Below are 131,035 nucleotides of genomic sequence, written 5' to 3' on the forward strand. Positions count from 1 at the left end.
TAATAAAACCCCTACAGTGTGTTGAAAAGATGGAAAGCATGAAATGGTGCATGGGAAGGTAGGGGGGAAGATTACCAAAAGTATTTTTCAGTCTTTAATTTCTTCCACAGTCTGAAGAAAAGCTAACCCATATTATCTCTGCAGTTGCTTCAGCCAGTTCTTGTTTTTAAAAGTCATGGAAATAATTTTCCAAAGTGCATTTAAAGGCCACACAGGATTCCAAGGCATTTTTTAATCATGAGACAAAAAAATCAGCAGATCACAAGAGATAAAGGAGCCAAAACTTACTAAGTTTTAAGATATCTCCAGTAGTTCCAGAAGGATTTGGTCCAGAGTTTGCCTTGTGATCTAATCATCCTAAAGGCTGCTGGCAATGACAGAATACAATTTCCCTTTTTTTCATAGTGACAGTCACATGAATTGATAAATGCTGCCTCATTTGAAAGCTGGGTGCTTAGTCCCTGGCTGTAACAACACTCTGCAGACTTAGGACTGATTAATTGACAGGCATTTGGGATACCTAGGGATAAATATCAACAACAAAGTGAAATGTCAGCAAGAGAGTGAAATATATTGCAAGGCTTGTGTGGATTATGAAAAGCTGTATTATCAAACAAGAGAATGAAGTCAAGGGATAAGCAAGTGTAGAATCAGAGCATGCAGGAGGATAGTGATAATTAAGTCCAGGGAGATAATTTTGTAAAAGTAGATTTAACAGCTTTAGTCAGATGCTCATCTTTGCTTGTATGACCAGCAGGTTTATTCAGAGATCATGTTGGTAATCAACTCAAGTAGAAGTGGCAACGTGAGGAGAAAAGGGGTCACACAGTGGAATGGTTTGGTTGAAGAAAAGCAGAATTACAGTCTCCCTGCTGCCTGCTAATGATTTAATGACCTCAAATGTGATGGGCTGCAAAAGAAGCTTTTGAAATTCACAAAGAAGTTTCACATCTGTTATGCTCATTTACAGATATAATTGTCACCAATATATAAAAAAACATTTTGTCTGTCACTTTGTTCTCAAGCTGCAATCCTTTTCAGTAAATATATACACATATATATACTATGTATATACACATACACACACACACATATATATACATCAGCAAGTAAACAATAATGTCCCTTAGGTTAGAGTTGTGACCTCAGTGTCACCCAGAAAACAAGCTGTGTTAATTGCCCAGCTGCAGTACCATGAAAATAAACACATCTATTTCTGAGAATTGCCTGTTCTTACATACCTGTTACTGGGTGCCCCAAAAGCACCATCTTTGATGATGAGTCTGACCAGAAAAGAAAAGAAAACAAAATGAAATGTTTTATATTTCACCACAGACTTTTGCCTACCGTGAGCATGAGCTGGACCAACCGTGCATGGCTTTGGGAGATGACAGGAAAAAAGCAGTAATAAAAAAATAAGAGAATTGCTGTGAACATCCAGTGTTAAGCCACCATTCCTTGAGGTGCCTGATTTCCCAGCAGTTCCTCAGGTGCAGTACCATGAGATCATTGCTTCACACTGCATGCACAAACGAAATGATGGGCTTCCAATCTGCAGCCTCCGAACCCATAGGGAGCCCATGGAGTGATTTTAAAATGTCCAAGAAAGGGGATTACAAAAGCAAGTTCCTATACTCTCTGTGTAGGTTGGAAAGGGAGTTTTTTGGCCCACAATTGCTAGAAATTGAAATTCTCTGAGTAAATTTTTTAAGCAGCCTAGTGGGAGTGATAATCACAATCACAAGGCGTGACCTGTGGTCTCATAAAACCAGCACAACTGGCTGTGCCATCAGAGGACCCCTCAGCCTTTCTGCTGCAAACACCAAGCCAGAACCTGAGAAGCCTTTGCCACAGACATCTTGTTAAAACGTGTGCCCAAAACTTGCAATTCCAACAGATGATCATTTCCCTACATCCATAACTTGTAAATAATAATAATAATAATAATAATAATAATAATAATAATAATAATAACAGAGGCAATACACAGTTTGCACAAAGCACTTCAGTCTTTGGGTTTCATAAGCTTAGAATCAAATGGGAAATTGGAAAGAAACTTCAGTGTAGTGAGAGATTACAACCCATATTGTCATAAATTACGATGAGAATAAATGTGTATTCATTTTAAAAATTGTCAAGTCTGATTTCACATTTAAGCCATTGTTTCATTATGATGGCTTTTAAATACCTATAATTACATGTTAGTTACTATTGTTCAGACCATTTTGTTTGAACAGATAGGAAAAATGCTCAGAAATAAATTCCAGGCACTGACTATTTTTAATAGTGCAATGCTTATTCTATGGTAATTACTGGGGTACAATACCCATTAACCCATTCAGCATTCCTAGAGGAATTTAAGTCAAAAGCAATCTGATTAAGGTAAGGGCTTCCCATCTCTGCTTTCTCTCCCCCTTCTCTGCTCAAATAAATATAAATGTGTGTTAGCTATGCAGAGAATCAATGAAATTATATTAAATTTGCAATTCAGCCAAGTGTCTGCAAATTCAACTAATTATTTATATTTTGAGTCTTGTTGATGCAGCAGTTATTGCAAAGCTCAACAGTAACCAGTACCCAAGGCTTTTACATGCCCATTTCATTAAATTTGAAACATTTTGTGACCTAGTTAAGTGCCATAGGCAGTTTTCTAATTATTTACCAGAAATTGTGAAAAATGGTTTAATCTCCTGCAGTGCATTTTATAAGGTAGCATATTTTCAATAGGTGCCAATAGCTTAGTACACATTGGAGGTTTGGAAATAATTACCAACTGAGTTTACTTCCCATAGGACTTCTGGGAAAAGCTTTGGTGGTGATTGAGGAGCAGCAGCTCCTTTCAGACTCCACAAAGCAGGCCCTGCTCCAGGAAACTGTTAAAATACCCAAAAACACCCATCATTCTCCCTGTTCCAATGGTATGAAAGCAATTAGCTTGATGCTAGCAAATCCTGACAGGGACAAGGAAAGCCTGCCCAAAGACACTGGGCAGCCATTTTCAATCTGTAATATGACAAACATTGGTGCAAATAATTCAAAATTGATTTGAATCCACAAGGAATAGTTCACTGCAAAGACCTCCTGTCCATGGTTGCTAAACACCCTGCAACATTCATCAGAGGAGTAACAATCCCTCTTTTCCTTGGCAAACATCCTGCCTCCCTAAACTCAGCTTTAAAAATGTCAGTGGATTGTACATTACTCATTTCCAGCTTAGAAGTGTCCATTATTAGCAAAAATGACATTTTGGTACAGAGAGAAACTATTTCAATGTAATCTACAAATTACTCGCAGGGATTTTAGCAAAGCAATTAGGGGGACTTTCTGGACTACAAACACTGCAGTGTGTAATGTGAGATTTCATCTTGTCTGATAGACCTGTTAGGATTTCCATCCAAAAACGCAGCTGTTTCCCTCCTTGCCACACCACCCTTTAATGAATTATATGTGAAATTTTCTTCTTTCCTGTATTTTTTATTAGCACCTTACCCAACTTTAATCCATTTCAATCCTCCTGCTGTCCCACTGAGCAGAACAGATGTCCAGCAAGACTGCAGAAAAAGGGACAAAACTGATGCCTACAGGGCTCAGGAGCCACCAAAGAGAAATGCAAACCAAATTAAACCTCTAAAACTTCCCAATTAAACCCCAAAACTTCCCATTGGGCAGGGGGAAGCAAGGTGAACCAATTTAAGCTCTTAAGCAATCATAGAACGGCCTGGGTTGGAAGGGTCCTAAAAGATCTTCTAGTGCCAACACCCTTGCTGCCCTGGGACACTTTTCATTGGACCAGGTTGCTCAGAGTTTAATCCAGCCCGGCCTTGAACATTCCCAGGCATGGGCATCCACAAGTTCTCTGGGCAACCTGTTCCAGTGCCTCGCCACCCTCATAGTGAAGAGTTTCTCCCTAATATCTAATCCAAGCTACCCTCTTTCAATTTTAAACAGTTCCCCATCGTCCTGTTACTATGTGTCCTTTAAAAAGTCTCTCTCCATCTTTTCTGGAGGCTCCCTTCAGATACAAAGGCCACAAGGAGGTCACCCCAAAGCTTTCTCTTTTCCAGGCTGAACAAACCTGATTAGCCTTTCCTCATAGGAGAGCTGCTCCAGCCCCCTGATCATCTTGGTGGCCTGCTCTGGACTCACTCCAACAGCTCCATGTCCTCCCAGTTCTGGGGAGCCCAGAGTGGGATGCAGTGCTCCAGTTCCTCCTGACTGCATGGATGATGCTGCTCCTGATGTGAGCTCAGCCTTCTGTTCTGCTGTTTGCTGTAGCAGCCAGCTCAGACACAGCCATGCCAGCTGCACTGGGAGGGAACACAAGCACGGATAAACAGAACATTCAGAATAATTAGATACCCACAACACTGCAAATCATTTAAATAGGGGTTTTCACACTCTGAAGAGTGGGATGGAGCTGCTCATGGCAGATTTTTAGTGGCTGCATCTGAACCTACTATTAAAGCAAGCAGCAGAACAGAAGAGTGAACTCAGGAGCAGCCTGCACCACCCATGCAGTCAGAAGGAAGATTTCCTTTCCTGCCTTATGTATGCTGTGCTGCAGCCCTTACACACAGACCATGCCCAGCCCTGATGGCTGAAGAAGAGGTTGTGCTGTGACAGAGGAGTGAGAACAGTTCCAGGTGCACTGCTGGAAGCACAAAGGTTTGAAGGTAGGATCAAATGGCAGATGGAAATCCAGCATCTCTGGATCAACGTGAAATCCAGAACATGACAGAATCAGTAACTAGGAGTGTCCCAAACACCCAGAACTTCTAGCATCAGGATGCTAGAGGAGGCTACCTGAAATATTTGTTCCCATTAAAACCCAAAGTTATTGTTCAGGTAGAATACCCCTTTACATATAATGTGCCTGAAAAGAGAATTTTCATCATTGCTCATTGTTGCAGGCACATGAGACAGTCTTCTCCAGGTGTGACACAGGAGGAGAAACAATACATGTGGTACAGACTGATGTAAATGGGCCAGAACTGGGGTAAGGAGGAATGGTTCCCTCCCCCTTGCAGGTGAGGCAGGTAGACAATTTGCCACAAATCACCAGGGAAATTCAGGGCCACACCTCAAATTGAACATAAGCTGTCCCAGGCTCTGCAGCATGGTTTCTGAGTGGCAAGAAAGGAGATGTTCAGTGGGACAGCCCAAGAGCAGCAGTGGAGCTGTGCCTGCTAAGCCAACATGAATCTGATACATTTAATAAGAAGAGAAAATAAATTAGTGAATAAATTCACTGTTGTCCCAACATACAAGCGTGTCTCCACAAAAAAAAAGTGACTCTGCGCACTGCTGGCATGTGACAGAGAGATCAAGAGATTAATGAAGCAGAAAAAGATGGTGTCAACAGCAAAATCTGTTACTGCAGCTGTACCCCTCCAGAGCATTAAACTGCAATTTGGGTATTTGCCCCCTTCCCCACAATTTCCCAGGGAGACCACACTAAGGTACAATGAGCAAAGTCCAGATACAGGCTCAGCCCTGCCAAAACTTCACTTAATGAAGAGAGAAGAGAGGGGTTTGCAATCAGCTCGTAAATCTGGAAATTTTTGGCCTTAGGCTCATACCTGGCATTAAAATGTGGTAGTTTCTCGTAAACAAACAAGATATGTTTTTCTCATCATAACTTACTGGTCTTCCCATCATCTTCCAGTTCACCGAGGCAAAACCCTAATTCTACCTACCTCTGACAGCATTTTAACCTTCTCTTTCTGGCAGGACTGCCCAGCTAGTCCCTATTTACCATCCTTCCTAATGCAAGCTGGACACTGCACCTGCTTGCACATCCTGAACATGTGACTCTGCACTTTTCCATTACTGCCTCTGAAAACCATTCTGCATCCTTTTGTAATGCAGGTAGATAAAACTGTTCCCTCCCTCCAGGCCCTAAATATTTTAATTTTTCATATTTTTAGTAAAGCAACAAAAAATCATATTAAGTGACTCCTTTTACTGCTATTTATACCTAAGATATGCCATTTTGTGGTGCATTCATAAGAAATAAGTATGCCAGAACAAAGAATTACTAAGCTTCACCCACAGTGCCTTGTGACATTGCATTTATTTCTGGCTGTATTCAGCCACCACCAGTGGCTCACAGTGCATCCTGACAGCTGCCACTGGTGTGTGACCTCCTGAGCAGTCCTCATTAGTAGAGTTTCTTAGCCTATCATTTCACAAAAAAGAAATTACTATGGAACAGCTCCCAAATGAGCACCTCTCCCTGCAACTCAAATTCAAGGGATGAGACAACAGACAGAACTTCTGCCAGAGAAGAGGATATTTTGTATGTTGATCAGGAGTGGAGAGCAAATAAACTATGTTCTGAAAACAGAAAATTGACTTCCTCCAAATCAGGAGAGCATCTATGCTTACTCTGAAAAGGAAAAGCAAGTGACTGACTCTGCATACAAGAGCACCCCCAGTCAAAGGCAAGGTAGCTCCCCAGCCTTGATACTGTTCAGCAGGCAGAGGAAACGCTCCCTTTCCCACAAAGGCTGAGGTTTCTGGATGATGGAAACACTATCTCTTCAGTATAGGCATTACTTTAAGGAGAAAAGTAAAAGAAAAAAAATTAAAATAAAAAATTTGCCTTTCTGAATTTTTTCGTTGGTGCCTTTTAGACTCTTGGATGCTCTGTCCTTGGAACAAAAAGCTCAAATGTGACTGCAGAAACAGATTTTTCTTTTTTTTTTTTTTCTTCAGCCTTTTGTCAGGAACAAAAGCATTTGCTTACTGATCTACCTGTGGAGAAACAAAGCACTACTTCAAATACCCATTCCAAATCAGAAACAAAAGACAAAACCCAAATAAGTGGGCACCTACTCAGGGTTCATACATTTCTTTATGCGACTTCATTTCTACAACTTCTTCATTTCAAGATTCTTTTCCTGGGAGTACTATTTAAACCTGGGAAAAAAAAAAATCTCTACTTTAAAGCAATTCTGGAATGGAAGAAAGTAATTAAGTGACCCGAATACTGTTTCGAACATGTTTCCAGTGATTATCATGAAGTTTTTTGAATGCATTTGACTGGAAGCTCTGGAAATAAAAACTAGGGCTAGAAAGAACAGAGCAGGAAAGAGAATATGCTGGTTGCTTCACTCCAGACACATCTCTAAGTCTAGCAGATTAGGGAAACATATTTAGAGTGTGGAAGAGAGCTCTGTCATCATGTCAAAGATGAATAAAATATCAAGGTACACATTTTGGATATTCAAGTATTGAAAAACTGTTGCTTATTATTAGGCTGCATGTAAAAAGATAAATTAACAGGAAAAAGAGTTCTCTTATTCCCTAGTCAACCAAATCTGTCAAGCAAAAGATATTTTCATTTTTTTTTTTTGGCCAGGTAGTATTTTTTTTTAACATTACAAATTGTTAACAGTTAGTTATGATTATAAAATAATTACTAAAATATGAGACCTGTTTCATGGCATCAGTCCAAAATCATTTGCTACAGCATATAAGCTAGGATATGAAATTTGCTGAAGCCAGGGTTTCACTCCAGCTATAAAATCACAAGACTAGAATACAAAACAGACCATTCAAATACAAAGATATTTATGAACCTTAACTACCTGTATTTAGAGAATAAGAGACCAGCAATGCCCAGAACAGAGGTGTTTACAAAGTATACACAATCCTATTCTTTGGTCAATCTGTAATAACAAAAATAGCTTATATTTGGGGTATTTCATCCAATCTTCAAGATCTCTCATAGAGGAGTACAATGATAAAACATGGGGCTGACTTTGGCTTTCACAACACTGAAATCAATCAAGTACCTGTATGCAGTCCAGAGGGATAATAAATTGTGTTTGTCACACCTAAAACCAATTTTCTGGGAAGGAAAAAAAAATCTAACAATTTAGAGGAACCCAGATGCCCTACATTTATTCTTTTTCCCTGAAAGCCAGAAGTGAAGACAGAACACATTTCTCCTTTATATATATATATATAAATTTTAAAATTTTTTTCCTTAATGACTTTTTTTAAATAGAGGCTATCTTTTTAGATCTAGATTTCTTACTAGAGCTGAAGCTTCTGCTTGAGGCAGAAGCTATTTGAAATGTTTGAAACAACACTCTGGGCTCCATGTAGTGGCCTAGACTATACTCCATAAAAGGAAGTTATATTAATCTCAGCATTTATCAGGAAGCATGAAAAAGGTTAAAATGCCTTAGCCTTTTCATGAAAAAACAATTACCATGAAAAATCCTTTCTATTATATCTGTTTAATTTACTACCTCCTTCTACATATATATTCTAGTTACAAGACATGTTTGTTTTCTTTATTGGTAAATATTAGGACAATATGAGATCTTAGATTAGAAAAAATGCATGCTGTTGTGAGCTCTTAGTTACAGAATTACTTGTTTCTACTAGATCTCCTAGATACATCACTGATCTATATAATCCTAATATTCAAGCAGGTCAGTCTCAAACACAGTTGCTTACCAGGCAGATGGTGTTTCTGGAGCTAAGAAAACACAGGAGAGTAATTTTCCCTGCAGCTTGTCCAGCCACCTTTGGTTATCCCCAGGCAAAATTACCAGGTACACAGAAGCATTCATGCAGGTTTGATATGAGAGGTGAACTTGTGCTCTGAGCACAAGGTGTGCAGTGAGACTCATTAGCTGCACTGCAACAGTGACCAGACAAGTCTCTGGGGCACTGGGACTGAAAACACAGCCTGAAGCCTGGGATGGAAATAAACCACATACAAAAAAGACACAAGAAGAAGAAATATGAGAGACACAGAAGAACATCCATGTGCAGAAATATCAAACACAGTAACACTCTTCTGTTTACAAAAACCAGGACAGTTAGGACCTGCTATTTTGAGAAAGTGAAAATTATATTTCATATAATACAAAATCATGCGTCATGGTAATACAAGAATTCCAAGATTAAAAGTTTAAGTAACTTTAAAAAACTGCTTTAAAATTCATGGACTACCCAGAGAAGGATCATTGCCCACTTGTTTCCTTCCTCTCCTAAGCATCCAATGAGTTGCAGCTGCCAGGGATGAGGTATGGACAAGAAAGTTACAGGACTCCCTCACCTTCATCAGGTAGCAAAAATTCATTTCAATTCAAATGCTCAGGAAGTACAAAGCAGCAGCAATAGCATTGAAAATTTAAGATTTGCCCATCGGAATAAACAATATACAGAATAGGCAATAAGAATATATCAGGCTTGTTATTGCCATTCTATGCTATGAGGATTAGAGCTGGGAATGAGACAAGGCAAGTAGCTCCAGTACTCATCACCTGAGTTACAGAGCTACTTTCTAACCAAAGGTCTTTAAAAACAGAAGGCATCATGACTAGTTTGTGTGCATTATATTCACTTATTTTTATTCTGACTGAAACAAGCAAAGAAATCCAGCTTTTAGATGCCCTTCTGATCACTCATAAATGCAACTGAGTGAACCCCAACATATTAAAATAATCTTTATCAATAATTATGAGCTGACACCTAAGAGCTAACATGGCTGACATGACAAATTGTTATCTCATGATGTGCATTCGCCTAGTGTCATTGAAAGCCAATGTATTTTAACCCATATCAAATTAGAACTGCCAGCTACTGTGGACTTTTCTTTCCTTGCACAAGGTACAGGTGAAAGGCCTGCCAAGAGAAACCCACATTTCTTTTGGAGCAACCTACAAACATTCTGCATGTGCCATTAATGTTGGACGTGGGAGCACAGGTGCTGCATGTCAAAATGTTTCTGTGGTGGAAGTGCTGCTTTGGAAAACAAACCAGGCTAACAAAAATGTGGTTTATAAGCAGAAAAAAATATTACAAAGCTGAATGAAAGAGACTTAGACAACATCAGAAACAAGACATGGACTATTCTGTCTCCAGAAGTCCCAGGCAAAGAAACAAGTAAAGCTTTCTGAACACTGAGAAGAGCATGACTAAAGACCTTGTCAGACACAAAAGCATCCTTCTCATAGACATACATGAGAAACAGGCACAGTATTTTTGTTGTCATTGCAATGCCACATCAATAATCCAGAATTAGGAGTCAGAAAGTGAAAGCTTGTGCTCACACAAGAACTTCTGTGTTGTCAAAGATCCTGCAAAGGTTTGTGGGCAGCAAGAGAACACAGAGTAAGAGAGGTACAGACTTCATCTCAGGGTTATTTTGCATATAATTTGATTTCATGTATATTCTTACTTTGTATTCATTGATTTTAAATGCTTCCTCAGTACCCAATTGCTCATACTGGATAGGCAAGTGGCCAGCAAAGACCACGGACATAATTAACATCTATTTTAACAACCCACCTCAAACCTTCAACAATACATAAACATAAAAATATCACTGGTCACAGTCCTAGCCATTTTATATTTTAATCATCTGCCCCTTATATTTGTTACATTCACTCATTACCTCATCTCATAATTTAAACTGTAAACTGGGGACAAAAAACATTCCATCTTCCATATTCTTGTGCAATGATACCACAAACCATGAGACCCTGCCACAACAGCTCCTTTGGAAATAAATACATGTAACAACATTGTTATATGCTTCCAACCTTTTCTTTATCATTTTGAAGTATGTTTTTTGCTATATTTCTTTAGGAGTAGCAATGGAAGCTGCTGTCTGGTTTGCACCTCTTTGCATTTTGCACGATGTGCCCCTTACAGCCCACATCTTCCACGGGAAAAGTGTGATGTAGGAGTACCAGAGTAAATGAATTCACCAGGGTTTGTCCTTCAGGGGAAGATGCCTTGGTTTTGTCACACACCATGTTTTTGTGGTGCTCTAAAGTCACAGGACAGCAACAGAAGCCTTCTTTACACCGGGAAGTTAAGATTTTACCAGCCACTTACAAACATCCCACTGAGACTAGTTCAGTAGTATCTTTAATTGTTAGACTTCAGTCTTCCACCTGGCAGAACAAACATGCAGAGTAACCCACGGCTTTAGTAATTTACCCTCTGCAACCACAGCTTGGTCATACAGCTAATTCATGCTGTAGATTCTGCTCAGTGAAGCACCACAAATTAACCACACAAGCAAAAAAAAAAAAAAAAAAAAAAAAAAAAAACCAAAAACCACACACACCAAAACCACTTTCAGGGAGTAGATTTAGGTTAAGCAACATTCAAGGATTTGCATGCAAGACTTTCACCACAGTGAAGCACATTCACACCATGATACATTAGATACACCAAACGCATTTATTTACTTAGAGCACAGAAAGAGCCAACTCTTCATCCCCAAAACAGTCATTCAGCAATTGTTAAAAATTAAGACTCTTCTAAAGTACCCAGGAATAGCATGTGTTGGTGTTGCTTGTTTGATTTGAATTGAAATATTTAGACATTTGGATTTTAAAGGAATGCCAGCAACCTTCAACTTACTGGTTGAAATAAGTCCAAACCAAGTAGCATATCTCCTTATGCAGTACAAACTGAGCATTCAACTTGTGAATGAATTCTCACATGAATTCAGCATGTGAGATCTGAGTTTTCTAAGCAGTTGGTCAATGCACACAGTACAGCCCAGCTGCCTGTCAGACCCAAATTCCTGTCCTCACATGAAAACAGTCGTGAAGAACAGTTCAGTCTGATATTAGGAATCTCAGCCCTGTTCAGACATAAGTGAATACCCATTGCAGAATAAACTTTGCTCAGTAAAAGGGGTCTATTCACTTCTGTATAATGTCAATTTAACAGCTGTAAAAAGTGATCCTTACTAAAGCCTGAGGTGCCCTTGTTTAGACAATTTTTCCAGATTTATGGACAGCATCAGCTCTTAGTAATTAAATGTCCTCTGTAGTTATGATGATTAAGAAGAGGACAACTGGAAGAACAACACTGTAGTTCAGTGTTATTCAGAAAGTAGAACAGCACTATTTTCTGTTCTAAGATTTTGTTGTTTCAAGCTGCGGAAAGCTTCTCAGGTGATTTTTGTTAGAAAAAAGGATTATTGAGTCACTCACTGAAGAAGGCAGGCAGGTTTAGGTCTACTAACACGAAGGGTAAAAACAGTAATTTACTAGGAACAAACATCTGGCAATAAGCTCCACTGAATAAAAAAAAAATTCAGTAACAGACAAAAGAAATGTAGCAAATTTTTCCGTTTAAATGTAATTAAAACTCTTTTTTAAACAATTCTTTCTTGTTGAGATTACCACAAAATACTGAATCACTACAGCTGAAGAGTGCAAGTGAAAGTCTTGAAACAGCATTAAATTCCATTTAGGAAAAAAGTATTTCTTGGTGAAAAATAAGATCAACTCCCCTAGAGAAACTGAATCTAAACTGTGAACTGAGAGGGCTGGCAGCTGGCATTACTGCAGAGAACTGGGTTTAGTGCTCTAAATCTGCACAGTAGTCAATTTAATAAATATTGAATTTATCAAGTTATGAAATAATCATGTGCTAAGAACACTTCTTGCAAAAATATGACAAGTCTGTTACAGTACAGCTGTTGTTATTCAGACATAAAACCCACTTAGAGAAAGCACTTTAGCAGAACCAGTTATACAGCATGATGGCATTCACAGAGAAATGATTTTTCCCTCCCAGATAAGCATTTAAGCACCTTAAGTAAGTGTCACACAGGCGAACTGGCTTAAATAGGTTCCAGCTACCTACAGGAGACAAGTGGCTCTCCTCTGCCATTTAATTTGATACATGCTGGGAGCACACATTGCAGTCAAAAAGAGTGAATATCCCATCAAACTTGCTTGACAGCCAATTTAGATATTCCAGCTTGATGGTTGTGCTTCAGATAATTTTGGCCTTCAGGTTGGAAGCAGTTCAGCAGGCTGAATATTCTACTATTTTCATTTCTGATAAGGATAGTGAGGTTGGTTTGGTTTTCCATCACAACTTAAGTCCCATTTACATATGCTCCAAAACAATTCAGAAATCACAAGAAAAGCTTTGCCTCAAGAACAGGCATAAATATAGTCATGTGGCTTCCTCAGTGTAACTACACCCCCCTGTTTAGAAGAAAATTCACCTAATTTCTTTACTTATCATTTCTCTTGATGGAAACTTTAGAAGGTCAAAGAGAGGAGCTAATTTCATATGGCCTATGAAGGTCTTCAGAATTTTCATTGTGTAGGGTTTTTCCTCGGTGAAGCATGAATAAAAATTAAATGCAGTCAGATTCTTTAATCCAAAACTACAAAATCCTGAGGCTTCAAGGTAAGGCCTTACATAGCTCATAGGAGGGAGCTTAAGCCAAAGCATAGAGGCAAGAGACACAAAATCTATAAATATCAGTGATTAATTCAAAAAGGATATTCCAATGTATTTTTTCCACTGCATAACAAATTTGAAATTTTTACAAAACAAAATTATAACTATCTTTAAATGAATGGTAAAAAAGGGAGAAATCTACTTTTTAAGGCTCATTTCTAAACATACCAAGTAGAAATAACCTGGGAAAGCACTTCTTTCACATATGTTTGCACTCAGCAGATTACTATGACTGCACTACCAACATATTTGACTACTGTAACTCTGATTATACACCCTACAACTGATATGACTACTATATTTAAATAATTCTTTTTATTTTTTTATTTGTATATTGATTCAGACATTTGTACTTGTTATTCTTGATGTACTAAAGTATTGATGAAACTGAGAAGAAGACCATAGGTGAATACCTAAATCCAAGTGAAAAGTTTCCCCAGCTGTAAAAAACTGTATTTCTATTAATGCCAGATCCTGGAAAAGGAAGTTTTACAACAATTCCTTAGGATATCATAATAAGAGAGGAAAACTGGTTCACTGTAGATAAAACCACTCCTCAACAGTGCCTCCAGATCTAACCGAGAGACAATGTAAGAAAACCTTCGCCTCCTTCCTCAGCCACAGTTGGCAAGGATTCTCCTTTTCTCCCCTTCAAAGTCATACAGTAACTGCAATTATTACTGGTTTTCACCTACAGCATGTTAAGAACTTCACATATTTTTTAATCATGCTCCAATACCAAAGATCAACTCAGAATCAAAGTAATTCAGCAGGTTCCCTGGTATTTTTCTACAGCCAACAATTTCTCTGAAAACTGTAGCTGGCCAAACCACTGACAATTCTGGATACTGAGTGAGTGAATCACACATCTCTGACTCTTCCATCTCTCTTAGATTGCCTCTATATCCCACGCAAAAGCACCACAGTAGCTGCTTGAAGCAAAGACACTTTCAGCTTAGAAGATTAAATTTGCATTAAGCATAAAAATAAATCCACATGTCACAGACTTTAATGGCCAAAAAGGCCCAGCAGGCCATCTACTTTGAACAGTGCAACAGAGACCATTACATTTCATCCAGTGCATGCATCCATTTGACTGGTTCAGTTTGAGCAAAGACAATTCTGATCTAAATTATTCTTACTGAAGTTCACTTTATGAGTTTGGCCATTGAGCATGGCAGAGATTTTCTGTTTGCATAACATCTCCCATGAGACAACCCTGATACTGAGTAGAATGCAACATTCCTCTAAAAAATAAATATTGTGCCGTACCTTCTTCCACTATACTGATTTCTTTTTCGTTACCCCATGTTCATGAACCATCTTAATTAAAGTTTATGATTACATGACAAAACATCCTCAACTTGGCTGAAAACTTTCAGCTAGAAACACAGCTTCTCATGATGCTTACACTGTGGTTGTAACTTTTATTCTAAGAGAAACTGAGAGCTCATAGATCTCCCTTTTTTTGCAGCCTAATCACCAAGTCCTGCTCTCCCCCAAGTGAAACACACTGATATCACCTTCAAGTCTCCAGCTATTGATCTACTTTTCACACAACCTAACCCTCTTCTAAAGTTTTCCAGTGCTTCCTCTGTTAATAAGTTAGTATTTAGGTATCTATTCCTAATATTTCAGAGCTATAATTCATTCTTGCCATTATCCCAACCACTTTTATACTTGTTTTCCAATTAATTTACCTATACAAACACTTCAGGTTCCTTGTGGGATTGAATTATACCCATTGATCATAACCTTTGTCCAATTCAAACACTGTAAATCCTTCAGCACTTGAGGGATTTAGACAAATCTCAGCAAATAAGAATGTTAAGGGGTGAAAGTCTTTGTTGTTCTTTCTGTCAACTAGAAACCACGGGTAGAAGTTTCAATGTTGAGATAATACCACAACCAAGAGCAGTTCATGAGTACAAGCAGGAAAAAAGTGATTCTTGTGTGGGTTTTTAAAGGACGAGAAATAGATATAGATTTTAGAATATGCTATATATACTTTAAAAAAAATAAGTAACAACTGAAGTATCATGATGTGAAATACACCCAAAACAACCACTTAAATATGGAGACCTTGAATACACCTTTCCATCTGTAATTAATTGGATTTGCCAGATATACTTGGGGAAAACAAGGAAAGCACCTCTAATTGCTTGCAATCAGTAAGCTTACCTGAAAGCTCACACAGACCACAAACTCCTGGGGAGGGATGAGGGGAAGGGGTGAGAACGAAAGCAAAAGAAAAAAAAAAACAAAAAACCTCATGGTTCAGATAAGAGCTGTTTAATAACTGAACAAAAAATTTAAAAAATATTATTCCAATAATAGTAATGAAAAGCACAGAGAGAAAGAAAACCCAAAAGAAAGAAGTGATGCACAATACAACTGCTCATCACACACTGACTGGTAATTGGTGACTCTCAAGTAACTCCCCTCAGTTTACACACTGATCATGTGTGTCTGCAGTATGGAATATCCCTTTGGCCAGTTTAGGTCAGCTGCCCTAACTCTGCTTCCTCCCAGCTTCTTGTGCAGCTGCTCCCTGGCACAGCATGGAACACAGAGAAGCCCTTGATTTAGAGTACACCCTGCTCAGCAACATCTAAAACATCTGTGTCATCAAGATTATTCTCATTCTGAGTCCAAAACACAGCACAGTAACAGCTAGAGGAAGAAAATTGACTCTGCCCAGTTCAAAACTAGGATAAATTACATGGAGTTAAGACTGTCTGAAACGTTCACCATCTTCAAGGCAATCTCTCACGTCACCTCCATTTGCTGTGCTTTGGCTCATGCTGCCAACCAGTCTGCGTGTGTGCAAACTGGGTCCCTTCTGGAAGAAATTCACACAAAAGGCACATTCTGCACATTCCTGTACCTGCTGCTGACCACTCCAGCCACAGAGTAAGACAAAAACTAGCCTAAGTAAACCTCCCAAAACACACTGAGGAGGAACGTGCAGATCAGCTCCTGTGCTGGCTGCCGTGACAGGGGTGGCAGCTCCCGTCATTCCCCTTGCCAGGGCAGCACTCCTCACCTCAGCACAGCACTTAAAGCCTCACTCAGTTTGAGAGCTCCTCAGCCTTCCTTCTGCTGAGCACCCAACAGTGACATCCTCTTCGCCATTAGATCTTGAAAGGCCTTGAATTCAAAGACGTTGTATTGCCTCGGATGCTGGCACTTCACAAGCTGTGGGCCAGCATTCCTTTTGAAATACCCAACTCCAAACTGAACTGGGGTACATTTGAGATTAGAGGTTGGACAGGAAGAAAACTACTTCCTACATCAGCCTGACTGCTGCACAGAAATACATGCTAATAAGCTTTTAGCTTCTTCATAATGAGTCAGTTGGTAGAGTATCTTTTTTTTATTACTTTTTTACATACAGGTGTCTAAACTCTGATTATGTTCTCTTCCAAGTATCAAAACCAGCTCTCTAAATTTAGTGCCAAGGTACAAATTAGGAAGCTGATTTCCCTTGGCTCCCCATATAGAAGAGACAGACAGACGGCTCCAGAGGGTAATTTTGATCATACGAACTCCTACTTAATTACCATCCCAATATAGTTTAAAAGAAAATACAAAAAAATTTTGCTTTGCAATATTTATTTAGTTGATACATAGAAAAATGATCACAAAAGGGGATAAAAATATTTGAACTTTTTGAAGAAAACCAAAAAAAGGTAAGTCAGACAAAAATTACCTAATAATTGTGAAGACAGTTTCATTTCCCATCCTTAAACCTACCCTATAAAACAGCTTCCTAAAGCAGTAAGAATAAATACTGGATGCAATTACAGCTTCAATATTTATCTTTCCTTTTTTCAGCCTTCTCAAAGCACTAAATTGCTTCTGGTCTTCCAGGTGGTGAAGTGCATATTCCTCAGTACAGGGACAAATTCAGCTAGAGAAGGGGTAATAATAAAAGAAAGAAAAAATAACAAAAATAATACAGCTGCTTAGTCTTCAGTGAAGTATGCTTCCAGTCCTTCCAGTTCTGTATCAGCTTTTGCATTTGAAGGGGTGGGAGTAGAACTTGAAGTTATGCTTTCCTGACTGTTATTTTTTTGTTGAAAGTTTCCCGGGTTATTGAATTCCTTCTTCGGTTCTCTACCACCATTTAACAGCTTCTGACTCTCTGTAAAGTACTGATTAGGATGATTCAAAGAAAACCCAATGTCCTCAACCTGCACATAAAAGGAAAGGAACACCAAGTTATCACACTTATTTCTAAAAACCATCTTTTTCATATTCAAGAACAGATTAATTAACAATTTAATAAGTTCCAATTTTGTTGAAGAAAAAGGCATCAGTTTGTAAATAATGTTTCAGTAAGTGTTAGCATAACACGTATCTAGTTTCATCAGAAGCTTTCTTCCTTCACTGCAGAAATAAAATAACTTTGGCATATTCAAACATTATTTCACACTGTCTTTATTACAGAAAATAAAAACAATACTGTAAAGCATCTAAGAGCACATAAGTAAAATGGCATCTCTTTAGAGATGTAGGACTATTGAACCTACACCTTAAAATGGACTTGCACCATTCAAAAGAGGGAGTGAGAGAGGTCTAGAGTACAAATGAAAGTGAAAAATACTGCTAGAAGTTGTAGCAACTGCACAATATAAATCTAGATCTTAAGTGTGAAACTTAAGATCTTAAGTATGAAACTGCAGATGGAAAAGGGGAGCTTCATGTCTTTCCCTGGTTTCCCAAGAAGGCACAAATGCAATATTTACAAGGGAGTGAGCTAAGACAGAAGCCCCAAAGATCAAACTTATCCTTGCTCTATCAGTGCCACCATCAGCACCTGACTCTGGATGCACAACCAGTACCACAGAACATTTAGTCTTCAGTGCAAAAAATACAGAAAACTAGCAGCAGATTTGTATTACTACTTTTTACTTCAGCAGATGCATTGTTTCAACTCTGGAATTATTTGATAAATGAACAGTCAATTAATGCTTTTCAAATATTTCACATCAAGAAAGCTTTCAGCCTAAAAAGGAAGCTGTTCTGATGTAATGACCAAGAACCAGAGTTATAACTTTTATATTTCTTTTGGGAGGCACAGAAGTTGGAAATGCTTACTTTCAAAGGTGCTTTCACCTCCTGTTCAAGGCAACCTGCACCTTTCATCTGCCTGTCAGTTCATGTGAATTCTAGGAACATTTTTAAAAAACCACTGCTCTTAAATTACATTGGAAGACTAACCAAATATGGGTACAACACATCATGGAAGACTAAGAGTCATATACCTGCTAATTTCTGCTCCCACTATATTCCTTTTTTCTCAGAAGGGAGTGGCCAATTCAGGCATAATAAGCAACACTGCACACACAGAGTCTCCTGAGGACATACTGTGGCTAATTTAATATGCCAAACCCCATCAATTTAAATTTCAGCTGCTTGTGAATAATCATAAAGCAGAGGATCAGTGTGTGCTCTAAGTGGAACCCTGATTAAATGCATTACCACTGCCTAGCTTAGCTCCATTAGAAAATGGTGACATGGATAACAAAATCTAATTCAGACATGAATTAGCAACTGTAGTCAGTGACCTTGCTTGAAAAATCTTAAAGTAACAGTCCTAGCACTCTAATTTGGTATTCAAAGGCATAATGAAAAAAACAAACCAAAAAAGCTAACCCAAAGTCATCACTGAATTTGATTTTAGTCTTATCTGGATGAGTTTCATCCAGCCAGCTTTCATCCATGCTCCAATTTTCATTATATGGGAACTAAATTACTTCTTTACATGAAAAAAGCTTAAAAAGAAGTGATATAGTGAAAAACTGGCTATCCTTTTAGAAGCTCTAAATGAGCTCTGGTTGTTTTAACCTTAAAATCTCAATTCCCTTCAAACCAATTTAGGAGTCACTTTGTAACTCTTAATTTTATTCTAAACCCTTCTCTCCCCAACAATCTGGAAAAAGCTGTAGAAGCAGCTCATTGTATGAATGGAGCCTACAACCTTGTTTTCAGAGGTGATTGATGGTATTTCTGAGTTTGAATTTCTGGGTTTTTAAAAGTTATTTTTTAGTTGAAATTGTTGTATGATTCCATGTACCATTTTTTCCTTTTCAAACTTGAATGCTACTTAAATAAAAATATATCAGAATAAGCTTAGACAACTCTTAATTAGAAGAATTCCACCCATTCAAACCAGCAAGTTTTTGTGAGAGCCTCAAAAGAGAAGGGGCAAGATTTTTTCATTATCTTCATTTGTGATATAGAAAGAATTCTGTTCTCTGTAATTTTCAACAGGGTTCAGTAAGCATTTCTTTGAATAAAAATATTCTACTCTGGCTGGAAATTCACAAGAAATTTGAACACAAGAACAGAAGTCTTTTTTACATTAGATTGCTCATACAACTTTATGTAAGTTTTACAATGTTTTTAAGTAATATAGATCAAAGCATATTAATTTTAAAAGCCTCATCACTAACTTAGAAACTAAGTTAGCTGAGACTTCCTACAAGAAACAGAGAAAGCAGATTTTTCTAACAGCTTTGCCAATTCACACTGGTAAAGCTATCTGGAATCCACCATAGCCAAAGTAAAGTGTATTTTCTGTGCAGTCAAAACTTTAAGCTTTTAACATGCAAAAGCTTTAAAACTTTTTATGCTTTTAACCAACTAAAAAGACCTGGCACTTCAGACATAACTGTATAATCCATCTAAGTAGGTGATACTAGCACAAGACTTTTTTTGGATTCAGCATATTTTGCATATACTGGCTCTCATACAAACTCCCATTTAATATTCCTGCTATATCAAACATTGTTTTAAAAATCCTGAAACAATAATTTGGAAACTATAACATCTTTGGGTTTTAACCAAGAACTTTTAAAATGACAGCTGATAATGCCACAGCTGGTATTAGAGAAAAACCACATGGAGCAATCATGGGGCTGCAGCTTTCCTTTTGCACACTTACTGAAGAGTTAACAAATTGCCTACATAGATCTTAGCTCCTGCCAGGTCCATGAATGGGCCGCACAAATGATGTTCTGTGGTTGTGGAAAAGGGCAACCAAAGCTCAGGAGAGGTGTAGCACTGAAGTCAATAAGCCCAGCTAACACAGAATACAGACAGCAGCTTTTTGTTAGCCCATGCTACTCGAACATAGCACTGAAGTGCAAGGACACAACCCCCATCACCACCCCCCAAAAATGTATCTCAGCAGTCTCACTCTAGTCCAGCTGCATGTATTAGCACAGTCTTGGTGCCAAGCACTAGACTACTGAAGCTGACCCTGTGAACTTAGAGAAATACAATCTTCACCAAGTCTCTGTTACAAAGTCATTCACAGTCAATCTTACCCACATACACACCATAACTTTTAAGAACTGCAAGCAACACCAACAGCTCTTCCCAACACACATCCAACACTTTCCTCGTAAAACTTTTACATCATTTAAATTAAAATTCTCCGTGTGAGCAAGTCCATTACTTCCATGAAAATTTTACTTAAGATTGTTCCCCTGCTCAAAGAAAGAATCAAATTTATGCTACTTGATTCTTCTGAAACTCCCTTCAATGAAAAACTCTGCTAGTGATATACAGGAAAGCAAAGGCTTGATTGCAAGTAAAGGTCACCAGCATCAGAGACACATCTTTTACCTCCCCATAGGAAAAAAAAAATTAATAAAGCAGAGAGTTGTAGAATAGAAAAATCTGTCCAAGCAGGCTGGTAACAAGTTGAGCAGCTAAATTCTGTAAAAAAGTTGCCATCATAAGCATGTGCCATTCTAACTACAGTGTGTGTGTATTTTGCTTTCTCTCACCGAAATAATATCAAGGGCAAAGCAGAAAGATGATTTTGAGTACAAGCAGCAAAGACAGATATGTATATTACTACAAAATGGATAAAAAATAATGCTTTTCTGGAATTTCCTATAGAAGAATGTAAAGACTGCTTTCCTAAAATGCATAGTACAGAGTTATCTTTTGATGAATGTGGACCTTGGGGTCCACAGTCATCTTGAGAAAATATTACTTCTACTGACATGAGCTTACACTGAGCAAGTGTAACCTAAATTTAAAACTGTATATTATTTTGAATTTCCTTCCAGATTAGCAGACTTTTTCTCACATTTTCCAAGACCATAAGACAAAGTGCTCCTCTCAAAATACAGCTGCCAAAACAACACTGGACACAGGCTCAGGGTACACCTTTGCCATACATTCATACATATGACTGCTGGAAATATGTGAAAACAAACAGTTCCACTTAAATCAATTGTGAAAACCAGTAAGAATTAAAAAAGTCAGTGGTAAATGCCTCTGGGTGAGTCATCTAATCCTCATCCATATCCTTAGTAAGGCTGTTCCACAGTCCTCTTTTTGAAAGGGATGCTTCCATTTTTTGGTTTGTGAAGAGAACAAAGCTGTAAGAAGAGCTGCGCTTCACTGGGGATTTTTGTTGATGACAACGAATCTTGAACCAGTGGAAAAGCTGGTTCTTTGAATCAAGAAATCACACAGGAGATGGAGTGTGACCATTTATTATCTTAAAAACTTTTTGAGAAAATTTTAAGATAACTTTGGTTACAATTAAGCAAATGGGAAAGCTCTGAGAATGCCCATCTTGACTTAAAAAAATAATCATATACAACTACAAATGTGAAAAAATACCAAATAAAATTTAACAAAAGGTACCATGAAAATGCTGGGAGATTAAATTAAGAGGTTTTAGATACTTTCCCTTTCTTTTTTTAAGGTTTTTATGTGTTTTATCTAAACACATCAAACTTGCTCAATGTATTAAAGCCTACAAATTTGATTAAAAGCAGGGTATTGAAAAAGCTAAATGACTTGAAATAGATAAGATTCAACAATATTGACCTTTTCAGGAAGACAGCATAATATTCTACAACATCTTGTAATACTGAGGGTAATAATAACATCAATATATAAATGCAGAAAATTACAAAGGAATACTTGAAATTACCAAAAAGATAACTAACAAGGCAAAAGGGCTAATAATGGATGGGCAAAGTGAAAACAGTCTCTGGGGCTTCATTCATCATTTCCAAGGGTGAACAAAGAGTACTCACATCATGGGTCAGCTCGAAGTACTTCTGACAGGCCAGCTGGAAATGCATGCCCTTCACCAGCTCCAGCACCTGCACGGGGGGAGAGCAACGAGACACACTCACAAGCAGCACACATCCAACCTACTGATACTTGCAACAACAAGGTGTTCCAGGACAGCCTTGTACAACAGCTCATGGACATTTGCAGCACACGACACCTGTGAATCCTACAAACAGCTGACAACATTTTCAAATGCCCTGGCTACGTTAAAAACAAGATAAAACCACAGGAAGGTACGCCCGACCCTTAAAATGTAATTTCAATACTCTTAACTTCAAGAATAAGTTGAATCTATATTTTGGTAATATCATTGTGACAGTTATTGTCAAACTATCATATTGCAACATCTCTTCTGTAATTGCAGACATAAATCTAGCAATTCAAGTGGTTGAAGCATGAAGCAATCAAGGACATGATTTGTATTTTTATTTTCCACATTACCAGTTCATGCAGATGCACAGCAAAATACTACTGTGCTCCCATCAAGAAAATTTAATGCAAATCCTTTAGACAAGTATCTGTGAGAGGGGAATGCTTTTACCTTCAATCAGATTTGTCCTTTTAGAAATGAAGCTATTTCTAGTCAAGCTCAGCAGAATGTGTTAGTGAATAGGCTGTTTTGAACACGTATTAGGAAAATCATGCCATCTTTTGTAAATACAATTTGCTTTCCAATTCTACTTCAGGTAATCTCTTCTGTGCTGCATGAAGTCCCATTCTTATCACCAGAATGCAATGCTGGTTGAAATATTTTAAAGTTTCATTACCTCCTCCCTCCTTTATATAATCAAAATGTATGCTCTCTCTGCTTATCAAACAGAGAAAATTGCTGGAATTAAGAGATAGCCTCAGTGGAAGGAAAAATAGTTTTCAAGAAATGTTAATTTCAAGCCATTTCCCAAGGTTGACCTTTGTGTCAAACACAGCAATATACAGCTCAAATCCCTGCTGTACTCATTATCGGATGCTGCCTTGTATTTATTGACAGATATATAAATAAATTACATTTGCTGAATGGATAAAAACAGCAACACACTGCCAGGAAAGTACTTAGCCCCATTATTTCTCTGTAATAGCCCAACTCATTACAGTCCTATCCCTCTTGCCACCTCCTGCTAAACCTTCTGTAAAACACAAAGGCCAAGGCCAGCTAGGCAATGAAGTCTGAAATCTGCCACTATCTGTGTACATAAATATATTTCCATTTTTTCCTCCTCTCTCCTTGAAATTGACTGAAAAAATTAGTAGTTAAGGATTGAGAAAACTCATCTGTTCTTAACACCTCAACTTCATATTGCCTTACATTTGCTGGCTGGTTCTTTACAATATAATCTATGCCATACAAAACAGCCATCTCTATTTTAAAGAAAATGCTAACCATGTTATATGCATATACTTTCTTAAAAAGTGTTTTTCACCTAATATGGAGTAATTATCAGAAGACCTATTTGTCTGTTGGTTAGTTAAAAGAAACATTCATGATATTCTGTGGCACTCAGATCTGTCTAAATTGAATTTTCCAGTTGAAGTAAGTCAACTAATTCAATCTAGTTCATAAATATTTAAGATTTTGTCAAAATTCCTCTTATTTAATCAAGATTATATGTAATAACATGATGCCAATAAAAAGTTTTGTAAATTTAGGTGTAAATACATTTTAAATCTCAGAACCTTAATTGAGCAAACAAACTCAGGTATGCACTAATTCTTAGTGTAAACCCTAAGAGATTACAAAAGTTAGTATATATGTAAGTTCCAACTGGCCACATCATGGAGGACCAGGTTGCCCTTCTGCATACATGAAAGGGAGGGGCAATAAGGGGCACATTTAACATATCTAAAGAATAATAGCTTTAGTAGATTAACTTCCTTTATCAGGGAAGAAGTTGCCAAGAGGAAACAAAAAAGGTTAAACACTGCAAAAGAATGGAGCCCAGCTAGAAAGGAGTCCTCTCGTGAGAGAAACAATCCTCTATTAAAATAAAACAGATTTACCATCCCTGATAAATATTATCTTTTCTACTACATTTCTGTCCATAATGAAAGCAAGCTTGCAGCTCTTTTTCCCTAGTGTTTCCCAGAAACAGACCTCCACTCAAAGCTTCATTCACAGCAGCAATCTTTTGCCTCCATGTACATTAAGCCATTTACACTGCATTGCTTTATTTTGTAAGTAAAGGTACCTACTCAAGGACTTTTCCTGCTAGTCCTTACGTGCCTTTTTCTTCAATGCCATCTGCAACTTGCTTTTCTGATGTTGCTCTACAGACTGCTAATGAGGCTGAGATGATGTTTGGCAGATGTATGCAGCCACCTGCTTTTATAGATCCTCAGCACTCAAAGTAAAGATGTTGCATAGCAGGACAGTTGGGGCTCTATAATTATCCACTGCTATTTTCAACTTACTCAGAGTGAGTTTGGGGTTGGGTTTTTTTACATTGCAGAATTAACCTATCATTAAAATCTTTCTACCATAGACTCAGTTATGTGTGATTAATTCTAACTTTTCCTGGAAACTTTCTTTAGCTGCAAGGGAAAATATTTTTACGGACAGCAATAACATAAAACTTTTTATATATTAGATCAACAAGGAGAGAGTTAAGGTGCTTTTCACTGTGGTGGTCTTGTGGTGGGTTTTTTTGCAGGTTTGGCAGTTTTTTGTTTGGTGTTTTGATGGGATTTTTTTTTCCTTCATAGAAACATATATCCATATCAGAGGCCTAGGCACAGACTGGTTTATTTATTTCCATCTCTGTCAAGAATCTCCCACCCACCAAAACACTAAATCTGCTGAAGAATATTACACGAAGTTCAGTGAGTAACTTAATCAAAACCTTTAATTTAACCCAGTTATAGAAGAAAAAAAGATTTTTAAATTAAGAATTCTACTAGAACGAAAAGCCTTCTTCTGAATTTTTCTGCTGTTCATCAACATAAGTATTTTTCCCTAAAATGCTTTTTCTCTTAATAGAAAAGCAAAAAGAACTAGTCTAGACTCTGTTTCTTCTGTTTGTAGAACCAGAAATTTTTACTATTTTTGGTTTTTGCCATTGTTAATGACACGATTTAGGAAAAAGGTAATTTCTCCAAGAAAAATTTCTGAACCAGGTAATAGATATTTTGAAATAACTAATTCAAAGCCTATAATTTCTATCTGTCTAAATGTAAGATGTGTAGGCAACAAACTACAGTGCATTTAGGACAGCATCACAACAGATATATTAATCACAGAATCATAAAATGGTTTGAGTTGGAAGGGACCCTAAAGATCATCTAGTTCAGACCCACCTGTCATGGACAGAGACACCTTTCATTAGACCAGATTGCTCAGTGTCCCATCCAACCTGGCCTTGAACACTTCCTGGGATGGAACATCCACAAATTCTCTGGACAACCTGTTCCAGTGACTCATCGTCCTCACAGTAAAGAATTTCTTCCTTATATCTAATCTAAACCTCCCCTTCTTTCAGTTTGAAGTCATTCTTCCTTGTCCTGTCACTACATGCACTTGTTCAATGTAGATTATGCAAAAACATATGTTAACATATTCTTTAATCTTTATATTCTTCAAATTTATTTATTTTGCTGTTATCAAACCAGATTTCATTGGGATTTTACCTAATTAGCCATATACCAGAGAGAGAAATGAAAACGCATACACTATAAATTCAAATGCTATGCACTTACACATCCACATATCAGATGCTCAGGCAATGCTTTTTTCTCCAAGAAGCATTAAAAAACAAACCTACTATCACAAATATAGACTAGCCTAAGGAAAATGTGAAATGAATACGAGTTAAATAATTCAGTTCTTGGAATAAACATCAGGATTACTTCTCTGTTTCAAGCACTTTGATAATTAGGCAAGACCTGTAATCATCTGCTGCATTACTTAGAGACGATTACTTCAGCAGATACAATCCTAGACAAGATACAGCCCCAGAAAATCTAGACTGGAACAACAGGTTGGATCCAAATACTCCACAGCAAGCAGACTCACATATTCAAATGCTTTGATCCCTTTTTTCATTACTGACAGCACTACAAAATGAATGCAATGAAAGCAGTCTAATGCTCAGACTGCCTACTGAAGTCATGTGAGGTCTGGCAGTATTTGCTCTTTACCATCATCACATCATCTTTCCCTTTTCACACTCAGTCTTGTGAAAAAGCCCTTTAGGATGGGGTTTGTTCCTACCATGCAGCAATCAAATGCTTTACCTGAATTGGAAAAATTCAGAAACTCTTATGAACCTTAAAGAAAAGAGTGCATGTCAAGAGTATGGGCAGTCCCAGAAACAGAAGGCTGAGAACAACACTAGGAAACTGAGCACCTTGGGTAAAACCACAACCATTAGGGCTAGACACTAGCCCCCACTGTGGCTCACATAATAGCCATGAGGAACAAGCTTCAAAGACAAGGAAAGATGGGTCTGGAGGGAAGACAGAGTTCTCTAACCAAAAGATGAAAACCCCAGTGGGGTACCAATTGATCAGCGCATAGCTAAATTCAAAATAGATGTTTGAAAAATTATGCATCATTCCCAGAATATTGGAAAAGAGCAAAGAATGAGCATAAGAGGTCCTGAGCCCTGGAAAAAACATACTTTTTATTGAAATACATAGCTGGGAGGTCAAGCTCCAAACCATTCATTAAAAATAGGTATCTACCAGTTTGTAAGGGCACTCTTGTTGGAGCTGGAGTTAACAGGAAGCCTAAGTGTCAAGGGGTATGGTTTGAGTGAATGCCAGACTAGTTACATGAGACCACTGAAAGACTGGTAAACCATCTATCCCTAATATCTATTCACAGAGCTAAAGGTAAAAAACCATTTCTGATACTCAGCAACCATCATCAACATCAGAGAAGACTCCTAAAAGCCCTGTCCTCCCTGGACTGAAGGATTCTGACCTGTTCTTAGTCACACAAACATTACTGGACCATGAAAACGGAGCAAAAAGGAGGGGCAGCAATAATGCCAACTTGGAGACTGATGGCAACTATTTTTCTTCCTCTTCTCCTACTGGATATCTCAAAGACTGTTTGATGTAAAAGATTAATTTCTCAGAAGCCAGGCACAGCCAACATTTAATTTATGCTATTTTATTTTATTTTTATTAAGTTTTGCATGGAGGGTGTATAATTTTGTGAGGTTTTTTTGTTTAACACTAGGAGTGGACACTGAAGAGCCCTTTATCCTAATTGCACTTAAACACCACAGAAGTCATGGACAGGACAACATCCATTTCTGAGCAAAGAAGATGTTGATGGACACAGTTTTTCTTAGACACTTTTGATAAAAAATATAAGACTGCTAGTGAATCCAAATTCTACCTTACCAAAAAAACCAAAGAAAAACCCCTAAATACATACACACAAAAAATAAAAATCACAATTCACATTAAATAAGGAACTACATTAAATGTGAAGATACTGTGTTACTGTGCAAATTCACTGAAGAAATAACCTCTACTAAATCCTACCCACACATACAGCAAGGCATATAAGCCAGTAAATCCTCACCAATCTTTCCAATGATTAGCAGGATAAAAAATCCTAGACCAGCATCAATTCTTGATATACATGAGGAAAAAAACCCAAGGAAAGTACCTCTAGGGCCCGTCAGATATTTGGATGCTTATTGATATGAACCAGAAGAAAACAGGGAAAGAAAAGAAAAAGGAAAAAACACTCCTACAAAAAAGTGTATTTCAGGAATTCGCCAAGAATTACTATAGTGAACAATAAACTCTTTAAAACTATTTTCTTTTAATTTGTAATTAGTCCTTCCAAGGGAGAGTGCTTTAAGTGGAACTTTCACATTCTTTTCCACATGGTACAACAGTCTGTTGATGCCTGACAAACAATGGTGACATTCCATATGAACTAAATACAACAATTTTAAGCAGGTTCTTCCTAAGGATCTAAAGCAGGTTCCAGCCAGTTAATACACAGAACTGGTTGGCCTCAGCTTAAATCTCACCAGTACCTCTTCTTTCAATGAAATTATGACACCCTCTTACTGCCTTAAGATCTTGCTAGAGAATGCAGTGGGAGACACATTTCTTCAGGATACATCTCAAAGTTCCAATTCCTACATTGTTTTTTGCTACATAAGATAGATTTTTCCATTTAAGTTTATGTTTTTTAAAAGCTGATAAAAATTTCTGCTTAATTTCATTAGGTGTTTTATGTGCTTTTGTTGTTCAGAGGAAGTCAGCACAAGTGATAATGAGGAATGTATGGGTTTTAGAAGTTTATTATAGAAAATAATTACATTTGTGTACTGACTACATAGTAATCACCCACAAGTCACTGCAAGAATAAAAATAAATTCCCTAAAACACTGCCAGATTCATTTAAACTTCTTTTCTAATCACAGTGCAGTAAAACAAAGGACAAAAAATTTCTGGATTGTATTCACTATTGGAATAAACCTCTTCACAATATTAAACAATAAAAGGTGGTGGCAATAATCATCACATCAGTGGGAGCATTGCAGCCAGAAAGCCAAAATTCTGGTGTAAAACTTATATAAAAAGAAATATCTCACAACACACAGTGACAAATTGCATATGGCATTCCAACACAAATAGAAAATAAAATTGAAAAGCAGTGCCTTATTAATGAAAGTGTCAAGCAAAATATGCCTTACCTGAGCTATTCCACTGGGAGGGATCTTGTATGACTGCAGCTTTTGCTTCAGTAGCTCAGGATCACTGTGGCGGAATGGGCACCCTGACAGCATAAAATAAGCAAGCTCACAAACAAGGCTGTTTACTCAGGAGTTAGTGCAGAAAGGCACTCAAGAGACCAGCTAAGCTGTTCCTAATTGTCTAACAGCTTATTAATAGGAAAGTTAATTACCCATGTGTACAATTGCCTTTTTTTTTTTCTTTAAATAATTACTTTACTGCAGAGTTATCAGGGCACCACAGGCTCAAGAGTCACATAAAATATCCTACCATAAAGAGGCCACAATTATTCACTGACAGGAAAAGAGTTTAAGTTAGTGCCTTACTAACAATGACAGTGTTGGTACATTTAATAGCTGTGGAAAAAGCCCAAGAAAATAAAAGTCATGAAAGTCAACTGGTCTTTAAAAGCACAGTCAGTTTTGGGACACAACTGAATGAATGACTCAGTATCAGCATAACAACAGAGAAGCAAGTGTAGGTTTCCCATGTCTACTCATACAGCTGTAGGAGTTTTTAAAACACCCTAGCAAACTTCAGACTTCCTGTACAATTGAATTCATATTTTGGAACACCTCTAATTGGTCATTTCTTAAAGCACCTGCACATTTAAAGTCTCCTTAAGCTGCAAGACAACATATGCAAAAACAGCAGTTATCAAGTCTGATCAAAAGAGAATAGTTCAAGACCACCATGGTCTGGAAATTAAATACACAATTGAAGAGACTACAGGAGGGAATAACTTCTCTAGCCAAGAGATTCTGCTGTTTGTGAATGCTTGGGGTTTCTCCCCTTAAGGAACTCACCATGATAATCCCCTTGACTTGGTGGATTGGACATGATAATCTTCATGCAGCTGTATGGGGTATAATCAGTCCTCTTGCCTTCTTTCCCATAGCTGTGGCGAATGCTGTAGGCATATCCTTTGTCAAACTGAATAAAAACAGAAGAATAAATTCTTATCTATTGGGTCAGTAATTCTACCTTCTCTGCAAATAGAAATATTGAATAACAAAATAAATTTTCCAAACACACTCAAACTGAGGAAATGAAAAACCTAGTTGCTTGCTGCTAGCTTTGAGTTTTATATTACATAAACTTGCATTTGTACATAAATGTGTTTTACAGACACAACTCGAGAGAAGTGTGTAACTGCATTGATTTAAGGTCTTTTCAGCTGATTCTGTAATGGCTTTAAAGATAAGATGATATAAATATCAAAATTTTGGATCACTCCATATTAGTAAATGGAGAAAATATAGTAATTTATAATCTTTCAAAAATGCCCATAAATTGATTGCCTGATCAGAGGAAAAAAAAACAGAATCGAGATTTCTTTTTTCAGGTTTATGTTCTTGTTCTCCCAAAGTATAATGTTGCACCTAGACTTTGCTTCAGCACTGAAGTTCAATTCTTCAGATTCTAAAATGATGTATATTTGCTTGTATAAAAAAAATTTCTCTTATGTCTATCAACAGACTACCAACTCCTCCAATAAAATGAAATCTTCTTAAGTATATAGATGTAATCAAACATTTATCTTCACAGCTGAGCACAAAGCTATCAGTATATCATTTTAGTCCATTTATAAATCCTGTGGAAACAATTCAATTACATGAGTTCATGTCATTTTTTACATGGTAATAGGTGACATAAAATCTGTAGAGGAATCAGATTACTTAACATACAGATTCCATTAAATTGCATTTGTTACTATAAGACATGAAGGAACATTTGTTAAAATAACATACTTCAAGTTCTAAAAACCACAAATACGATAAAATTATGAAGCATCATGTTTAGAATTACACCTCTTCAGTCTCTCTTTGCCTCAAAAAAGAACTATGACAATACATAAAAGGAACAACTCTGCTCTTTCTCAATTCAAAATTATAGCATTAATCTCAAATTCTCCATCTAACTATAGACAATTCCTATAAGAATTTAAGTTTTCTTCTAAAAAAACATTTTAAATTAATTTTTTACTCTGACTCTCGTATTTTACTGAAAGAAGATAGTGTAATAAATTGAGAAAAATCATTCAAACATACCACTGCTAATGCTACTACCACAAGGATATTCTAATCTCTACTGCTAAAAGTAGTTCCCTATTCGGCCTGTGGATGCCCAAAGAGTACTTCCGAATATTCATATACCTATTAAATCTCATGACTGGCCTAGAGATGACAAAAGCAAAATAGAAACATGAATGAAGTGTTTCAGATGAAAAAAATACCATGATTTTGAAAATATAGTTACTTAAAACTCTATAACATAATATGTAAATATACATGATAAATGTGTGTAAAAATACAAACTTTGATAATAAAATCCTAAATTGCACCTGAGTCAAAGAGTAAAAAAAAACTTCTCCATCAAGATGCTGCTCATAATCAAGTCAATACAAGAAGACTAAAATTCAGCACCCATCCCTAATAAGGCTTAAGACATCCAAAGCTCTGAACAAATATTGACTAATTAATCTATACTATGCATTTGACAAAGTGACTTTACCTCAAAGAGTTTTTAAAAAGCAGCAAGGGGAAGAAAAGAGAGAAAATAGCATTTTGTTTTCCAGCATAGCCACAGGCAGGATCAAGCAGGTGGGAATACTCCTTCCTATCTATCTTTTTGCTCAGGAGATAAAAGAACTGGTGGGTTGAATAGCAAATGAACACCATTGTTTCTAGCAACAGAGTTGGGCTCACCAACTTGCCATTAGGCAGAATTCTCTAGGTGTGTGCTCACACTCAGCAGGGCCAGGGAACAACTCCCCACCCCTGCACAGGACACCAGCAGCTGCTGGCCAAGTCCTGCTGCTGCTCCTCTTGGAGCTGCAAGTGGTCTGATTACTCCTGAAAAACAGCAAGATCAAATACAAAGATGTCTGCATTTTCATTTCCAACCTCTGCATGAACCTGTTAAACTGAAGATGGAATCTGTGATCCTGTAGCCACCTGTTCTTCTACCCAGAAGCTCTGGAATATTTCCTCCTTTACAAGAGATGAATTAAAGCACATTTCATCTTCTTAACAAAGGATATTTGAACAAGCAATTAAGTTAGACTAAATTTTTTTTTCCCAAGGGTAAAGCAAATCATGAGTGCTTCAGGATGTACTGCTTAGTTTCCTAGAAAATTAACACCCCTCTTTAACAGCTCTGTATACTAAAATCTTGAGCTGTACTTTTCACATCACTTGCCTTAATGCCCACAGAAATTACTTTTAGTACCTAACTCATTACTTTATGCTGAGAAGCAGCTCTTGCAGTAAATAGAAACAACAGCTACATAATAACACAGCACAGCCTTGGGACAGGTTGGGTATTTTCTCACTGCTTTCTTGTAATCCTGTTTGGCTCTCTCTTCTTGCAGTGGCAGATGGCAGAGAACAACACAGCTACTTGGTGCAAGTTGGCACATGTGCAGTTACACACATCACTGAGAGCTCTCTCATCCCTGTGATTCAGCTTTTCTTATCATTGATCAAGGAAGCAGGATTTTAGCAGGGCTAGTATCTGACAGGCTGTGTGGTCATTCTCAGTGGGAAGAAGCCGTGAATTGGGGCATTTCATTACAGAAAAGCATCCTGCAGAACAGCCTTCTTGTACACTGGGGAGTGAACTCCATGGTCAGCCTCATTCTTTCCTAATACCATTATTCTAGGATGTGCATAAAGAAAAAAAAAAAAAAAAAAAAAACACAAGAAGCAACCTGTTTTGCTAGAAAAAGCACCAAGGTAAAATTAGACATGTTTGAAATCTGCAGAAACAAGAAGGCAGAGGGATCTGGTCCTTCCTATTTATTCTAATGCCCCAAATTGAAGTGGTTCAGGTAAAGTTCCTTGAACAAAATAAATTATAGACAGCACGTATCATGCATGTAGATGCTTGCAGAATCATTCTAATTGCTTAGTTTTAAACTATTTTAGAGAAACAGCTTTAAAACCCACAAACTACTATTACCATCCATTCTAATTGCAATCTATTAAAAGGGCATTATGGCAACAACCTGTAAAACGTCAGACTCAAATTAAGTGATTTGAAAAATCACCCAAAATTTTTGGTGATTTTTGTATGAAATTTTGAGGGGCTTATTGAACCCTGATATGAACTTGCTTAACAGTAATGATGCTGCAGGAGCAAGTATATTGCTTCTGTACTCTGTGTGACAGTTTCCACTGAGATGAAACAAACACAAGACAAAAAATTATTCATAGAAAAGCTGGGTATGTTCTACACATTCCACCACAGTTGTGCTAAAAATATCAACAGAAATTGCCAAAGTTACTATGAAACAGTAATACTGAAGCAACATCATTACACTACTGAGATGACCTACAGCTGGTCACACTTGACAGCAAGGATTCTCTCCAGCTTTTGAACGGTATGGCCCACATCAGGACTATCTCACTTACTTTGCCTCTATTTAGCTCTCTGAGCTTTCTAAAATCTGCAACACATTTATAATTTATGTGTGAGGTGAACGGGCCATGGCTTTGGCAAGGGAGAACAAGATCAAGAAATGTATCTCATTTAAGCACTGAACTGATTCACACACTGAGGCAAAGGCAGCCCTACCAAAAATTGTCATTAGGATCTTGGAATGTGTAAGTCTAGGCATTAGCAGCAGTGTGAATTTTTGTTTTAAAAGAAACTGCAAGTCAACCCTCCAAGCTTTAATTTGATCACTAAAGACATCATTTTTTAGGGACTTCTCTTTCCTTTAGGCATGGCTGTAGGATGCAGGTGATGTCATCAGCAGAGCACTTCAGACCAGACAAGTGGGTAGTTCTGAGGTTTTATGCACCAGGGTCTGCTGTAATGAACTGACATGTCCATTGTATGATACTGAATGAGCTGATGGTGATGCTGGGTATCCTGGTGACACTGAGGCTTTCTTAGACAACTCCTCCCTATAAGAAACAAATCTCTGGGTAATGATAAGTGGGACAAAGCCAATCATCCAAAGTCAGGACCAAGGAGGCTTGGGAGACAATTCACTTGGTATAGATAAGTGTACTGTAGCAAGGAACTTATCTTTTGCTTTTATGTGGTACATTCTCCTGAGTATCTGGGTAACACAGATTCATTTGTCTAATAAACTTTAGTTAAGACACATGTACTGTACTAGATAGCCTTCACTAGAAGATACAAAAGTTATAAATTAGAGTATAAATAAAAAGGGATAGCTATAGATACAGACATCTAAAAGCTATAAATTTGGAACTGGTATCGCCTAATACCACATTACCATATGCCAGATAGGAAGTTCCAGATAGGAAAAGCTTTTTTCAACAAGTTCTGATCACATAAATGCATTCAAGATCTTTAGATATGGAATGAGGATGGACCTCAAAAGAACCATTTGGCAGGTGTATGCTCTCCTTTGAAGGAAAGTTTTCAAGAGACAGAGCAGGAAAGCATGGGTCATGTCTGCCCCATAATTATCAGTTTGATATAACAGAATACACTTTCAAAGCTACAAGAAATGACATTCCCTAGCCACTCCAGTCACTGAACAATGGGCATCATGTCATCACTGAAAGCCACCTTCTTTATATCACTTGCCATATTTGCAGATTAGTATCTGTAAATATAACTAGGTGCCCCATAAAATTTGTTATCGAATCTCAAATTGAGCATGCATATTAGGATGGAAAATAATTTTCTGAAAGGTCTTGCAAGCCCTGTACACTCAGGTTCACACTTCCACAAAATTTTCAGTTAAAACTACTTTTATATATTCTTGTAAGATTTTATGCATCTATTCCTTCCAGTACTGGGAAATTGATTCATTTAAAGTCTATTAACTAAGCAAAATGGTGCACTAACTTTGTCTAGCTTCTTGACTGACCACCTGATTAATTCCAAGTCTGCAAAATTCAAAGAAGTAATGGCTTAACACCTTTTTTTTCAAACAGTCATTGGGTAATTTCCTGTCTAAAATTGTTGAGCCTGTGCAGATAACAGCTTCAGATTCATAAATTTATCACACACAGTCATGTATCTGCTGAAATAACTGGTTCTCTTTTTCATTCATTTCCTAGGCAGTCACTCAAATCATAACTGTTGACACTGCTTAGCTGGCAGATCTTTATCCAAGCAACATTTTTTAAGCTCATTCTTAAAATAACCTCAACTTGAGATTACCTTTTTGCAAGCACAGTTGTATTTAGGAGCACAAATAAATGCTTCTCTATCTGCCAACAACAAAAATTTGTCCTAAATTACCATCCTGTAGCCCAAGTCCTACCTCAAAGGTACAGATCAGAAGCATCACCTAAAACCGAGCTGAAAAATTATTACATTGTGTAGCAGTCAGCACAGACCAATCCACAGCAGTATAAAAAACCTTTTCCCCTCCAGTTCCAGGATTATCAAACTACATGAGGCAAGAACCACTTAGCACTGGAGATGGTTTTATCTACTATAAGAAAATCAGAAATTTTTAATATCAGTCAAACACCTTGTACACTAACTGCCCATATGAGCATAAAGTGTGGGGCTGATGAACTAACTAAAATCTGATACTGTGGGCTTTGATTTTCAGCAGTCTAAGCTTGCCTTCATAAAATTTAGCTAAATACACAATTTATGTGCACAACTTTTTCACACATTTACATGCATCAAGACTTTGAAAAGGAAAAGTAAAGCATAAACCACAGCAGGCTGTCTTCTGCCTCAAGACACTGCATCAAATTATCAGCAGAGCACATCCTAAAGCCTTAACAACTTAATTTTTCTTAGGCACATGCTTGGTCCCCTACAAAAGATTTTATTAGCTACTTCAAAACATTGCAATATTTTTTCTGTATCTAAGTTATTCTGATGGTTTCAGTTGGGATAAAGTTAATTTTCTTTCCAGTAGCAGGTACAGTGCTATGTTTTGGATTTAGTAAGAGAATGATGCTGTTAACACATTGATGTTTTGGTAGTTTACAATTAGTGATTATTCTGAGACAAGGACTTCTCAGTTTCCCATGCTCTGCCAGTGAGGAGGTGCACCAGAAGCTGGCAGGAAGAACTGACAGGACAGTTAGCTATGGGGTATTCCAGACACAGAAATCATAAACTGCTCTCAGTTGTGTGGGTGCTGCTGGTCACTGCTTAGGGACTGGGCAGGCATTGCTCAGCACATGGTGAGCACATTTACTATCTATCACTTGTGGCTTGTTGGGGGATGGAGGAGGAATAGAGGGAGGGGGTCCTCTCTCCATTTTTATTTTGACAACTAAGTTCAACAGAAGTAGAATAGTAACTAACTGCATCTACAGAGATAAGATTCCACTCCAAATATCTAAATCCAGACATCTCTCATTATCATCAATGGTGGTCAATGGAATCAGAGGAGCCTCGGGAGCAATTCCATTTGCTCTGGAGGCTCATTAAATAAATCATTCTCTAGACACTATTGACTATATAGGCTAGATTTCTATTGGTCATAATGGCAGTTTATAACCCAAGAGAATGTATACTTAGGAGAAAAGAAATTTAGTACATCTGTATCAAAACTGAGAGAAATCCATACTTACATGTATACCACAGCACCATGTATTACAGATTTACAGAGAAGAGGGATGGAGACTGGCCAGGGACCCAAAGTCCAAAAACTAATTTCCTACTGCTAGTTCAAGCCCTATCAATTCCCTAAACAAGAATGCTCTCATATGATGTTCTATAATTTTATTTGAATTTTACCCTAAGCCTCAGGTTTTCAAACATGGTAACATCACTGAAAAACTGAAAAATATTCCTTCAACCAAAGTGACACAGTTATCAAAATTTGATACAACTGTGACAAAACTATCTTTTACTGAGATGTGGTTAAACCTTTTGGATCAGTGACAGAACAAAAGGATACCAAGTCCCAATCACGTTTCAAGATGTCAGCAAATCCTCAGTATGAGTGCAAATTTTAAAAAAATTGATTTGTTTTCTAGATGAATTGATCATTGGAAAAAAAAAATCAAATCATTCTTAAAATAAAATTACAAGGAGACTGAGTAATGAATAAATTTCCTCAGGCTGATAAGTATTCCTTTTGTCTACTCTAGACACATATACAATTAGCTTTTTTGAGGCAGTCATAAAAAAAGACAAAAGCAAGGCAATGAAACACAAAACAATACATGGACAGTTAATGTTTATTAACCCTCTTGAACATAGAGTAAACCAGATATTAGAGCTGTCCTAACAGCATGGTTTGGCTCAAGATCACCGACATTCTCTCTCTACAAACTCTGCTGTAAAACCAGATTTTTTTATTTTCTAACAGGACAATAAAAAACAAAATCACATTATAAGATAATGATCAAACAGAAGTGCAGAAAACCAGATACCAGCCCTTGCTGTCACAATAAAGAGAACTGCTTACATACAAAGAGCACTTTATATTCTATCTTATGCTAAGTGCACTATAATCAAGACATATTTCAACTCTAGACTGCAATTACAACAAGAGCCTTTCTGCACTCAACAAAAGAAAGCTTATTTCAAAAATACACAAGACTATTTTCTATCCTTTTAGGTTTTCTCTGACTAAAAGATTACTTGACTGCAGAGAAAACAGGAACAGAAGAATAAAGAAGCTCCACTACCAGACTGCTCTGAACTCTGAACTGTCTCAGAAGTAACGCACATCTCATTTTCAGTGCCTGCTGTAAACTTCTAAAAACAGGGAAATAACTGTGGTAGCAAAGTACAAGAAGGAGCCCAACTATTGTAATTGATTTTTTTTTTTAAGTTTGTTAGAATTCACTTGCATTGCCCCAGTTCTCATGACCCAAATTCAAATCCATTAAGTACATGAAATAAAAAAGACCAAAATAAATTGGAATTTAACCAGCAAAACTTGCCATAAAGACCACATGTTTCCACTCCTACATGTACAGCAGGAGACAAAAAGAAAAACCAGGAATCAGAAAACAAACAAACAAAAAAATCCAAAACCCAAAAAAACCCACAAAACCCCCCCATATAAAGGACATTTTGTCTTTCTTCTTTGTAAGTGGACTTGAGAGGGGATGCAAGGAGATGTAAAAGCCTAGCCTATGGAATTCAGTTTCACAACTAAATGGCATTGTACATTTCATACAAAATTAGAATCCAACCTTCTTTCAAGAAGTAGTAACATCTCTGATGTTGAAATACTTGAGCCCTATCATAATTTCCCTTTCCTAAATCAGTATATTAAATTTTCAAAACATAAATTGCACATAGAACAAATAATGTATGAAGATCTGTTCTGTCTTTATTCATGAGATCCAGCAGATTTCAAAGACATGAGGCAGAATGTTAAATCAATTCTGAAAGCAAAAGTACATTTTTATTTACATCATGCCTATTGTGATATATCAGCAGTGTGCACTTTTGATACAATATGCTGCTTTTCTGCATGACTGAATATGAAACACAGCCATGATTTATTGGCTGAGTACAGACTGAATATGACAGCTATATGATGTTACAGCAATTACATGGACATTATCAAAAAACGTATTCAGAATCCTGGGTTTTATTTTTGAAAACAGTTTATACAATTGCAGGATATCTGAATTTTTGATAAAATTATTTTAAAGCATTATTTCAACTGAGAGTATCAAGATTTAAAAAATTTCTATCAAAACTCTTCTGTTCAAAAAGCACAGGAACAAAACTGGAAGACACCTGCTGTGTCATTCAGCTTGTCCTGGAAGGTAGTAAAAATATGTGGATGAAAAGATTTGCATCTCAAAAACCACTAACCCCTGTCTCAGAACTTGGGGTAAATAGCCAAAGAACTTAAATAGATTACCAGTGGTGTGTGAAGCAATGTGCAGCAGGCATTTTTCAGCAGATGGTTGGAGCTGTATGGTTAAGAAGATATTCAAAAGAGTCTGCTAAAAGCTCTATATTTAGTGACACTCAGATACTTCACCACCCCTAAACATAGAAATTTATCAGCCACACAGGCAAATCCATCTATTATTTTTCTTAAAATGTCATGGAATGACTTTCTTGCTGCTGCTGCAAGGGCCAATAAAACAGAAACCTCATCTGACAAGTACAGTCCATCAACACTGATGATGAAGTGCAAGGACTGGCAAGTGATTCAAAACTACAAAAGGAATCTTCGAAAAAGAAAGGTCTGGCTTCCCCAGTCATTTTTATACATGCAGTTCTAACAAGACACTACATCAAGGAATACCTACAGCAATGTGTGTTGCTGAGAATAAAACAAGTCATGAGAGAGCAGATTCTGATCTAAATTAGTTTTAGTACAGGAAAGATAATTATTGCTTTCACTCTCTTCACTGCAAGAACCTTATCACCAACCAGCTCATACATTAGATTATTAAACGCAGATTTCTGTGCTGAATATGTAAGAACAAAAAGTGATCCTATTTCTTTTTCTGGTAGCTAGCACAGTTAAACATCACTAAAACTATGCCAGCACTGTTAATGTCCTGGAAGAGATATTATAGCTAGAGCTCTTCTCTACCCCTAAGACATGCCATTTTGGGCTGAAAGACTGCCCAAAATCTCCTTTTTTAACGTAATTCAGAAGATGAAAACTGAAAATCACACATTTTTAACACGTAAAAAAAATACTGAACAAAGTAAAGCACTTTAAAGTGTATAATCACAGCCAAACGTCAGCATTCGTTCAGAGTTACCACAAAGACCGCAGAGTTCCAGTTTCAACTAGAATAATTGGGAAAACTGAAAAGGAGATTGAGTTTGGAGTGAAAGAGCACACATTTTTAATATCATTTACTACTGTGATCCCTCAAGTATTTATATGCACATTATAGCCTTTTTGTATATTATAGTCTAATACTCTTCAATATTTTCTAGCACCTCATCTTCAGTTGGGATTCATTGGAATAACACCAATGAAACAAAAATATGGTGAAAAATAATGGGTCTATACCAGATCCATTTCATTTAAGAAATAGTGCTTTAAGACTTTGAATCTATTATGCAAAATCTAGTGGTTTTTAATTAGAAGTTTCTGTAACAAAAATACTCTTATGAAAAACAGTTACAAAATGGAAGTGAAACAGATTTTTGTCAATATTCCTAAGCTTAGATAACTGTAAAACACTGATATGCTGGTTTTTAGCTTGAGAAAGGAAAGTTTCAGGGGAAAACACAGAAATATGATTGAGTTTAATCTGCATCTACATTCGCTACAGGGCACAACTGAAACATAATTATGTCCCAAAGACATTTCTTCCTTAGCATCCTTAATGTCACTGATAAACCTGTAAGCACCCTGGGTTTAAAAGGTTAGGCAATACTGTTTAAAATAAATTCTTACAAGTAAAAGGTAAAAAAGGGTTTTGCTTTGTTTTTATTCCTTCCAGTGCTCAGAACTTCCAGTGTGTCAGTCCAAATACAAATTATATGCAAACTGAAAGAAAACAGTATCAAGTGAAGTTACAGATTATTCCCCTGCCAAAAGGAACTAGTGCAGCATCAACCCTTGGAAGGGGTGTGCATGTCTATTTATGGTTACATAAAGTTGTAAGTTAACAGTACCTTTACAGTGTTGATTACATATATACTATGCACACATATATTACATTTCTGCATATGGGCAGAAATGGTGAAAAGAAATTACTTTCATCTTAATTTCCTGAAGTAACTGGAACATGTACATCTAAATTTTCATCATCTGACTTTTTATGTGTCAACTGAAATTATCATGTGCTCTAATTTGTCTAATTTGGAACCAAAAGTAAAACAAACTATAAGAGAAAGCCACATAAGAAGTCTGTATTTTTTTTTTGTTTACTAAAGAGGTTAGAGCAGCAATACCTACAAACATATTTGTGTGATAACTGTGAACAATATAGATGTTACTGGTAAATCTGTTTGCAGCAAAGTCAGAATTTTTATCCATCAGGAAAGCAGAAATTGTTATCAACGGCTTTGTAAAGCTTGCACTATTAATCACATCAGGCAGCAATATCCACAAATGCAACACGGCATGTTATTTTAATGACAGCAATTCCATACCATTATTTATATCTAAGTCCTAATAAAAATCATTATCTGATGCAAACAACTTTAAACAATTTTGATTTGATCTCACAGCTTAATTAAACAGGAAAAAAACAGCTATCTCTAGCTCTGATTAGATGAGCTAATTTTCTTCAGGCTTTCCAGAATCTCTGTGTACACAAGACTAAACACAAGTAACACTGACAACGCTAACAGGGACTTCCCTCTAGCCATGGTTATATCTTTACAGGCATTGCTAATCATCTCTACTTCTGATACAGCAAGGAAGGAATCTTGTCCCAGATCCTCCCTATGATCTGGCAGAACTTAACAGGACTCTGCAAGAATTTATTGAAGTATGATCACAAAAACACAGAATCGTTTATGTTAGAAAAGACCTTCAAGATTGAGTCCAACCATAAATTTAACACTGCCAAATCCAACACTAAGCCAAGTCCCTAGGCATTCTCCTTCTTGGAATACAATCAAATACAACCCCTGTGAGCCTGCTTTCTCAGTCCTCTCACTTCCAGAATCCATTACTGATCTCCATCCTACTGCTGTAGTCACACACAACAAATTGACAAAAGCAAACCATGCAGACCAGTGTGGCAGTAATCCACCAACAGGACTCCGACGAGCTTTCAAAATTCTGAAGCACTCCACAAGCAAAGGGAACAGAATGCTAGCAAGCATAAGCAAATGTACCCAGGACACACAGGACATGAAGGAAACACAGGACAAATTCCCACCTATAAAACACAACTTTAGATAATAATATATGACAGCAAGAATCTTGCACAGACAACACACATACTGTGATAGCTATAAAGCAAAAAAAAACCCCCATTTTAATGGCAATTGAAGCTTACTTTCATTCAGCTAAAGAAGGATATTATGATTTTATGATTCTATGATTCTAAACTCAGTGGCCAGATGACAGAGGTTTTCCAAGAAAATCCTGCTTGTCAGGCTCAGCTCTAACTATTCATATGGAACCAAATGGTGAAGAACCAAAGCTGCCCACAACATAAGTCCTCAGGATTTCAGTTATTTTAGTCTTATTCCTCACTGCTAATTAGCAAACTACCATAGCCAAAGGAAAATAAAACAAAATCTTTTTCCAAATACAACCAACAAGAATACTACTAATTCAGCCTGACTTTAATGTAACACCAGTAATCCATGTATTTATGCTTGAAGTCATGCTTTTAATTCTCATGGCTGGTTGTATAAATTTTTACTATAAAACAAATTCACTCAAAACACCTCTCCTGCACATTGCTTATTAAAATACAAAAGGGACTCCAGAGCCCTCTCTTCAGCCAGGATCAAGGTAGCTCAACGATCTCAGCAGCCATCCATCTCCATGGGAATATCACCTACAAAACCAGTTATGTCCCATTTGAACAACACACCTCTTCTCCTCCAGGCTGCAATTTGTATGCAAACAAAACCACTAAGAAAGTTATATGAAAGGAGTAGATCTCCTGATGTTTGATTCACTGATATTAAGCTGATTTCTGGAAACCAACATGAATAATTTTTTATCTTAGCGTTCAGTGTAATCACTGTCTCAGAGGCTGTTGAATTCCTATCAACCATCTCAAAATATAACTCAACATCTTGGTTGAGTCACTTTGCAGTTAAGCACAAATACTCTGATTTCATAGACTTGCCTTTCTTTTTTTTATCTGACTCTTTTCTTTAGCCTTTGGGGTTAAAATTCAAACTAAATATTAATTTTTAGTTCAAGCCTACATGCCTAGTATGTAGGCTTTGGACCATCTACTTACTGTCTTGAGACCCCTAACAACTGCACATTATTATATTTTTCTTTGAACTTGCATTGAAATAAAAGATTTAATGTAAATTAAACAGTATGCTTGGAAATAAAAATGAGTCATGCGAATGAAAAATGCATTTTCATGTTTCTTCTGACAATTAAATCACTTTAAGCCTGTCATTAAAGAAATTTCAAGAGCTAACTTTGTAGAACACAAAACAAATTTTGAAACATACTGTTTGAAACATACAGTTATACTACATAAGTATAGCCATTCAACATATAATAATGTTATGAATGGAATGCAATTTTGCCAAAACATCATAAAAAAATATTCACTCAAAATCTTTAAAATTCACTTGTTCTATTTCACTACAACTGGAGCATGAAATCGTAAATTCCAAATAATCAAAGACAAATACAGAAGTGGTTCTACTCAAGCTAATTTTTACAGTTATTGGTGGAAACAAAAAAGACTTTGTGATTTTATGGTAAGTTTAACACAAAACCACAATTTAATCAATAATGTGAATATCTAGGCCCCTGCTAACCAATGAAAGCAACAACAACATTCTTTACTACACTAACACTTTGTTACCATGACATAGTCCTTCACTGCAGAATTCAGGAAATAAGATTTTACTGCTAATATATGCTGCACTTTTATTACAATTTTGTTTTATATGTCCTAGAAGAGAAAACAACACCTTCTTCAAATTCTATTTCAGTCTTTATACATCTCAGGAGAATTCAAGCCTAGCCACCTATTTACATTACAGTACTATCGATGTACAATTTTTTTAAAATGGGGTTTTAATCCATATGGAGGCATTTCAATTTTATCTTTATCTCTTATATGTTAAATATTGTGGCTTGCTGTCCAAAATGTCATTCTAGCCTGCAGTTTTTTAAAGTTTAAATAATTTAAGAATAAAAATAGCAGATAACATTCAACTAGAGAATTATAGTTAAAAATATTTAAGAATAAAGATCCTTTTCTGGCTTATGAATCAAAACTTTCCTAAGATAATAGCCAGCAATACCCAATATAAAGAAGGCAAGTAAGAAAAAAAAAATATAAGAGCAAAACAACCCACAAATCTCTAAGAAATGAGAAAGTAAAATACCAAACCCAAACATAACCAACTGACTGATAGAGAAAATATTCCTGAGGATTTGAGCAGGTGGAAGTTGTTTTAAAGAACCACCATATCATCCAAACATTATAAATTGCACTGGGGATAGTTGTATGTGCTTAAAAGTACTGACCTGAAGATTGCCAAGTGCCTACTTCTACTTTCATTTAAATACAAGGGGCTTTTTAAATAATTATATAGACTTACAACACATTAGAGCATAAACACCTCTAATTTACATCTATACATTGTATTGGTTTATTCCATACTATCTTGTCTCCCTCTAGTGGCTGACTCTCACAAACACGGGCTTCTACTGCAGAATCACGGGGTAATTCAGGCTGGACAGGACATCAGGAGGTCCCTGGTCCACGCTCCCCCTCAAGGAATTTCGGGTTGGCCTTGGTGGAAACATTCATCACCAGCTCTTTGCAATCAAGGTAAAGGCTCACTCTCAAATCCAGACTTGAGAACCTCCTAAGATCATTTGGAAAAGAAATCAAAGAGGCAGGAAAAAAGTCACTGGAACTATCATTTGGGATGTATCGTCATCCCAAAGTTTCATTGTTTTTTAACAGAGTAGGAGACACATTTCTTTGCATATTGATGCAGTATATGGCTGTCACATTATCTGTCCTCAGCTTCAAACATGACCACCATGCGTGGAAGAAACATGTAAAATACATCATTGATCAACTCAAGTTCAAAAGCTTCATTGTGAAGGGTGTGCTTCTTCACCAATAACAGACCCTGAGCAAGGCTGAATTTGAGTGAACTTCCCTATTCCTTCTTCCAGCAAAGCATCTGTCATGAGGACCTTCACCAGCAAGAAGGGATGAAGAGGCACACCTCAGACAACCAGAAAATAACCTGCTCCTTGACATTTGCAATCAACTGCAACAGAAAACAACATGCCCCAAGAAACTACAGTAAATTAATCTAGAAGACTGAATCAGGATGAATAAGAGGCTTTGCCAGCCTGAGTGCCACCACATCTCTAAAGAAAGAGTCCTAGAACACAGGGGCTAAAGAGCTGTAAGAAGTCACAACAACAAGAAAGCTGTTCTGTCACCAAGGATAGTTTTGTAAATATAGTATTACTCCAGTTTTGGAGATTTACTGAATAAATAAACCCCCACGCTCTGACACTCTGGCACAATTTTAAGATGCACTTCAGTAGCTTATGCAACAATAATTAAAACTAGTGCAGTATCAAACTGCAGCACCCAAGGAATTACTTTTCAACACAGGAGTGTATAACCAGCAACTGTTACTTCTGCACAAAGAGGTAAAAAAAAAAAATCAAGCACTAGAAGATGGCATTTTGTACCACCATACACCAATAACTGCTAAGAAAAAATAATATTTATCACAAGTATACGTAGCAATGGGAAGCAAAAAGTGAGGAGCAGCCTTAAAGCCTTCCATCTGTATAAAAATCTCAGATCCAGGTTATTAACTAAAGAAGTAACTGAATAACACCTTAAAGAAACTGATGCTGCATTCCCTCTTTCCTTTGTTTGAAATACTGAATTATCTTTCAACTCCTCCTTTTCACACTCACAGGTTAATCATACAAAAATATCTGAAAACAGTAACAAACTCCACTAGAATGATATCTGTTAGAGGATTTCATTTTCAACAATGAAAGCATTTTTACATCTGCACTCTAATTGTTTAATTTGTCTTGTCATCTTACTACCTTTGTGTATTTTTAAATCACACTGGAGTTACATCCCCCCACCATTTTTTTGGTGGTTTTTTTTTTTGGACAAGGTCAGGAGTTACTTTTTAAGCAAGAATAGTGAAAGAATCTATGAGAATTGATAGCTGTTTACAGTAAGATTTCAATTTATAGGAAAAAACCCCAGCCTTAAAATAACACTGAAGTTATGAATCCAATTGGCACAACCATTCATTCAGAAGTAATGCATCTACTCCTGTTTGGCAGTCGATCCTTTCATCTGAAAAACAACAATTTACCATTTAGGCACTCTTAACCTGGCAATTTGCAGAGTAATTTTAATTGCAGTGCCTAAATTAGAAATGTTTTATTTTGCATTCTGCATTTGTCCCTCTTGTGAACATGCCGATACATGACCATTCCCTCCCCCATTCCACCAAAAGAGCATCTCTACCTTCTTTCCTTGCAGGTGTTACTTGATTTTTTTTTTCCCCTACTGACTACCTGATTTCACACTTCATTCATACTTCATGGATTCCTCTCTAAAGGTAAAATATAATTTCTTAAAAGCTTTTTTACAGTGTTTTTATCAATGAGGCCTGAGGTATGCCTGAATCAGTGATTCAGAGCACAGGAGGAGTTCTTTTTGGTGCAAATTGTCCATATGCCTATGCTCAGCCTGGAGACCATGCTTAGCCAGTTCACTGCTAATGTGCTCATGGTAACTTCCTTCCTGCTGAAGACTGAAGGTGTGTGACAAGAATTCTTAGGATTGAAAATTGCCATAGATGTTGTAGCTATTAAAGACAAAAATGAACAAACAATTTTGAAATCATAACCATTTCCAGCAAATTGAACACTCCCTCTATGCAATATAAGACTCAATAGGTAATACATCATTAACCTTAATCTTTACAAAGTATCATGCATATATCTTCACAATGCTCCAGTAAAATGAAACTGTGTAATTAATTATGTCCACTCTACACGAAAGGAACGAGGCCACGAATGCCAGAAAAGAAAAATGTCAAAAGAAGAAAACAGCATAAAGAATTGTACTAATCTTCCTTTTTTCAGAACATTAAACATTGTATGACCCTACTGTGAAAAATGACAGGCCACCAACCTCAGTTAGTGAATGAAAAATTAGTTTTGTCTTTTATTCGAGACTGAAGCTGGTTATCCAGAACTTGAAAACGACCAAAATTACATGGAAAAGCAGCTTGCTTGTGAAAAATGTAGTGACCAAACTCCTTGTTTGATTCACAATGTGCTTTCTAACTCTTGAAGCTAAACACAGGATCATAAAACTTCATTTATTTCTAGGGCCTATCAACAGAGATACTATAATAGAAAGTCATAACCCTGTGACTGAAAACAGGATCCATGCATGTCTTCATACACGTGCATGTACATATCTGGCCAAAGAACAAGTAGGTGGAATCAGATGTGTTCTCCCAATATTTTCTAAAAACAGAAATAACTAATGTGATACTATTTTGTCATTTCTAATAGTTTGTTTTCATTCTTGCAGTTCTTTTACACACAGGATATGTCAACTGAAAATTCTGGATTTTCCTGAATTCAGGTAGTGTTGTGGGTTGATCCTGGCTGGATGTCAGGTGCCCACTCCCCTCCTCAGGTGGACAGGGGAGAGAAAATATAATCAAGGACTCAAGTACACAGAGGGATCACTCATCAGTTACTGCCACAGGCAAAACAGACTTCACATGGGAAAAGTAATTTATTACCAATCAAATCAGAGGAGGGAAATGAGAAATCAAAACAAATCTTAAAACACCTTCCCCTCATCCCTCCTGTTGGCCAGGTTTTACTTTACTCCTGATTCTTCTACCTCCTCCCACAGGTGGTGCAGGCTGACAGGAAATTCAGGGAGTTCACACATTTCTGCCATTCCTTTCTTCTTGGGGGAGGACTCCTTACACTCTTCCCCTGCTCCAGAGTGGGGTCCCCCCCACAGGAAACAGTCCTCCATCAACTTCTCCCATGTTGAATCTTCCCATATCTGCAGCTGTTCACAAACTGCTCGAGCACAGTCCCTTCCTTGGTGTGCAGTCCTTCAGGAGCAGCCTGCTGCAGTGTGAGTCCCTATGGGGCCACAAAGCCTGCCAGCAAACCTGCTCCAGAGTGGGCTCCTCTCTCCATGGGGCCACAAGTCCTGCCAGGAGCCTGTTCCAGCATGGGCTTCCTACTGGGTCACAGCCTGCTCCAGGCATCCTTCTGCTCTGGCATGAGGTCCTCCATGGGCTGCAGGTGGATCTCTTTTCCACCTTGATCATTCATGGGCTGCAGGGGCACAGCTGCCTCACCATGGGCTGCACCACGAGCTGCCGGGGAATCTCAGTTCTGGCATCTGGTGCACCTCCTCCTCCTTCTTCTTTTGCACTGACCTTGGTGTCTGCAGAGCTGCTCCTCTCACATGTTCTCCCCTCTCCTCTCACTGGCTGAAGCTGTTATTGTGCAGGGTATTTTTAGCCCCTTTTCTCAAATATGCTATCCCAGAGGTACTACCCACCACAGCTGATGGGCTCAGCCCTGGCCACAGGGCTCCCTCTTGGAGCCAGTTGGCTTTAGTTCTGTCAGACAACAGGGGAAGCTTCTGGCAGCTTCTCACATAACCTAACCCTGCAGCCCCATGCACTACCAAAACCTGACCACATAAACCCAATATAACTAGGAATTAATTGGCATTCCACTGCAAGATTTACTGCCACTCTTCTGAGATGGTCTTGAGACCTTTGTAAAAAAATGCATTCTGAAGGTTTTTTAACAAACTACCCATCTCCTCTAAAATCAAATTATAATTAAGGAGCTAGATAAACAGAGGTTTAGATACTCATTCAAATCATACCTTTAAATCCCTTTCTCCTTCCCAAAAAATTTGCAGACAAGCTGATCTGTCTTCTGGGTCTTGAAAGAGGCATACGTACCATAACTCATTTTAGCCGACCTTATTTTTTGCCCTCTATCTTCTATAAATAGCATGGCCCAGAGAACATAAGGTAAGGAAAGATTGTCTACCAAGCACTCCAAAAATACTTCAAGGTACTCTGGAAGGCTGAGATCTCACAATATTAAATGCAAAGTATCATACTCCACACAAAACAGATAAAGTCTGAAACTCTGCTCTAACACATACCACAGGCCAGGCAGAGAAGAATGAGGAAGGATGCCTGCTTCATGGTACCTGAATTGTTCAAGATAAGGAGCAGTCCACAATCCTCCAAAAATTAAACATTACATCTTCTTCACCCACAATACTCCCAAAAATATTGGCAAGAGTGAGATCAACGAATAATATGCCAGTAATACCTCCCATTGTACTGAATAGTATTTTCTCACTATTTTCTTGAACATATTCTTCTGTCCCCATTTTCTTTTTCATTCTCCAACTGTAGATTTGCTAAGGCAAGACTACTTCATACAGAGCTGTCCAACTATTATTTTTTTTAATAAACAACAAAAAAGTCTAACCTTGTCTTTCAGACAGTACTGGGTTTGGTCACTGATCTGCTTGGTGAATTAATTTAGTTACATAGTACCTGTGCTTCATAAAGGACACTGGCTTCCTAGTAATTTACTGGTAAGGTTTTTATAGTCCACACTTATAAAAGCCTCTTTATGGCTTGCCTTTTTTAGCCACAGTTCAGGTCAATACCCAACAAAATGACTAAAACTATAAGCAAAGAGAACAAAAAAAAAAAAAACAAAAAAAAAAAAAAAAAAACACAAAAAAAAAAAAAAACCCCAACCCTCCCACCTTTAAAAAGGTGTACCTTTTCTACTTCAAAAAGCATCTATTCAAACATTAACTACATCCCCACATTTCCATTTTGTTCACTTACCTTATCTGCATCCACTTTTCCTCTGATAAATTCTTTCTTCCAGAATTCCAGTGCCTGCTCCAGAGTCAGGCCGATGCCCTTCAGGAAGAGCCCGTACTGCATCCGGCCTCCGTGCCGGAGGTGGTGGCTCTCACGGAGGGCTCTGTGCAGCTGCCGCATGCACAGGGGGAATGACTTCACAGACAGCTGACAAGAGAGGAATTTCTGTTTAAGGCACACTGATCATTTAATTTGTAGGACATGTGTTTACTGCGATTATTAATTAGCTCCATTTGAAAATGCCAATGGCTGGAAGAAAAAGATAGGCACGTACAGAGAGCCTTGGGACTGAATTCATAACACAAGTGAGTCCATAAATTATCCAATTCAACAACCATCTCAAGAACAAAATCCAGAGGAAAGAGCTGGTACTGTCAGACTGTCTCCAACTACAAAGTTACACAGGTTTAATTGCTGTCAGGAAAAATATACCCACACTTGCATTACAATATTTCTTGACTCTGCTTTTTTTTAGCATCTAGAATGGCAAAATGACCTTTTATAGAGTTTTGGGGTTGGGGAAGGGGAGGGGATTTTAATTCACTGCCAGAGAAACGCTATCATGGTTAAGATAAATGCTGAAAACACACAGTTCCTAAAATTCAGATGAAGGAGTTATAATATCTCTTGTAATTCTGCACAATTTATGCATGGTGTTTTACATCCCATGTTTTACTTCCATTTTATTTGCTTCCTTGTTTTCAAAACCCTGCATGTAAGTCAAAAATCAGCATTGGAAAGACTAATACTGCAACACAGTAATCATAAACTTCATGGTTTGCAAGACTGTTAAATAAGAAAATTTTGTTGTATTCTGCTTATAATTATGTTAAGTATTTGTGAAAGTACACAAAATTGAACAGCAAATTAAGCATTTCACTGCAACTGCACTCTGAGTCTGAATCCTGATTAGATGCATTTTCAGCTAATTCTGCTCTGTCATGATCTTCAACGCAATTTCATTCAACAGTTACAAAGCAAACATGAATAAAAAGAAGATAAAAACTTTATATTTAGATTGTACATAGAGTACTTGAATTTAAAAAGTTATATTTCAATATCCTATATGACTCCAGAAACACAACTTACAGCATCAATTTGCTCTAGAGAAATTTTTCCAGCGTTCTTTTGGACGCTGTAATCTGGGCCAACATAAGAATGGCTGAAAAAGAGAACAAACAGTATGGCATGATTTAAAGCAGCTCCAAAATATTTTTAAGCTTAAAAATTCTGAAAGAAAATAATTTATCAATTATAGGCTGTGAATATCTCATATTAGGCAAAAACTAGAAACCAAGTAATTTGGGCCCATAAAGCATTAGAGCTTTATGAGTCATAAAATAATGTCATAAAACATTAAAGAAAACATAGCAAAGAAACCTTCTTTCCCTTCATCTGAAAGGAGAAGTGAGGGATCATATAGGGTTTAGATTAGAGAGACCACTGAAGATCATCTAGTCCAACCCCTGCTCAAAATGGTGTTTGCTACAGCAGGTTGCTTAGGATCTCATAAAGCTGGGGTTTGAGCATATCCAAGGACTTTTAACCTTCTGAGCAGCCTGTTCCAATATTCAACCACTCTGTCCAAAAAAAAGTGTTTTCTTATGTTTAGGCAGAATTTCCTGTATTTCAGTCTCTGCCCATTGCCTCCTGGCCTATCACTGGATACCACTGAGAAAACTCTCACTCTTTTTTTACTCCTCCTTATCAGACACCTGTTTACATGCACTGATAAAATGCACACACACACTTCCTGAAATTCATCTCCTCCAGGCTGAACAACCTCAGTTTTCTCAGTCTCTTCTCATACATACTGGGGAGCCCAGGACTGGACACAGCCCTGCAGATGTGATCTCACCAGTGCTGAGTAGAGTGGATGGATCATCTCCCCTGACCTGCTGCAAGTGCCCCTCCTAATGCCATGCAAGAGGACTGTTAGCTGTCTTTGCTTCACAGGTACCCTGGTGGCTCACAGCTTGCTGTCCAGCAGGACCCCAGGGTCCCCTTCTGCACTCACAGCCATTCAGCCCTCAATTTACACTGGCACATGGTGTAATCCTCTCCAACTGCAAGCCTTGCTGTTTCCCTTTGCTGAACTTCACAGGGTTTCTGGCAGCCCATTCTCCCTCCTGCCCAAATCCATCTCAAAGGCAGAGCCCCTGTCTGGTGCAAACCATTGTCCCCAGTTTTATATCATGTGAGTCTTGCCAAGTACACACTCAATTCCATCACCCAAGGCAATAAAGTAGAAGCTAAATAAGACAGGACCCTAGGTACTCCACTAGGGTTTACTGTACTTAATAGATTTTTTTTTTCATCACATGAAAGGGATAAATAATTTAAAATATTTAAACCATGGGTGTCTACTATGACTAATTTTACTATAGAAGCATCTAAATGCCCTTTGGTCACCTGTCTGCCCACTGCCAGAGGTCGCTTTTCAAGTTGCAAGGTCTGATATATTTTGTTCATTTTAAAGGAGCTCCCAAAGAGGCAACTTGGAAGCATTTGTATCATTTTTTCAGTTGGTGACAAAATAAACTGGAAACAGTGCTTCAATTTCCAAAAAAGCAAAACGGAAGTGATTCACCAGCTGCCTAACATACATACCCAAGGTAACACAAGAATGTACAAAAAAACCCAATTGACATAAATGTGGGGTAGAGTAACCCTGCTGAAGTACCTTCTTTTGGAACTTTTCCTTTGTCCATATTTAAAAAAAAAAAAGCACAGACAGGACTGATCGTGATACTGAAGGACTGCTCCACTTACAGAGCACACATCAAAAGAAATTTTCAATTTCTCAGTAATTACTGCTAGAGAGAACAGTTTATAAAAACCTAACTTAATTGCTCTTGATCTTCAAATTAAGAAAGGTGTACCACTGAGGCATATTTTTACAACCCCAGTAAGATGTAGGGTAATAAAATCACAGAAGGTTATTGGCGTTCAGAAGTACCCCCAGCTATGTAACAGTAACAATAACACTGCAATCCTTGTTTGCATTCATTGCTCTTGAACAAAGTTCAATCATATGTAAATAAGCAGAGATACAATGAAAGCTGTTTTTCCTATTCTGATTTACACTAAAAACAACAAAATATAAAACTCTTCCTATCTAATAAAAATTATGAGACTTTTAAAAATGAAAATAAATGTCAGGGTTTGGAAACAGATAGCTCAAGCAGTAGAGCATCGTAGAAAATAAGAAGCATCATCCAGCAAACTAGATCTGCATCCCAATTCCCCATGCAGTACTGCCATGACGGAGCCTCAACACTTTCATTTCTAATTTATCCAACATAATTTCAATTATCTTAATACCAAGATGTATGTGTTCAGAAACAGCTTTGATTGCTGACATCCCATATTTAAGTACATTTCTATTCTTAGAGACATTAAAAATTCTACAAAAATAAACATCTGAGCAACCTGATCTAACCAGATCTGCATTGAGCATGGGCTAGATTAAATCATCTCCAGAGGTACACTTCAAACTAAATTATTCCATGATTCTAAACCAGCTCCCTCTAATTGTATGGACCTTGTCCTCCTGCATATGACCACAGTAAGAAAAGTCTCCCATATAAAGTGGTAAAAAGCAATCATACATATCACATCATACAAGAAAGAGACCAGAGTTCTCTACTTACCTTCTTCCACAAACAAAGCAGAAAGCTTATATGCATACACACACACATATATATACACACACACATGCATACATACATATATATATATATATATACACATACACACACACACACACTACTAAGAGGGAGGCAAACTATTTAATGGTTCACATTTTCAGCAATCTACATAGGTCCATTAAAAGAAACAAATTAGTACTCCATTCATCAATGACAGCAAAATCTTCCAAAAAGAGCAGGGAGTATAGAATATTTGCAACAAGGCAGGCCCATGCTCTGAGCACTGAAATTTGGAATGTTTTGTTTATAAAGGAGCTAAACAACTTTACACTTGCTATAAAAAAAAACTAAAAAAACCCAAAACACCTTTATAAAAGCTACAATTATTTTTTATTACTTAAAAGCAACACTAGTTCTATAAACTATGTTCCATGTAATTTATTAAGCTTTTGTTAAGTTGAAGAATTACTTATGGGTTTTTTTTCAAAACCAATCACACAGATGAGGTCTGTAAAAAACTTGTACCTAAGGCATTCTACCAAAACAATTACTTTAATCTGTATGAAGGAATATAGTCATGCTTTCACTTTATACTACCTGAGATGATTAAGCAGAGGTTGAAGTCTCTCATCGGACTGTATGGAAGGTAGTGATCGTGCTGTTAGCTGGGAGAAAAAAGGAGTACAATTAATAAAAATATTAGCTTAAAAAAACTGATAGCACCAGGCAGGAATTGTGTTAGAAGTCACACTGCATTGTTACAACTTTATACAACATTGGGTAAGACATAATTTCTCCTATTAAAAATAACTAAGCACAGCCTTCCAGAATCTGAAGCTAGCAGAAATAATTACAAGTTAACAAACAGTGAAAAATAATTTTTCTAAAATCACAATGCGAGTAGAATTAAATAGCAAGACATCATTGAAAATGGCATACATTTCTCCAAACATATTTGAACTAGAAGTGATGATGTGCCTAGACAGCCTTCTACCAATGTAAATATAATTCATGAAGCCATATTATATATCATTTACATTTGTATAAAAGCAATTCACATAATATTTAGCACTATGTGACTTTATATAAACATGCCTCCGTGTACACTGTTTCCTTTTAAATGGGCATAACCTTTTTTGCAATTTGATGGTTCTAAAATATTTTTTCCTTCTAACTCATATGACTTGTTAAAACATTCAACTTTTTCTACAAAAATAAACCTAGCAATCCATAGATTAACAAATACATATCACACTATTGTAGAATATTAGTTAATTGGTGTATTAATTGAAATAATGGAAAAATACATGTATTAGATTTGCTTAGTATCTGTATATAAGGTGGCTACCTTCACCTATAAAAGCTACAAACATAGCACTTTGGATAATTCTGACATACATCTAACTCAAAATACTGAACATAAATATGCATTTCATGATTCTGTGGCTGCCATGAGTCTTAGGCAGTATTTTGAAACCTACCTCTGAACAAAGTAGAAATTTCAAGATATTTCACACTGTATAAATAAGCATCAAGGTCTTCAGTATTTTAATAGTAACTCAAAAATAGCATGCAGTATTAATTAATTGAATTATTATACACACTAATCAGAAATATCTAACTCCTGAAAGACCACCCATTTGTTACATTCATTTCACAACCTTTGCTGCTGGGCAGAAATCAGACTACGATCAAATTTGACACGTGCACCTCAAGCTCACAGCACCATCCACCCAGTAAATGAGAGGAGGCTCAAAGCAGCTGTCTGCCAAGGGAAGGTTGAAGCCACTGAACACAGGGACAGCAGGGAGGGAGGAAGGGACCATTTCTGCTGCTGAGGGAGCCCTGGACTGCAGCAGTCACTGTCTCACAACACGGCTCTTCTCAGCCCAGGTATCCCAAATGTACTCGTCCGATCTGACTGCTACAGAAAACATTAACCTGGCACTCTCAGCAACCCCTTCATCCTCCTTTAAAGAAGGCAGCTGTCTTGGCAATTACAGCATGACCTACATTCCCTCCTTTTATGGAGCTAGATTGAGATGCATATGATACACTAAAACTTCGGTAAACTCCGCATTTATTCAGACGTTTCTTTTAATTTAAAAAAAACCCTCATTTTCCTACTACAGAATTTTAAAGGTCAATATAAGTATTCTATATTCACATCCCCTATAAAGTAACTTCTAACTTTGTTTTAAACACAACCAGAAAATCAGAAATTACTTCTGAAAATAACTTGGAAGCCTTCTAAACACCAACCAAAGTTATCAGAACAAAGACAGAACCACCTGAAATACAATATGTTTCTTTCTCCATTATTAACTTAAGAGATACAGAAAACAGTATTTGTGTGCACACTCAAACACATAGGTATAATTTTACACAAGACAAGCATACTGTATTTTCCTCTACACAGTACTTGAAATACTGCATTTCCTCAGGAAAAAAAGCATACATTTATGATAGGATGTTTATGAAATTCTGACTGGACAATGATGTAAGCAGCAAAAAAAAAAGTAACGTTCAAAACCTGAAAAAGCATCAACATTATTATCAAAGTTGTATATACAATAAACTACATTTCTGTGTAAGCACTATCAATTAAGAGAAACACTGGTTTAAAACTAATTTAGGAGACTTGTAGTAATTGAGACAGAACCAAGACCTAGTGATCTTTAACCAAGATTGTTCTTGACGCTGCAATGAAAGAATATGGAAGAGGTGGCCTCTGCTTGGCAGTTTCAAGATCTACCATTAAAGGCCAAAAAAACCAACCCCTTGAAGTCAAAGGCGAATCCACATGGCCAATATTTTTCTGAATCTGCAAATCTTAAGAGCAAAATGACTCCCCATTTTCCTCTATTATGGTGCCTGGACAAGGTAATGTTCTCTATAGACCATCTTATTTTCACATTATCTGTGAAAGTAAGATCTAACACTTTTCAAATCTTAGAACAAACACTTAGTCGAGTTATTTCAAATGTTTAATTTCAGGAAGATGTGGGACCCTCATGACACTGCTTTTTTCTATCTACCACTAAGGATAGCTTTCCTTAAACATAGTTGAGGAGACCTCATCAAAATATTTAAATAACTTTAATTGAAAGAGCACATTTTCCTACAACTTGCCTGGATTATAAAAAAATTGTAATGTTTTCAAGAAAAAAGTTTTTTCTTATAACTTATATTTTTATTAACAGAGCCACATTGTAAATAAAAGCAGTTTTACAAAGGTCATGGAAAATAACTGCTGGTGTTTTTAAACTGCTAAGAATTTCATGAGCTTTTTCAATAGTATCTTTCTAAAAGATGATCCCTTTTACACATTCCAAACTGAGATTCTGAGGACTTTTTCCAATGATTCTGAAATGAAATTTAGATAAATTCCTGCAAGCACAGCCTTGCTTCTACTTCTATATGATACTCAACATAAAGATCATCGTACCAGAGAAAGAAACATGACATTTGGCATTTTAGATACATGAAAGACATGAAAATGTTGTCAAGTACAGAGCCTAGCTCCATACTGCAATCTTGCTGAAGCAGTTTAATTTACAGAGAACATAAAACACGGCTGACTTAAGATAATTCAAGTCCCAAGGCCTTGAATGGCCTTGGATGATCAGAGAAGGGGGCAGAGTGAGCTGCAGACAGGCACAGACAGACACATCAGAGCTAAGGTGAGCTGGTGACCTCACAACCTCACGTTCAGCAATAACGAGGGGTAGTTTTTCCAAAGCTGCCATTGCTCAAGACCTGGCTGGGCATCAGTCTGTGGTTGGTAAGCCCTGCTTGTGGAGTGTTTTGTTTTGGTTTCCTTTTTCATTGAATAAACTGTTTTTACCTCAATCCAGTCATGTCACTAGTCCCAAGACTGAAGAGATCAGTGTCTGCCCCTCCACTTCCCCTTATGAGGATGCTGAAGACTGCAGTGAGGTCTTGCTCAGTCTCCTCCATGCTGAACAGACCAAGAGAGCTCAGCTGCTCCTTACACAGCTTCCCCTCAAGGCCCTTTGCCATCCTTGTGGCCTCCTTTGGACTCCAACAGCTTAATGTGCTTCTTTCATTGTGGCACCCAAAACTGGCCAGGGCAGAGCAGAGCAGGACAATCCCCTCCCTTGCCGGGCTGGCCATGCTGTCCCTGATGCCCCCAGGACAGGGTTGGCCCTTCTGGCTGCCAGGGCACTGCTCACTCAGATTTGACTTTCTGTCATCCAGGACCTCCAAGTGCCATTCCACAGCGCTGCTCTCCAGCCTCTCATCCCCAGTTCATACACACAACCATGCCCCATCCCAGGGGCAGAATGTGGCACTTTCCCTTGTTAAATGTCTTGGTTGGTGACCACCCAGCCCTCGAGGTCTCTCTTCAGGGCCCATGCCCAACTTACTGCCTGACCTATCTGTGCCCAACAAATGCACTATGGGCTATGTGTTCCCATTAAATGCATCACCCAGTTGAGTATGAGCCTGCACAGTAGCAAACTGCAAGAAGAAAAGAAGATAAAAGCTTCTTTTCATAAAAATGGAAACAAAGATATGACTAAAACATGACATCACAGTACGACCTGCAGTAGTAACTCATCTAAAGGAATGGTACACAATTAGAAGTTATCTTTAGTGGAATGAAATAAAATTACTTTTTGCTCTACTAATGCAGCACTACTTTACCTATTCAGGTCTTTCTCTTGAACTTTTTGAAACAGAGACTGCCCTTAACAATAGCTATTTAACATTATAACAGGCACTACACCGGTTCAAACTAACTCATTAGTACTAGACAAACTTTATTCAAAGATCTGTTTGGCCAGCATTTTAAGATGTTTTCTAAATGTAACCAATCTAACAGAATATCAAATTTTATGTAACCAAATCATTCATGTTTTTTTAATTGAGTGTACTGTAGACTGCCATATCTGAAAGTCAGAATAACAGATCCCACCTTTCCCCCTTCACTGGGAGTAACTGAGAAACAAAAGAAGACAGTAAGATGGTTTCTGTTAAGGTTTTTACCTTAATCCCACACTTTTTTCCTTAACCCTAGTTTATCTAGATTAGCTATTCTTCTGGAATATACATTTGATTAAAAGAAAAAATCTTCAGGAGATGCTATAAAAGCCTTTGGGAAGCTTTCCTCTCCTCATTCCCATTTTAAGATATGAAACAGGTTAAAAATAATGCTGCAGAAACATTTTAGTTCTACTCAAAGACTGTGTCATAATATTCACAATATTGTTATAGATACACTACACAATTTACATATTTATAGGATCAACACAGAATCTCAGGACAGTTTGGGCTGGAAGGGGCCTTAAAACTCATCTAGCTCCAAGCTCTCTGTCATGGGCAGTGACACCTTTCACTAAACCAAAGCCCCATCCAACCTGGTCTTGGACATGAACTCTGAAAATATCCAGCAAGATTATAATAAATAGCAGGCCTCTAAGGCTCAGCTCCACTTACACAGAGTCCATGAGTCCATATATAAGGCCATGCCTTTATACAAAAATGGAAATTCTACCATACAATGACACTTGAAACATAAATCATTCATGTAAAATCTCTCACTGCAATCCTCCTTCAGCAACAAAAAATAGTTTTCATGTACATTTTATTCTAGAATTCAGCCTACATAGAGGAAGTGATAGTTGCGAAAGACTTCTGAATGCATTTCTCTTTGATTAGAAGCATTGTTGATGAATAGAAACTCTAAAACTTTAAAACAAAATCTGAATTTCAGCTGGCTATTCTCTAAAATGTAGCATTAAAGGATATGAATTCTCCAGTAAGGCATTTTAATGCACCAGGCACCAAAATACTTGCATTAGATTAAATTTCAGACTCAATATCTAGAAAGGTTTTGTACTTCTGAGAAAGCCTTAATATTACTTTGGCTTGCCTTTATTTTTTTAAAAGACATTTTAGAATTATATTACCTGGTTTGTATGATTTTGCACTAAGAAGTCATGAGATGCAGATACTGCCAGAACCCAAGAATTCAAGTTAATTATGCTCCAGAGAAACACCTTCAACATCCAACTAAGCTGCAGGCTGTCTCATACCAACAGAAAGTGATTGATTTTGAAACATCAGCTATGGTGCTAATGTTGTTAGAAAATGTCACAATGCAAATGCTATGCAGCTGGGGAACCTGGAATGAGAGAGCAGTGTTTGCATGCCAGTATGCTGCTGTACCTAGACAGTTGACATTTTAACACTGATCAATTTCCTTCTGAAAAAAGTTGGGCTTTAACCTTTCACAGCATCTTACAAATCTCAAGCACTGTACAAAATTAATAAACAATTTTTGCCAAGACTTCTTCAGCTATTAAAAGTTATTTCAGCAGCACTTACACTGAAGTATGCTCAATAAAAACTACACCAAACAATTAATGTTACATCTATTCCACAACACATCACCTATATAACAGCAAATAACATTCTTCAAAACTAACAAAATTATGCAAAAATGCTTTCAACATTATGAAACTTTTCTTTTTAATTGGTCAATATACTTTAATACATAAAGCATTTAGATTATTTCCATCTAGTACCACCCAATTAATGAAAGGAAGGAAATAAATAACATAGATTAGCATTACTGGGCTTCTAGTATAAATGTAACAATTATGACATTTCTAAAGAACAGGAAAAAATTTCCCTCTTGAATCCCTAGTGGATGACATGAGTGTCAATATAAGGCTGAACTTGGTTTTGTGGGTTTGCTTTTGTTTTGTTATTTGATTATATAAAACTCCCCACCAACTCCTCACACACACACACACCCACACCCCCATACCCCGTTTCAGAGTAACACAAGCAAGCCAAAAGAAAATCACACAGAACACTAAGTGGCCTTCTATGTTTAAGGAAAGCAAATCAAAGGCAGCAACCAACTTATTTAAAAAATAAACAAACAAAAGAATAAAGTTCTATTATTAGCACTCTCATTTTCTTTTTGGACTCTAAAAGGCAGGGCACAATAGTTAGCAGTGTTGCTTAGATGCTGCTTCTAAACATTTAAAACCTATATAATAAATACATAAAATAGAAATTGTGTTGTAAAATACATATTCTAAATTATAAATATTACATGTGCAATGTCATCTTTTCATTTTGCCAGTTAATTCAAGCTGTCAAATGAAAAATTTTCCATAAGAAAATAAACAAATTAAGAGTTGTGAAAAGTGTCCTTGCTAGCATGTCCTAGATATTTACCTAATGCTTTAAGAAGTCTGAAGAAATCAAAGTCCACTAATTTCAGCTCAGCATTTGTCAAATGCACTCAGAATAATAATTAATGTTTTCCTGAGGCACTCGCTTCTGAAAGTAATTGATTTCTTTTTCCCATTTGGAAATGTCTAGGCTTTCATATTCACACTGAGGTATAAATAACACCTGGATTAGAGTCTCATATTTAGTCTTTAAAGCAAAATTTTTCAATCATTAAACCTTGTTTAATTGCCAAATGAACTGTTGCTGGGTTTTGCAGCATTATTGCTTACACATATAATCATTTCACTTGCATTTGAGGGTGACAGCATGTAAATGAACTCATCTCTTGTACTTTTTGGCATACTAAAATAAAGCTGAAGTTGAAGTTATGAAGATGCTCATTAGATATTTTCCCCCCAAAATAAGTTACTGATTCCACCTTTCTTACAATAGTGCATAGTGTGTTAATTATATGTAGATTGAAGAAGACATTTAAGAAGCTACCTTGTCAGCAAAATCCAAATCTTCTGTTAAATAGTACTGCTTCCCATAGTTATGAACGTTCTTCAGTGATTTTATCAACTGACTCGGCCTTTACAGAGAGCTTTCTCAACTTTTAATTTAGTCCTGAGCCCTTTTTTTCTATCAACTTCCAGATACCTATTATTTTCAAACCAAATAAACAGTGTACTGGAACACTCGCCTTCACGGCAAGCATGGAAAATGAGATAGTTTTCTTTTACTTCATTTTATTTCACCATGAACTTCTGATTCATGCAAACAGTTCTTCCTCTCTTCATTACTGCTTACTATTCTGTGGCTGCATGCAAATTTTTTGTTTCTTCTTCTGGCATTATTTATGACCAGTTTGTTGCTTCTCCAGTCCTTCTCCCAGGGTCACAGACTAAATGGTGATACCAGTACTCTACAGTAACCTGGAATGTATTCCTCAGTTCAACTACATGATGATGCTTTAATTAACTCACATCCATGGAGCATTACTGATGTGGGAGAGGGTAACTCAGATAGCAGTGATTTCCCCAGGGTCTTAATGTTATGATTTTAAAGTTTCACACACACACCCTGCCCCTTGCACTTCACTCGTGAGAAGGAAATTTAAAAATACAAAATCTTCATAAAATCTCTTCTTGGTAGAAGCTACAAGCCAATATCACATAAGAAGCAATTGGTTAGAACAGATGAAAGATTATTATTTGAAGACCCTCAAAGTCATTGTCACAAACCATGGCAGGTGTTTCCCATCACAGACTTCATCAGTCTAGCACTGTGCTCCAAAACTGCTTTAAGAAAACTGCACTAGCAAAAGTTCTCTGATGCTGAAGACCATAATGTCAAAAGAGAAAAAACAACTCTCTATATACCCATCCAATATACTTGACTAAAAGCTCATTTTCCATAGTCATCATTACTACTACAGGGCTTCATCAATGTAGGCCTTCATAAAAACCTACTGTTAAAAACTCTTATGTGTTTTATCTTTACAAACCCCATTACTAAAGCCCTATGCACTACAGGAAATAAATGTCTGCTACTGCATAAAAATCAGGTACTATAAATCAGTTTTATTACAGAACTTCAGAAGAGATATTTAGATTTTATTAGTAATAGGATTTTACTACTGGGAATCAATTATGTGTCCAAGTTCTAGGCTCCCCTCTGAAAGAGAGATGGACATACCAGAGAAAGACCAACACAGGGCCACACAGATGGAGGGACTGGAGCATCTGCTATGAGGAAAGGCTGGGAGAGTTGGAACTGTTCAGCATGGAGGAAAGAAGGCTCTGAGGGAGTCTACCAATGCATGTAAATACCTGAATGGAGGATGCAAACAAGACAGAGCCAGGCTCTTTCCATGGGTAACCAGTGACAGGACCAGATGAAATGTGGACAGCAAACTGAAACACAGGAGATCCCATCTGAACACCAAGAAAGACTGTCTGTATTATGCATTGTGCATTTGGTTTTCAACAACTGTGATTCACAATGTGGCTGAGGTTTGAATGCACCTCTGAAGAACACCTGGTCCAAGCCCTCAGACTGAGCAGGGCCATCTAGAGCTGCTTGACCAGGACTGTCCAGGCAGGGTTTGAGTATCTCCAAGGATGGAGACTCTGCAATCTCCCAGGGTAACCTGCTGAAAACCAAATACATAAAACAGCCCATGACACAGCACCAAGAGTTTCTGAACTACTAAGCCTTCCTGTTTTGCATATAAGAGCTTCCATTCTCTAAGCAGCCTCCAAAGTCCACATTTTCATCTGCATTGTAGGGAAATTTTAAAAATTACTTGTGATTTTCTTAACAAATTCTAACAAGATTGTCAAGTCTTTTTTCAGGAGGATGAAATGAAGGGATTTTTTTGGAAACAAGATCATTTTACTCTTAGGTTTCCTTAAAGGAAAAATTATTAACAAAAGATCTTAAAAATCACTTGTTCCTAAAGTCCAGGAGCACTTCTTGAGGTTGACTCTTATCAAGGCTGTGCTCTTTATTCAGCCCTTAAACAACAAGATGGAGAAACTAATATCTAGGGAAAAAGGATACTATTGCAAAACATTTTTCTGTGTTTAATGAGTTTCTCAAATCTCCATATATTTACTTTTTTCCCTTGACAAATTTACTATACAATTTCAAATAAGTTTAAATAATCCTTAGGAATTCCATACCTGATCTTTAGAAACAAACAACATAGAAAAGATTTTATTACAACAGCCTGCATGACACCAATCTCTTACTTTAATAACTCAGAAGGCAGCATTTGAATTTCAACTGTTTAATCCTCTCAATATGTGGTACTGCTTGAAAATAATTGTTTTGTTGCTAAAACTTGGAAAAATATCCATCTTTTAAAAGTAAAAAGGTATTTGGAACACTTTTGCTCATTTGTGTATATTTTAAAGTATTGATTATCTTTTATTAAGAAGCAAAATCAAATTTTGCCAGCCCTTTGACAGTTTTAAGCCCCATTTTCCCATACGTTCAAGTACCAGTGGTTACATTCTTGTCTTTAGCGAGTAGAGCTAAAAACATGACAGGCACTCAAATTTCATACAGCTAAACCCCAGCATTAATCTGAGCCTACTCATCATCATTTCCCAACATTTTACTTCATCTCAACTCTCTACTGCCAGTAACAACTTCTCAGACATGAGTAAAAGTTAATGTTTAAGTCTTCGCTTTCCAAAACAGAAAAGGAAGGACACTTGGATCAAGGAGAACTACTAGCAACTCCAATGACATGCAATGCTCTAATTTTTTTTTTAATGGTTATTTGCATTTACAATTATTACAAATGTTCTGAATAAACAAATACACTCTGACATAAGAACACTTCCCCCAGGAGTAAATTTCACTAAGCAGAAAAACAAGCCTTCAAAACAGCTACTTATTTATAAAACAGAAATATTGCTGCCTTAGAACTTAACTATGGAACCTAACTTAACTATTGACCTTATGAAGGCCTGTGGCTCAGTGCCTTCCAGAGCAGAAGTGCACACAGCAAGCTGCTGAAGTGAAGCTGAAGCTGATGGCTTCAAGCCCCAGGGATGTTCTCCTTCCCAGCCCCAACCCCAGCCAGGCTGACCATGTACTCCTCATACACACACACTGTGAAGACACTGCTGGCCACCTCAAGAACTCCACACACACAAAAACAGGCACCAAAAGACTATGGAGTCCAGCAACCAAAAGTACAGGATTGAAAGACACAGGTTGTTTGAAGCCAGATGAATGTGCAAAGAAAAACCAACCCAAATAAATACGACATCAGGTACTGCAAGGGCATTTCAGAAGGTAAGGTAAGCTACTTTACAGTAATGCCTTCAAATACAGGAAGTACTAAAAAAGAGTTTTTATGAAGAATGTACTCTCCTAACATTAGTCTTTTAAACATATCTAGTATCCATCTTCTGAAGCAAGTACATATTGTTAAGCAAAACCTGCTACCAAGTATCCTTTGTATTCTTGTATCACTTTAACATTCTTCAAACCACAGTTTATGATCCATTGGGAACCATGAAAATATACAATGGCATTGGCCAAGTGTCTGGCAACAGACTGCAGAAGTTTGGTTTCTCCTGAGTCACACCAGTTCAGCACCCTCAGGGCAGAGAAATAGAGGATGTAATTACTACTGGCAGAGGATCAGAGGCTCTAATCAGTAGTTCAAGTATTTATATTAGCCAAGGAACTCTTGCTGCTAGCATCAAATCTGTTTCACTATGGCTGCTGAGTAATTATAAAGCCCTAAAGGATCTCTAAGCTGCTCACAATTACTTGCAGCATGCTCTCATAACAGAAAATAACCCGTGTAGAGAAAGTGTACATAAAGTACATAAAGAGCTACTTTCCACATAGTTCAGCAAAGCCATTGTTAAATATAGTATAAAACAACTAAGGTCTATACAAAATTAGAAGTTACTAGATCCAAATACATATCATACCACTTCTGGGTAGTTTACCAACATAGCAACAGCAAATAAAATTAAAGCTTCACTTACCAATGAGAGTCAGCTTACTAATTTTTTTGCAGATTGGTTTGATATAACCCTTGGACACCAAAATGGCTCCAAAGCTCTCACTAAACTGGGACCAGGTGAACTGAGTGACATTTTTTTATATATACCCATTAGCTACTTTCTTATTTCTTGAAACCGTGTTCACAAGTCCTACTAAACATACTTTCTACAGCACTCAGCATGCTGCATCATCCTTATGACCATAAAAACAGAGATTCCAAACCTCTGCAATTCTTTAATTTTGCTTTTTACAACACTTTCTCTAATGGTTACTGAAAATCATGTGAAAGCCCACTGTCCATTTTGCTTAAGAAAATCAGCTTCTTTTCACACAACTTGCGACTTTGTACCGTGATTAAGCCTGTACAGAACACTCAAGCAGGAGGAAAATTAGCTGGGACGATAAGGTTACCACGGTTGGGAAAATCATATTGCTTTCATCTACATGCAAGAGATAATGGAAGAGTTTAGGAAAAAGCAGTAGACAATTCCCACAAAATGCCAGAGCACTCACAATCACTCCTCAGCCTATACAGAATGTTGTTTTAGAAAGCAAAGGTAAATGAGAAATCTCTATCTAAAATATTCTCTCTTGTCTTTAAGGTCAATTCACTAAGTGAAAATAGAAGAACACATGCAACAAAACATCCTGATTTTCCTTTATTCAAACTTTCTGTTCCTAATGCCTTCAAGAAGTGACAGAAACAACTGTGTATTGTCCAAATGTGCTTGGAAGTGTCACTCAGAAGACAGGAATTTGACTACATTTGTCCAGCTCTAGCTCTTTAGATACCAGTATACACTGGTAAAATGAGGAAAGCACAGATTACTGGTTTAATCTTGCCCAAAGAACATCATCTATCTTGTTCTAATGGTTTAGGTAAGGGTGGGACAAAAACAAGAAGAATGGATGAACTCCTAAGAGCTTTACATTCTTACACTTGGGCCAAAATGCAAAGCAATGACAGCACCTCAGGTAACAGCAGCAGATGGGCTTTAGATACAGACAAGGTCAAAGAGACAACATCACCAAGGAGGCCACTGACAGCTTATGCCAAGTGCCTAAATTAGAATGCAACAAATAAATAAAAAATAATAGCTTGAATAGCAGGAGGTGACTAACCCATGAACACTGAACACTGCAAAAGGCTGAGCCCAAGAGGGAACCACTATGCACAGAAGCCAAGCCACAAGCCAAGACCTGACCTTGGCTGGGAGTGCCCTGCTCAAAGTCCATGGTACCAGCCACAGCTTGACAAGAGGAGATTTGTTTGATGTAACTCTCTTTTCTTAAAAGAATGTGGGAGCTGGTCATAGAACCATTTGGTGGGGAGACCCCAGCTGAGCACCAAACTCCCACCCAGCCATTCACACAATTCCCCTCCTCAACAGGAAGGTGGGAGAAAACACATCTATAAACTCATGAATTACTTATCAATTGCCATTATGGGCAAAACAGACTCAACCTGGGGAAATGCTCATGCATTGATATCTATAAAAATAGGTTTTGGTGATGGGAAACAAAGACAAAAAACCAAAACGCACCTTGCTGTGACCCTCCTCTTCTTCCCAAGCTCAGTTTCATTCCTGTATTCCCAATTTCATTACCCAGCCCCACCAAATGGTATAGGATGAAAGAAATTGAAGAGAGTAAATCAGAACCAGTGTGCAGTGTTTTAAGAGATTGCAATGTTCTTAACCGTATGCTCTAGAAGACATACTAAATTGTAATGCAGATTTTTCAACTGTTTTTTTGTTTGTTTTTAAATAGCCAATTATTTATCTTTCAATTATATTTATGATATACTATATTTTTCAATGACACAATCTATATATGAACAAAAAGTACAGAAAATTTACTACCAGTGAAGCAGTATTAAAGATGACTGGCTCTTCTGCAATATCTGGCAAGAAGCTGTTTTCTGCCAAGTAAGGTCAAATAACTTTTATTTTCAGGAAGAGCCACTTCAGCTCTGTCTCTGACATCTCCTGCCACTTCAGTTGTTCTTCACTGAATGTTATATCTATAAAGTACTCCAGATGAAGAAGGCAGTGCATACATGGACTATAGAATTTTGTTTGCCTGAGACAGTCTGAAGCTTGGATGAAGTCAAGGATCACAATTTTCACCAAACTAGGCCCCTTTATCTACAGCACAAAGGGATACTGTATGGGAGCATTTGCCTTGCTCTTGAGCTGACCATTGCTAAAGCACTTTTCAACACTGTGAAGCCACCAGCGGCCAGATCAGTATTTTTCAAGAATATTACCACTATGGAAATACAACTGGACAGTAAAACATCCCAACTTTGCACCAAATAAGCATCAAAGGGATCAAAAGAGATCAGAGATCAAAAGGAACATGCAAGGAAAGTCACAGAATTCCATCAGGGCTTCTGGGCAGAAACAGGTAATGCAACAGAAATTATACCAGGCTAAACAGTCAAGTCTAGATACTACAAAATTTAAAATAAAAACCAAGACAGTCTCCATAAAACGTCATTGCTTAACTCAAACATTACATTTCAAATCCTAAAAAATCTCACGTTCTTTTTGAACCAAAACACAGCAAAGATGTTTAAAATAGCATGCTTAATTTTTGCATATCATCAAATAATCAGAAACAAGATTCTGTCAATTCCCACATGTGTTTTCAATAAAAATGCAACTATTTTTCCTCTAGCCCTAATGGTTAACCAAGTACACTTAAACACACCCACCAAAAAACCAACCAAAAACCCCTCTACTCAAAACAAAAAGACCTTTACATTAATAGCCTATTAGGCACAAAAAAAAAAAAAAAAAAAAAAAAAAAAAAAAAAAAAAAAAACCCAGGAATCTCTATCGAAACCCCATAAACTAAGTTCACAGAATGAACTAGGGTTGGAATGGCTTGTTGAAATAGTCTGTTTGGATTTAATCTTCCTTGTGTATTCCTAAGAATTTTTAATGACTTAGTTGATATAACAAAGACTGAGTAAATCCTCACCTTTTTTGAGAAAAGTGCTCAGGACTGATGGGTGACATGAAAATGTAAAATAAGCCAACAAAAACATGAACCATTCTCACCATTCACCTTGGTTCATTAATGAGGCAAATCTTGCTTAAGGAATGACGCATCCATAACGTCAATATACAAACACTAAGTGAATATGTCTTCTCCATAATGACTGTCTGACCACAGCAGTGACACGTATCTTCTACTTTAATTAACAGTGTACTAAATTCAGTGACAACACTGATAGGACTGTTTTATTTTCCTAAAATTACATATTCTTTTAATTCAAGTTTTAAATAATAAACCACAAGAATAAAAATATTATATTTGTGTGTGTGTGTATATATATATACACACACACACATATATATTAAAAACTCCATTAGTCATTACATGCATTTAAGTGCACTGCAAGATACACCAGCAAAGAGCAATTAACTTTTTTTGTAAGAAAAATATAATTTATTAGAACTAGCTTGAGAAACTTAGAATGCCTGTTTTAAGTCATACAGTGTAGTTTTAAGGTTGGTTTAGAATCACTTCATATACCAAAGACCTTTTACTTAATCTTGCAGATAAATCTTTTTAAAAAGAAAAGCAAGCAAGTAACAAAGTATACCTGACACTGTCCTTCTTCATTACAGACCTGCAGTTTCATGGGTCATGGTCAGCAAGAGGCATGAAAAAATCTTTACAAGTGCTCAAAGTGTTTTCAGTTATCCGTGTTTTTTTAAACAGATGCTTTTCTGACTAATTTAATGCTGGATAACCAGATCATAAGAATTGATTAAACTATATTTTAAATTCAACACAGTACACAAGTGTATACAGCACTGCAATTCTGACTGAAACTTTACAAACAAGGCTTAAAATGGCAAGTCCAGGAAAACACAGAAAAGAATTTCTATTGTGAAGGTATCACTAACAGGGTTAGGATTTATAAACTCCCATCTCTACTACTCAGGAAGTACTATGCCTCTTATTAGTTTTATTATTTTGAGAAAGACCATTGCAAACAGCAGGAGGAAATGTTGTTACAGGAGGAAAACAGCAAAACTGAGCTATATAGAAATCATTGCTTACAGACAAATTATGTCAGAAAATGTGTCAAATATTTTTCAAAGCTCTTTTATTGCTTTATCTTGCTGCAAGAGCAGACAACTGCAGAAGCATTCCAAACTCATATATTTTTTTTACTCAAGCCCCTATTTCTTCATTGGTTTACCAGCTAGAACATAGACAGCAACAGGATTTCAGCTTGTTCCTGGTGTGTGAGACAACCTAAATTTATATTGCCATTTAAATCAGGTAGACGTGAGCTGAAGCAGAAGCAAATCTCAACTATGCTTGCACTATATTAAAGTTCACATGCAGAAAAGCTGTATTATGTAGAATGATTTTCAGAATGTACATGCCTCCAACATGTGCTAAACACACAGAGCTTTTACTAGAGATACCACCACAAGCCCTAAGGACAAAATCATCATGTTAGCATGGTACCCTATTGCTCCTTTCATCTACTTCTCAGTCATAGCTTGGCATAACACAGATACGCTGTGAAAGGTAAAGGAGCCACATGTCACTAACTGTGGCTCTACAAAGAATAAGTAACATGGTTTGTTTATTTACTTTCATTGCAGCCTATAGTAGAGTTGTGCTTTGGTTTTTTTAAGCTTGCTGAAGAATTGGATTTGTTGCCAGGCAGGGAACACACAACTCAACATAAGCTAGATCTGACAGTGAAGATAATTCAACGAGAATACAAGTCTGGAAGAAAGAAGATTGTAAGATGCTCCATCCTCTCCTTGAAAAGTTTTAGACATAACCTTGAGATATTAGCTAAAACCTGGAATACCTCTTTTCTACAAGGAACCTGACACACAATTTCATAACTGACAAGAACAAAAATCTGTGACTGAACCCCTGTGCCACTGTGGCTCAAGAGTACCAGGAACAGGCTGTGCTCTTCTTACAAAAATCAAATGCAGGACAATGCTCTAAATATCCAGCTGGTAAAATGGTATCTATGGAGATCCAATTCACAATATTTGCAAGAAGAGATCAAACACAGAGATCTTAAACTAGAACACTGGTCATATTAAAGTTAGGTGTGATGAATATAACCACACTGAGGCAAAAAAACAACACTCTAAACACAGGATGACTTTTACAGCCAGCTGTCCACTGATGATGATACATGTGTAGTATTTCAGGTTATAGAGGACTTGAGAGAAAATGCTCAAGCAATGACCTCAGAAAGCTGAAAAGACAGGCAAACAGAAGCAGTTTTCAAAACAAATGAGTAGCCAGTTAAGTAGTAACAGTTTTCTGCTTTTTTTGGTAAATCCAGATAGCATTATTTTCCAGGATCAACACTAGTTGGTAAAAAAACATTCAGAGAGAAAGATCCACTCATCTTTTAAAGATGACAAAAAGCTTTTAACATAGATTATTAAAAAAGGAACATATGTCCATTTAATTAAAAAACTATGGCATCAGGAAGAAAATTAACTAAACACTAGGGAAAGAAAATAACAACAAGGAATTGACCATAGAAATCATGGTCTGGTAAGCAGTCTCAACAATAATTACAAGAAAAATGTAATTGCCCATTTATGGTCAGATACTTGGTTTAGTTGATGCTAAGTCTTACGGAATGAAGTCTAATGACTGAAAGATTAACCTGTATGGTCCTAACACCATGGACAAAATTAAATATTACCTAGGACACTCAAAACTTGGAATGCACCGGATGTAAAAGATGGAGCTAGGGATGACAAACACTCAGAGGCTCGGGGAGCGCCGTCCCAGCTGCAGCCTCGCCCCATGGCGCTTCCCTTTTCTGCAGGGAAAACGCAGGGTCCCGCAGGGAAAACACTCGGGCAGGCTCTGCCTAAGCCACACCAGGCTCACAGGCAGGCTCCCAGACCTCACCACATCACCCGTGTGCCGGCCAGAACTCAACCTGCCACCGTGGCTTATAGAGTCAGCTCACAAAACATGAAACTGAGAAAGCCACTCCAAACTCCGTATTTGGTGGGTAAAAATGTCCCATTGGAACACATGATGTCAGTGGTGGACCTGCAGCAGCCTGGAGACAAAATTCATACAATGAATTTGATTTTTAGTATTCTGCGTGAGCTTGCTTTTCTGAAAGTTTCCTTAAATTTGAGCCCAACACTGAAAACAGTGTGCTCACAGAGCTCACTTTAACGAGCTGAATAAAGACTTCAGGAGGAAAAATAATCTAACTTGAAAACTGACAGAATTATCTGAAAGTATTTTGAAATTCCCACACTCTGCCTTTTGAATCCTGCAAATACAGAAAACTTTTGAGTCCAATTATGCAGTCACTGAAATTTAATTGCTATAGCATTTCCATGTAATACTTAAAGCACATAGTTTAATTATGTTTGCTAAGTGACAGGACATAGTAAACAAAAAATAAAAAGAAGTACTGCATATTGACTTTCCAAATTTCCAAAAGTAAACAGAACTCAATTAGATCTTAAGTATTTTAGCTTCTAAGAGTAAAGCCACAAATTATAGACATATGCAACTTTGAGAGCAATTCTAACCTTCACATTTTTCACTCATCTTTACTGATAAATTTCCAGACATTTACACCTTATAAAGATTATTTAAGGAAGCAAAGAACTACCAGATCTTTGCAGTCAAAAAGGATTCAGTATGAGACCTACAAAGAAATGTCCTCTAATGCCAAATCTGTGAAACCTGACAGGATGTACCTGAGGGTACTGAGAACTGAAGTTATGAACCCACTCTCCACCTTGGCTGGAAGGCTACTCTCATCAGCAGAGGCTCCTGATGACTTAAAGGCAAGTCCTCCATTCATCTTCTGATGGAGCAGTAAGGATGAGTGGGGAACAACAGGCCAGGCAGCCTCACTCTAGACCCCAGGAAAGTCACAGAGCTTAGAATTCTTAAAATGCACTTATTAATTAATTTGTTTTTAACCAACATGGTTGCCTTCTGTCACAAAAACAAGTACATCTATGAGTAAGGAACAGCAGATCTCATTTGCCTTGGCTTTGACAAGACTTTTGATAATGGATCCCTGTATTTAAGCTGCAACTTTATAGTCCAGGTTAAATTAGATCGCTGAAAAGCTGTTGGAAGGTTGGAGTGATGCTAACCACCTCACTGCTCACTGCAAAATGCAAGCAGCTAAGGATTCTATTCACAGTAAACCTGAGTAAGCCAAGCCGGACTGTTCTGCACTGCATATGTTCCCTGGGCTTGGGTTGTGCCAACCATATTCCTTGGCTGCAGGAGAAATTCAGGTGACTAATTGTAATTGAAATTCACCAAGCACAACGGAGAAGTACCCTACACAGGATGATGGCCAACTCACTGGAGAACAGCCCTTCCAAAAAAGAGCTGAAAATCTGGTAAGCAGTAGGTTCAACTTTGGCCGTAATGACAGGTAGAAAACACAGAGGGTAGAATTTTACAAAACTTGCCCCAGTTTATCAACATCTTGTACTGCAAGCCCCCAAACTAGACATAATATTCTAGATGTGGTCTATCAAGTGTAAAGTAAAGGGGGAATCAGTTCTCCCTACCGACCTGCTACACTTCTGTCCATACAGCCCAAGGTACTGTTGACCTTCTCTGCTGCCAGGGTGCTTTGCTGGCATACACTGAAAATCCTGTTTGCTTAGATGTGAACTACACTCAATCCAAACTGCATCACTTGTACTAAAAGTTTAAGCAATAGCATCACATAATCCCACTGTGGTTGCATTTGCTATACTATTTAAGAGGCTGAAGGAACACTCACCAATGACCAGGGAAAATCTCGGTGACTGTGACTTAGATTTCACTAGTGCTACCCAACATTCAGAAAAAAAAAAAACCACATAAGGAAAAGAGTTGAAGAACTAATCCTGACCTCAGAGTAATCAGTTGGCAAATGAGAGTATGCTACCATTTGCTATACAAAGTATTATGTTTCTGTGGTGAGCCACATCTTAGAAATAATAATAAAAAAAAAAAACAACACACAAGACCAAAAGCTGCTTCTTTCTCTGAGACATTCTCTGTGGCTTCTAGACACTGTCCCAAAGGCAAAGGATGTTATGAAAGAAAATAAAATGGATTTCTTTTTTTCAAATATCTCATATCCTTCTCCTGCTTGTAATAGCATTCATGCCTGGGGAAAGGTTGTCCACCTGACAGAAGTGCTCACAACGACCCTCAGACAGCTTCTGCCCAGATTTGCCAGCAATGCTGGCAGAGCACCCTGCACCCAGCAGGACAGGAGCTTTCATCCTCCACTATTCCCCATCTATTCTGAATCCCTCAGCAGCAGAGCACAGGTTTATGCTCACACCCTGTATGATGTATTCTCCCTTGCACCAACTGAATTCAAGCATCCCACATCTGTGCCTGAAAAAACCCAACTCTTAAGAGCCGAGTACCAAGTTGTGGACTTCATTTCATAAGAATTACCCATTGTCTTGGAGCCATTATAAATTTCCAAAGTCACAGACCTAAACTTGCTGGTTTGAAAAACATGTATCTTGAAGAATTTTTTATTATTGCCTCTCTAATTATTAGTTCAATCATCTCTGTTCTTACTGCAGGCTCTAATGGCAATTATCCTATAACATTTAAAAAATATATATAGATTAATAGAAGTGTCTAATAGTTTTCCACTAGAAAGGGCACTAATCATGAAAATCAAGTATTATTCCACAGCCTAAATCTTGGCAAAAGCACATCATCAGATGTGCTACACTACACTCCCCTCCTCATTCCTTCTGAAATAACTTAAGATCCAAAGTCCAACTGGATTTGCTATTTAAAACTGGTTAGTCTAAAAGTGGCTAGTTGTACTACAAGTGATAAAAGCACTGACAGGGAAGAAAGAAAAGGTAACTATGGGCACTGACAGGGAAGAAAGAAAAGGTAACTAAGATGCCTGCTCTCCAAAGCCTTTTGTTTCTTAGACAGTAACACCAGAGAACATACCAATTTTAAAAGCAGATTCACCCCAAGATATTTGTTCAGTAGCAACAATCTAGAGAAAGAATTTCAGTAAACTTTAGAATCATATTTCAAAAGAAATAGAGTAATTTGCCTTTGAAATCACACTTATTAAAGTGTCTAACACAGCAAAATGTATTGTTTGTGAAAAATAAGGGACTGATTTTAATTTAAATATATGCTAAAATAATTCATAGCTTTTATTTTTCCCTATTACATTTCGTTTATTTACTTGCTCATGCAATATGAGCTATCATCAACGTTTATTTAAAAACAAGTATTTGCTTTCTGTCAACAAGGGGTGTCAAATGCCTAGCATTCTACAATAATGCCTGGGAGACTCACCTCCTCCAAAAATTACTTTAAAAGCCTGTCATCTGGAGTAAGAAGTGATTAATAGTTTTATTCATTTACTCTGACAACTGGTGGCATTTTTCTCACTCTGAAAAAAAGTAATTCTACATTTCCACCATCCCCAAAGAAGATTCTCCTGGTTCACACTTCAGTTGTAAAGAGAGAGGCTGGGAGGCAATGTGTTGGGATTTCCACATTTTTAAATTTTATTTTTACTGTCTATAAATCAAAAGGATGGAGTAAAAAGAAACATAAATAATAACTGGGATTAAGAAATCTGGTAACAGAACAACCTTCACCTCACTTTGCCATCGTAGCTACAAAAAAAAACAAGGAAAATGCATTGGTTTTTCTTTTACTTAAAGCTCTAAGCAGTACTTCCAAATTTAATCCATTTTTTTAATGTGTACACACATAGCAAAGGCTGCAGTCATTAATAAACCAAGTCATTTTGCTTAACATGTAACAGATGGTAATAAAAAGACCTTTGCTTTCTGATATTTATTCAAGAATACAGATTATTTAAATTAAACATCAATCCTCACAAACAGAGAAATACTAGTATTTACATGAAAAGGAACTTGTTTACATAAATACAGAAAAGAATTACAGCCAAAAAGATCTTTCTCAGGCAACATGTAAACTGAAACTGAATATCTTCATTGGACTGTTTTTCCCTGATACCTCACCTTATTTTCTGCCTTCCCACAACTCAGACACTGTACAGCTAATTCAGTGTCCCTGCAAAAATCCACAGAGCACATGCAAGATTTTACAAATTTTCACATAAAACTGGAGACTTCCAAATACATCATCAGCTTCCAAAATCCATTTTTACAACAAAATATCTGTATTATAGTACTTTACTGTCTCCTCCCTCACACAGATACCATCAGACCAACAAGATGATAGAAAACATTTATATATGTTGACACTGCCAAATGTACATAACTCATGCAGGATCTATGGAATAATCCAACAGGAAATCCAATCAAAAGAAGCCCCAAATCAATGATTACCCTACTTTAAAACATCCCTGCAGTCCAAACATCCAGGGATGCAGCAGTACACTCCTAAGGCAGGGAGGTCAATGGCCACTAGAAGGAAAGTGATGATCCAGTAGGAGCCTGGCAGCAGGGCACAGGCAGTGCAGAGGCACCTGATGCTTTCCTGGAGACAAGTCATCACCCAAGCAGGGACCTGCTTCTTTTCAAGCCAGAGGTGCAAGATGAAGCCACAGCTGGGAAGGGACAGGGCAGGATTCCACTGCCAAATTTAACTACTCTAGCTCATATCTGCAGGCTAATTAAATCATGTTTCTAATATTTTAGGAATATTTTCTGTTGTAAAAATTCTGTTCAAATACACAGCCTCTGAAACATACCCTGCTTTCCTATTATTAGGAAAAAGTTATTCTGAAAAATAACCTTCATTTACAAGAACTACCAAAAAAGTCCACTTCCTCTATAGCACAGGTATGCAAATTAGCAATTAACTGAAGAAGCAATACATTAACAGATAAAATATCCTTTGGGAAACTGCAGTAAAATGGAAAGTCATACAATGAGGCCACTCAGAAATTAGCTGCAGCAACACTGACAGTGACAAGCATTTCTAAAAATATTCACTTCATTTATATTTAAAGTCTGAAAATAAATATTCAGTAAGTTCAAAAAGCATATTGCTATTTTTTTCTTAAAAGAGTTCAAAACACTTGAGTTGTGTAATCAGTAAAATTAGTGGGGCTTTTTAAAATTAGTTTACAGTAGAACTTCTTTTAAACATATCTTGGCAAAAGCATTGCTGAGGTAAAACTTGTGCATACTTTACTCTGACACTCACTGCTTTAAGGAGTGCTCCAACCTCTAAAAAGATTCTATAAGTTAATCTGCCAAGACCTGAGATGACTACCAGGTGTTCAATTTATTTCAAGTCTGATTTTGATCTACTGACAGTCATTTCCAATTTTTCCTTCTGACTGAAAAAATGATTTAAAATTTAGCCCTTCCCCAAAGGTCAGCCAATCTTTATCATTAGTAGGAAAGGCAATGAACATGTTAATGTCACATGTGCAATGTACATTCCTTGGCTAAGGACATCACAACACTTTGCTAAGGAGAACAGCCATTCTCCATATTTTATTGCAAAAAGTGTGGGGGGAAAAAAATCATGTAATTGGAGAGGTAGTCATCACAATTTTTAGTGATTCAATCCATTTCTTTTTGCCTGATCCACAAACTTGCTAAGCTAGAGCACAGTGGATGAAATTAACTCCAGATAGATACTGCTACAGCTATCACATGGCCAATGGCTGTGGCTCACAAGCCACCATAAGAAAATAATCAGGACAAATGCAAATTTGTAACACAGTGTCAACCTGAGATACAGACTTTTGTTTACTCACCAACTGCATTTGCCATTGCAGTTCTTTCTCACTGACTAAAGTGCATCATTCACAAATTATTGTTACCAGCATATTAATAAATGACATTTAATAGTGCCACATTAACTGACAAGTTTTCAGGTTATCTACCACACAACATAGAAATAAAATTGCACTTGCAACTAATATATTCAATTCCAAATTTTTTCTGAAATTTGGGGAACAATTTACTTAGTTAGGCAAGCCTTCCACATGCTTCAAATACTGCAAATCTTGTTTTGTTAGTTTGACTATCACGAAATATCAATGTGGATTTGAAGACTGAAGCATTTTCATACAAATCAAACTAGACAGGACTATGTAGAGACCGCATCAATTGTTTAAGCTGCAAATTTTGTACTTAAACTATTAAACTCTGTATGAAAGATGCAAGAAGACAAGAGAAGAAATAAAGAGAAAAATACTGAATACAGCCAAATTTCATTTAGCCTTTTAACATCATCTATAATTACTTTATGCTAGCAATCTATGTAGTCTCTAGAAGGAACACATGTACTTCAATTAGTATAGGAGATAAAACACTGAAGGATGTATTTCAGAAAATAGCAATGGGACAACAGCCAAAAAAAAGCCACAAAGGCAAGTCCATAGTAAGTTGACATACAAGCTTCAGTCTTCTCTTGACATACACACACACTCCCTCTCTAAATAATTTCCCTGAATATCATTTCTCCCACTCAAAATATCACCATTTTATTCAATTGACCTGTGCCTTAGACAATGACCTTGCAATACTCAGAAACCAAGATCAGCTGCTTCTCTGCAAAATTCTCACTGCCAACTTCACCTGAAAGATTCAGAGGACAAAGTCACTGTAATCACGTTTTACCTTACACTGCCTAAGTTATTACCTTACTAACCTTGTATGTGCATATTATAAAAATCATCCATTTATGTTACAGTGAATTACTATAAGTTAACACTGGGAACACAACACCTGAAATGAATTTCAAGTGACAAGACCATCATCAATCATACTTTCTCAGCATTAATGCCACCACATAAAGCTTTCTGCTCTACTGCTTAAAAATATAGGTGTTTCAGGAAGAAAATGTTTCACAGATGGTGCTACGTACACTGACACTTTTCTGAATAGGAGGTTTTTGTAACTATAGCATAAGTCAACCAAAATAGCATATGTGTTTGACTAATATTTCATTTTAAAAGACAAATCATTATAAATATTAGTAATGCAACTTATCTGATTCCCATTTCTAACAGTTTAAAAGATTACATGCCAAATCAGGAACAGAATCAAGAAAAAATATGCAAAATTAGAAAACACCAGTGAGGTCTTCCTTTTGCAGTGAGTTCTCAAAACCCAGCAATTTTATTTGTAGACATTTTTGTAGACATTTTTTCAGATTACAAAATATAATAATTCAAAGTTAAAAAGTGCTGGTATTAAATTAGGAAGAAAAATGCTCTATCAAGATTGTATGTATTAATACTGGAATCCATTTCTTATGGAGCCAATTAGTGCTATTTCTAGGTTATATTTTAACTCACAAACAGTAAGACGTTATATGATGTTCTGACAAAGAGTTTTCACAAAAGCAACTTTTTTGCAGTAATTCAGAGACTAGCCAAGTTATTACTTCAATTGCTAGGCAAAAAAGGGGCAGTATTTAAAAACAAGTATGATAAATCTATGGCTCAGTTATGCTAGAATAGATAATTACAAGTCTTTGTAAAATAAACTCTTCAACACACCACAAAAGCACTCACAGAGCAGAAATATTTACACATTCTCAAGCATCAGCTTACAGCTTTAAAATATATTGTTCAAAAACCACTAAAACTTTAGGACAAAGCATTTTCTGAATTAAGGTTAAACAACAAAGATTCAATCTATTTGATTCAAAGACTACTGGGAGGCATCCCAATCAGAGCTGGGTTTTTCAGTATCCAGGATCCCCACATCTTGAATTTATCAGGGAGCTGTTCCAGAGAAAGAGCCCAGGAAACAGAGAAGCTAACATGGCTGTGTGAGCTGGAACCAGAGTGCTGAGCCTCGTTTCCTCCAGTATCTAACCTCAGCAGAACCACAAGCCTCATGACAAAATATTAGAAGAACAGCCCCAACTCAAGGGCCAAATTCCATCACAGATAAAGACAGGGAAGTTGATAAACAATTACCACTGCAAGTGAAACAGACTCAATGTGAGGGAAACAAATGTAATTTACTGTCAATTAGATTGAGGTAGTGAGGAGCAGAGACAAACAAGGCAAGGCCTTTGCTTCCCTCTCCCATCAGCTGCACTGTGCCCCATCACCCCAGATTCCCACAGCTCCCCCAGGGCAGCAGGGGCAGCTGTGACCGGCCCAGAACAGCTCCTCTCCACAGCTCCTGCCTGCTCAGGATCCCCCCTGCTCTGCCATGGGCTTTCTCCCATGGGATGCAGTCCTTCAGGAAAACAAAAATGCTTAAGCATGGGTTCTCCAGAGGCAGTGATTCCTTCAGGACTCTCCACCTGCTTCTGCATGGGTTCCTCCTTCCATCCTGCGTCCATGTGTCGGCTGCTTCTTCCATCCTCTCCCCCTTTTTGTCTTACTTCAGGTTTCTCTTTTATGCAGTACTGAGTCCAATACAGCTCTGATATAGGTCTGTGATTAGTGTCTGAGCCATGACACTAAGCTGAATCTTCTGATTATTTTTTCTAAATCAAAATTTAAAACTACTTTCCTCAAATATGAGATGCATAATTTTGCATGTTAGTGTAAATGCAGTGAAACCCTCATGAATAAAACATTAAGCAAACTTCTATGAATTTAAATTGTGTTACATTATAGAACAATTGTTGAGCTAACATTACAGCTCACATGTTACAGAAAATGTTTAAGCTTTACATTTAATCACCATTAATGGCACAAGGAAATTATTTACTATCAAATGGGTCAGAGAATACATAAAGAAGACCTTTGCAGTATTGATTTCACACATAAAATTAACATCTTCAGTTGTACTTGCAACTGCCAAGAAGGCTTGACTAATATCAACTCCTCTTATTATAAAGCCTCAAGAAATAGCCACAGTTGGGATGTCAAACTTGTTTTTAAATGATGAAAGAGAACATCTGAATGCTTCATGGGCTTGACTAGTAAGTGATTAAAGTGTAACTGACTGAACTGAATTTCTGCCACTGTCAACATAAAACTTTTTTTAAAAGTCAGTGCTATGAATTATTTACTGTTCTTTCAAAGCTCAGTGTCAACACATCAATTCACTCTCATTGTATTCCTCCCTTACAACCCCAACTAGAATCACTCTAATATGCAGGATGGTGACATACATCTGCAATGTCGTGAGCAATGTAACAAGCCTAGGCAACCATCCAAATTATTCAATCCTTTGAAGACCTAAGAAGAGCATCTTTAGCACAAGCACATTCCCATAAGACGTACAATTTCAGAACACCTTGGAAAAGACAGAACAGGCCATCATAATATCACTCCTGCATAGGCATAACTCCTTCCAAAAACCTGTGCACGTGACTACTTAGAGTAGCACCAAATCAGCTCCATGAAGCAAAACACGGATCAAGTATAAATAAACAATAATAGTGCACAAACAACCCATAATGGAAAACTATGGTGCTTTAATACTGAAAAATTGTGCCACTAAGGAGAGCTGTAAGAAACTACATGCTTGAAAAACCATCTCCCCAATATCTGTAACCAGGGTATTTTGTCCATTAGAAGTATACAGCAGACTGTGAAAACCAGAAGTATTGCCCAAAGTCACTGAATCAATGATGCTAGAAAAGACCTGTGAGATGATCAAGTCTAACCAATGACCAAACACCACCTCACCAAGGGCCATGTTCAGTCTTCCCTCAAACACCTCCAGGGACTGGGACTCCACAACCTCCTTCAGTGAAGAAATTCCTCCTGCTATCCAACCTGGACCTCCCCTGGTGCAGCTTGAGGCTATGCCCTCTTGTCCTGCCACAAATCACCTGGAAGCAGAGGTCAACCTTGCTACAATCTCCTTTCAGGCAGTTATAGAGAACAATAAGGTTTCCCCGGAGCTTCATTTCTCCAGGTGAAACAACCCCAGCTCCTTCAGCCATTCCTCATGGGACCTGTGCTGTAGACTCTTCACCAGCTCTGTTGCCCTTCTCTGGACACACCTCAATGTCTATTTTGAATTGAGGGGCTCAGAACTGGACAGAGGACTCGAGGTGTGACCTCACCAGCGCTGAGTGCAGGGGGACACTCACTACCCTGGGCCTGCTGGCCACACTACTGCTGATACAAACCAGGATGCCCAAGACCTTCATGGCCACTTGGGCACATCCTGGATCATGTTCAGCTGGCTGTAAACCAGCACCTTCTGGGCTTTTCTGCAGGGCAGCTTTCCAGCCACTCTGCCCCCAGCCTGTGGCACTGCCTGGGGATGTTGTGAGCCAAGTGTAGGATCCAGCACTTGGCTTTGTTGAACCTCATACCACTCATCTCCACCCATCTATCCAGCCTGCTCAGATCCAGATCTGCAGAGCCTTCCTACATTCCAGCAGATCCCACTCCAACCCACCTTGATGCCATTCATGAATTTACTGAGAGTATACTCGAGTCCCTCATCTAGATCATCAGTAAAGATGTCAAACAGGACTGGGCCCAATATTGAGCCCTGGGGAACACCACTAGTGACCAGACACCAATTGGATGTGGCTCCATTCACCACCACAGTTGGGGCCTGGACATCAAAATATCTAACAAAAGATACAATTTTTTAACCTAATTTTACAAACCCGTTCTTCAGAAATAGCATGGGCCTAATTCAGATTATCACACCATTACAGTCCTAAATTCTCAAATTCTAATACAAGGATTGTCCCCACTAGAAAGTGCTGAGAACAAAGTGTGAACTCCCAGATGTTGCAAAACCACTAAAACATATTCCCAAAAGAACACACAAGTAAATGCTTACCAAAGTGGTAATGTTATCAGATATATTCATTATGAGAAAATTAAACAACAAAACAGGTGGTGATGTTCAAGGCTTTATTACTTCTTAATTAAGTCTGGCCATGATGCACAACTTCTGTGCAAAGTCATGAAGACCTCTGTATCACCACAGGGCCTGAAATGAAACACATTTCTCTTGGCTGATTGCTCTTTTGCAGTGGACACAAAAAAGCACCCACGTCCTAAAAAAGCACAGCTAAACCAGCTGTACTTGCAGAACTTGGGCCTAGATCAAATAGTATTTCAACAACTACTTTTCACAAACAATACTTGAATTGTGCCACTGTGTCATAACTACTGACTCTTCAGTCCAGATATGGCTAAGGAAAATTGTTAAGATTATTCTCTGGATTTACAGATACATAATCCTTTCTTTAAAAGTGCATTCCTACACTTCCACTGAAATGTAATTGATGTTTATAGCTTTGTTCCAGTGAAAACTGCACTAAGTATCCAGCTACCAAGGATCACACTTCAATTAAGCCTCTGGTGTAACAGAGCAGACTGACCTCAGTAAAACATGCTGGAACTTCAGCCTTCATTTCCAAAGACTCAATAATATCCCTAGCATCTCTCAGCCACGCGCTGTGCTGGCTAAAATTAGCTGAAACAGTTTACTAAAAATAGTTTTTAAATTAGTAAATTAGTAATCAAAACCCATCAGGTTCAATTAGGAGCTGTGGGATAGGACAGAAATCGCTAATCTTTTATCCCTTATGTAGAAAATATCGTGAACTTAAATAAACAAAGCTTATATATTAAAAGACTAATGCAAACCAAGACTAATGTGAAGCACCACAGTAACTTCTAACACAGCAATTCTGTAGAAGATAGTTTTCCTAGGTCAGGACTGCTCAAATTTCTAAACCATGATTACTAAGCATCACATAAAGAAGTACTTCTTTCCTATAATGCAGTTACTGCCTTTAAGGAAGCAATCCAGGTGAAATAAGTAATATATAAGATAGTTTGAGGAGAAATCTGAGAACACACACACTAAGTCAGGGCCTACTCACTGCAGTTCTTGCTGTTTTTCAGACTTTTCAGCTATTCACACAACACACAAATTTCAGACATTCACAGAGCTTCTCAAAAGTATTTTGAATAGATGCAGATAATGTGCAAATTTAGCTACATTTCTGTGGAATACATTCTTTCTTTTTAAATGCCACACAAGTGATACCAGCTTTCAGCAAAAGCATTATGCATCAACTCAAATACAGGCATCTCTAGTTGCAGTTCTGCTAAAGAGTTCTAATGAAAATGTTCACATAAAACTATCACAATTTTCACTGTACATTAAATAATTCCACAAACTCCAGTTATGTTCAAAATTGATAAGACTGCAGCATGCTAATTTTCTAATTTGACAAAAGAATGCATTTTTGCTTCCCACTGTTTGTTTACTAAATGTTTGTGGTCAGCTTTGGCATTAATGTAACATAACAACACAAGGCTTTGAAAACATTTTTGAAAAGGTGTCACCATCATATTTTCTGAAAAATCCTTTGCCCAGGATTTCTTCTCCTGGGAAGCTGAGAAGCTGCAGAGAAAAAGGAAAACAATATCATCTCATTTGCTTCTTCTGTGTTTTGCTGCTTTGGAATGTGGTTTGGAGATTGTTTATCCATTGTTTATGTCATTGTTTCATTGGTTTCATGTGAATTGTTTTAAATTAATGACCAATCACAGCCAGCTGTGTCAAGGCTCTGGCGAGAGTCACGCCTTTTTCATTAGTATCTTGTTAAGCCTTCTGTAAGTATCCTATCCTTTCTCTATTCTTTAGTACAGTTTTAGTATAGCATTCGTTAATATAGAATAATATAATATTATAGAATAGAATATTCTACTATAGAATATTATAGAATAGAATATTCTACTGTAGAATATTATAGAATAGAATATTCTATCATAGAATAGAATAGAACAGAATAGAACAGAATAGAACAGAATAGAATAGAATAGAATAGAATAGAATAGAATAGAATAGAATAGAATAGAATAGAATAGAATAGAATAGAATAATAATTAGCCTTTTAAGAACAGGGAGTCAGATTCATAATTTCCTTCCTGCCACGGGGGACCCCGAAAAATACCACAAAAAACAATCCAATCTGTCTTCATGTTATTCAATGCTGCATTTCCTATGACTAAAATTCTGTGTATTAGACATGATCACCCCCTTTCAAACCCTGTGAAGAGTCTCAGAGATATTGTAGACAAGCAATTCCTGAACTGATCACCAAATTACTAACAGAAGGACATTCACATACAGTGTTTACCACAGATGTCCTAACTAGATATGACAACTCAAATGTTCATGCAACAAAAATTTTACCTTTGCCTAACATATTCTGGCTTATCCTCATTTGAATTCATAGAATATCCAGTGTTAAAAGGGACCTACAAGGACCTCAAAGCCCAACTCTTAGGTGTGTGACCTGTACACAGACTGATCTCATGACCTTGGCATTATTTGCACCATGCTCTAACCAAGTGAGCTAATCTCAGTCCTAACCAATGGAACAGAGAGTAAAAATGCACAACTATTTCACTTGTTCCTACAAAAAACTGTTGCAAAATGTTGTGGGAGAAAAGTTAGACACTAGCAGAAAAAACAGTTGTGTGCATAGAGCTAACATGCTGAATGAAAGGGCATGTCACTATCTCTGTGCGAAACAATTGCTAAAATCCTCTAGCACAAATTTCTCTAGAATTCACATTATATGCTAAATACCATTTGAAATTAATGGACACAGCTCACAATGAACGTTTTTTAGTGCTGCCAGTACTTGTAGTAAGGTTTCTGGTATTCTCCAGATGGAAGCATATACATTATAACCCCAAAAAGGCTATTGTCCAGGAGTGTCACCAAGCAATACCACACGAGTTGTGAAAATCTGACTTCATCTGACTTACCGCCAGTGCTTTAGACAATTTTGTCCTGTAGTTATTCAAAACAATCACATCAATCTCCTTAAATGGCACAAAGGCAAAGCCATCTTTAATAAATACTCTTCTGGCTCTAAATAAATCCACAGCATCTGCAAGTCCAACCTGAGAAGGAAGAAAAACCCACATTGTGGAATAGCAAAATAACACAGTAACAATGTTTACAGCCCTAAGATTCAAGATGCACCAGTAAAGCTTTAAGTCATTTTCTGACTTTTAATATTGTCTACAGACAAAACTCAAAAGCCTGTGAAATTAAATTTTGACTTAGGAATAGCTAATCATTATTTTGGTGGGAAAATATTGCTTGCCTTCAGAAAGTCATGCAACTAGGCAAAATAAGGTACTTCAAAGTTTGTGTCTAAAGTATTGATCCAATTATGTAGCTTTGCATCACTTAGTGATTTGATACTTGAAAATGGATTTCTGTTTCTAACATCTGGAAATATTTGATTCACATAGGCTACGTACAAAAGGTTTTGCAAGCAGATCTGGAACCCAACCAGCTTCACTCCAAAGAATCACTGGGCCACATTACAAATTTTTCCTTCTCCCCTTGCTCTCTTGCAAAACGAATTTCTGACTAATACAATCAGACCAAACCTAATTTCAGCAACAGATGTTTGACAATGTCTCCATCCTGAACCATCTGACAGCCAGGTAAATTAAGTCATTTGTCTGGGAAACGTAAAAACTTAAGATCATTTTTGTGGCAAAAGTAAGGGATGGCAGAAGAGGACACAAGACATTATTAGTAGTTTGAAGCTTCCTTCATTTTCCCAGTCCCACCCTTATACTCACATGAAGTAGAGGAACTCTCATTAGTCTTTTAGATACTTTTAGTCTTTTGGATTTACTGTGGCTATTAGGTAAGCTTAAAATTAGTAACTTTGCATTTAACTGAGAGAAAATGAATGCAGATCTGTGGGACTCAGCAATTTTTTACTTACCTTATAGAACATTTGCTCTTTTACTTTAGGCAGACTGAAACCAGGAGTTGACACACTCAGCTCATTAGCCAATTGATTTTTCAGATCTTCACCAATCTAAAATTAAGAATTTATTTTAAAATTGTTAAAATACTTTAGGATAAAGGCTTCTTTATTTTATCAGCATGATCTAAAATATTACTTAACTTGTAGTATTATCAGTTTAGTTGAAAAGAGAAAAAGAGCTACATATTCAGTAAGTGATCACTAATAATTAATTAACCAGAAACCAGCAAAACATTAGTGGTCAATAATGTTAAGCAACCTTACCTCTGAAGTAGAAGGGCAGATTTTAAACTACAATAATTTTAAGAATTAACAAGAACTGTAAAACACACTTTTTAGAAGTCAGCTTCTGTAAAATAAAATTTGTGACAATCTTTGCTTGTCTCTAGATAGGCATTAAAACAAAGCAAGATGAATAAATGGGAGTTAGTAAGGACTTCATCAGATTTTAACAAAAAGAATAGTTTAAGTTTATTTTTAAACACAGATTTAACAAAACTATATTTAATCTTATATTCAGGAATTTAACTTGCCTTTTTCTAAGGAGTGAGAACAACGGTAACTTTATTGTTCTTTAAGTGTTAGTGCTTTTACAGTTCTTGGAACAAGTGAGTAAAGCAGCAATGCTCAAATTTAACTTGAAGTACTTGAAAATCACAATGTTATATTCCCTAATAAAAACACTTCAATAGTGCATATACATAAATACACATCATGGAAACATAGTATATGCCTAGGGGGAAGGGACCCATCAGGATTGTGAAATTCACCTCCTGGCCCTGCACAGGACCCCCCAAGAGTCACCCCGTGTACCTGAGAGCATTGTCCAGACACTTCCTGAGCTCTGTCAGGCTGTGCTGTGACCACTGCCCTGGGGAGCTGTTCCAGCTGCCCAACCACCTCTGGGTGAAGAACCTTTTTGTGATATCCACCCTAAAACTCCTAAACAGCTTCAGGCCATTCCCTTGGGTCCTGTCACTGTCACCACAGAGAAGAGATCAGGGTCTGCCCCTCCTCCTCCCCTGAGGAGGAAGTTGCAGCCCCCAGTGAGGTCTCCCCTCAGTCTCATCTGGGCTGAACACACCAAGTGACCTCAGCCACTCCTCATAGGGCTTCACCTCCAGACTTTCACCATCCTCATGGCCATCCCTCGGACACTCCATAATAACTTTGTATCTTTCTTGTACTGTGGCACCCAAATCCACATCCATTTGCATAACATGCTGCTGATGAAGTATAATGGCAGTAGTCCCTGACTGAAAGGGTTTTAAACGTTAAGGAAGGCAGAATACCTTCTCAAAACACAGAGAGACAGAAGTGACACCAAAACATAGCCCGCTGTGTGACACTGCTCTCATGAACTGGATGTGTGCTCCAACACCTACAGTGAGCTGATACCAGGCTGCAGTCAAGGTGGTTTTTAGAGACCATCAGGAACCAAGCCCAGGCCATCACACGCAATAGATGTGCAGACTCCAAATGCAAGATAAAAGTCACCCAATATCCTTCCTCTCCATGGGAGGGATATGCTTAAGGAGTTTTATTCTCTGAATGGAGCAGAATACCTAATTTGTTGACCAACACTGATATACAGTTACATGGGCATTTCAACAAAACATTTTTTCCTTCTCAATTGAAAAACCCAAGAAAACAAACAAACAAACAAACAAACAAACAAACAAAAACCTGCTTCTCTTGGAAGTCATAGGAAGGACCACTCAATTTCAAACTTGGACAAGTAGCTTAGTGAAAAACAGTGATTTGATATATGCATATGAAATAGCCCAGGCAGCAAGGTTGAGAAGGCTTATGGTTACCCTTTCTGCATCTTGATGCAATCTGTAGTACTCTCCCAGGAAAACCAGCTTTAAAAAATAATAAAGACGCCAGCAAGGCAGAAGAATGCAGCTCTGAATAGAAAGGAAATACACAGCATTATATTTCTGCATGTAAAAATGTAAAGCTCAGCAGCCTGTAAAGAAAGCGTTCTTCTTTAACGAAGGAGCTGTATCAGAACAATTAAATGTGTTTCTGTAAATGAAATGAGAAAATACTTTCTATAAAATACTCTCATTAACAATCTTATTCTTGTTAGACTTTGAAAAATTCCTGCTTTTCATGAGACATTGAAACTATATACAAATTTCACACAGAGGTACCAAAACTCCATTATTCCTTCCAGATGATCTATTTCTTGTCTAAGTAAACATAAATCTAAGTCACTGCATCAGCCTGCAGCCTGCCTTTCACCTACCAGAGACCTAAGTTTTCATTTTAATTCCAAAATAGTGGCTTCCATTTTCAAATGTAACAATTTTATGCATTCTTAGTAGAAATCCCTTCGGAGAGCCTGTCCACCGTGTCATTCCAAACCCTCACTGACTGTGTAAATACACTGACCAAATAAAAACAGTACAACACGGTATATAGCAATGGTGGTTACAATTCCACTATCTCTTCTAGTGTATCTTACTAAAAATAACTCCACCAAACAAACTAAGCCAAGGACAGAGCAGAGGTTTTTTCCAGAGAGATATTAAAGGAGTCCAGAAACTGTTTTACAGACAGGCCAGCAATATTGAGGGGAGAACTAGAAGAGGAAAAGACAAGGATTCCTTCTTTATTTTTTCTTCCAAAACAAATTAGCTTAATTTCATCAACAAAACCGTTTTTTTCAGAATTAGACTTTATTTCAAGGGGGATTTATTCCAAATTTCACAAGCTGTCAATATCCTTTTTTATTAGTAATTTGAGCATATCAATTTTATACAGATACAGTGACAGTCATTTTAGATTTTCCTGCATGTCACTAGCAAACAATTTAACATTGTTGGGGTAAAAGTGATTCTGGTGAACCCTCACAGAAAACAGGTTTATGGGCCATGATTAAAGATTTAGATAAGACTGTGGACAGCATGAGCAAAAATACAGTTTTATCCGAAATTTAGTTTTTTAAACTAACACAAATATTGTTGCAAAGCACTATTTATTATATACATAAATGATACACACAAAGATGTTAAATAATTTACTACTTAAAGGCTCAAATATCTTATAGGTTAGGCAAACATTCAGCAGCCCCACAACCACTTTGTTCCTTGCCTTTTCACCAAATTGACACTGCCTTCATGTTTTCAGGTAATAAAGAGGAAGAAGAAACAACGATAATCCTAGCCCCTACCTAAAGCTGGAAAATGACTCCACAATGCATTCAAAAATAAAACTGGCTTCCCTAAAGACTGAAACATGAAAAATAACCTTCCATTGGCATTCATGATGTCACCATTTTCACATCAGACTGACTGAAGGCACAGTGCAAAGAAATACACTACTCACAGTCTAAAGTCAGACTCAAGCTTTCAGTTAGGCCATGCCTGTATTGCTGTATCATGAAACATGTATCCCAATTTTTCTTAGTTCACAGAAGCTAGAAAAGCTTCTTTTTTACTGTTGTTTTTGGGGTTTTTAATTATTTAAATAAGAGTACTACAGTTTGCATATTTAATAGTTTCATCCTAAAATAGCATCTGGAAAAAATTAAAAAATTAAAACATTGAAAAAATTAGATATAATTAAATACCACTTTTAGGATTCTAACAGAGATTAGAAGGATAAACAGGCTGCTTAACTTCTGTCAGAACTCGGTGATCTTCACCAGATAAAACACTGTTGATCAAAATATTAAGAAAAAAAAAAAAAAGAGTCCTTCTGAGGGTCTCAACTGGTCATCATCTGACCTCCCCCACAGAACTGATTGAACTCACCTCACAGAAAAGAATTCACTAGTTTTGCCTTGTTCTTCCATAGCCAGTTTAGTAAGCTGTGTCAGACTTTGCTTTGCACAAGCAAAGAACACCAGGACAAGGGTCTTCCCTTTTCAGTGACACAGATCAGCTAGCATAGCTTGAAACAATTCAACAATTCATTGCAAATTCCTGAGACTCAGGAAAAATAAAGACAGAAAAAGAGAGGAAGGGAAAGAAGCAAGTACTCAGGACTAGTTCCATTATTTCTAGTTTTCTTGCTTTCCACAGGCAGTTTATTCATTGACTTTTAATCACAGAACTGTCCTGGAAACACAAAGACACATAAATTTAGATTAAAATATGAATAATTTAATATGCAGGGCTTGGTTAAACAAACACAGTCAGTGAGGCAGTCCAAAAACTTCAAAATAAATTTGATACCACTACTCTGTTTTAATGAAGAGAGGAAGATGCATGCACACATTATACTGCTACATATGTGCAACACTAAGTCTCCCAGTAAGGAACAAGAACTCCATGCACAAAGTCCTTTCCTTTTCCAAGACTCAGCTTCAGGTATTTATGTGCACATGCCACTGGTGTCCTTAGAAAGTGAAGTTCCTAAAATTTGCTTTTAGTTACAAAGCACCTGGCACTCAAGTGGCACAACACCCTTTCCAAACACAAGTGTTGTCAATCTGTACTTTGCTGAATTGCAACTCTAGGCATGAAGCAGAAAAAATAATAATTTCCTAATCAATCTTCTCCATTGCCACACATCACACTACAAACTAAGTTAGCACTAGAATACCAAAGTATTAACCTAGATACCATTAAATTTGAGAATATAAAGTGTAATCAGCCAGTTAATGAACTGCTTGATTAGCAAAGGATACCATTCCCAGCTCTCCTACCAATTAAAAGGATGAAGAGCCTTAAAGAAAACATTCCAGAGGCTTATAAATCTGTCATTCACAAATCTGATGATTATCAATTTCATTTTGGCCAAACACAAATTAAGAAGAAAATTTTATCTTCCAAAATACCACAACATTATATCTTAGCTGAGGTTCAGCTTGCTGGCATACCTAAAAATATAAAGGGAAGCACTAGGAATTATCTTTTCTTATCCATCAATTGAAACATTGTTTGGGCTTTTTTTTAGAGTCAAGAGTGGGAACAGAAAGAACATTTTATGATCTGCCTCACTATGCAGCTCATTCATGGTTACCACAATGTCAGAGAAACTCAGTGATACAGGTTCAGTCTCCTACATTCCTGACAAACATTTCCCAATATGCATTTAAAGGAAAGCTGAACAAAACAATTACTACAGAATTACCTAGAAACACTAACACCTACAAGTTGGAGTCACACATGACAGTAGAGCTAACAGAAGACTCTTCTGATAAATATATCAACAAGTTTTCTTTCATTTAAAAATCTGGAGAGTAACATGAGATGCAATTTTAAAGAAACTTGTTAACAAATGTTCCTCTAGATTCAATCACAGGATTAGCCAGGAAGAGTGTTTCAAAGTTGGCAGACCATTTTCTGAAGCTTATCCCAAACAGCAGCTAGTAAATTCTACTTGCAGAGTAATTACATCCTGCAGAAACCATCCTATCAGCTTTTATGCTGCTGTATTAAGGAACAATATAAACATCTCCAAAGCTACTGCATTCACTGCCATGTAAAAAAATTAATTCATTTTTCAAACATTATGAACTTTAACCACTACAAAAGAACTTAAGACCTTGATTATTCAAAAAAAATTTCTTCATGTACAACACATGGGTATAATTTTTTAAAATACACTATTGATTTCCCAATTTTCTCTTTTCTCATTTCCCAAAAGAATCTCTAAAATATTTATAGAAAAAGAGAAGACACTTGATGACACCTTTCTGCTTGTCTGTTTCTTCCAAGAATCCAAAATTACCAACTGCTAAGAACTGAAAATCTATAAGGATGTGGTTAGGATTTGCTGGTTTTTTACCTTTTCCAAGCCTTTAGATAAATGGCAGTCAAGTATGACCTGCTCAACTACTGAGTGCTAGAGCACATAATCACACAAGTAGCGTGGTTCCCCTTTCCACCTCTTCTCCTTAAGCTGAAGAGCCTGGTGTACCAAATCCTATTTTCCACTACATTTTTGGCACAGCTGCCATTTCAATTTTACTTTAGAAACCCAGAGTTACAGCAGAACATCTGCCTCAGGATTCAGCCTGTATTCCAAATGTTGTCTAGCTGCTTTCAGCTAGATTAAGAGGAAGAACGTTTTTATTCATCGTATCCTTACCACAGCCTTTTCTGCAACTTTTATTTCAAAGCACATAACTTTTTCAAAGCAGTCAGAGATGTACTTCACCCAGAAAGAGCATATATAGTACCTAGGGCAGAAGGATTCAGCCTTACAGTGGACTGTAAAGTTCCTGTTTAACTCAAATGATGAATCAAACAAAGCCATTTAGTAAGAATCACAGTGCCCCAGTGCTCTAAAGGGGCCTAAGTAACTGCACATTTTGTGGTGTAGTTTGACTTTACTTCCACAAGTCAATTTTAAGCAATAAGGAAGACCTTCTAAGGGTCCATTTAGATTTCTGCAGATAATCAGCATCTGCTTCTAATCAAACTGAGATGATTGCCAAATTAAAATTTTAATTAGCATTTTGCATCATTTACAAACTGTTGTTCATTAAGTTTATGAAGGTGAAAAAGGACATCCTCAGTAGCTATCTATTCTTTAATCACATCTATTACTCAATTCTACAATTTCATAGAATATCACCAACACCAGATGTGCAAATAAATACATGCAACTAGAATTACTGCAGCAAAATGCACCAGTTTTCTCCATAACTAATAATAAAGTAATGCTTACAGCTCAAGGATCCATTAGAGAAGAGTAAAGCCCCCATACATCCTGCCAGTGCACCAAAAAAATAAAATAGTTTTTCTAAAATAAAAATAATTTTTAAAGCTTTATTTTAAAAGTCTGTGAGAGAGTATTAGCACTTATTTTAAGCTTATTTAAGCTTATTAAGCAAATATTTTAATCAAACCTCATCCCATCTACCCATCTCTCAAAATGTTAGGTCACTAAAATACCCAGGCTGCTTGGCAATCAACCCAACTACTTTTAGGTGAGAATAACTCCCTATGTTTGCTAAAGCACTAATAGTATATGTTTCACTGTCTTATTTAACAAACTCTAGCACTTAAAAAACCACCCCACTCCTAAGCCTTTCCACATTCAATTTTGTTTCTGTTATGACTCTAAGCATGGAGTTAAATGACCGAATACATCCTTTTGGCAGCAAGGCACATTTCCCACTTAGGCATGCATCCCTTATGACTTTTGCTGTCAGCTGTAAGATAAGCATCACTAGTTTTCAAGCAAAGGGACAAATACAAGATTTAAGTGGTGGAAAAGAAAGATACAATTCAGAACTATTTCCTTAGCAAATGTAAACCATAGCCTACTTGAATAGTTATTGTCTTATCTTGGCATAAGTTTCCACACAGTAGTGTAGACTCCAGATAGTTTCTACTTTTCCCCATCCTGTTTGGGAAAGGAAGAAATATTATTTGATGGCCCTGAAATGAAAAGCCAGAAGAACATTCTGGATTAAACACCTGTTCCAAAATGGATAGTTATAGTCACAGCCCTTTAATGGTTAGGCATGATATTGAGTATTCTCTCAAATGTATCTGTCCTTAATAGGGACACAAACCAGTCTCCCTTCTCATTAACCCACATCTGACTTTAGGATCTTCTGTATCAAATAAAGGCAGTCATAAAACGTTTTCTCAGGAAGCTGAACTACGAATATTTATACAACTGCCCTACTACAAGACAAATGTTTTTGAAGAAAGCATAATAGTGATATCAGAAAGTCTCTCATAGGACTTCTCTGATCATAAAAATGGAAATTAAAGAAGTTTAATTTCTACTGCTTAAAGCAGCTAAAAAAGCACTTCAACTGCATCATCAAAGAGCTATTGTGGAAAAAAATTCCATCGCTAATGCATTTTGCTTTTTCCATTTCATTTTGCAGTTCTTATTCCTTCCACTCAAATGCCTGCAGATGAACTGAAGACCTTTAGCTCCCCCATCTGACTATTCCCATCTGCCATTCCTTCCCCATTACTATGATCCAAAGCATTTCTTAAAATACTGTGCTCTATAACAGCATCTAAAAATTAGGACATCTGATTCTGCAATAACTGGCTGTTACCCAAAAAATAAGGCATCTAAATTAGAAGTTATTTGAAAGGTCATAATATCTTTTAATTTTCAGGAGGCTATCCAGAATTAAAAAAGTTCAATTTAAACATGATTTTTTTCTGCTCTGTGGAGTGAAAACAGCAACACAGATGTATTCAAGATGAAATATACTACACTTAGAAGTTTTTTTCTTTTGCACAATGCAGAAAGATAATAGTGAACAGAAGCATTGCAGGAAATATAAATCCAATTACACAACATCCTTACACCACAGATTAAGACATGATAATGCCTCTTAATTTTCATTTCTCCTGGAAGCAACAAAGAGGTACTAACAGTCTGAAGATAAAGAAACCAGAACATGCAAAATGATGACCAGAATAACACCAAAAAATAATTTCAAAATTAAATTTTGCATTCTACTCCACTCTATATTCCAGTATCTAAGTTAAATTCCCAGAAAGGCGTAGCAACAAATCAAAGCATGCAATAGTACTTAGGAAAAAACACGAGACAAGCAGCAACGCACCTGTGTCAAAAAATCCCAAATGTGTTAAGCTGATTCACAGCCTTTATCACAGTGCACAGACCTCAGGGGCATAAAAAAACCAGGTGCCATAATGTGTCAAACACCCTTGAAGTCACCAGAATACACTTTCACATGGAAATGACCAAACAGTTCCAGTGAATCTTCGATAACCTCAGTTCAAAACCCATTGGAAAAGTCATGTGTAGAAGAATTGAACTCAAAAGTGAAGGATGTCTAAGGCCAAGTTCCACAACCAAACTAAAATTTAATACTTCAGTTCCTAACTTGTATATTAAAACACATACGAAAATGCCATGAGGCACTGCAAGAACTCTAGAGAATGGGAGCAGAGAAGAAAAATCTGATCTAAAAATTGAAGGCTGTAAAATGGCAAAGGACACTCACAGGATGACAAAATACCACACAAAGAAAGAATTAAAGAAGAAACAAGAAAGTATAATGACAGAAGGCAAGTACGAAGAGAAGGAAAAAAACATACAAACTTAACAGGAAAAAAGCCCTACCCTTCTCAACTAGTGGATAGAACAAGAAGAAACATGTTAGGTTTAACATTATTTTTAAAAAGTTAAAAGGAAAGTAAAGCAGCAGAATGATGACCGCCACTGTGAGACTTGAATATGCAGATGTGGGGAAATTTGCAAGCAAAGCTGTGACATTTTCACAGACAAGGCAAATGGAACTACTGTCATTTTCAAAATGGTGTTTAAAGTGTTGAAGGGAAAACAAAAAAAAAAACAAAACAAACAAAAAAAAAAAAACCAAAAAAAAAAAAAGAAAACCACTACACACACAGCACTTTGAAAGTAACCACAGAACATTTTGTCCACCTGAACAGAGTAGACCCTAAGACCATGCCCTGAGAGAGAAAGTGTGACTGCTGAACCTGAACAGGTTTTGTGGCAAGTTTTCACAAGAACCAAATGGAATGGACCCAGAAGTTCATTAGATGCTCCAAATCAGCATAAGATGTATCACAGACCTACAGCTGCAGATGCTAAAAGGACAAATCTTCCATTTGATGTCTAAGAACAAGTGGCAGGTCTTGGAGACTTAAAATTAAGTGAGGCAAAGCAGACAAAAGGCTAAAACTCAGACTGAGGGCTTCAAAGGAGATATTTCTGACCATGTCAAGAACAGCTTTGTAGTTGAAGTCGGAGTATCAGTCACCTGTAAAACCATTTATTTTATATAATTCCTTCATATCCTGAACTTACTTTGAGATTAAAATATTTTCTTCAATGACTACAAAATTTAAAATATTCACAAATTTCTGTTTAAATATCTTTAAATCTGTTAGTGCCTTTTACTGCCAGAAACTGTCAGGCATCATTGATGTAATTACTCATTTTTAGTAAGATTTTAATACTTTAATCTCCTAAATTGATGTAAATCTCAACTGCACACCTGTGTTTGCATATTCTCTTTGATGGGCTCTGTCACCTTAAATGTCAGCATTTACTCCTCTTGAGTCCTGCTTAAGGATTTCTGATGCTCCCTACATGACTGACTTTGCACATAGAATATTTAATATGCCTTGAGTGCTGAAAATTACATGCCATACATAAAAAGCTTTTGTATTTATCTAGATGATGAGAGTACTGTCTCTTAAACACCTTTATCCTTCTTTTTTTTAATATTTAAAGAATAAGACAAAAAACATTCTGAAACACCTTCAGAACCATTCCATTACTCTCCTTTTACTTTGATAGAAAACCAATCAATGCATCAGGGGAAAATACTCTTAAAGCACAGATTTATTCTTGCTTTCCTTCTACCCTCATCCCTTCTCAACATTTTATTCAGCATCATGCACTCTACCTCTCGCTCATGCTAGCACAAATTGATAGGTATAAACAATAATATTTCAGAGTACTGTAAGATTTTGAGCACCCAAGCAATGCTCCACTAGGCTGGGCAGCACCAGTCCAGGAATCTTCCACACTTGCCAGAGAAGAGACTGCCCAAAGCTGTTCCTACAAGTGATTATAACGCAATCTACATGTTAGTAGTTCAAAAAAGTATCTCAAATATAAACTCAAAACAACCTTCATTTTTTTTCCCCAAGAAATCCAGGTCCCAGAGGCTTCTTACAGAGTACTGAAGAGGGACTAGCCTAATCCAGTGCCAGCTTTGGAAAAACTTTCCAAGGAAGAACTTACGTAACCATCAAATTTCCATAATTTATATTAAATGTAGAGAGGCTTATTTTCACAAGCATTGTAAAAATTTTGAATTGTAATAATCCTGTGCACATTCAGACATATTCATCATACTGAAGTCATCATGTTTAGCTTGATTATCACAAACTTTGCAGCCTTTTTTCAAGCGAAGGGCATCTTTATAACCAGGTAAAACTCCCCAGAGCAGGCATTTACTAACTGTAATAAACACTGTGCCTCATATTTTGCTCCATCAGCAATACAAATGTCAGCCACTAGACATAAGAAATCCTATTAAAAAATTAAAACATTAGTTTTCCTTACATTCCATTTCTATTTTTATTTACATAAAGCTCTTGCTCTTTGAGTAAAAATTTCTTTAACCATGAGATGAGAGCTACTATCATATCAGACTCTCTAAAGCTGGCTATCACATTAAAAAGCTTCAAAAATCTGGTATTTTTTTCTTCTAGTTGTTAATAATTTCATTCCTATTTGCTAAATAAGATCTTTCTATCAAGTATTCAAAGACCTTAAGTACAGAAAGATCCTAACTTTGTAAGTATTATCCATAAGTGGGATTGAAGATTTCTTGATTCTATAAAGCAATAATTCTCAATCCACAGTTAAAAAAAAATGTCAGGAATTAGTCTGCAAAACCCTTGCAAAATATATATGCAAGTGTCACTTTCTCATGCATGTAAGCAAATAAGTAAAGGTGAGAGGTGCAGTTATTGAATTCTTAACCTTAGGTTCACTTTGTTGGTGCTGTAAAAGATGACAACTGTGACAAAACTGTACAAGATAATCTATTTATTCCTCCTCCCAATAAAAGAGGTGACTCTTTTAATAACTACTGAGAATCACTCCTTACAGTGGTTCTTAGAATTGTTAACATTGCTATGGCAGACTACACCAAGGTCAAGCTTTAGCAGCTGTGACCTTTCTCAGATTACACTTCTGAAACCAGAACCAGTATCTAGAAAATGCAAGGTACCTTTCTTCTGGTTAAAGAAATTTAACTACAAGTTTCTTAGTGCATCACAAGCAATTGAAAGATAGAATATCTATCCATTTACCCATACAGAAAATGGATTGTAACATCAGAACTTACTTTCTTTTCCTGAAGACCATCTTTTTTTTTCTAACAGGTAGAGAGCATAATGTTTGATTTCCGTCTTGTTTTATGCATAATAAGACATGAAAACATTTTAACTTCTAACAGGGAAGGAGGAGGAGAATAGTTCATCCTGATTTCCTTTTCAAAGGAAGTGTCTCCTTTTACAAATAGAACATTGAGAAAAATAATATTGCTTTTAGAGTGGCCTTACTTTTGTAGTGGCCTCTACATAGCTCCATAGCATTTAGATCTGTTTCAAATACATATGGAATTCCTTAGTAATATTCAAGTGTTTTATACATGATAGTGCAAGTAAGGATTAGTTTTACCTAAATTCCCATGAGAATTGGAAGCAGAGGGTGAAAGCAGAAGCAGAGAAGTAGATTTTCAATGAAATTATGCTTTTTTGCCTCAACAGGAGTAAGAAAGTAACACCTTCTTAATCAATTTGACATATTGACGGCACATTCAGTAGCACAGAATCAAGTCATATTCCTAGCTATTTCCAGCAACCTGCAAACATTAATTTATTCTTACAAGCCCAAATGCTGAAACTGTGACAGGAGAATATGAGGCTGGGGAATAAGCAACAAAAATACAGCTCCACCAACACACCTTTCACTGAAAGGTCTGTTGAACCACAGAATGGCATTTCTAATAGTCTCTCAAAGACACAGGAAAGCCTCTGTTACTCTTCACACTCCACAAATCCTATTTTATCAACATGCACTGACACCAGATATTTCAGTCCAGCAACACATCAGCCACATATCTTAGAATACTTGAGTTATTCTAATAAGCAGTATTTTAAGAGAAAGGCTTTCTCAGTGGAGTGATGATTGCACAATAATTTTTATTCACTCAAGTTTACAATGAGAGCTACAGGCAAAGCTGGAGTTTCCCAACAAAACAGTTCACAGCTGCAGTCCAAAATACTGTTAAAATCATTAATGAAGACACTGCAATAGACGTTTTCCTTTACTCAACTCAGATAAACAAAACGGCATGTAACAGCAGGAACTCTTTTGTAATATCCCTAAAACACCAACAATAGTTGTTTGTCTAAACAGATTTTGCATGTTCAAGGTTTTTCATCAAAAGAAATAGAATGAGTTTAAGTCAAAGGGGAAAAGTTTTGAATCTAAGTTATAATGATAAAACAACAACTGTGGAATGAGAGCATTCACAGAATTTTGGACAACATGTTCTGCATTCCCATAGCACATACTTAATGAGTAAAAATCAAATTGAATATTAAAAGAAAATAGGATAATTTACATGAATGTGCATGTATAAAGTCTAAGTTACAAGGAAGCTTATATAATTGTACATAATATCTTTTAAAATTATAAATAATAAATAATCCGTATATAAATATAAATAATCCTTAACCACAATTTGTAGCTACTGTATTTAACACCAGCCTCTGATTTTGTGTTATTTAAGCTAACTCATGGTCTTGGTTATACATCTATAGCTCCAGTAGCTCACATAACATGCACAAACAAGAAGAGTCAAAATGGTTTTTAGCATGCACAAACATTGCATGCCCCCATGGTGACAATAACACAGAAAGCTACATTTTTGAGCAATCCATAGAGGATTTTCATACTTGGATTATTAAATTTTAACTACAGCCTCAACAGCTATCATAAGCACTCACTGAATGCACTTATTTTTCTTTTCCATATAGTTTTCCAGAAGTCAGTGTTCACAAAAGGAACAATGCACAAAGTCCCCAGGTCACTGTAGTTTGCTGTAGTTTCTATAGCAAGAAGCCACATCTTAGTAGTTAGAAGACTGTAAAGGTTCTAGAGCAAAGTTTATGAATAAAAACATATTTTGACCACAATTGTTTTTCAATCAAAGTCAATAATGTGATGAGAACAGACTGCACATACAATTCACATAAGAATCAAATGCAGCCATTGCTTTTCTTATTACTGAAACATTAAGGGTGAATTATCACACAATTCACCAAGAAAGCAAGGTATTTTAAACATTAGTGTTATTTGGCCCAGATGGCCAGATAAGGCAGATAAGACCTTATCTGAAGAACACAAACTAGGGACCTGATAAGATGCATCTCAGACTCCTGAGACACTTGGATGATGTAGTTGCCAAGCCACTCCCCATGATATTTGATAAGTCATGGCAGTCAGAAGTCCCAGGTGAACAGAAAAAGGCAAACATTGTACCCATCTATAAAAACCTTAGAGAAAACCCTGTCAACTACCAACAAGTCAGCCTCACCTCTGTACCTGCAAAGATCATGGAACAAATCCTCCTAGAAGCTGTGCTAAGGCACATGGATAAGAGGAAAGTGATTTGGGACAGCCAGCATGGCTTTACCAAGGGCAAGTCCTGCCAGACCAAACGAGTGTCCTTCTATGATGGAGTGACTACATCAGCAGACAAGGGAGGGGCTACAAATGACATTTATCTGCATTTCTGTAAAGCTTTGACACAGTCCCCCACAACACCCATCTCTCCTAAGTGGAGAGAAATGGATGCAATGGGAGAACCATTAGATGCATAAGGAATTGGCTGGACATTTACATTCAAAGGGTAGCGGTCAATGGTCAACTAAAACACGGAAGTTTCAACTCTGCATGAGGAAGAACTTAATGCTGAGGGCTGCAGACCACTGGAACAGGCTGCCCAGAAAGGTTGGGGAGTCTCCCTCTCTAGAGACATTCAAAACTCACCTGGTTCCTGTGTAACCTGCTCTAGGTGACTCTGCCTTGGCAGGGTGATTGGCCTGGATGATCTCCAGAGGTCCCTTCCAACCCTAACAGTTCTGTGATCCTGCTCCTCTGCTTTACTCTGGTGAGACCCCACCTGCAGTGCTGCATCTAGCTCTGGGGTCCTCAGCACAGGAAAGACATGGCTCTGTTGGACTGAGTGCAGGGGAGGGATGACAGATGGATAGAACACCTCTTATGTTAGGAAAGGCTGGAAGAATTGGAATTGTTCAGCCTGGAAAAGAGAAGGCTTTGGGGTGACCTAATTGTGGCCTCGAGTACTTGAAGGAAGCCTACAAGAATGAGAGGGACTTTTCACAAGGGCCATGTGGTCACAGGACAAGGGGGGATGGATTCAAACTGAAGGAGAGTAGGTTTAGATTAGAAGTTTAGAGGAGGAAAAAATTCTTTAATGTGAGGGCAGTGATATCCTAGAATAGGCTGCCCAGAGGAGCCATGGATGTTCCATTGCTGGAAGTGTTCAAGGCAAGGTTGGATGGGACTCTGAGCAACCTGGTCTACTGGAAAGCGTCCCTGCCCACAGTAGGGAGTTGGAACTAGATGATATTTAAGGGTCCCTTCCAACCCAAACCATTCTATGACCTATGATCTAATCCACCCAAAATTTTGTTTCAAAAATACTCAACAGCTTTAGTAAACCTTGTTAACTTACCTGTGTAACTACACATTTTTTCAGCTGTGTTTGTAGACTGAAGCAGACTGAGCTTCTCTTGTAGCACAAAATTAGATCACTTAATCCTCACACACACTATTCCCCAAGTTTAGAAGTTCTGAGTGGTTAGGTTTTTTAAAACCAGAACTGCACTTTCTATTTTTTAAACGTGATTGCTAAAACTACCTTAATGAGAATTTAAAAACAACAGACATGTGCAACAAATACAGAAAGTAACACACTCACAGCTTCAAATGATAAGTTAACATGTTCCAGGAATTTCTGCATTAAACTTTCAGTTAGTTGACTGAAGCGATATCGGAAGAGATCCATTTCTTGTTGAAGAAACCAACGCCTGAGATCCTCACTGCAAAAAAAAAAAAAAATTTAAAAGAAATTCTGAATATTCTGAAGTTTTGCTTGAAAACTAGACCACAAACCTAGTGAACACAACAGTAATGCTGACTTTGGCATGTGACCCATACACACTGAGAAGCTTGGAAGTAAAGGCAGGGAACCTTCAGTGATGCACACTCAATCAGAAAAGACTTGTGGAGACACAATACTTTTTACTTGTTTTGGCTAAAAATAATGGTAGGTAACATTCTCCCTTGGTATTTAGAGGACAGGTTTTTTCTACAACATGGCACAATATTTCTTCATTGTACAATTAACATCACAACTAATGTAATGAGGCAAATACATTTTGAAGGCTACTTCTTTTAATTCTCACTTTTGGTGTATCTCCAGCTGAAGAAATATGCATACATCTCAGTAAATATAACAATAGTGCATTCTATTCTAGGCAACAAACAGCCTGGAAAGAGGCAAAATGAAAATATACAGCAATGAAGTTGGGTTTGGAACACAAATAGAACATTGAACTCTTGACAAAAGAGAAAAAGGGGTTTAGCAACTGAAGGTGAACAAGTAGAAGAACAAACAGGAACACGGGGACAGGAGTTAGAAGACAAAATAAAACAATACTGAAGCCAATCCAAGTACTTTAAGTATTCATGGAACTCTTCACATCTTAGTGCTCAGATTCCCAGGCATCAGCACATTACTCAAAGCAACAGCAAGTGGCTACCAGAGTGCCAGTAAAAAAAGCCACCCCACATGTGCAAGCACAGAATGCAGGTGATGCTGTATCTCACTAGCACAGAGCACTCTCTTAAACTGCCCTCTGAGAGCTACTCTGTGGGCCACTGCCCTTGGAATTCACAGAGCACAGAAATACTGCAGTCTTATATATGTTCTCTTTACAATATTTAAGCATCTTTTCCCATAGGGAATATGTGAATCACAGAGTTGTTTGTGGTTTTGTGGACAAAACCTCTGCTTGAAATATGGCTTGAAGAAAAGTAATTATTACATAAAACAGCCAGACAGAAAGGCTGTTAAGGTGCTTTGTAAAATATAATCCTGCAGACAGTCTCAGTGCTTGGGATGTAATAATAATCAGTGCAACTTAAAATGGAAGGTAATGTTTTAATGACTGATCTGCTGCAGTTCTTCTATGGCTATCTTGGACTGCAGTTAAATCCTGGGATGTGACAATTTTTCCATTTTCCTTGATTTACAGCACATTTGTTTTCCTATGGGGGGAACCAAACAAAACAACACCACACACATAAAAACAAACAAACAAATCACAAACATGATTATATATAATTTCTCTGGAGGCCAGCCAGTCTGCTGTTCCTTTTCTTCAGGAAACCAGATCCAAGGCTGTAATCCCACCTATCCACTTAAGTTACCATAACAAAAAAATACTATTTTATCTTTTATGCACACCAATGTGCTTCTTCCTACAGCTGACAAAATAGCTGACAAGCTGACCTCACACTACTGTATGTGTCCAGCAAATACTTTTAGAATGCTTTTCCTAGGATCATCATCATTAGGGCATTATTCATCACTTCTCAAGCCAAACCATATTTTATACTTATTATTCACATGAAAAAATTTGTACACTCTCATCTCAAACTCATACTAAGAAGTAATACTTATTATCAAAACCCTACACCTAACTGAAAAGCAGTGTCACTGACATTAGCTTCAGCAGCAGCTCGGTTAGTTAAGAGAGTAGCAGGTCACTGAAGTGTAGATGTTAAGAGTATCTCCTCATTTTTTGCCACTTAACTTTCTGGTGTGCAGATTACTTAGCAGTTTAAACCAGTTCATAGATTCCCAACTTTAAAAATAATATAAGAAAACAGCCTTTTTCATATAGGGAACAGCACTTGAGGGGCTGGGCTTGGAGTAGAAATACTCTTCACCCCAAGGAGGAGTAGGAAAAATCAGCATAATTGTTAGGAAGCATGAACAAAGACGTACTCTAGGGAAAGCATGCAAATGCTTGTAAATCTGGAATTTAAGATGAGTAGCTCCCATTCCACAATTAATACAAGAGCTCCAACTACTTCACAGTGATTTATGAAAACTCTGGGCATGGCCAGATCACTGCTTTTCTAGGCAACCAACACCAATGCATTACTCAGAGTTTATGTTTTAAAGACTAGACAGCAAGGGGAACATGGGTACAGATAACACACAAGAGGAAATGCTCGTCAACAAAGAGGGAGCTATTTTAGCAGAGAAGTCTTATTTATCATTTAGAAAAAAAATATCAGGGAGTAGTGGAGAGGCCTTGCTAAGTCTGAAATAGAATTTACGTCCTTGTTATGTGACACAGACGCAAATCAAACAAAAAAAACTTCTAAAAGGCACAAAAGTATGTTTTAAAGTTTTCTGGATAAAAGAGTTCTGCCATCAGAGTAGAGGTAAAATTTATTTCTTCCATCTTAAGACATTAAAGTAAAAATTATGCTCCTGTGACTTTCAAGGTTCTTCACAGCTGATCTGCTGAAGTGATGAGAGCTGCAGTAGACAAAAGCAAAAATGCACACTCCCATCCACATGCAAATAAAATTATCTTTACATCTGCATCTGCCATGATGGCAAATCAAACAAGATTATTCTGTTTCCTGGTCTTGACAGATCTAAGTGACATTAGCAGAGGTGTGAAAGAAAGAAGGGTATGAATGAGACTGTTCTCTTAATACTGTAAATACCCTGTCATACAGGAACAAGCTTTAAAGTCTTGGATTTCAGAAAGCAGAAGAAGCAAAGTCAAGAGATGATTACTACCTTACAAATTTAACTGACCAGAATGGTGGAGCATAACCAAAACAATCCAATTTACAAGTGAGGACTGATAGAGACTAGAAAAGAAAAATCGATATAAACTTTTACCCCTGGATGGCACTGTTGGCCAACTGAAAAAGCACTATCACAGGAAAATGCAAACACATGCACACACAGCTCTCTCAGGAACTGAATTCAACCTAGTTTGCAGTTATGTCTATTTAAGTGCACTTTTTCAATCACTCCTCTTTTCTTCTTCAACTACTTTCTTCTTCAACTTTCTTCAGTTAACCTAATGATTTGTGCCAAGCTTATTTTTCTGACCTAGTATGATAAAAACCTGAAGTACAGTATATTCTATTTGCCTCCCAATTTTATCTTTTGGGAACTTGCCAGTTGTGGACAACAGAAACATCCCCACAGTAGCTGCTTTTCAAGCGAGAATAGAGACCAACGGGCTACAGGCTCACCTCAGAGTTCTTAGAATGCTATTCCATGTTAGGAGTAAGCACTAAATCCACCTTCTCAAAGTACAAGTAGAAAGCCAAAAAGCTGATCAAAAGCTGCTTTATCAAAATGCAGCAAGTTCATATAAATGGGAACACAACGTGGCAACTGCAAGTTGTCTTAACAGCGTCCCAGAGCTCTATTCAAAACCCCTCCTCCAAAGATGCCTTTCCCCCCAGATTACAAAGCCAGGCTCCTTCCTGCTGATTCTGTGCCCCAAAACAGCTTGTATTCATTTCTGCACAGCAGCTCACCTCCATCAAGCTGCCCATTTCTGCCCTGCCTATAGTCTAATTTTTAAGATAGTTCCCTGAAACACAGGGTTTGAACAGTAGCTGCAATTTATTTACTAAGCAAGAACTTCAGTCAAATTCTCACCTTCCACAAGAGCAGAATTTTCATCATCTACCAAGACCCTTAAAGCATCTCACCTCCCACAAAAAAAAGTAATGGTCTAAATAATAATAAAATGCTCAAAGTAAAGTTTTGGCTTTGTAATTGACTATTCAAAATGCCACTAATACAAACCACTATGTTTTTAGGGCCCTTTTAGACCCCAGATTACTTCAAGGTACTACCTTTTAGGGGGGTTTTGGTAAACTTACAACACATGTAAAGAAAGATATTGTCAAAATCAACAGGACTAGTATGATTAAGGGAGTTTATAAAAATACAACAAACAGAGGCACTAGAAAGAAGACAATATTACACTTATTATTCACAATCACAAATTATACATGTAGAATGCAAAGGGATATCAGTTGCAATTCTGTTATTCAATCTTCTCCCTTCTTTCAGGATTTCCAGCTACACTATCAGAGTCACTGGAGTGAAGGCTGGTATTGATCTCTCACCCACAACCTGTTCCTCATGGTACTTGCATCATGGATCTAGCAGGCTCATTGATCACACACATTGACAAACTGCCTTCAGCACAGCCCAGATGTCTTTTGAAAGGACAACAGTATACGACATGAATGATCTGGAAGATTTCAGAGTGTTTAAAGTCACCCAGGGCCTGTCATGGTGAGGTTTCATCCATCTGGAGCAAGCTTTTGAGACCTTTGCTACTTCCTACTCTGATCAGATGTTCTGCAGCAGGAAGCCAAAGCCATTTCAAAGAAAAGCCCCAGCCATTCCAGCTCAATATCCCAGCATAGACCACAATCCCTCCTACTCAGTTTCCCTGCCTGTTTTTTCTTAAAAATCTGTATCCATGGAAGCACTTCAGTCATGTCAGCTATCACAGTATCATAATATGCATTCTATCACAGTCACTTTATTAAAATGAACTGTATTGCAGCCTTAAGTACAATTGAATCAACAATTCAAGGCACTTCACATCTGCCAGTTTTAATTCTAAAAAGACCACAGTGATAAGAAGACTTCACACAAATGTGTAACAAAATTACTTGCAGACATGAAGCACTGACAACCTCTAATTTCATCCAAAAACTATAGGCCAAACAAAAGAATGTGTTTTACAGGATCAACATTTTGCTTGAAATTTCACATAATAAAAAAAATGCAGTGCAACCAGCCACAGCAATGAATATGGACAAAAAGCACAGGCAGTAGATGAAACCTCAAACTCAGATGGTATTTTTAGTCTATCAGAAACAGTGCTCTCTATCCAGTAATATAAAGCCTATTTCAAAAGTCAGATCTTTGGTCAATTAGCATATACAGAAGTTAAACCATGCTATCAATCACTGCCTGACAAACAGTTAATACTGATGTGTGTTCATTTAGAAAAAAGCTACCAAGAGACTCAAATCAACTGCATGTGTTTAAAAGCCAAAAGTTCGTAAATATTTTAGTTATCACAAAATCCAGATCTTAATTGATTACACATATCCCTCTTCATCATAGATGAGATCAGATTCCTAGCAAAAAATCCTCTTTGAGCCTACCTCTCTTTAGTAGCCATGCAACTCTGAAGCATCTGTAATGTCTATAATAAAGCCATGCAGTATCTGTATACATTTAAAATTAATAACAAGAGTACAGCATAATCCAAAAAGTACTTACGACTGGCAGTAGGCAAGGCGGAGTATGAAATGAGAGATATGATCTTTTCTTCTTGCCTCATAATCATCCTCAGCCAAAGCCTGTAGAACATATTCTTATTATTTCTGAGAAATAAACTCTCCCAGATGAAAAAATTCACAATCAATTTACCACTGTTTTTAAGTGTGTTAATAGTCATCTTTGAGACAATAAATGCCAACTTATTGAGGAAGGGGGTTACCCTAAAGGAAGAAAAACTTCAACGAAAACCCCTCAAAGAAAAACTACACCTCTGACAAAGTGACAGAACTGCAGTTTTAGAAAGAGCATTTCATCAACTCTACTTTTATTCATTATTCTTGAATGGTATAAAGAAAAAAAAAAGTGCAAGAGCATTCCGCGTCTTGATCTTTACTTACTCTGTAGGGAAACTTCAGTTTCCGGAGCTCAGCCTCCAACTTAACTTTGTATGCATCAGAACTTCTTACATAGCTCACACCAAGATTTTCAATTACTTTAAGCACTGGGCAGAAGAAGAAAATGTCCATGTTAGAAACAACATGCTGAAATCAAACTAAACATATGACAGCTTAGGAAAGGCACAAACTGGGGTAAGGCCACAGGAATTACTTTTAATGGCATGAGGAGCAAAAGGGTGAGAAATAGGGAGGATGAAGTGTGGCCAGTGAGTCCTGAACAGCTGGCCCAATTCTGGGATCCATTCTGTCAGCAATGAAAAGGAGACAGTTAACTCTGATGGACCAGTTTCAGTTGAAATAGCGGTTTCAACTCTAATGGAAACTTTGATCCAGTGTTCAGGACTTCAGGGAGAACCATTGTGGCTGCCAGGCACAATGACCTGAAATGCAATACAGAGACATCAAATATGTCACAACTTCTATAGAATGTGAAACGCGCTCATAACCCCCCCCGTGTAAACCAAAACGACACAGTCCGACAGCTGCAATAAACGCTCATTGTGGAATCGGTCTCGGCTCTCCGAAACGCCCAAAGCAACGCGTTTTCCTTTAACGGGAGCTCGTGGCAGCACAAGCAGCCAGCCCAGCTCCGTCTGTGTCAGGCGAACAGAGCTTCCAGGCCTGCCAGAAATACACACAGCCATCACAGGAAGGATTCAGAGCATCAAGGGAGGGAAGGCACGGGAGGAAGGAGAAGGGAAAAGGAAGCAGGGGGGAGGAGGAAGGAGGGAGGGAGAGACGCTACTCACGCCTCAGGCGGTCGACAGCAAAGCTCTCAAACTCCACCAGGGAGATGCTTTCCGTGGGGGGCTCCAGGTAAAACTGCAGGCTATGAGGGTACTGCTCCCTCCGGTCTCCAGCCAGCCGCGCATGCCTCTGCCTCGCTCGACTGGAGAACTCCATGTCCCCCGCCCCGGGGCTGCCTCTGGCCCCGTCCCCACCACACGAACGCCACTCCCGCCGCTCCGCCCGACGCGACCCTGCGGGACCCCGACCCGCGCGCGCCCGGCCCCGCGCCCGACTTCCCGCGCTCCGCCGGCCCCGCCCACTTCCGCACGGGGCCGCGCCTCCTGGGCGCCCATTGGCTGCGGGCCGGGGCGGTGCTGGAAGCGCCCACACCCGGAATGGCGGTCCGGTCACGGGCAGCGCCCACACCCGGCAGGGCGGCCCCGGCATGAGCTGGGACATCCTGGCAGGTGTCCGCACCTGGCACGGACGCTTCCGGCACTAGCACAGTCTTCACTGTTCTACAGTTTTATAATTTTGTCACTTTTGCAAGAGAACTGCAGGATTTGCTGGTTTTGCCGCTGTGTTGGCGATTTTGCCGCAGCTGAGGGTATGTTGTTTTATACCCCTGCCACAAAATGCTACTTACCAATTTTTCCCTAAAAGTCGTTTAATGATTTTACAAGAAGTTCGGAGCGTAAACGGGTGGGAAATCACAACTGGCATACAGTTTGTTCCAACAGAGTGAGGAAAATCACTAGTTTAGGCTGCCAAGTTCCTAAGAGCAGTGAAAGGTTCATGGATGAGGACGAGGCCTGGTCCCGGGACACTCCGGGCGGTCTGACAGACCGCGCCGTTAACACACGCTGCCCCGAGCCCGCCTGGAACTGCAGCCGGCCTCTGCAGCCACAGATTAAACGCGGTGCTGAGCTCAGCCGAGCAGAGATAACCCACTCCACCTTCAAAGCCGGTGCCCACATCCACATTGCCCGCAGTGCATACTGCCATGTTCCTGCTAATTCTCTGTGGTGTCTCCTCTCTGGTCTGGGCCAAACCACTGCCACGGCAGTATCTGAACGTGTTAGCAGATAAAATCAGGTTTCATTCCCCAAGACTCCTCTGTAGTTTTCCAGGGCAAAACAGACTATTCATATATTTTTTGTATTTATATTTTTGTAATAGTTAATATTTAATCGGAAGCAAGTTCTTCTCTTTTATATATATATATATATATATAAACTTCAACCTGAAGCAACGTTTTTTCAAATAGCCACTGCTCATTCCACACAGTTTCTTCCCTTCACCACCTGGCTGCAGCCTGAGTTGCTTAGGAGTAAGGAGTACATCTGCCAAAATCCTCCTGATATTTGTAAGAAGATGGAGCTTTTGCCTTTGTTAATACCCAGGAGATCTTACAGAGACTGGCAATGCACTGTCCAGAGCAGGTCAAGGAGTCCCATGAGTTCCCACATTTGTTTGGAGTGTTGTACCCAGCCTGGCCCAGAGGGGGAGAAGTACGGCAATGCTGAGGAGCACAGCAGAAACCAGAGATGCTTTTCATTTTAATTTAATTTAATTTCTACTTATATTTTAGGGTTTGGCACATAAGCAGCACCACACCTTTGCAAACCATGGTTTGCAGTTTGCTGTCCATCGCTAATTCTACTGAGCCATGTGCTGCTGATTTTTGACAGGTCAGCAGCTATGTCTACATATGTTGTTTTCTTCTGTTTATTTTACTTCTAAATAAACAGGATTTTTTTCCCTTTCTTGCTGATTATTAATCCCCAAATTGTCTGCAAGTAGGTGAAGATCTACCTTGTTTATTTAGTTTTTTTTTTTTCATTTCAGTTAACTGGTGACTCTAACTGTATTGCAAAAAGATTACTTCTGCAGAAATCAAGAATAAAAATTAACATCTATATTACTCGACTTAATTACTATATTACTACACTTAAATAAAACTTACAACTCAAGACCTTACCCTATCACACAAAAATCATTTTCTTGGGAAAAGAAAATAGACAAGTGAAAAATTTTCACCTTGGGGTAAACCCCTCCCTCCCCCAATTTCAAACTTTCTTACTGATGCATCTGTTGAAACCTGCAGATGGTAATATTTTGTGCTATATTTTGGTTGCATGTTTCTAAATGTATTTTCATGACTCACACAGTAACATTACCACTGGGGGCTGATTTTCGAAGTAGTTTTTAAGAGAATTATTGATGTTGTAACAACCCACCTCACAAATGTTTTACAACAACATCCATATGCTCAGCTGTCAAGCTGTCCCCTTCATCCCATGCAAACACAGTCCAATTCAGCATACCCCAAACTGTTCTGCTGTTTAATTAATGCACTGTTGGGAAGACAGGGTTAAAAGCAGAAGAATGGCAATGAGGAGGAGGAGGAGGACCATAGATTCACTCAAGCGACCTTGCATCTGGGAATGTCAAGGCCTGGAGAGTAACAGTGAGGGGAGGCCTGAATATTATGCCTACTGCTGTTTATACTCTGCTTTGAGAAGCATTTCTGTGCAGAGATAATGTGATGTTTTGAGAGAATTGGAGGCACTCAGGGGCATGCTTAAGCTCCCTGGTTTTGGGAGAGAGAGGGTCAGAGATCATTAAAAAAGCCAAGAGGACATCACAGCATGTTAGTAAAGTACAAATGCAGGACCCTTGATAAACTGGTGCAAACAGCAGGCCTGTTTTTCCCTCAGATGGACTGAGCCTAACAGTGCCTGCCTTCCTGCCTGAGTGGTGTGCCTCTGCCAGGGTGTTGCCTTGGGATCTTCCAGTTAGCAAGGCAATGCAATAAATTTTCTTTTTGCATTGTGTTTTTCTGCTTGTTCCAGCTGCCTGCCTGTGTCAACACAGACACACAAACACACACACACACAAAATCTTTATTTGCATTAAATATGTATCATTGCACAGCTGCTAGTCCCACTTTTGTTATATTAGCTAGCAGAGTGCCTAATGCTAATCTGCCAGAGCCCAGTTGTTCTCTATTTGCTTAACTACATCTGCTAATAAAAGGGTAAATATGGTGATGCTGATATGTAGACTGGCTTTCAAACCCCATCCCTCATGTCTGGGATGTTTGGATCTCTGTGGATGGCAGTGATTAGCACAAAAGGTCCCTTTCCTGCTTCCAGCTCCCTTTCAGCTCCTAATGTTAATTGACAATCTTACTGCATGTATCAGCCTGATTGAATTCTCATGTAATTTTGTCTTCAAATATATTGCATTAATATCTTGGACTTTTGGTCTTTTCACCTCTTAAAATGTTCTTCTCAAAAGATTTTTTAACTTTTATTTGCTTGAAATATTTACTTACATATTTTCCCCTTGACTAACTCTATTCCTTTACTGATTTGACTTTTTTAGAAATCTTTTCTTGTAGTCTATTGGTGTAATTCCTAGCCCGATTCCTATTTGTTTTTCTCTGTTTTGCAGTTCTCCTTGTTTTTTATTATTTCTTTAAATGTTTGACATCCAGGTTGTACTGGGATTTTACTTCTGACAAAAATGCACAGATACCTCTGTACTTACTATAAATAGCAGGGTAAATGTTCTGAGCTGGCCTTTAAATTCCTGCAGGCTCTAAAGTGAGTAAAGCATGAATCATGCGGGGAAGAGAGGTTCAAAGGGCTGCTTTAGCTGGAATATGCTCTCAGTGTTAATTTATTTAAATGGAGAGTAACAGTGGTCACATTCCCTTGTGACACACTGAATTTCTCTGGCTCACTTACACAGGGCATACAAATCCTAAATTTATTCCCCAAATCCCCTGTCTAAGACTCTATTGCAGAGGCAGAGAAAAATCTAGCTATATCTTCACAATCTTCTTAAATTTATCCTGACAGGTAGGTCTGTCATTTGCCTGTGCCTCTCACTGCATGCATCTTCTTCATTCTGAAGTTTAGGCTGCTGTAACAAATACATTCATTGCATTTCTTCAGTTATATATCATATTTTTGATCCCTTTGCATAGTTTTTCAAGGTACATATAGAGGCAAAAATCTGCCCTGTCCCTGCACTAGGCTTTTTCCAAAAGGATGCTATCCTTGTATTTCCTTACAAGATGCTCCATGTACTTGGAATAATTTTGCTTGTCATGCTGGGGCTTGGGGGAAAGGGGGAGCTGACTTGTTTTTTTTTTTTTTTCCTAGTCAATCTTCCTCTGGTAACTTTTGAGCATTGAATCAATATAAAAGAGGCAAGCTGAAGTATTAAAGATAGATGCACTCATGTATTTGAGAAATAAGAGCCTGAGTAAAGAAAAGAGAGAAAAATTCAAATTTCTACCATGGGAAAAAAAAAGCAGAACTCAGTCTTTTTTGTGTGTGGAGCAACAGCAAGGAGACAATTAACACAAACATCCAGGTGAGCATAAATATAGCTTGAGTTCAGCCATTGCTCCATCATCTTCAAACAGACAGGGGAAGTTTGAACTATCCAGAATCAGGACCAAAAAAAAAGTAGAATTAATTTCTAGACTTAATTTAATCTGCTGCATAAGGATCTTCTTCCTAGTATGTCTGTCTTCATCATATTTAAATTGTGAGCTTCTGAAACATACAAAGAAGTTTTTCAAAGTCTGTCTGTTTGAAGGGATAGTGATGTTTTCTTTGCTTGGATTTTTATTAGCACTAAACTAATTTACAGTACGAAAATGCTTTTGTTACATGTAACATTTAAGATTTAATGCATTTCTAATACTCTCCTGAGAATAAGCAAATTTCTACCTGTATAACAGAGAAGAATAGAATGCTTTCTTATCAAGTAATCTGTAAGTAATTGAAAGATTTCATTAACCCCAAAGTATTGCTATCCAACATAAGAACTAGATATAGCTATATACCTAGGATTTTTAACTTTTTTTTCAATCAGATAAAGAATTATTTGTCAGGATTCAGAATAATACATCTCCTCATCCCCTCATCTGCCATTCCCCAAAGTTTAAAGTATTTTTACAAGTAAAATCTCTTACTGTCTGAAATTTTTAAAATATTATTCTGTCTCAGTTAAAAGAAACCCATTGCAGTTGAAGGATTTTGCTCAGCCTTTTTGGTGTTTGATGAGGGGTATTATATAATACATTCTTGGCCAGGAAGACTTCCTGTTTTAAGCCTATGACTTGATCATGAAAAAATGTCCTGTTCAGTCCTGACACATACTGAGTGTTCAAATACTCAGACACTTTGTAAAACAGTCTGCAAAATTCCACCCTAATTGTAAGTAGCCAGCCACGTTCCAATTGCTAATAAATATTCATTTTAGACTTACTCAGAGCATTTCCACTATTACAAGTGAAACCCACCAAAATAAACATTGGGGTGGGATTTATTCTGCCTAATCTAGTCACTAAACCTGCATCTACCTTGTAAGCTCTTCGTTTAAAGGAAATAGTTTTCCTGAGAATACTTGGAAAGAGGTAGGTGTCCTGCAGGCCTCTGAAAGGACATCCAGACTGCCTAAATTAAGGTTCTTACATAGCTGATGGTTTTCCCTTTGTTTACCTCAAGTTTGTTTGGCTTTTTTACTCACTTGTTTTCTGGTTTTGGGGTTTGTAGTCTTCTTTCAAATCGAAGTGATGTTCAGGACTAGAAACTTAAGTATTTTTGCAGATTAGGGGAACAAAGTCTTCCTTGCATGCAATACAAGGTCATCTTCTCCCTTAGGAATAGATACCAGCATAAGGAGTTAGAGATAACTTAGATTCACTATGTAAGCAAAATGCCAGTTAATTGGAAGTTGCCTATACAAGACAAATGAGATTGGGATGATTAACAAACATACCAGCCAATTCTTGAGCACCTTCCTACTGTAAACTAAATATATTACTTTGTCTTAGTTCATAGTATTTTGCCTTTGTGTTACTTTTTTAATGCTCTGTAATTTCCTTTGTCTGAAACTCTGTGGAAATTGATCTAAGAAAGTAAAACTGAGTAGGAAAAGTTCCAAGTAAGGCTCCTCTTCCCTTTAAGTATTGTCTGAAAGTGCACTGATTTCACCAGAAGCAGAATATAGCCTCAGAATATAAAACCCTAACCGCATCCACCAGCACTGTTGGAAATCTCCTACTGTAATGCTCCTTAAAATTCAGGGCTTGCTGATAAAACTTGATTTATTTTCAGACTACAGAGCTAGAATAACTATTGGCACCAGCATCTTGGCAATCTTTCTTCAGGTCACCTACATGAATATGCAGAAATCTGGTACACACATTGTTATTTTGAAAACTACATGGCACATTTGCATAACAAATTTAGAAGCTGAGACTCATCCTAATAGCTTTTGAATAACCATTAAAATTGCCTACAATATAGCCACACTAAGTACAAGGGTTTATTATGTTTAAATTTCCAATTAGAAAACCAAGTTTATCAGGCGCACAGCCATTAACAACATATTGCTTTAAAAAAAAAACAATGCTATTAGATATATTGATGACCTAACTTTTTTAACAAATCTGGTAACAGTTAAACAGCAAGGGTGAATCACTAATGTATCTTAAACAGCAAGGGTGGGTCACAATGTATTATGCTTTATATTTCAGGTGGTATTTATGAGTATAGTAGCAGATAGTATATAGTAGATAATGTTACAAATGCTTTCAATAGGGGCTACTTTCTCTTCATACATATTTAATTTTTATGGACCCATAACTTATATGGGTACCTGGATGGTATTACACATTTAAGTGGCTGCAGTTTTGCCCTCTCAATGAAGTTAAACAGTTAAATGTGGGTAAAAATTATGGTTAATTATATACTGAGTGTTGAGTACATGTGGTGTTACACTTTCTCATCCAACCCCAACTAATCTCATCACCTTGCAGAAGTGAGCAGATTATATTCTCAGGGAACAGACAAGAGCATTTATTTATCTACAGGCCTGTGGACCTCCTGGTTTTTGCTTTGTATACCCATGGCAGCCTACCAACTCCATACATGGCACTGAGAAAGCCCAAGCTCTAGGAGGGGAGTACAGAGCAGGCAGTCTCAAAAAGAGAGAGACAGACACAGGTGTCCTCAGAAGTATGCTGCTTACACTGCCAGCCTTAGATTCTAAGTCACCTCATCTGCCATTCCAGTTCACTTGGCACAACTCAGTCCACTCTGACAGTTTCTAGGCCCCGGGAACTCATGATGCTCATTTATGCTCAGGTCCTATCCATGTGTGTGTGTGTGTGTGTCTCCCCCTATTTCCTTTCCCTGCTCTGTCTTCTGCATAGGCAGCACTTGGGTTACTGCCTGCCCAGACTGCCCAGTTCCCCAGGTGTGCAGGCCAAGCTCATTTGCAGGCAGCAGTAGAACACTAGTCAGAGCAGCAACCCCAGCAGCCTGGTGTCCTGGACCACACCACCACAGTTCACTTCTTGCCCTCCCTCACAGCCCCACAGCCAATCCTATTTCTTTCCACACTTCTTTTCACCAGCATCTCACTTACTAACCTGCTTATTCTGCATCTCCAGGCACTTGCCTTCAGCAGTGGCAGACAAAGTGATTTAGACCTTGTTCTTCATTATGGCTCCACCTCAGCCTTGCCATCCAAGGAGTTTACAGTGTCCAGGGAAGAGAAGCAAACCTCCAATCTCCCAACATTCTGCCCCTCCAAATGTAGGCATAGACCAAGTAGGCAACAGCAACACCTTCCCGATGCTGTCTCCTGACAGTACTGAAATTGAAAGGAACACATCAGACAAAGGGCTTTTCTGAACATTCAGTTATGTCATGTGTAAAAAGAAGAGAGAGGGGATAATGACATTTTAGATAATTAAAAATACATTTCCTCTTACAAATTATTGGTGTTGGAGGCAAAAGACTAGCTTAATTTCTCATTGCATTTATCGTTCTTTATAATGTTTTATTTCGGTGATTTTTATTGAGCGTTTTCTTGAGTCTGGTATAAAAATATCTGCATTCCCTCATAAGGTTTCTGTCTCCCTCAGTAAACTAAAGATGGATCCACTAACTTCTTTTTTTAAGGTTGCTATAACAGACTCTTCAAAGTTCAAGGGTAATAGCCTGAATATTGATGAGTTTTCACTAGTAGCCAAAGAAAATATCAGGAACTCATTCTTCCTGGCATTTTTGATCTTCAAACAAACTGAAAAAAATCCCTGGCTGAGATTTTGCTCGAGCAACCAAATTTATATATCAATTTGGTTTGATTGTTGGGACTCTGTACTAGCCTGTTTGTCAGCCACAATTTTACTTTGGGATACTATCTTTTCCATTCTGCATAGGACTGAGAAGGCAGTTAGTATCTTTGGATATCTGTAAAAACTACTTCAAAATAAGATGGCTTTGGAAATTCAACAGTACAATTTCTATGTTGCTTTTGTGATTGACAGATCATTTTCTATCAGCAAAAACTTTCTATTTTAAATTGTGCTCTACTGATGACAGGTTGACTGTAAGATGCTTACTCATGGTCTATAGAAAGAGACTGACCATACAATTAGAAAAAGTAGAATATGCTCTATGATTTAATTTTAATTAGGCTTTTTAGAAAGAAGAAATTATATTTAAACTTCCTGTATACAACAGGTCATGGAATTCACCCTCTGTATAGACCATACAATTAAAACTGGTCTAAGTTATCTGGTTTAGGAAAAAGTGGATCTTGGCATCTTTCAGTTAAATCCAAATTTTCCAGAGTAAATTTGAAGCAAAAGGGAAATCTGGTTGCACCAAAACTTAGGAAAGTTCACATGCTGTGGTCACAAGAGCATAGAACATATATCTGAAATTTGCAGCAAGACATTGCAAACAGTCCTTCAAATCAATAATTATTTATTCACATACAATAGCAAGACTGGGGCTGGTAGAGACCACTGTTCATTTTCTTATATTTACCAACATGTAAGGGTTTTTTTTTCCCCTATAATCTGGCTGTAATATGCTAGAAAATAAAATTCTATTGTCCTATAGCTTTAAGTAAGGGTAGTTTTTCTTAAGTATAAAATGCTTTCCTCTCCTGCTTGCAACAAAAGGCTTATAGTGGGCGGGCCCATAAACACAGAGGCAGAATATTTCCACTGTAATCTGTACAAAAACATTCCTAAGTTGTCTGTATATTTTCCAGTTGTTCTTTTGCTTTTATTAGTGCTAGTTAGTTTCAAGTTTCTTGCCTTATTTTCCTCCTTATGAATGTAAACATAGATTTTGTTTTTCTGTCTACATTGACATTATCTCAGCCTAACAGTACATCATGGGAAGCTGGAAGATTTATCAGCAGAAAAAAGCTTGTTGGAAAAAATCTGGGTGGTGGTAATTGGAGAGTGAGTCAGTGTCTGGAGTCCAGCTGTGCTTACTACTCAAGCCTGACTAGAGCTGAGTTACTCATATTTCTTCAACTATCTGAAACTGGCTTTTTTTAAAAAAATAAAGGAATAGAGTTTATATATACTGGATACATTTTTGGCTGAGAACATTTGTGTAAAGGCAGCCAATGATCTTTTTTTCTTTCTTGTTGTTGTTAGTATTGCAGTGGCATGCAAGAACCATGCTCTTGGAGAAGCAATTCATTATCTATGCACAAACCAGCATGTCTGAACGATGCTGTGGCATCAACAGCTCAAAATGCACCAAAAATAGTTTGATATACAATCAGTTCTGTGATTAATACAGCAAAAAACCTTCATGCTGACCCTGGGAGGCAAAGCTTTGCTATTTCTTATTGCACACGTTTACAGTGGTTGAAACGTAAGAAGCACAAATCAATTCATGGTTGGTGTTATTTTAATTACTGGCCTGTATTATGAGGCTTGCTTCATCAACATCCCAAACATTGAAGTTCTAACCTTTGGACCATACATAATTTTGAGGAAAATGGCATTTAAATGTCCTTATAGAATATTGTTAAACTAAATACTAATTCAAAGCAGATTTTATAAAATTGATGTTCTAAAAAATTAAGGTCATAATTTTTATCCTTTTTGCCATACTAATAAAAAGTTACTTCTAAGTTCTTCACAGATTTAAGCAAGAACCTCAGTGTTACTGGGGATATTTGTTACCTAATTTTGTTGTTGCCAAGACTGAAGGAAAAGACCCAATTGTGAATTGTTTACATATTTTAATTCCTTTACACTTTAATAATTCCTGTAAATTTTGAGATATAATTAAGGAGTTTTCATGTTTTACATACAATTAATGAAAAATGAATATTTAAAACAGAAGAAGTAGTATAGACATGCTATTACAATTTTGGACTACACAGAAGCCAGGATGAAAACAGTACTACAGGTGCCATAATAAAAGTCAGGATTGAAATTTGGGGGGGAAAAAAAAGAAAATCTATCAAACCCCAAGAGTCTCATTAAAAACAGAAAAAGCCTTTGACAGTCAGCTGGAAGAACATTTTCAGGCAACACTCACATTCAGGCTGAAATTTTGCCAGCAGTATAATATCTAAAACAGTTTCAGCTCATAATAAAATCTGATGTGGTTGACCAGTTTCTTATCTCAGTTTTTGGCTTGTTCCTTGCAGTTATAATTGTAGATAAGTAGCCTAAAATTTCAGGAGAGCAAGCTTGACAAGATAGTATGTCTTGTATTTGTTACAGGTATTCATAACACTGTTAGTGGGGTTTTAGATTGACTTGGTAATTTAAACTAAAAACAGAGAAAAGATAAGGAGCCATATTACCCTTTACTCTCTGTCCCCATTACTCCACACAAATGCTTCAAGACAACTCATTCCAGCTCTGTGTAGCCATTAAAGCCAGCAGTTCTGCTGGGGTGTAGAGAGCTGGATGTCCAAGTGGCTTTGTTCCAGATGGGAATACAGAGTGACCCACTCAGTCTGCAGGAACAGGTCACTGGATAAAGAAGAACTCTGTGATGCATCTGAGACCTGGCATAATTCCTAAACTCCCTATACCATTAAAAGTACAGCATTTATCCTATTTTTGGAGAACAGATACAATTTGGATTTTTATGGATCACCTTTCTTTCCCCTAGCTTGCCTACAGTCCTCTGCTCCATTTCACATACAGCCTCTTCCCCATTTGTGTTTCCTAGTTCCTTCTCTTCCTCACTGCCTGAAGATGACAGTAAATGTGAGCATAGCCTACTTAGTTTAGTGGTGGCTATCAAAAGTGACATAATTTCAGCTGTCTTCCCCTGGCTCAGCATAGGTCTCTTTCTTCTACTTCAGCTTTCAGTATTAAGGCGTGTTGAATGTTTACCATCTCCAAAATATTTATCTATCTATATTAATTCAAATTTACCATTACCAACTGCCAACTCAAACAAAATTCTGCTGCTGCTGTTCTATTCAAAACAGCCTGAAAAGGCAGCCAGCAGAGATCAACTTCACAGACAGCATTTGCCACTCAAATAGTGAGTCCCTGTCTTCACCACAAAATGTCATGTGGAATGGGGACAACGCTGGCAAGCTGATATGGTGCCTATCTTGCAAATCACAGCACACTGATGAAAAATAAGACTTTTTGTCATTATATTTCTTTCTAGGTTCTCTTTTATGTATTAGAGAAGGTAGTTTGTTGTAAGATCCTTAAGAATTATGACTATCAGAATTCAGTTCTATAGAACTTCTGAACAGTTTATCCTCCTAATTTCCTTAATTTGCCTATCCACAACTCTTTAGCAATTTCATCCAAGATATCCAGATGTCCCAGCTGTCTCAGAATAGCTGCTGATCTGCTGGCAGTGCTCAAGGAAATAGAAAAGCACACAGGAGTTTTAGTCCTTAGCATTACCTGTATGTGTTAGCCTAGAATTTTCCAGGTTTCATAGCAAAAGCATTTCCTGATTTTCATGAAGACATTTCCTTCATTACTATTAATATGAAAATTATAAATAGTGCCTTCTGATTTTAGTGAGGGAAAGAGGAAAGTGAGAAGTCACATAAAAATAAAGAGGATCAAATGGTTCTGAAACTCTCTAAATGAGAAATAGGGAGTTCCCTGGATGTGAGCCACAGTTAACTCTATTCAGGCTTCTGATAAGCAACATTTTTGCATCACTGTAATTATTTTACCTTGAAGGCAGCTTTAACTACTACAAATTCACTCATGAAGGAAAGCATTTAATAACTGTAAAAGTGACAAAAAAAAAAAGTAAAAACAACCTGTACTCTTCACAATTTTCTTTCAAAAAATGTTTGAGCTATGTGATGTTTTAGGAGAGAAATCAGTTTTGTCTAATTTTCAAATGCAAGAGAGACAAGCTCTAAAGGCAAAGTCAACACAATAAATAGAAAAGATAAAAAATAACTCCTGCCAATGCTAAGGAGACTGATAATCAGTCACAAGAGAGAGCCTTGGTATAGAAATAAATCTAAAGCAAGCAAGAGGACCACCATGCACCACCCCATAACTAGGACATTGGATTAAAATGCCAGTATTGTTTCATTGCCACCATCACCAGGGACATCAGTTATATAAGAATGCGCCATAAATATGGGAACAGATAGATATCCTTCCACAAATGAAGAAAAAGGGGGTTATTTCCATCTGTAGTGTTGAAAAATGAAATACTGAACAACTTGACAAAAAAGATTAGAAGCCACTCATCCATCTTTTACAATCACTTTCTATCTCTGTCTGCTCACTAACATCAGGGCAATGCAGAGCATAGGTGAGTTGTCTTTTCACACAGATATCTGCATCTGCACAAAGTGCAGGAGCTGCAAATACAGGAGCAGCCCAAGCACCTACTTAATGTGATCTGGTTTGGACAGTGATTGGTTCCAGATGCTGCAAAGGAGATTTCCACAAAACCACGAGGAAAGCAGTCACAGAAGAACGGATGTGTAAGGACAGATTCTTCCCAAGTTTACTGTTTAGCTGGTTCATGCCCTGAAGAATGGCATCTTATGCCCTTTCTAACTTCACTCTTTTCCATTACGTCAATAATGTATATCCTGTTTAGTGAAGCCTGACTCTTTCTGTACTCTGCTTCCTCCATCCCCAGGGCTTTAGCAATCTCTGCACCAAGGATCCTCTGACACCACAGCTGCACAGCCTCTGCTCAGACTGCAGAAAATGAGCTGTGAATCCATACAGAGACAAGGAAAATAAATATTCTAGGTATGGTGCGCCAGGATTATTAGCAGCTCAAGGATTCAAGAGGGAAAACACTGGCACAGGAAGGTATATAATCGTAAATTAACACAGAAGGCTCCTTGGCCCAGAGACTATTCAAGAGCTTCTTGGTCATATCACCAGTGCCATGAATGTCAGTGGAGCTGGTGGTAGGTGACTGCTCAGCAGCCCTGGGCATCCCTTGCAGGGAGCCATGGGACAGCCTGCCCTCCCCACTGTGACTGATGGCTGACCAACAACAACCCTGAGTACCATATCTGGAGCAGTGACCTCTGAGGTTATCCTTAACCTCAGAGGTCATTAAATCCAAGCTTACTTTGTGAGGCAATAAGCATCTGTTTAATATCTGTAAACTGGACATGTCATGCTTCTGTAGATCATGGGATATGGACAACAGGCCCAAACAATCCAACTCAAAATAGGGCCCATAACAACTGATTATTGCTTATTGCAGTGTGCTTATTGCTGAAACCTACTACACTCTGAACCTTAGTCCTTACTGAACAATCAAATCCATGGATTATGTGCTGTATCAAACATTGGTGATGCCTATGTTGTATCAAACATTGGTGATGGCTATGTAAACTGGAAGAAATTGCAGCTTTATGGGTCTGTGTTGCAAATACCTGATTGAAGCAAATCTTTTTCAACATGCTGCTTTAAACTCTGTAAAACCAGCCAATTCTTACCTCTCAATTTGCTTATACTGCAACTATTTGACCCTTGACATTTTCAGCAGATTCACCATAGGTCACCAGTTGCAACATATGTGTACAGTTTATTGAGGAGATAGCCCACAGCCATGTCTATTTTGTTTTTACAAGCATTTTTTTTAAGTTACACTGACAGAGCAGTCAGCAGGATAATATTTCATGAGGTCATCTTTTGCATTAATATTTTTTTGCATTAGTAATGAGAATTTCCACAACAGAATATTGTTGCTAATTATATTCACTCAGCCAATTTAACCACCTAAAGTCTAAGTCTAATTTAACTTAATTTCCTTGCCTGCCTCATTGTTTACTGCAGAGAGAGCATGGTCTCAGAGAGCAAAAGATCTCCAGTGTATTTTTGAAACTTACACTATCCCAAAATGAATCACTCCAGTCCGGAGCAGGTTCGAGCAGTTCCAAAAAAGGGAAAGGAAAAATAATCCAGGGAAAAATTCAGACTGCTTAGCTAAACTAACTAATGAGCAGAAGCAAAAAGCAAGAGCAAACAGGAGCAAAGCAGAAGCAAGAGCAAAGCAAAAAGCAAGGCAGAAAGCAAAAGCAGCACTTTGTACTGCCCCGTCTGTGAGTCCTGCCAGCCATGGGGGAGCAGCTGATAGCAAAACCAAAACAAAACATTTGCTCTTCAGAGCCAGTCTTGAAGGCACAGAACATAATATCCAGCAAAACCAGAACACACCAATGGGGATACAAGCATCATAATGTCACCCTAGGACACAAGTGCAGGGACATGGACCAAAGCTTGCCCAGTTGATCCCCATTGAAATCGCAATATTTTGTTTCCCTTCCCGAAAGGAAATGTTATTTCCTTTCGGGAAGGGAAACGAAATCTTGGAAAATAGAAAAGAAAGGCTTACAAACACTCTGGAAAGGCGATGTGATCAAATGAAATGCAATTGAAAAAACCCAAAAAACCCCAGAAAATCAGGAGATTTAGTGACTACAAGAAAATGGACGGGAATTACATCAGGTGCAGTGCAAAGGACCAAAAGAGGCCAAAACTAACCTCACAGATGTTGCAAAAGCAGGGGGAAAAAAATCAAGGAGGAAGACACAATTTTGAGGGGAAGATATCAGGGAGACGGCATGGATACTTAAAAAAAAAAAGAAAAATAAAAAAGAAAAATCAAAAATAAATCTTTGCCAAAGTGAAAGCCATCAAAAGGCATGGGATACCATCAAGTGCAGGGACATGGACCAAAGCTTGCCCAATTGATCCCCATTGAAATCGCAATATTTTGTTTCCCTTCCCGAAAGGAAATGTTATTTCCTTTCGGGAAGGGAAATGAAATCTTGTGAATCAGAAAATAATGGCTTACAAACATTCTGGAAAGGAGATAAGATCAAATGAAACGCAATTGAAAAAAAACCCAAAAAATCAGAAAATCGGGAGATTTAGTGGCTACAACAAAGTGGACCGGTAGAAAATGAGGTGCAGTGCTGTCCTAGTTTAGGGCAAATTTTGGAGAAAACCTCCAAGAGGGAGCCCCTGCAGGAAGCAAACCCACATGGCCCCTCCCCCCAATCGGTTTGGGAAGGATTCCCCAGAGAGAAGTGGAAAGAACCTGCTTATTTAACAGGCACAGCACCCCCAGCACACAAAATGAACAATACTGGATGACACTGCTCTTTCACCACTCTGAAAAAAAGATGCCAAATTCAGAAAGTCTCTCCTCGGGGTGGTCACTGTTATCAGTCCCTCTGGCGCTGGGGGTAGCTGCTGCAGGCCACAAGGTGCAAACTCTTGGTATTTCTTTCCGCTCAATACAGAGGTAGTCAAAATGACAGATTTAAAATGGATGCCCAGCCCTGCTTTCATGCAGTGTACATATGAAGTTCTCTGCAGATGGACTACAAAGAAATGGCATTACATAGACATAGCTTGAAAACACAGTTAGTTGATGTGAATGAGTAGTTTAGGTCTCCTAAAGAGTCACTATCAAAGGTATTAGCAAAATCACGTGTAATACAAATTTGCAAAAGCATGACTTAAAACTTGGTAGCAAGTTTCCCTCTTACTTTTTACACGGATGAAGTACACAAAGGAAAATTGTATTAGGATCAATTTGCATGGAGATCAAGGTCACAAAAGGGCAAGGGGGTAAGGGAGATCCTCCCACTGAGACACAAGGCTCACAGTTGACCCCTCACTTTCTAAACTCCTGATGGAGCCTAGGTTGAGTGGCTGAGTCCAAACTTCACCTCAGACTTGGTCAACAGCTTATATCTAAAGGGTTTAACAGCCCTTAATAATTGACTAACTTAACAATGAATGATACAATAGGATTTACAATAATCACAGCAGTAGCTTAACTACAAATCAGAGATGGCAGTATTCACACTACACTTGCTATAAGGTAATTACATGAATTACGTACAAAGGTACCTGTTAAAATTCTCCTCAAGTTTGGTGAAATAGCTCAAATAATAAAAAGAATTGGGGATGGGTATTACTAGTCCAGGATCCATCATCAGCTTTCAATAATGATCCTCCAATTACCTTGAGCTTGAGAGCTGGCAAGCTCTGAGAAGCATCCCACTCAGAGGGAGATGCTGCAGCCCAGGAAACTCAAAGAGCCTCACTCAGGACTGCAGTTTATAGGGTGACTAAAGGTTTGGCTGAAATCATCTGTCAATCTCCTTCCTGGCTGTAAACTATCCAAGACTGCAATTACTGAACTTTCCTCAGTAACTATAATATTGTTCCACTTGGGCTATGATTCAGACAGAAAAATGTTCCAAGGCTATCTGTTAGAAAACAAAAGTTTCTAAGGTAACAGAAGTTCCTGGGAACAGACAGTGTTTCTGATAGGCTCAAGGGGAGTTTAAGTGCCCAAGAAGCATTAATCAAGACAGGCCTAACGAGAATTCCTAAGGTCACAAAGCAGCCTGGAGAGGAAGAGGGGTGCACCACCACAGCTAGGACATATTATTTCTGATACAGGAAGAAAACTTGAAATTTTCTACTCCAAATCAAAGCCCAAGTCTTGGTCTTTTGCATTGCTAGGTTTAAAGTAAAATGAAGTCGGTAAGCACAATGAGTCTTTTGCATAGCTGTTCAGGTCAAGGTATTTCAGTTTCTTTTGTGGGGTTTTTTTTTTGGAGGCGAGGGGTTGGAGTGTGGAATTTCAGTAGGAGCCATCATCACCAAAAGCCCAGACTGTTGCTGTCCCTTCGGGGGGGGATCCCCAGGTGTCCCCCTAAATTGTGTGTTCACTGGTAGCAGCAGGCAGGCAAGGAGACTCCACAGAGCTTCTGAGGGTGCTAATTAGATGAGGGTTTATTGGGGATCCAACCAACCCAGAGCAGCATGGTTTCTGAGAGAGAAGGGTGGAAGGGGAAGGGAGGGGGAGAAGGAGAACCTAAGGAGAAAAAGGGCCAAGAGGGAGTCTCATGTCCCTCGCACAGCTTAACAGGGAGATTCAAAGTGGGCGCGGAATAAGCCTTGGGCCAATGGGATTACAGATCCATGATACTGCAGGGGAGCATCACAAGCTTGGAATAAACCGTACATTTTCAAGGGGTGAGACAGAGCATACCATTTCATTAAAATGTAACACCATACCAGACCACAAGTGAGGGAGGCCTTAAATATGGTTTTGCAACTGATCGTCACATTTAAGAGGGATACATAAAAATTGGAGAGTGTAACTACAAGTAAAATAAATGATCAAAAAACAAAAGTGTATAATAAAGTGGGATTTTTTACCTAAGTAAAAGGAAGGCTGGTTGCGGAGAGCGGTGATTTTCAAAAACCACAATGAAGGAAAATCAATGACAACTGCTAGGAAAATTTCAGGGTAGACATCAGGATAAACCTTCTCAGAGTTAAGAAGTTCCTGGGAAAAATTGCCAAGTTTTCATTACTGGAGCTTATTAAAACCAAGAAAAATGTCTATCAGGAATGACTTAGGCATAGGTGCTCTGTTCTAGGAAGACAGAAATACAACAAATACATCCTTTATCTGTAATATTTCATTATATAAATTGTTTATTGTTTATAAGAAATTTATTTTATTTCAATGTTTCTTATGACAGGAACCTCATGAAGTTCAAAAAAGAGAATTGTAAAGTCCTGTACCAGGGGAAGAACAACTCCAGGTACCAGACCCTTAAGATTAGGTCAGTTGGTGAGAGCATGCTGCTGATAACACCAAGGTTGTGGGTTTACTACCTGCATGGGCCATTCACTTATGAGCTGGGCTCTGTGATCCTGTGGATCCCTTCCAACTCAAAACATTCTGTGATTCTGTAACAAGAAGCAGCTGTACCTGCTGGGGCCACCCAGATGGGAACCACCTTTGGATAAAATGACCTCAGTGTCCTGGTGGACATGAGGTTCATCATGAGCCAGCAATGTCCATGCCACAAAGGTGACGACTGTTATCCTGAGCTAGGATGCAGGAATGCTGCTGTAGGCAGGGGCAGTAATCTTTCCCCTCTTCTCAGCACTGGTGGGGCTACACTTGGAGGAATAGGTGTCACGGCTGGGTCCCATAGCTTCCATTTCAAATCAATGAGTTTCATAATCCTTTCTATGAAGAGGAAAGCTTGAAAAGTAATCCTTAAGAAAATCAAGTCTCAGGACATTCTGGGAGTGAGAGTGTATGGAATGGAGGGGGAACAAATACAAGGCTTTTATTTTATGGCTGGGCTCCTATGGGACAGAGACCTTTTGTAATGGGTGCTGTGTCAGAAGAAAGGGTATAGTATGATCGGGTGGGTCTCAGAATACAACTTGGGCTCAAAGAAGAGGTTATTTTCACTTTCTGACAGCTGTGGATTTAGAAATAGTTAGGAAGCAAAGTGTATCCCCAAATGATCAGTGCTGTTAAGAGCAATAGACTTGGAATTTGGATCTGATAATAGCCTCATGTACAAACCTTCACCTTTTCAAAATAAAGAAATCTTATCCCTAGTCTAGCAAAATAACCATATGCTTGGCTAAATTCAATTTATAACCCAACTGATATCTGAGCAGGATTACTTTTTTCAGCCCAAATTATTTTTAGAAGTAAGTCACTGGTGAGTTTCCACATATTAGTTACTGCTACCTCTGAAGCTATAGTTTGCTTATTTAGCAGGAGTTTAGAGATTCACAGTGCAGCTCAGAAGCGAAGCGTGAGCTGTATCAATTTCAATAGAGCCACTGGCAGGGAAAGTCAATCACTCTGCTGACAGGAGCTATAGACAACCTTCTTGTGCAAGGCAAGCTGCAGTGCTTTGCCTGGTTATGTGCCTTGCAGGGGACAGCTATGCAGTAATTTCCTCCTATTTTTATTTTCAAGGACATTTTAGCTGACATCGATTTTATCAATGTCTATTTTTCTTTGAAAGTTTAAGTCATATAGCTGACTCCAATGGTATTTTGGAAAATACCTGGTGAGCTCTCCTGGCTCACCCATCTCACTGGTAGGGTGTGAGTAAGCAGCTGCATGGGGCTGGGTGTGCTGCAAGGTTTCTCTTGGGTCTAAGACTTTATTTTATACATCCCTTTATACAGAGTTTTATAAACCCTCCCATGTCTATCCCCTATTGGTGAGTAACAAGCTGTTACCTCGTAGTAAATGGTCAGTCTTGGACAGGTGCCTACATGCAAGAAAGAGTTGTTTGTGATATATTGTTTTCATTCTTTTGCTGAGACGTTGGGATTGTTGAAACAGGTGCAAGAAAACAGCCCTAATCTGTAGAATTCTTTTGCAGGGAAACAAGTTGCTTTCTGCCATTGCAGGTTTCTGTTTTCATGAAGAGCAGGTAGCTTTCTCCTGGCTATGTCAGACCAAATCAGGATTCAGTCTGCAAGGCCTTAAACAGGCCTGTTGTTTGCCACCACAAAGTGTTTGCAAGTTCTCTTCACAGGGTAGTTAGACAAAACAATCCTTCTCCAGATTGAGAACCAAGGTCAGCCATTACAGCCTCAGGCCTGAAAACCATAAACAATGGTGAATTGAAGAGAGCAAACTGAGAGGATGGGATTTCATAACCTGAGGCTGTAATTGGGCAGTTAACTACAAAATGTAAATGGACCAAAACTTCTAAAAGTGTGAAGATTCATGACCAATCATCCATTTCCATCCATCTTGGGTCCATCTTGGACAGAATTCTGGCCAGGCTCTTGTACTGCCCAATGTGTATCCTTTAAAGGCCTCTTAATAAATATTTACTTTATTCCTTTAACTCTGTCTGGCCTCTGTTCCAGATCAGCCTCTCTAGGCATCATAATCAGAAGGCAAAAGCCAATTAGGTGACAAAGAAAATGTGCTAAAAACTTACTTAAATAGTGCAAGGGTGAAAGGGTGAAGAGTTAAGTTCTCACACCACAGCCCACTCTTGTCATGATGTTATATGAGTTCTCTGCCCCCAAGGACGGTAAGACAAGAACAGTGAGCACCATGTACCACAGCAGTCATCTTCTGGTGACCTTCCAACCTCACACAAAGCATGAGGCAGCATCTTGGCAGTTCTTTATGCTTACTTGCCCAGTGCTTTGAGTTATAATTTGGAAAACTGAAATCTAGTTCACATTCCTCTTGTGACTGATTTAACTTGTATATTTTAATCCTCTGTATATCCTCCCAGTATATTGGTAAATACATGATTACGATTACTTGGGCAGAGAGAAGGCTTGACCAAATGATTTCTTAATTAATTCATTCCCACAGCAAATTATTTCCTTAAAGAAATCATTTATTATTAAACATATACGCCAACTTCAATACACATAAATTTTCCTCCAAGCTCATCATGTTGTATGAACACAAATATTCCAAAGAAATCTACCGCTACTAGAAGGCAAATGTAAAAAACCCCAGCATTATGGAGTAAGCAGCTACTGGGATGTACAAATCAACTTCTTTAACCAAATAACTCATAATTGCTACTCTTTTCAGCAGTTATTTTAAAGAAGTCTATAGAATTTTAAGGTATAGTACATCATATGTTGAGAACAAAAGAAATTACTATGTAGGCATGGAAAGACTCATCACTACTCTCAGGACTATATATTTATTACTCTATTACTAAATTATTGCTTTTCTATTAATATCTGATTCCTTCACAGGAGACATTAAAATTTTAGCCATTCTTGATTAAAATGCTAAGTAAAATCTCAGAAAACAAGTTGTTGTGTTATTTTTATAGTACAATTAACAACTTTGCATACTTTTGCATTTTGTCAGTTGTTACAGTCTGCACTTTTAGTCCCAAATAAGTTTGCCTTAATTAATTGGAGGCTTAGTAAATACATACCCCAACTATCTGGCAAAGCATTTGACTAAACTCCATGCAGCCAAAATATGTTCTCTAGCTCTTCTCCCTCTACTCTGTTTCCCAAAAAAACCCACACTTCAGTTTTTTCTTGAAAAATTTTTCAAGAAAAATATCAACAAGTCCCCCCACTGTGGCTTTTGAGTCCCTGCTCCAGTAGCTCCAACAAGACACCATAGTCCAGCAGGGCCACTTCATCCTCACCCCAGAGGAGAGGCTCAGCTCTAAGACTCTATGGGGTGTGCTTTGGTCGGGCCACACAGTGTGGGGGAAGAACTGTGTAATTGTGACTTCAAGTTGCTGTCCTCACAGGAATTAACACACTCCAGGTCCAGATTCCAGTGTTCTAATGAATAGTTTTAAGGGAATTTCAGAGAAAATTAGATCTTCACTAGAAAGTGCTGAGGCAGCGCACAGAAAGGGACACAAGTGAAGGAGGAAGGGAAGGAGGGAGGGAAGGAAGAAGAAAAGAAAGGAGGAAGGAGGGAAGGAATGAAGTAACTTTAGCCTTATATAAAAATATCAAGTTTAACACTTTTTTTTTACTCAGGTAAAATATTGGCACTTATTTGTCTGTACTTAAATCAAATACAAGGTTTTGTTTGCTGCAGATTTATTCAGTTTAATTCTGTGAGAATGAAAGGAAAATTCTATAGATTTCAAAGCAAATTCACCTATTATCCTTGGGATGGTTTTCTCGACAGTTATGCCTGAGAGTTTTCTGATTGCTCGAATGCAGAATATCCAGCTTCATTCATGGAGAGCATCTTTTTCTGCCATCTTCATTTCTACTTAGACAGTTTTACTGATGTTTGTGTAAAGAGGGCAGTAACAAAGGTTCCATTTTCATAAAACAGATTCTATTAGGTTTTGTAAATATACTTACAAAGGTATCTGGGATAAATGCCCATAACACGGTGTTCCACATTTAAACTGCTTTCCATTAGCAAGTGCCTGCAAAGACAGCCATCTGAATGCAAGACTTATAATGCAGAGAACTAATGCTTCGAAAAATAAAGACAGAGTTGTTGACCACTCAATACAGTAAATGTACACCTTCCATCTAATAGAGTATGTTTAAAATAAGGTTATATCAGTCTTACATATGACATTAACTTACTTCAGCAATAGTTTGGACATGACTCATTGTACAAGAAGCTGATTTTCCCACTTTTACTAATGTGACAATTCTGAATTATTCTAGTGCCTGAAAAATTTCTGAAGTAGCACAAACATGGCAACCAGGCAAATATATTACCTGCCTAGCTACAGGGATTCACATGCATATGTTTTCTTTTCCTGATTCTGAAAGTGAACCGTACCACAGAAGTGTTTACAATGTAGGCATTAGGTGAGATGAATCTCAGCCACACCCCCAATGTCTCCCATGATGAAAACAGGGAAGTATAATAAGGCACGCTTCCAAAATATTACTTTGGTATTAGGCAGGTAACAAATTTCTCCTAATGTGAAGGGTGTCCAATTCAAGGCCTTTTGGGACAGAGAGCCCTGGCATCAGACAGACTCTGAGATTATGAGTATTAACAAAATGAACATTTCAAAACAGAAACCATGCATAAAATCTTACTATTCCTTTGGGATGTAACTGCACAATGTTCTAATCCAAAAAGTATTTATTTAGGGACCTAACTGATGCTAGAACAAAGCTGTTGCCTTGCGAAGCACAGGACAGGCACAGAGAGCTCTCTGTTGTGGAAGGCAGACTTCATCAACCACACTTGGCAACACCTGAGTGTTACTTGGCCATCTTTGAGTAGGAGGAGTGCCGGGGCCATTAAGGGCAACCTCCCCAGCCAGGGATGCGCTCTGCAGTGTGGGAAGGGCAGTTAAGGCAGCGGACTTCTTTCGGCAGTTTAACTTAGAAAAGCAACCAGCCAAAAAAAACGAAAATAAGGGGTTACGAAAGGTTAAATTTTCAGATTTTAAACGTCTACACCTCTACAGCTAGGCCAAAACTTATCCTGTTTAATGTATAGCCTGGGAGCCAGCAGACCACGTACCACGGTGATGGGCACATCTTGGTTAAAAAAAAAAAAAAAAAAGGGGTGCAACAAAACACACAGGAAGGCAGCTGCCTTCCGTGGTAGCCTAAGGAAAAGCCCGCGGCCGATCACACGGGTTTGTTTTCCATGGAGGATGAG

At 37.8% G+C, this 131,035-nt stretch overlaps 1 protein-coding gene across 1 annotated transcript; it reads right to left on the minus strand.

The window, feature by feature from the left end:
• Window positions 1–16,849: 16,849 nt before the first annotated feature.
• On the minus strand, window positions 16,850–108,072 carry PRIM2 (DNA primase subunit 2). Its single transcript, XM_059842672.1, has 13 exons — window positions 107,810–108,072; window positions 107,001–107,104; window positions 106,603–106,682; window positions 101,161–101,281; window positions 85,647–85,742; window positions 84,664–84,801; window positions 53,811–53,878; window positions 50,653–50,725; window positions 49,525–49,710; window positions 29,871–29,997; window positions 29,025–29,107; window positions 22,326–22,394; window positions 16,850–17,447 (listed from the first exon to the last, which is right to left on the minus strand). The coding sequence occupies exons 1-13, from the start codon at window positions 107,961–107,963 to the stop codon at window positions 17,220–17,222; spliced, it is 1,527 nt and encodes a 508-aa protein (XP_059698655.1). The 5' UTR covers window positions 107,964–108,072; the 3' UTR covers window positions 16,850–17,219.
• Window positions 108,073–131,035: the final 22,963 nt, after the last annotated feature.

Source organism: Haemorhous mexicanus, chromosome 3 (genome assembly GCF_027477595.1).
Source record: "Haemorhous mexicanus isolate bHaeMex1 chromosome 3, bHaeMex1.pri, whole genome shotgun sequence".
NCBI classification, from domain to species: Eukaryota; Metazoa; Chordata; class Aves; order Passeriformes; family Fringillidae; genus Haemorhous; species Haemorhous mexicanus.

Excerpts from the sequence above, each read along its gene's own strand:
- PRIM2 (XM_059842672.1), bottom strand. The coding sequence starts at position 107,963 with ATGGAGTTCTCCAGTCGAGCGAGGCAGAGGCATGCGCGGCTGGCTGGA. Across the intron at positions 85,743-101,160 it reads TTAACTTATCATTTGAAGCT|ATTGGTGAAGATCTGAAAAA; the intron begins GTGAGTGTGTTA and ends TCTTAATTTTAG. Across the intron at positions 50,726-53,810 it reads CCTCTGCTTAATCATCTCAG|CCATTCTTATGTTGGCCCAG; the intron begins GTAGTATAAAGT and ends TCTCTTTTTCAG.